Genomic DNA, 127,709 nt, shown 5'->3' on the forward strand with positions numbered 1-127,709 from the left:
CAATGAGGATTGAATCAGACCTGTTTTTTTTTCTTTCTCTTTTCAAAATGATCCTTATTTTGGCCTAGAAGTGTTTAAGTTTAGTACTCGGGTCGCGGATCGTCAAACATTTGAGACAGCTTGTTTCGCATTACGCGTGCTTCTTATTTGCCAAATGTTTACCAACATTTTTAAAGGTGACATTTACAGGTCCGTCAAACTTTATTAATTCATATCAGAATTTGTGATTTAAGGGATTGACGATTAAAAACTCGTGACTTCTACTGGAGCACGATTGTCATTCTTATTGATTCTTCCAATTCATGATCAATAGAATTGGTTTCTCAATGAAGGCAAAGGTTAACTCTTTATTAACTACTAAGCATTATGCTGTCCACACACAGAAAGCAATGACGTATCGTTGTACACAAACAGGTTTTGTTTGTCGAGTTTATTTGCTCAGTTTTCGTACACGCTCACGCTCAATTAATTTGGTGAACTAATTAACAAATTAGTTGCTGATAAAAGATTGACATAAAGCTTATTCCAGTCATAGTTAACTATGTTCCAGTAAAATTTTGAAAACTTTCCGTAAATGGCTTTGATAAAAATTTCCAAGACAGTTAAGTCTTCAAAATAGCCGCATAAAATTTGTTTAAAATCGATCATATTTCATTTGTTGTCTGTATGTCTTTTACTGGTATCAACAGGATGCTTGGTGGATATACAAATAAGCTAGGGTCAGTTTTAAATGTCAAAGACTTTTATATTCTTTCAGCAATGCAAAAAGCTCATTACTCGCAATTTAACTTAAAACATTTCTATTCATTTTTTTTTTCTGTTCCGGTATTAAAAATCGTGCGTTTCTGATTGGCTGTTTGAGCGGGCTGCATTTTCCTCAGTTTCTGCGCGCGGTACGGTACCGACGTCTTCCGCACGCGCACATGGGATAACGGATTGCTAAACATGAAGTGGAAAAGTAAAAGGTGGGGGGTCTGGGGGGGGGGGGTGGGGGGGGGGGGGGGGGGATTAAAAAATTATTAGAGAGTTTTAGATTTGCGTTCACGGCAAACCATTAAAAAAATTGACCATTGAAAAAATATTTTAAATATCTTAAAAAAGAATCGCAAAAAAAAGTCCAAGTAGTAGAAAAAAACAAAAGAATATTTGTCTTTGGTGAGAAGGTTTGTAAAAGTTATTATTATATGACCGTGAATCTTAGAGCCTGGACACTAGCAAATCGAGCAATCTGATTGGATAGATCGCATCGCGGACTGGTCTAGATTCTCCGGTATTAATCTTACGGCGAAAACATTTTGTCCTTTTCAATGAAAAGTGGTCATATAATAAAACTCTTATCAACCGAGCTTGGTCGGTCTGTACGGGATAATCTTGACCTCGGTCGGGTACAGACCCTCGGTCAAGATTATCCCGTACAGACCTCCCGCTCGGTGAATAAGATCTAAAAGTAAAATACAGGAAAACTATGAAAACGTGGTCACTTTTGCCGCTTGCAGGGAGAAAAAAAGTCAATCTAAAACTCTCTATTTACCGTCCTACAGTCGGTCAAGACAGGGAAGAGTTGTGCCCTCGGACTTGAAAAACCGGAAATGAACTTGCACTTCCATTGCGAGCCAGCTAGTACCACCAGCACCATACGGTTGTTATTCAATTAAATTACTTATTACGGTAATTACTTGTTACGGGAGACTGATTTGTCTAATGAAAATGCCATAATTAATAAAGTTGGCGACCTTCAATTCCCCGTGGTAGACGGTCTTCACCTTGTTTTAAGTCATTTTTACAGGCCAGGTTTTACTTGAGATTTACAATGCTAGCACTATAAGAGACTATAGGAAGTATAATAAGCTTTGTTCGAGTTTTAACGGTTTGATTTGTGTTATAAAAATCAAAAAAGGAAAACGGAAAAAAGGAGCGAAAGCGTGAGTAGGTATAATGTTTAGGTCACCCATCCAAGTGTTAACCCTCCGCAGACAAGCTTGACTCGTATCTTGAACGACAACGGTTTATCCACTTGACCACGGTTCCAGGTGAATCAGCATAACAATAGCCGTGAAAACAATGCACCGAATAGACTAGACTTTTTAATAATATGTTTTCAACCGATTCCGTGCGTGGCAGAGATGCAAGGGATTAGCCGATATGGTCTGGGGGCCGGCTGGTCTCTCCCCTGATGCTTCGGCTAGAACATTTTCTTGCGTAATTCGTACACCCAAGGATTTAATCGCCGTCAGGTCCGAAGTCCATACGCCGCCTCAGCTCTGCGGATGTCTCGGGGGTATGGGCACAGTGAAATCGCGTTTTTTGAAATTTTTTGGTGGGTTCGAATTCCATCTTATCCACATAAGATTTTTCTTTTCTTTTTCTTTTTTCTTTTAATCGTTTTTTTATTTTTTTTTATTTTTTTAAATTATTATTATTAGATTCAAATCTTCAACAATAAGGCAATCTTTTATTAGCGAAAAAAGATATATTCCTAGTCGGTCGGTTGCTTATAAGCCTGTATAAGTTCGATCAGACCAATAAGCAATATCGAAACGTAGTGCTATGCTTTCCTAAGGGACCGTTATCCCTTATGTTACATCATAGTCAATAAGATATTGGAAATATAAACCTATATATCTTTAAAAAAAACCATTATCAAAATGACGGAAATTTTTTCCCAATCAACTATTCATATCTAAAGAATCAACTCCTGAAATTTTGTTTGAAGGTTTATAGGCACTAAATAGTTAAAAGAGCTAAAAGCTCAGACTTGTTTTTCCGAGGTTTTGAGTTTCGAAAGCTGATATGTAGCTTAGGTCACAAAACGTGCTTGAAGTTCTCTTCCGCTTGGTAACCTGTGGTAGTTATTGTGCGACACTTATCTGAACCATCTCGCAATTAATCAATCTTTTTCAGTGTGTGAGCACATCAGATAATCATTAATCGGTTAATAAAGATTAATAAAGTGTTGAATATTTTAAATATGTGAGCTGTCCTTGAGGGAATGTATTATTCACAAAAGGAAGGCGTTCCGAATTTACCTTACTACTGCGACCCATTAATTAATCGTTAATTGATATATATTAATTAATCATGAAGTAATCTTAATTTCTTTAATAAATAGAGGAATGAATTAATCATAACTAAGTGTATAAGCAACTTAGCCCGATCCAGCGAGTCTATACCATCATTGAAAAGACATAAAAGAATAAAGATATAAGTACTGATTTCAAACGCTAGAATATAACATTCCGTTACTCTGATTTAGTTCTACTTTAATGGCAAATAAAAATGGTTTCTGATACCATTTAGCAGCAGTAGACTTTAATAAAGGCGAACTGTGTATGCAGAACAGGATTGACAAGGTGAGCGACAACACGAGAAGCTGAAGTCAAAGCAGGTCAAACTGCGTTCCAAAATGTTGAACGCACTAAGTTGGCTGGCTCATTTCGAGATTAGAAATTGAGGTGTGAGTTTTATAGTATTTCAATAATCAACCTTCAATATTGCCAAGACTGAAATAGCGACTCCAGAATGGGAGAAAACATGAAGGCATGAGAGACCGCACATTTAGCAACTGAGTCTGTATGTTGTTTGTTTGACCGCATGCATAAAAATACATACTGAGCCATTATAAATTCCCATTAGGACTATCAATTGGTAAAAAAAAAAATTCAGAACAGGACGAATGCCCACTTTTAGACTCGTTTTCAGTCTCACCGTTCATAAGAAAAATGTAGCAAAACTCTGGTGAATTATAAGTTTAGTACTTGGAAGAGACGCTTGACAAGTTTTGACTGCAAATCAAACGAAACTGGACTAGCACTGTATACTCCATCCGGTGAATAAACCCGAGCAACTGTTTTTTTATTAATTGTAGATCATTTAAACAACATTCAAGAAAAACACGGAACTGACAGATTCATACTCACTGCGCCTAGTTGGGTGATTTCGAGCTCAGCTTTTGATGAAAATTTGGCCCTCTTTATTTAACCTTCGTGAAGGTCCAAGCCCATGGACTGCTAAAGTAGATAAGTTATTGCTTTGGTGACGAAAATTAAGGGGGGAGGAGAGGGGTAGTACTTGAGTCGCGTGGGGATCAGGGGACGCAATGTTGAGCATCCCCAAACCTTGGGTATTGCTTGATTTAACTTGAAATACTATGTTATAGAACCAGTTGATAATACTATAAACTGAAGACTTGATAGCTTTAAAAATATCATATATAGATTATTTATACAAATGATTTTTCCCGTCCTAGGGTAGGGTGGGGAGTTATGTGTGGGCGACTTTGGTGTCAAAGTGATATGCCTTCAGGACTAGACGAGTCATTATAAAATACCTTGTGTGCTGAGCGTGACACTAGCTGATTGAATTGAATGTATTATTAGAATGTGCTAGACAATAGCACTTGTGAAAGCACTTACCAGGAATGATCGAAGTGTTTGTCTATATGTTTAGGGATGAAAACAAAGTGATTGAACTTTCATAATATTGTCTTAACATTTTGCATGTTGAATCATTCCTGTAAGTAAAAAAAGGCAAGCAAACAAAAAATCAGCACACACACACACACACACACACACCAAACGCACACACACACACACACACACACACACACACACACACACACACACACACACACAGACACAGACACACACTCACACATACACACTCACACCAAACACACACCACACGCACACCAAACACACACACCAAACACACACACACACACAAACACACTCTCACACACACACACACACTCACACACACACACACACACACACACACAAAACACACACACAAAACACACACACAAAACACACACACAAAAAAAACACACAAAAAAAACACAAAAATAAAAAACCCAGAAATAATCAAAAACAAACAAACAAAAACTTTGGAACGTTAATCACATGTTGTTTCGTGCGTTCATTTTCTGATGTCGCACACGACTCAAGGTTTTAGTGTTTTGGAGCACGCGATTATTCAATTTATCTGCTTGCATTAGTAAAATCAAAGAATATAGATTTGATTGAAAATCCCTTGAATACATGATAACTAGAGCTCTCTAGCTAATTATTAATATAAATGTCCTTAAATATCGTAAAGCATTTTACAATTCTAAAATTCGTACAACATAGTGAAAGTGAAGTGAAAATACTAAAGCGGGAAAGCTAGGAGCTGTGCAAAAATCAAATGCAACGAACGAACTACACTAAACTAGTGCCACAGGATAGCTACCCGAAGGCGTGGACACAAGGCGCAACATTGCGCGCAATATTGCAGGCTGAAGTAGGACATTGCGTGAAACAAATTGCGTCGTGTGACATGGCTGGCAGCATTGATTGCTTTCAAAACTGCGCGCAATTTTGCACCGTACAGGCAATGAAGTAACATTCCACCAGCATCAACATAACAGCTTTTAAATGGCAGTTCAAAAACTGTACTCTAAATATTTTAGGCACTTTATCTACTAGTTGTTTTATCTTATCTCTGCAAGTAAATTCAATAACCTCTTCTACATGTGGTCTCACACAGAAACCGCTGTACCTTTTTTAAACCTTTTTTTAATTAAAGACTATTTCATGACTTATTAGAAGCATGCTCTTATTTTGCAGCATTTTCCTTAGTTTTGCTAGCGTGGTGTTTTTTGAGATCTTCGATCCATTTGGCTGGGTTGGCTGCCAAGAATGTACTCTTGACTTGTGAAGGAACCGAGCCTTTGACCTGGCAGAGCAGGGTGATCTGGGAACCACCGCTACTGATTGGACGAATCACTAGACCAGAAACCAGGTAGTCAAGCCTAGGAAATGGCAAGAACGAAAAAATATTACAAGGGGATTAAAGGAGGCCAGACAGGCAGACAGAAAGGAAAGAATGAAGGAAATAAAGAAAGAAAATAAAAAATAAAAGAAAATAAAAAACCTGCATATTTTCGACGAGGACTAAATCATAAGCAGGTATTTGAAAAAAGGTTGGGTAAGATTTTGCTGCATGTTGCATACCAAGAATGAAATGTATTATACGTATACTCATATGTTAATAATGTCATCACAGAAGAATTAATTGTACCAGATAAACGTGCAGACGAAGTTTGAAATGTGGCCTTTCCGTAGCCACTATGAGGAAAGCGAGGCAGTTGCTTTGGTAAAATGTCACAAATGCCCCTCAAAACTCTGGATATCGCATTTCCGAGGGTTTGAATTTCAAACTTGGCCGGGGGTCCTTGCCCCCGAACTCCCCTCGTTGCTTTCGCCTTCGCTGCTCGTTACGGCCCTGTCGGTTAACTTAGGCCCTGGCTAAACGAGGAAACATGTTTACCGCGCGCATGTTTCCTCGATGTTTCCTGCGTGCAACGAATTTTGCTTCCAAGACGCAAAATATGTTTTTGCTGTGCGGCAGAAACATTTCATGTTTCCAAGACGCATGAAAACATTGTTTCCCGATGTTTCCTGACAGTTTTGCCACCTTAGGAAACATTTAGGGAAACATGTTTCCTCGTCAGTTAGCCAGGGCCTTAAGAGAAGGTCATGCATTTATCAGTTTATTGTCTGTAAATGTAAAGCGGAATTCTTGCGATTTCTTACTTAAGTTCTTTGGTTTTATTATCGTCAATTTTTGGATGTGTTGTGTTTTTCCAGGCGGACGCGTAGTACTGTTCTTCTTGTCTGTCTTTAACGGCCAAGAAAAGTTCTTTCTTTTTGACAGGACTGCAGGAAAAATGTGATTAAGAACTAAATTAGATAATAGACCGCTCCATCCCCCGCCCCAAATTTTGGTTATGCATTTCCTATTGCAAAGTATGTCTTGTAAACACTTTTTCAAATAAAAGATTTCCTCACCAATAGACGAGTCTTGATGTATCAATTGTTTCTAATACTGTAACTTTATCGAACGTCTTGTCCCAGTCTTGCCTGGTGTCCCAGTCACTAATTATTTCAACAGCTGAAAAAAGGGTTACGAGATAGCTGTATCACACAAGGGAAAATTTCAAGCCTGTTAGCCATATGTGCGTAGTCTTTTTTTGCTATAGACCTCTTTACATCTGGCGTTATGTTTTCCATCTTCAGACCACGTGTCATTCCCTAGAGTATCACTTTTTTGTTTAACGGTGGAGAAGACACACGAACATGGATAAAGCCACAACAAATCTTATTTCCAGAGAATGACATTTCTTCTGTGATAGGAAAACATACCCAAGATAAAGAGGTCTATTCGAGGACAAGTTGAACACAATGGTCCAAAATAGGCACCCGATTTTATTGATTTTGGCGGAGTGTATATGCATTAATGTTTGTTCTTTTTCATTCGTTTTATAAAAAGAACGAAAGAAGAAGAAGAAAGACAAAGAAAAGAAGGTTAGAGCTTTTACTATGCTATTTTTCAATTTCTGATATTTCATAGTTTTTTCTTTCTATTGTGTAAAGAAACCAGTTGAAATTCTGTATTCTGATTTTTTTCCTATATACTAATACATTGTTTAGCAACCGTGCAAACAGACAGTACATTCATTTCTGATAAGATCAATGTTTTGACTGATTATCACTAATAGTTATGGCTTACCGTTTTCATATGGAATATCATTTAGTGTGAGAATCGCCTGTCAAATGAAAAAATACATGCTGATATGAATTAATGATAATAATAAGAAATTAATATTAATAAGTAATAATAATTGATATCAATTATCATTATTATCTAATATGAATCATATTGATTAATTTTAATTAATATTAATTGACTTTAATTATTTTTGTTAATAACTACGAAAAATGAAATTGAAACTTCCGAAAGCGTCTTTAATATCCAACTCCTTCTATTTTTGTTACCTTGCTGACGGGCGGACAACCCTCTCGGGCTTTTCGTTTCCATATTTGAAAATCACGTGATGTCTTTTCTTTCTTCCAACCTTGAGTACCTTCTTTCTCCCATTCCATCAACATATCGATGTCTTGATCTCGTACAGCAGTTATAGGCGAATAGAGCTTGATAGAAGTACTAGCGACAGGATTTAAGATTTCTTCTTCCTTTGGTTCATGCCTTTTCTCTTTCTTTTCTGTTTCTTTGGGTTTATCGGGAGTCTTAACAGTAGATTTTACGGGTTTGCGACGTGGATAACAAAGCGGTAGTTTCTTTTTACCGCGCTTTTTCTTGACGTCTTGTTCACCTTTCTTCGCTCCCTCGCCTACTCCCGTCGCTTCCTCGACTTCAGTAACAGCTTTTTCTTTCTTCCCATCTTCTTTTTCCTCTTCGTTCTTCTCGTTTGTCTCACTAGTAATCCCTGTTTCATTAGGAGCTGCCTCCAAGGTAGAGGTAGGAGACGACAAGCACGCTTCTTCTGTTACTGGATGAAGGATTTCTTCCTGCCCCTGCTTTGGTTTATCGCTTTCATTTTTTACCTCCGTTTCTTTGAGTCCATCTGAAGTAAAGAAAAAAGAATTCCTAGTTATCTTCATGCCTCTACGTGCACTGATTACCTTGATTCGGACCATATTATTTCGGGAAAGCTCTTGGCAATAGTTTGTCTCTTTACCTTGGGCGTAATGATGTCTTGAGAATAAGATTAAACATTAGCCGTATCCAATCATATGCGTCTTCTCATGCACAAACATCAAACAAAGAAATGATCCTCAAGGGAATGACAAGTGGTCACTACATTACGTCCAATGGTTTATAAGATTCCATCATTAGCTTGATCAGGAAATAATTCTTCCTTACAAGAGGAACTTACCTACGATTTCTAATTCTCCCTTAGTTGGTTCTTCATGTCTTTCCTTTGCCAAGAAGGCTCTTTTCATTTCCTCCAGTTTTTTCTCTCTTTTTTTACGTTCTTCTATGAAAATAGAAAATAAATATCTTTATTATATAATTACCGATGAAATATCTATTTTTCTCTATTTCGAAAAATTGATATCTTCACACGTGAAAATAACATGTTATTTTCACGTGTGAAAATAACACCATTGCGATGGCTATTCAAAAATACGCGGAAAGAATCGCCTGAAAAAGCCAAAACATACTGTCATTGATAATTATATAATAAACAGAATATTACATGGGCGCTTGAAGATACGAAATTTATCTTCTCGTGTTGAAAATCTCTCACTCGTTCGCTGCGCTCACTTGTGAGAGATCTTTTCAACACTCGAAGATAAATTTCGTATCTCCGCGCGCCCATGTAATATCCTCTATTTATTTAGGTGTCTAGTCGTTCTAGCGCTTTCGCACTAATTGGGGACACTTTTCGCTCACACGCACTACCACTACATTCAATGTTCTATGGACACAATGCTCAACTCAAATGTTGATTTTTACGGAGGGAGGAAACCGGAGAACCCGGCCGAGAAAACCCTCGAAGCACAGGAGAGAGAACAACACATCAAACAAACTCAATTCACGTGTGGAGACCGCAGGGCTCGAACCAGTGACCCTTCCCGTTGGACTCACAGCGGTGAAAGACGACGCGTTAGCTGCGAACACCAACCATGCTACTCATGCTAACCATATGGCATGGAAACATTCGTGAGAAAGAAAGTGCTGACCCTCAAGACTCTCCCTCTGCCTCGGCTTATTAACATGTATTTTGCTAGAGACCAAAGCAGTCTCATTGTAACCCGAGGGTAAATAAACTAAATCTACGACTTGATAGAAGCAAGATTTTACCTTCAAATTTACGTCTTTTTTCTTCTTCTCTTTTTCTCTTTTCCTCTTCATCGCGTTTTTTATCTTCAATCAATCGTTTTCGTTCGTCTTGCTTCGTCGGGTCTTTTACCACGAAAGTTACTATATATTTTATCAAGAAAAAATCAAATAAAAACGTACATATGAAACTGATAACACCCCTTCATCAGGCACTTCATCCCTTCCTATTAGAAATTTTGCTATGATTTTTTTACGATAAAACTCCCAGCTATTCAATATCAGTCATTTTAAAGATTTAGACTGCGCATAGTCAATTAACTATGGACTGCGTAAATGCTAAATGATGATTAAGGCTAGGGGAGTTGAATATAATATGAGTGCGTTATTACCTGCGTTTGTTTCCTCCACTTCCCTTTTATTGACTCCTTTCTCTGACTTCTTCTTTGCTTCCTCCTCTTGTTTTCCTTCTTTCTCTAATTTCTTATCTCTTATTTTGAGTTCCTCTACATGACAATTGTAATATATCAATTACACGTGGTAAATAAGAATTGTTTTAAAGTGCCTATGACACCTGAATCAATATTTTCAGCATTGATTCTAAATGAAGTAAATAGTTGAATGGTAAAGTATTTTTGTTGTTCTAACAAAAAAAATAAAACAGAACCAACATTAATATCATTAGAAAGTGCAAAAATGGGATAAGAAAAGCAAACTCCAACCTTCTTCTTTTCTTAGCCTTTCTTCTTCTTCTTCCTGTTTCTTTTGTTCTTCTGGTGAAAAGAATAAAACAGAACAAACATTAATATTAAAAAGTGAAAAAATGCTATGGAAAATACAAGATCTAAGCAAACTCCAACCTTCTTCTTTTCTTAGCCTCTCTTCTTCTTCTTCCCGTTTCTTTTGTTCTTCTAATGAAAAGAATGAAACAAAACAAACGTTGTTATTAGAAAGTGAAAAAATGGAATAAGAAAAGCAAGATCAAACCTTCTTCTTTTCTTAGCCTCTCTTCTTCTTCTTCCCGTTTCTTTCGTTCTTCTAATGAAAAGTATAAAACAGAACAAACATTAATATTAGAAAGTGAAAAAATGGAATAAGAAAAGCAAGATCTAACCTTCTTTTCTTAGCCTCTCTTCATCTTCTTCTTCCCGTTTCTTTCGTTCTTCTAATGAAAAGTATAAAACAGAACAAACATTAATATTATTAGAAAGTGCAAAAATGGGATAAGAAAAGCAAGAACTAACCTTCTTCTTTACTTAGCCTCTCTTCTTCTTCTTCCCGTTTCTTTCGTTCTTCTAATGAAAAGAATAAAACAGAACAAACATTAATATTATTAGAAAGTGCAAAAATGGGATAGGAAAAGCAAGATCTAACCTTCTTCTTTTCTTAGCATTTCTTCTTCTTCTTCCCGTTTCTTTCGTTCTTCTAATGAAAAGAATAAAACAGAACAAACGTTATTAGAAAGTGAAAAAATGGAATAAGAAAAGCAAGATCTAACCTTCTTCTTTTCTTAGCATTTCTTCTTCTTCTTCCCGTTTCTTTCGTTCTTCTAATGAAAATAATAAAACAGAACAAATATTAATATTAGAAAGCGAAAAAATGGAATAAGAAAAGCAAGATCTAACCTTCTTCTTTTCTTAGCCTTTCTTCTTCTTCCCGTTTCTTTCGTTCTTCTAATGAAAAGAATAAAACAGAACAAACATTAATATTAGAAAGTGAAAAAATGGGATAAGAAAAGCAAGATATGACCTTCTTCTTTTCTTAGCCTTTCTTCTTCTTCTTCCCGTTTCTTTCGTTCTTCTAATGAAAAGAATAAAACAGAACAAACATTAATATTATTAGAAAGTGCAAAAATGGGATAAGAAAAGCAAGATATGACCTTCTTCTTTTCTTAGCCTCTCTTCTTCTTCTTCCCGTTTCTTTCGTTCTTCTAATGAAAAGTATAAAACAGAACAAACATTAATATTAGAAAGTGAAAAAATGGAATAAGAAAAGCAAGATCTAACCTTCTTTTCTTAGCCTCTCTTCATCTTCTTCTTCCCGTTTCTTTCGTTCTTCTAATGAAAAGTATAAAACAGAACAAACATTAATATTATTAGAAAGTGCAAAAATGGGATAAGAAAAGCAAGAACTAACCTTCTTCTTTTCTTAGCCTCTCTTCTTCTTCTTCCCGTTTCTTTCGTTCTTCTAATGAAAAGAATAAAACAGAACAAACATTAATATTATTAGAAAGTGCAAAAATGGGATAGGAAAAGCAAGATCTAACCTTCTTCTTTTCTTAGCATTTCTTCTTTTTCTTCCCGTTTCTTTCGTTCTTCTAATGAAAAGAATAAAACAGAACAAACGTTGTTATTAGAAAGTGAAAAAATGGAATAAGAAAAGCAAGATCTAACCTTCTTCTTTTCTTAGCATTTCTTCTTCTTCTTCCCGTTTCTTTCGTTCTTCTAATGAAAATAATAAAACAGAACAAATATTAATATTAGAAAGCGAAAAAATGGAATAAGAAAAGCAAGATCTAACCTTCTTCTTTTCTTAGCCTTTCTTCTTCTTCCCGTTTCTTTCGTTCTTCTAATGAAAAGAATAAAACAGAACAAACATTAATATTAGAAAGTGAAAAAATGGGATAAGAAAAGCAAGATTTAACCTTCTTCTTTTCTTAGCCTTTCTTCTTCTTCTTCCCGTTTCTTTCGTTCTTCTAATGAAAAGAATAAAACAGAACAAACATTAATATTATTAGAAAGTGCAAAAATGGGATAAGAAAAGCAAGATATGACCTTCTTCTTTTCTTAGCCTCTCTTCTTCTTCTTCCCGTTTCTTTCGTTCTTCTAATGAAAAGAATAAAACAGAACAGATATTAATATTAGAAAGTGAAAAAATGGAATAAGAAAAGCAAGATCTAACCTTCTTCTTTTCTTAGCATTTCTTCTTCTTCTTCCCGTTTCCTTCGTTCTTCTAATGAAAAAAATGAAACAGAACAAACATTAATATAAGAAAGTAAAAAAAAAAAAAAAAAAAAAAAAAGGAATAAGAAAAGCAAGATCTAACCTTCTTCTTTTCTTAGCCTTTTCTTCTTCTAATGAAAGAATAAAACAGAACAAACATTAATATTATTAGAAAGTGCAAAAATGGGAAAAGAAAAGCAAGATCTAACCTTCTTCTTTTCTTTGCGTTTCTTCTTTTCTTCCCGTTTCTTTCGTTCTTCTAATGAAAAGAATAAAACAGAATAAATATTAATATTAGAAAGTGAAAAAATGGAATAAGAAAAGCAAGATCTAACCTTCTTCTTTTCTTAGCATTTCTTCTTCTTCTTCCCGTTTCTTTCGTTCTTCTAATGAAAAGAATAAAACAGAACAAATATTAATATTAGAAAGTGAAAAAATGGAATAAGAAAAGCAAGATCTAACCGTCATCTTTTCTTAGCATTTCTACTTCTTCTTCCCGTTTCTTTCGTTCTTCTAATGAAAAGAATAAAATAGAAGAAATATTAATATTAGAAAGTGAAAAAATGGAATAAGAAAAGCAAGATCTAACCTTCTTCTTTTCTTAGCATTTCTTCTTCTTCTTCCCGTTTCTTTCGTTCTTCTAATGAAAAGAATAAAACAGAACAAACATTAATATAAGAAAGTAAAAAAGAAAAAAGGGATAGGAAAAGCAAGATCTAACCTTCTTCTTGTCTTAGCATTTCTTCTTTTTCTTCCCGTTTCTTTTGTTTTTCTAATGAAAAGAATAAAACGGAACAGATATTAATATTAGAAAGTGAAAAAATGGAATAAGAAAAGCAAGATCTCACCTTCTTCTTTTCTTAGCATTTCTTCTTTTTCTTCCCGTTTCTCTCGTTCTTCCAATGAAAAGAATAAAACAGAACAAATATTTATATTATTAGAAAGTGCAAAAATGGGAAAAGAAAAGCAAGAACTAACCTTCTTCTTTTTTTAGCCTCTCTTCTTCTTCCCGTTTCTTTCTTTCTTCTAACGAAAAGAATAAAACAGAACAAATATTAATGTTAGAAAGTGAAAAAATGGAATGGGAAAAGCAAGATCTGACCTTCTTCTTTTCTTAGCCTTTCTTCTTCTAATGAAAAGAATAAAACAGAACAAACATTAATATTATTAGAAAGTGCAAAAATGGGAAAAGAAAAGCAAGAACTAACCTTCTTCTTTTCTTAGCCTCTCTTCTTCTTCTTCCCGTTTCTTTCGTTCTTCTAATGAAAAGAATAAAACAGAACAAATATTAATATTAGAAAGTGAAAAAATGGAATAAGAAAAGCAAGATCTAACCTTCTTCTTTTCTTAGCATTTCTTCTCGTTCTTCCCGTTTCTTTCGTTCTTCTAATGAAAAGAATAAAACAGAACAAACATTAATATAAGAAAGTAAAAAAAAAAAAAGGGATAGGAAAAGCAAGATCTAACCTTCTTCTTGTCTTAGCATTTCTTCTTTTTCTTCCCGTTTCTTTCGTTCTTCTAATGAAAAGAATAAAACAGAACAGATATTAATATTAGAAAGTGAAAAAATGGAATAAGAAAAGCAAGATCTAACCTTCTTCTTTTCTTAGCTTTTCTTCTTTTTCTTCCCGTTTCTTTCGTTCTTCCAATGAAAAGAATAAAACAGAACAAATATTAATATTATTAGAAAGTGCAAAAATGGGAAAAGAAAAGCAAGAACTAACCTTCTTCTTTTCTTAGCCTCTCTTCTTCTTCCCGTTTCTTTCTTTCTTCTAATGAAAAGAATAAAACAGAACAAACATTAATATTAGAAAGTGAAAAAATGGTATGAAAAATACAAGATCTAACCTTCTTCTTTTCTTAGCCTGTCTTCGTCTTCTTCTTCTTCCCGTTTCTTTCGTTCTTCTAATGAAAAAAATAAAACAGAACAAACATTAATATTAGAAAGTGAAAAAATGGAATGGGAAAAGCAAGATCTGACCTTCTTCTTTTCTTAGCCTTTCTTCTTCTTCTTCCCGTTTCTTTCGTTCTTCTAATGAAAAGTATAAAACAGAACAAACATTAATATTATTAGAAAGTGAAAAAATGGGATAAGAAAAGCAAGATTTAACCTTCTTCTTTTCTTAGCCTCTCTTCTTCTTCCCGTTTCTTTCGTTCTTCTAATGAAAAGAATAAAACAGAACAAACGTTGTTATTAGAAAGTGCAAAAATGGAATAAGAAAAGCAAGATCTAACCTTCTTCTTTTCTTAGCATTTCTTCTTCTTCTTCCCGTTTCTTTCGTTCTTCTAATGAAAAGAATGAAACAGAACAAACATTAATATTATTAGAAAGTGCAAAAATGGAATAAGAAAAGCAAGATCTAACCGTCTTCTTTTCTTAGCCTCTCTTCGTCTTCTTCCCGTTTCTTTCGTTCTTCTAATGAAAAGAATAAAATAGAAGAAATATTAATATTAGAAAGTGAAAAAATGGAATAAGAAAAGCAAGATCTAACCTTCTTCTTTTCTTAGCATTTCTTCTTGTTCTTCCCGTTTCTTTCGTTCTTCTAATGAAAAGAATAAAACAGAACAAACATTAATATAAGAAAGTAAAAAAAAAAAGGGATAGGAAAAGCAAGATCTAACCTTCTTCTTGTCTTAGCATTTCTTCTTTTTCTTCCCGTTTCTTTCGTTCTTCTAATGAAAAGAATAAAACAGAACAGACATTAATATTAGAAAGTGAAAAAATCGAATAAGAAAAGCAAGATCTCACCTTCTTCTTTTCTTAGCATTTTTTCTTCTTCCTCCCGTTTCTTTCGTTCTTCCAATGAAAAGAATAAAACAGAACAAACATTAATATTAGAAAGTGAAAAAATGGAACAATAAAAGCAAGATCTAACCTTCTTCTTTTCTTAGCCTCTCTTCTTCTTCTCGTTTCTTTCGTTCTTCTAACGAAAAGAATAAAACAGAACAAATATTAATGTTAGAAAGTGAAAAAATGGAATGGGAAAAGCAAGATCTGACCTTCTTCTTTTCTTAGCCTTTCTTCTTCTAATGAAAAGAATAAAACAGAACAAACATTAATATTATTAGAAAGTGCAAAAATGGGAAAAGAAAAGCAAGATCTAACCTTCTTCTTTTCTTAGCGTTTCTTCTTTTTCTTCCCGTTTCTTTCGTTCTTCTAATGAAAAGAATAAAACAGAACAAACATTAATATAAGAAAGTAAAAAAAAAAAAAAAAGGGATAGGAAAAGCAAGATCTAACCTTCTTCTTGTCTTAGCATTTCTTCTTTTTCTTCCCGTTTCTTTTGTTCTTCTAATGAAAAGAATAAAACGGAACAGATATTAATATTAGAAAGTGAAAAAATGGAATAAGAAAAGCAAGATCTCACCTTCTTCTTTTCTTAGCATTTCTTCTTTTTCTTCCCGTTTCTCTCGTTCTTCCAATGAAAAGAATAAAACAGAACAAATATTTATATTATTAGAAAGTGAAAAAATGGAATAAGAAAAGCAAGATCTAACCTTCTTCTTGTCTTAGCATTTCTTCTTCTTCTTCCCGTTTCTTTCTTTCTTCTAATGAAAAGAATAAAACAGAACAAACATTAATATTAGAAAGTGAAAAAATGGTATGAAAAATACAAGATCTAACCTTCTTCTTTTCTTCGCCTGTCTTTGTCTTCTTCTTCTTCCCGTTTCTTTCGTTCTACTAATGAAAAGAATAAAACAGAACAAACATTAATATTAATAGAAAGTGCAAAAATGGAATAAGAAAAGCAAGATCTAACCTTCTTCTTTTCTTAGCATTTCTTCTTCTTCTACCCGTTTCTTTCGTTCTTCTAATGAAAAGTATGAAACAGAACAAACATTAATATTAGAAAGTGAAAAAATGGAATAAGAAAAGCAAGATCTGACCTTCTTCTTTTCTTAGCATTTCTTCTTCTTCTTCCCGTTTCTTTCTTTCTTCTAATGAAAAGTATAAAACAGAACAAACATTAATATAAGAAAGTAAAAAAAAAAAAAAAAGGGATAGGAAAAGCAAGATCTAACCTTCTTCTTTTCTTAGCCTCTCTTCTTCTTCCTGTTTCTTTCGTTCTTCTAATGAAAAGAATAAAACAGAACAGATATTAATATTAGAAAGTGAAAAAATGGAATGGGAAAAGCAAGATCTGACCTTCTTCTTTTCTTAGCCTTTCTTCTTCTTCTTCCTGTTTCTTTCGTTCTTCTAATGAAAAGTATAAAACAGAACAAACATTAATATTATTAGAAAGTGCAAAAATGGGAAAAGAAAAGCAAGAACTAACCTTCTTCTATTCTTAGCCTCTCTTCTTCTTCTCGTTTCTTTCGTTCTTCTAATGAAAAGAATAAAACAGAACAAACATTAATATTAGAAAGTGAAAAAATGGGATAAGAAAAGCAAGATCCCACCTTCTTCTTTTCTTAGCCTTTCTTCTTCTTCTTCCCGTTTCTTTCGTTCTTCTAATGAAAAGAATAAAACAGAACAAACATTAATATTATTAGAAAGTGAAAAAATGGTATGGAAAATACAAGATCTAACCTTCTTCTTTTCTTAGCCTCTCTTCGTCTTCTTCTTCTTCCCGTTTCTTTCGTTCTTCTAATGAAAAGAATAAAACAGAACAAACATTAATATTAGAAAGTGAAAAAATGGAATGGGAAAAGCAAAATCCAACCTTCTTCTTTTCTTAGCCTCTCTTCTTCTTCTTCTTCTTCCCGTTTCTTTCGTTCTTCTAATGAAAAGAATAAAACAGAACAAACATTAATATTACAAAGTAAAAAAAATGGGGATAAGGAAAGCAAGATCTAACCTTCTTTTCTTAGTCTTTCTTCTTCTTCCTGTTTCTTTCGTTGTTTTTCTTCTTTTTTCTTCTTTTCCTCAATTTGTCGCTCTTGTTTCTTTTTTTCCACTACAACAAAGCAACATCATCACAGTTCAGTGTTTATATCATGGATTAGTATGTTGACAATTAGAATTGGGGAAATGCCAATATTCAACTAGAGAATACTCAGCTTCAATTATACAAACGTAACGCTTAAATAGCTTTTATTACAGTTGGGTCCGCAATGAGATAATATTTTGTTTTAAGAATTATACAAGTGAGGCTATCGGGTCGATACAATTATGCTTGTTGTCTCATTTGCATGTTATTTGCATGCATCCATGATATCAGCTAATACACGGACCTTCACTGGAACATGTCAATATTTTACACAAAATTGTGGCTAACCCTGAGCAACAGAGAACTCGAAAAGCATTCTGGTAGTGGTATCATGGTCAAGAAGTAATGGAGGGACAGTTCAAAGGGATATAGAATGGTTAAAGAATTTAGAAGGAGGTCAAACTTTCTAGAAGCATCACCTTCTTTGAGAGGAACGCCATACAACTCTATCCTAAGACAGGGCCAACAGTACCATTCCACTGGACAGATACGAATGTACCTCGCTACGATGACTTTCTGAAGGTCATTGGTCTTGACGCTGGTGTTGTCCACGTTAGCATCGAATATCTGAGAAAGAAAGAATGAATGAATGATGGGTGGGATAGGATGGATAAGTGAATGTCGTATAGAAAGGTGGGACCTGAAGGGTAGGGAATGAACGACGCGGAATAAACGAACGCATGCACGATCGAACGCACGGACGTACGGACGGACGGCTGGACGGACGGATGGGACGTAATGAAGGAAATTGATGATAAAAAAGACGATAGCACATTCGATTTAGGTTTTATTTAGTAAATTTCTTCTTCTAGAATATTTCCTATAGAATATTTCCAATTCAAACCATCTCCCCTTCAATTCTAACCTGGTTTCCATTCTCCACATGTGTCGTCCAACCCACCCCATCCAGCGAGTACTGCAGCTTGTATTTCTTAGTAAAGTCACTATTTCCAAACGGATTTCCCTGGGTGGATATACCTGTCACCAAGTGTGGATATTCCAGATCCACTTGTAGCCAACAGTCGAGTCGTTTATCAGCGCACCAGCACCCAGGGTAGTTCAATCTGGCACAAGATGCAGGAGTTTTTCTTGCATATGAGGAACATTTGATTCGTTTGTTAGGGATTCCACCGGATTCCAATCCCAATGGTTTTCCTTTTAGTCCTTCAGTTACTGAATGAAAAAAAGTCGATTATTTGAAGGCATGTGCACGCATCTCAATACGATTCTTAAGTTTTCACTAATTAACAATCATTCACTGACGTTTCATCCATGTTGGACGAAATACTCTTCCCACTAGACTAAGACAGTTCTTGACAATTTTTTACACCAGGTGATGAAAACTTGACTGCACTTCCGTCACGCGGTGTGAAAACGTTGACCACGATTTGAAATGCATTTGTTTCCTTATACAGCTCCATATTCCCTGCTAGCAGAGTCTCTCGCAAAAGGAAACTGTGTGCACTGCGATGCAATCTCGACCAAGTTGTTTCCTCAACCTCTGAATGGCTAAATATAGTTCCTTGATCCATCATCGAATTGGAATTCGGAAGGGGTTTATTTTTACATTGCAGAGGGGAGGAATAGGTAGTTATTTTATAGTATCAAACAATACCATATAATCACTAACCATCAGTGACTTTGGCTTCGCCAACATCTCTCGACTCTTGTCTTTTGGCGTCCATTGATTACTACGATGATAAATATAGTGGAAAACGTTGCTTTCATTGCAAGCAAAAAAGCAAACAAACAAGCAAGCAAAGAAGCAAGCAAACGAACAAGCGAACAAGCAAACAAGCAAACAAGCAAACAAGCAAACAAGCAAACAAGCAAACAAGCAAACAAGCAAACAAGCAAACAAGCAAACAAGCAAACAATCAAACAAGCAAACAAGCAAACAAGCAAACAAGCAAACAAGCAAACAAGCAAACAAGCAAACAAGCAAACAAGCAAACAAGCAAACAAGCAAACAAGCAAACAAGCAAACAAGCAAACAAGCAAACAAGCAAACAAGCAAACAAGCAAACAAGCAAACAAGCAAACAAGCAAACAAGCAAGCAAGCAAACAAGCAAACAAGCAAACAAGCAAGAAAGCAAGAAAGCAAGAAAGCAAGAAAGCAAGAAAGCAAACAAACGAATAAGCAAGCAAGCAAACAAACAAACAAGCAATCGAGCAAACATTGAAATACTGTTTACATTGCTTTTTGATGACTATTCTTAAGTCATGATTTTTACGAAAATTGCGCGGGAGGCAAGTTGAGACGATATGCACGGAAGATTGCATAGAGTAACACCGTCTTCTGTATTAACTCTTACTAGTCTGAAATGGCGAGCTACCTGTGGTAGGAACCAGAGCTGTATATTGAGCAGGTCGGGTTATCAAATATAGTTCCGCATCATTAGTGCGTGGAGTGACGTGTGCATCGACATGTCTAGTATCGAGTTCACCTCATAATAAGGGCTCTCGACCATAACAACCACGACTAGCACAAGGGGTTTTATTAGTCACACGCGATGCTCCAAGTACTGTGCCTTCTCGTTCCACAAATATAATATTATATATATAACGCTTTTTTTTGTTTTGCCATCTTGATATCAAAACCTGTTTTTTTTTCCCCTGCTATTCTTGTTGCTTCAGGATCTGCATTTTTAACCTATTTTTCAGCTCCACCGGCCACAAGCCATAACAAGTTCCTCCTTGATATTCAGCGTTCTGATTGGCTAGAGTATTATTCTCGCTTGGCACTTTGTGATGTTAATTTGCTATTTTAGAGAATTTTAAATATAAAACAATGTAGTCAGAAAGTTCAGGAGTTGAATCATTAAAAGTGTAGTCCTTGTGATTTTTTCTCGAGGAAATCGTGAACTACTTCGTCCTATTTCCTGCTAGTGTTTGAAATTTTAAGATCTTCAGGAATTTTTTGATCAACTGATACACGAAAGCCTGTTTACTCGAGTCTACTCCGATTTCAGGTTTTATTTCTTCCTTGCCTCTCGAATAACTATTTATATAATAATATTTTGAAATATTTCCATTCAAAAATGGCATCCACTTTTAATAATTTTTATTAATTAATGTATTAATTCTTTAATTCTTATTAATGTAAAAAAATATTATTAATTTTACTATTATTAAACATTGGAAAACATTAATAACACATTAAAAGGAAAACGCTTAAGAACTAATGTCAATACACAGAGTTATACATATTTTTGCAATGATATAAACGCTATGAGTCGTTGAACTATCGTCGTTTTTTCCCCTATGATATCGCCTTCAAAATGTTATCGAAACTCATTGCATGCTACCGGAAAATATGAAATACTGAGTTATCAATTATCAGTACAAGTCTCAAAAGTAATAAGACAAAGGCTATATTTACATCATGAGTAGCATTGCAACAATTCTGTCTGAGTCTGCCAGATATCGAATTTATATTTATTAAAGACTATGATTGAAATATTAGTGAATAATTTGATAGATGATCATTTCATTTCACAGCAGTGTTTATTTGGTACGAGTTACGACTGCCCTCGAAAGTTAGATATCACGCGAACTACATCTAAATCTGATCACCGCCATACATTCAACTTGTTGTCTCTGCTAGAGACTCAAGCAAATTCCAAAAAGATACGAATGTAGAAAACTGTAGCGTGGGTTATCAAGGTCGTGTGAGGTGGAAGTACACCAGTTATGGAAACAGCAGGGATGCTGTGGTACATTCGGGGACTCACTTGTTCCATTGAAATGAGCTGCGAGGCGCACCGTTCAAAACAACTAACAACCTGGTCATGATCTGGGAGGCAAATAATGAATAAATATCTAAATATAACTGCAATACTTACCATAAACGATCTATCCAGCCTCAGTACGAGACAGAGCGACAATGTATTTAACCCAACTGTAGCTAAATCCACGTCAACACCTAGAAGCGCTCCGTGGATGGCGGCAGACAGAGGAAATTATTGATCATTATCGTTAATTGCCTTCGGGTTGGAGCAATTATTACTGGGGCGGGCTTCCTGTGTCAGCCCAATGGCTTGTCAGTTGGTCGCATCATAGTCTGCATCTTTTATTATCATGGTTCTAGCCAAGTTGGGCTTTCAAGTGTTTCAAAGATTTTTTGTTTAAATAGTTTTAAGAAAGCTATTAAGAGCCATCTTTTTAAGAAAGCTTTTTACAATTAATTTTTAATTCGTAGATGATGGCTAGTAAACACTAGCGTGGACTGCGTCGGTGTTTGAATGAAACAGTTATCGTAGATTGATAAGGTTTACACCGTAGTGAAAATAGGAAGTCAATGACTCCAACGAAGGACTAACGTCCGAAACGTCAGTTCCTATTTTCACTACGGTGTAAAACTTATCAATCTACGATAACTATAATTTTCAATTCATTCGATATTTTTATAGATGAAGATATATTTTAGATTTTTTTCTTTTTCTCCATTTTTTTCTCGTAACTGTAAGTTCTTAGGGCTGCTACTTTTTGAATTGATATTCTTATTAGCTTGTTTAACGATTCATTAAGTTTTGTATTGCGCAATTGAAAATTCCCCATATTGATAATTGCGCAATATGTGTTTGATAAATTATTATTATTGTTATTATTATTATTATTATTATTAGTGGAATTGAAATTCATATGCTTGATTGGTATCCAAAGGTTGACAAAATTATTGATCATTACTCCATTTTTTTGGCCTAAATTTTATGTTTTACAAAGTTTTTTATAGTACAGTTCTCAGACTTGATAAAGTGCCAGTTCTTGGAGCTAGTCGCCAGATACTGCAGGAATATCATTAGGCACGTCTGCTTTCGTGTTGCCCACAATGACTGATGATAGTCATCTTTTATGATCTAACAGATTCATTGAGAGCATTCTACGAACCAAAACCATGCATATCAATACATCTGATAGACCGTTTTTGAGTTCCAAACTACCGCTGTGTTCCTTGATTACAGTCTCATTTACTCAGAGCTAACCTACTATCAGTGTATAAATATTCTTAATAGGAATGACGTTAGCGTTTTTAAAAGACTGGCTGTTTTCGCTGTCTACACTAATACGATAGGCCTCCGTTTTCAAATGTCTCCACTCTGGAGAGCGTTTTCAAATGTATGCGTTTTATCCTTGCTTCGTCATGCGTTTGTAAATCCTCCAATAGCCGCCTTGGGGGTCAAAATCTCCATCATAACAGTAAATGTTTGGCACTGCCATATGACGCTTCAGTAATCGATGTCTGTCTTGAAGTATGGTCCTTAATTGATTAATTAATTTTAAAAATCCTAGTCTCCCGAGCAGAAATGGTGATATTTGGTCAGTAACGACCAGAGGAACCCGAAGTGCGCATGCGCACTTTTCTTCAGTCAACATATACTTCTAGTTTTAAGTGGGCAAAAAAAAAAAAACCCTCATATTTATCTTTATTACAAAAATTTAAGAAGATAAAATATGACTTGGTTGTTGTCTTACACTATAAGCACACAAGATATAAAAGTGATATTATCACTGAATCAGTTTTATACTCATATAAAAAGTTAAAGAATGATTAACAACTGTATTAATAACTTGATAGTTATACACGTATTTAAAAGAAATGCTGACGGAGCCAACAATAGACGATAAGCAATTCCAGCGGCTTCAGGAATATCTAAAATGACGTATTCTTATTATTCTTGTCAAGAACACCGAGGTTAGTGTTGAAACATAGACGTTTTGCACCATCGCGTGCCCACGCCCATAATACAGCTTGTGCTGCCAGTAGTTTGATGGTATAATTATTGATGGTTTTCACGTCGGCCATGTTGGAGGAACTTAACAAAAGAATTGTCAATGAATTCTTTTTTTATGTCCTCCAACATAGCCGCCGTGTCTTTTGTTATTTAATTCTCTTTGGAATGGTTGAAAACCATCAATAAAATCCCTTTGATCTCGGGAATTGAATTGTCTCTCATGTAAAACGATATTATTGTTCCTGTCATCTGACCTTCTGCCGTCACGTGATGGTGCAAAACCTCAGTATTGCAAGTAGAGAGTAAGCACCTCGATTGTTCATGTTTAGATGTTTACCCATAATTTCGTTCTATCTTCTTTAGCTCCAAAAATCATTTTTGAAGTAATAGGTTTATATGCATGGTATAAAACTCCCACACAAGTAATAATAGTTTCAGTGGGTTTTAACATTATAAAGAACAGAATCGAAACACTAAATTCAAAACCTTCTAAATTATATCGAACCCACTGAGCTGATTTAAAACATGGCACGACTATAACCTAACTCACAGATCGAACCGTTAAACCACCTCTGGGCTAATCTAAGTCAGGGTATGGGTAACTCACAGATCGAACCACGAAGCAGCCTCTGGGCGCTTCGCTCGACTCGTATAAAGTTCTTCTCTCGACCTATTTGCCAATTTACGAACTTTAAGACACTGAAACTTGCTTTTAGCTCCGGGCGTGGCGTGGTGTGGTGTGGCGTGGCGTGGTGTGGTGTGGTGTGGTGTGGTGTGGTGTGACGTGGCGTGGTGCGGCGTGGTGTGGTGTGGTGCAGTGTCGTGTCGTGTCGTGTCGTGTCGTGTCGTGTCGTGTAGTGAGCGAGTGTAGTGTAGTGTGGTTTCACAATCTAGTAAGTTATTAAAATGACTTGTTGCTACAATAAGTAAAGAATTAACATTTCCTTTTGATTCTGCTGCTGTTGAACGTGTGTTAAACGTTTGCTAATCAGACTTGTGTCTGGGGATCCTATTTAATACCCTAAAACCAAGGCCCTAACGATAGAAAAGATCACTAAAACCAAGTCCAAAAAGCCTACTCTTCTTTCGCAGAATTTTCCTTAATCCTGCTATCGTAGTGTTTTTTGAGAGCGTCGATCCATTTGGCTGGGTTGGCTGCCAAGAATGTACTCTTGACTTGTGAAGGAACCGAGCCTTTGACCTGGCAGAGCAGGGTGATCTGGGAACCACCGCTACTGATTGGACGAATCACTAGACCAGAAACTAGGTAATAAAGCCTGTATGAAAACATTAAGAAAGGAAATTTAGTGAGATTTTGACCGAAGGTCTGCACAAATGAATCATGACCATAAATGAAGGGAGTAGCTTCAATCGTTTGTCATGGATTTAACTTGAAAACAATCTCAACTTCAACAGTAACCATTTCCGATAGACTAGCTTACTATAGGATTCATTCACGCATGGGATTGGTCAACCATTTATAGCCGGTAGGATTTTTCAACACAACATGCTGAAGACACGAATTTCTTCTTGCAAATCAACGAAAGACTGAATGAATGAATGACAACCATTACTCACTTGAGTTTTTTGTTTTTGTTGTTGTCGATTTTTGGATGTGCTGTGTTTTTCCAGGCGGACGCGTAGTACTGTTCTTCTAGTCTGTCTTGAATGGCCAAGAAAAGCTCTCTCTTCTTGACAGGACTGCAGGAGAAAAGAAATGGGAATGATTGAAAAATGAGATGCAATTCGCCTCCTGTAAAGTCCATCCCGACGTCCTTGTCGTGGGAGGTGGTAACGGGTGATGCCAGCTAACAGGGCTCTGGCAATATGCATTGGGCCAGCAACCCCATTACATGCATATTATTTAATGCTCCCGAAACTAGCACAAAGGTCGGCCCAAGTGCCAAACAGGCATAAAGGATGATGGTGGTGGGAGAAGCAATACATATAGAGGCTTTGTACCATCACGTGATGGCAGCCATGACTGGCAGGAACATTTGAATCTGGTTTAAATTGGTTTAGATGAGGAAGAGTTTCCCAGAGTTTCCCAGAGAAAAAAAGTCGGGATCTATTGTTGTGCCTTACGTCATGGCTGCCATCACGTGATGGTACAGTGAAACGCCTCTATTTATAATGTTCGCAAAACCCTATTTCAAACGGTAGATTTCCTCACCAATAGACGAGTCTTGATGTATCAATTGTTTCTAATACTGTAACTTTATCGAACGTCTTGTCCCACTCTAGCCTGGAGTCCCAGTCACTAATTATTTCAACAGCTGAAAGAGAAGAAACAATTTCGTTTGTTATAGTTCCAATTTAAAGAATCTAAATTTTGAACATATTTTCTTACCATCACTGTACGGGATGTCATCGAGTGTTATGATGGCCTAAAGAAATAGTAGAACAAATCTCTTGTTAGTTATTTGAAATTTCAAGCTCTTTCATCATTTTAATGCAAAGAGATTAAAACTGGGAATGAAAGATTGGAAGGCAAAAGGAAGAAAGGGACAAACACTCTCAAATATTGATGATGATGATGATAAATTTTATTTACAAGAGGGTGACGTAATAACCCATTGAGTTATCTAACTTACGGCCCCCTCTAACTCTCTAACGTATCATCTAGCTGACACTTTACCAATTCCAAAACCTTATACTGGGTCATAAGTGCATATATATATATATATATATGTTAAAGGCGGCTAAACACTGCCTGAATCACGACCAAGAATGTCTACTTTTTTCTTAGCTTTTTTAATTGCTGGGTTTCAATCAGCTGATAGAACTCTTTGAATCTTATTATCTGCTCCACATGGTGGTCAAACACCAACCACCATGTACTGTCAGCCAGAAAGATAAACTGGGTTTCAATCAGCTGATAAAACTCTTTGAATCTTATTATCTGCTCCACATGGTGGTCAAACACCAACCACCATGTACTGTCAGCCAGAAAGATAAACTGGGTTTCAATCAGCTGATAAAACTCTTTGAATCTTATTATCTGCTCCACATGGTGGTCAAACACCAACCACCATGTAATGTCAGCCAGAAAGATAAACTGGGTTTCAATCAGCTGATAGAACTCTTTGAATCTTATTATCTGCTCCACATGGTGGTCAAACACCAACCACCATGTACTGTCAGCCAGAAAGATAAACTGGGTTTCAATCAGCTTATAATAAAAGTCTTTGAATCACATTACCGCCATTTGCATTGCTACGCGGCCACCCGAGACAAAAATCGCGAACTTTGCAATAGACTGCCGTCAATCAAACACGTTGACGCCATTTACACGCGTTTGGATCGGCCCGGTAGGCCCGGTGAGTGTGGCTCATAATACTTGTAAACAATCGACAAGTTTTGGCGCCTTTTTAATCACACACGCGTGTAAATGATGTCAACGTGTTTGCAAAGTGCACGTCGCGATTTTTGTCTGGGGTGGCCAGCAATGCAAATGGCGGTAACTGCTCCAAATGGTGGTCGATATGACTACTATGTGCTGTCAGCCAAAAAAGAATGCAATTAAAAGCTTGCGATTTAGCTGATGAACATTCTACATGAGACAAGAAATGACGTCAAGTCATTGAATCCAAGCAATACCTTGGTGATTGGAGGACCTCCCTCGTAGGCCTTTCGCGTCCATATCTCAAAGACACGTGTTTTCTTAGTCCTCTTCCACCCTTTGGTACCCGCCTTCTCCCATTCTACCAGCTTGTCAATGTCCTCATCACCTATGGCGTTGATGGGTGTATACAGCTGTAGAGGTGTTTCTTTATCGATCCATGAAGGGAGAGGTCCTTTGTTGTCACTAAGCTTCTCTTCGAAACTGATTTCTAAATTTAAAAAAAAGAAGAAGAAGAATACTGAGTTACATTGACTAAATTTTAGTTCGTCGTGTTTCTGTTTACAGACTCGATCATTTATTACTCTTGGATAGTCTTATTTCAGTGTCAAATACCCATAAATACCAAGGGCAATTCCACGGATATTCAATGGAACGCATGAATATTCTACACAAAATTGAGGCCAACCCTGAGCAGCCCGAGGCTAACCCGCTCGCCTCTTACCAGAGTGACCCGGGTTCGAGTACCGCCGGGCTTGGTGTTGTATATGAGTAGAGCTTTGGTTCTCTCCTGTGCTTGGAGAACCTTTCTCCTGGTTCTCCGGTTTTCCTCCCTCCGCAAAAATCAACTTCTAAATTCCAATTGAAATTTCAGTGGATGAAGAGCCACTCTGTGGAAATGCCACTCGGCTAAATCCTATTTCTTTGATTTATTTAGATTTACGACTCTTAAAACTCCAGTGTATGCGGGCTAAGCTTCGGATCCGCATAATACTTTGACAATGTGATGACGAAATTCTTAGTCAATAAGAGGGCAGACACAAAAAACTGATGTCTATTTGTTTTTTACAATAACAAAACCGATAAAAACTTCTCATTTTTAGTGATCAAACAACCAACGGAAAGAGCGCGTGCTCGTTGACGTCAGCTTTATCTGTCTGTCCTCTTACTGATGATAAAAAATAACCAATAAGAAATTTGTAAGTTATTGTAAAAATATTCATATACTGTATTCAGGTGTCAAATTTGAAAGTGAAAGTTGAAAGAGAAATTGAAGAATGTTTTTTGAATCTTTTACAAAATGTTGAAAGTGTATGTTTAGACTAGTTCGCTCTCGTTATTGTTTTCTACCCAATTTAAAATCATAGCTAGATTTTAGCAATGAAATTTTAACCGTAATATAATAAAATATAATAAAATATAATAAAATATAATATAAATTGACAGGAAGTAATCAAAAAAACTGGTTGTCTCAGTTGCATTGCCTTGACCTTACAAATATTAGTTATTGCTGGGTTTCACTCAGCTGATAAAAGTCTTTGAATCTCATTATCTGCTGCAAATGGTGGTCAAACACTGAGCACCATGTGCTGTTAACCGGAAAGAATTCTATTGAAAACTTGAAAGCTGACAAACTTTCTGCACGAGACAGGAAATGACGCCTAGTGAAACGCAGCAAGAATAACCAATATATTTTGGTTGTTATAATCCCAAATAAATTGTTTATAATAACCAATAATATTATGGTGGTTGTAACACAAAGTAAATCGTTCATAACAACCAATATTTCAACCATTTTAAAACTGGTTGTCTCAGTTGCGTAAATTTAACCAATGTTTTTTGGTTGTTTCAACCAGGCAGCTTTTACAGTGTATATAGGAGTCGTCAATTGGCAACGCGAAAAAAGGAACAGCGAAGCGTATCTTTTACCTTGAGCTGTTTTGACAACAGGATCAATAGCTTTCAAATGATCACAGCAGGCCATAGCAGGATGATAATTGATATTCTCAATACCAAACAACAACCCAACGTCCTCGGGCAGAGTCTGTTGTCTCGCATCAGGCTCTATCGGCTTAAAGAAGTGTGTCCCAGGCCAGCTCACAATGCGAGTGGTTGTGGTGGTTTGGGTGCGATATGTTACTACTTTGGTAACATCGTCATTATATTCATCCACCGATGCAATAGGTGCTCTGAAGCCCTTTGTTTCGACCTTCGACGCCAGTTGATCGTCTTCTTCTAAAATTAACACATGGCAATCAATAAACCGCCGAAAAGGCAAAAGAAAATGGAAAGCGACTAAGAGAATGGAAATCGGAAATCATTAGAATTGTTTGAAAGGAAAAGGAGGAATAATGCTAGCTTAGGAAACTCACCTTCATCAGATGATGACAATGAAGATGTCGAGGAGAGGGAGGACAGGGAAGACAGGGAATCAGTAGAAGAAACCTTTTTTGTCTCGAGAAGGATTCTCTTTTTCTCCCTCTCTGCTCGTCGTTTTGCCTTCTCTTCTTCTTTTTTCTTCTTTTCTTCTGCGCCTTCCTGTCGCTGCTTCTCTTCTCTCTCTTTGATCTTCCTTGCTTCTTCTTTTTTCTTCCTTTCCTCTTCTTCTTCCTTTTCTTTTTTTGCAGCATCATCTCCTTCAGCTTTGATTCTCATTTGGAGCATTATTGCATTGAAATCCTTCTCTTCTTGTTGTCGTTTATCTTCTTCTTCCCTCATCCTTCTTAGTTTTTCTTCTCTTTCTTGTTCTTTCTCTTCCTTTTTTCTCTTCAAATTTAGTTCTTCGTCACCTTCGTCTTTCTTGTCATCATCTACGCTTGATTCCACTATAATCTGTCGAGTGATAGTAACTGTTTCTACACCATCATCGTCCCCTGGGATGGTATCTGTCTTCGTTTCAGTTTTTATGATTCCTGCTGACTGCAATTCTTTTAATTTCTCTTCATATCTTGCCCTAGTTTCTTCGTGCTGCTTGATCATCTCCTCATCTTTCTTTATTTCATCGTCTACTCGTTTTAACTCTTCTTCATCCATTTTCTTCCTTTCCTCAATTTCCGCTTTTTTCTTATCTTCATCCTCTTTCATCTTCTTCTCAAGATCGTCAAGCCTCTGCTGGTGTTCTTCTTCGATCTTCTTCACTTCAAGCTCAACCTTTTTTCTCCTTTCTTCTTCTTCAAGCTCCTTTCTCTTCTCTTCTTCTTCTCTTTTCTTCTGTTCTTCTTCTTCTTTTCTTGCCTCTTCTTCTTCCATTCGTTTCCTTTCTTCCTCTTTGCTTTTTTCTCTTTCTTTACGTTCTTCTTCGAGCTTCTTCATCTCGTCATCGATTTGTTTCTTCTGTTCTTCGATGTCTTTTCTCTTGTCGCCTGTCTGGCTCAAAATGAACTTCACTGCATCTTCTGCTTTGTGCTGTTCTTCTTTATCCTCGGGAACACTTTCTACTTTATCGTCAGTTGTTACAACCACTTGTTCTAAGAAAGCAAACATTTTGAAAATATGGAATATCAAATTCATTTGAATAGAAAATTCCTATCGAGAATATGAACTAAGAGAAGGAATCCCCGTGCCCCATCATGTGCACATTTTGATGCTATTTTTAGAATCATTGATGCTATTTTTAGCTCGTTACCATGCCCGCGCGATAATTATGCTTCCTTTAATGCCTCGTTTTAGGTCACGAAAAGCGACAAAAACACAGGCTTTTGTTTACTGCAAGACTAGAAGCCGCCTACTCTCAAGAAATCAACCAATCAGATTCTTCGCTCAAAATATCTCCAAGCTAAAAATAGCATCAAACTGTGCACATGATGGTTACAAGGTTATATAGGTAGGATTCCTTCTCTTAGTTCATATTCTCTTGTTTCTATTCATTAGATATAAACCACAAGAGGTATTGCTTTCCAAAATTACTAAGATACTTGACTATAGACCCCTTGCAGTACTTTGGAATGCAACTCAATCTGGGGGACAAGTCAATAGGTTCCAAAACTCAGGAGATTGGAATTCTTTTGTTTTGTCCCCCAGATCGAACTGCTTTGACGTCACATGCAAGGGACCTATTTCCATTACATATAGTCAAGGGCCAATCTAGTCGTTATAAATTTTGTAATCAAATGCTTTAGAACCAAATGTTTAATAGCCAAATAGGTGAAATATTAATGATTCAATAATTTTTAGAAATTGTACGAGTTGTCGTATATAATAAAATAATTGTCCAACAAATTAAAAACTACGAACTCCACACAAAAATACTCCATTAAATCAAACGAAGTTTATGCCAATTCAAATTGCCGGCAAATTTCAGAAAAGAATTTAAAAAAGAATTTCGCGTGTCGGGTCTAGAGAATAGCGGGTTTTTATTGGAGTCAAATGGTTCGGTGTAAGTGTTGCTTACCAGTAACGTATGAGACTGTTTTAACTTCAGTACCTCCTATAACAAGAAAGAAAGTTTTCATTTTAATTTTACTAATTTCCTAACGATTTGGAGAAAGGGACATCTCCTGTTTAGCTTGGGCGTAATGTTTTCCCAAATCAGACCACGTATCTCCTCCACAGAGAACCAGAATGCAACAAATGAGATTTTAGAGCAAAGAAAGAAAGGAATAAAGATGTCACCTTCTTTGAGAGGAGCGCCATACACCTCTATCCTGAGACAGGGCCAACAGTACCATTCCACTGGACAGATACGAATGTACCTCGCTACGATGACTTTCTGAAGGTCATTGGTCTTGACGCTGGTGTTGTCCACGTTAGCATCGAATATCTGAGAAAGAAAGAATGAATAAATGAAAATAGGATATGAAAATGAATGAAAAATGGATATAAATAAAAGAGAGAACGAAATAAAGAGAAGATGGCGAGATCTGTAAAAAAGAAGAAGTAAAGAAAGAAAGGAAATATATCGACAGAAAAAACAAGACACTTTATTCTGACACACAAGCTATCCACAGAAAAAAAAATGCAAGACCTAAAAATAGCAGTAATCCGGCTATCCTCACCTGGTTACCATTCTCCTCATGAGTTGTCCACTTGTCCCCATCCTGTGAGTACTCTATTTTGTATTTCTTCACATAATCCTGATTACCACCTGGGTTCCCTTGTGTTGCTATAGAAGTGACACAATGAAGGTCCTCCAAGTCCACTTGTAACCAGCTACCCTCCGCCTCCTTTGCACACCAACCCGCAGTGTTGTTGAGCCTTGCACTAGAGGGTGGAGTGTTCTCAGCGAAGGACGAGGCGGTGATGTTTTCATCCTTGATTTCACTGGATTCCATTCCCAAAGGTTCGCCCTTCAAACCTTCAGTCACTGCACGACGAAAACAAAAAAATTAAAAGAATGTATCTATGTAACAGAGTGCATGCAGTAAAACCATGAAATAAAAACAAAGTTGATGCATGAAAGAGTGTTTCATTCGATGCAATTCCAAACACCAAGAAGTGAGTCGAAAAAACGAGGTGGAGTTTTAACCAACTTCGAGGTGTTTGGATAGAGGATGAAACATGCTTTTAAGTGGCTTGATATGACTTCTCAAACTATTAGTAATTCATGGATAAATTCAAAGTATAAGTTGCCCAAATTTTATGCTAATTAAGATCACATTTTCAAACCTCCTTCACGCTGGTGATTTTCTTTGTTTTGTTCTCATGAATTAATAATAATAACAATAATAATAATAGTAATAATAATAACGATGAAGAGGATAAGGGTGATGATGAGGATGGGAAGATGATGATGATGATGAAGAAAGAAAGAAACAATAATAATGTTGATGATGAAGGGGATGATGATGATGATGACGATGATAAAGAAAGAAAAAAACCTACAGCCTTCTATGATAATGTTGTCTCCAAACATTCCTTCTCTCATCAGTTCTCTTTCTATCATGCCATCATCAGCATTGGTTGCAAGCCATCGGCTACATGGAAACACAACACTTTCTTCGTTCTTCGAATCCTCAACGGTCACCTAGAATGAGGCGACAACAGGTCACTTGCATTATAGTGTAATTTACTACTATTACCAGATTCCATTGCACGCAGTCTTTCGTTCAGTTAATTAGTACCAATTGGTCTTACTATTTCAGGTCACGTGTCATTTGAAAATAAGATTCTTTGCTCTGATTGTATCTATATTCATGTGCCCTCTGATGACCACGCAGCCGTTAAACAAAGAAATGATAATCTAGAGAATGACACGTGGCAAACATTACTGGCGCCCAAGCTAAAAGGGTTTACTGAGTACCTTCTCTGCAGTCGTACTTTCAAATACATAGACATAGATAAACTATTTAGGGAAATAAAGCGGAATACCTTGTCGAGGTACCAGGCTGGCCCCCATCCAGTGTTATCATGGCCGATACGAATCTTGGTCAGCGTACCCAGATATGGACAGTCAAACTTGTACGTGTCTGTCCTGTGATATTAAATCATAAGCAATAATTAGGATTTGCCGTATCGTTTCCCACTCATACGAAAACTGCTCTAAGAAAAGAGTTATTAAGCACAACGAAAGACCCATAAAACAGATCGCAATGTTAATCACATACATTCCACATTCAAAGGTAGTCGAGCCCTCGTTTTCAATTGTCTGTTGTTCAGACTCCCCAGCAGATCCATATAAGGTAAAATAGATATTAGAGTCGGTACCAGCTCCCCACTCATTTCCAGTCAGGATATTTACTGTATAGGTAACATCTGGAAATAGAGAAATTAAAGAAACGTGATTTGTAATATCTATATGGAATACTTCGACGATACGGTCGGCCATCTTGGATTATACAGTAATGACGTCGATTGATATTAACAGATCACCACAAGAGAATACGACAAAAGGTGAATTAAGGCAGCACATCAATCACCTTTACCCATAACAGAACGACAAACACACGAAACTCTATTTATTTTCCGTCATCTTTGTTTGTTTTGCTCTCTGCCAAGATGGCCATCGTATCGTCAAAGTAGTCCATTTTTTCACAGAAGCAACTTCTGGATTGATTAGTATCAGATCTTGGGGGTTGTAAGGGTAGACATCCCCCCCTCCTTGAATCCTATGACATTATTCAAACGCAAAATAAACCCAAAAGTAACTGACACGAGTAAATTTTAGGGTTTCGTTTGGTTAAATTTTACATCCCATAGTGAACTGGTTAATACTCCAGTTTCTAGTTCTCTGTTGCTCAGGATTAGCCTCGATTTTGCGTAGAATATTGACGAGTTCCAGTGAAGGTCCGTGGAATTTCAAAGTGTTTGTATTGTTGAAGTTGTGCATTCTTTACTTTACCGTTGGTATTCGTGATTATTTAGACACTGATACGAGGCTAAGCCTAAGTAACTGAGTCTGTAATCAAGGAACACAGCGGTAATTTGGATTTTGAAAATGGTCTATTATTTGTTTAATTAAATATTCATGCTTCCCTGCTAGCAGAGTCTCCCTCGTTGGCGATTCAATGGCAAAATTCTCTCTGCTAGCAGGGAAGCTTTGTGCTGTAAGTTGTATCCAAGAGGGAAGACATTGTCTTTTACCCTAAGTGATCAATGGTTGTGCCCCCTTTTAAAATCCTAGTTCAGATCACTGTGTACGCCTTACTTACTTTCATGAGGGGAATCAACTTCTTCAACGTATCCTTCTCTCATCAGATCACGTCTTATCAGACCATCTTCACAGTCTGTAGCCAACCATTTGCCACAAGCGAACCCAACGACTTCTCCGGTGCTGTCATCCTCTGCTTCGATCTAAAGTACAATAAATACACTTTATATGAGAAACTAAGGGAAACGGGAAATAGGTTTTGAGATCCTAAGGAAGGATTTGGTATCAGTGAATCAGGGATGGCGTAGTGATAGTGTACCCACACCTGGCACCTCTGGGGTCTCGGGTTTGATCTCTGGACTTGGCATCAGATGTGAGCAGAATTTATGTCTTTTTAGTATAAATACACAGGTGATTATTGAAAATCTAATCACGCGCTGATTGGTCGAGAAACTCAGATTATCACACGACAATCACCTCCAGCGATAATTCAAAATGGCGGCCAGCCGCTTTGTTGTTTTAAATGTGTCTTTTATCATCTTTCTTTTTTTCTTTCCTTTTTTTGAAAGAATCACCTGTGTATTTATACTAAAACAATTATTCACCTCAGGCTCAGTGAATATCGGGAATAACAACCTCAACTTCGTTTCGATTATTTTATTCATTTCGCCTTGTTAAATATTGATTCGACGGTGTCGGTTTCGTGCGTTGGTTCTCTTCTGTGCTTCGAGGGTTTTTCTCCAGGTTCTCCGGTTTTTAATTCCGTCGTACGCGAAAATCGACTCCTTACTTCCAATCCGATCACGGAATGAGGGCCACAGGTTTGATAGGCACTTGCTAAATAAGTCATACCCCCGTAAAGCAAGGACGATTTATCTTGTTATTTTAACTTTATTATTTCCATACCTTGTCCAGGAACCATCCTGGTCCCCAGCCTGTGTTGTCGTGACCAACACGAACCTTGTAAAGTGTTCCCAAGGGTTCACTAGTCTCAATCTTATATGTGTTCTTCCTGAAAGAATTATTATAATCGTTAAAGAAACGTAATCACGTGACTAGAGTGTCGATTAAGGAGGTCACATTAGGCCCCCGACCACACTAAAATAAGTTTAAAAACGCAAGCACTATTATGCGTTTTGGCCTTGTGTCCGCACTAAAACGATCGAAAACGCTCAGCAAAGGTATATCGTATTAGTGTGGACAGCGAAAATATAGGCTTTTGAAAACGCCAACGTCAATTACACTGGCACGTGTTTTTTTCTTAATTAGTGTCGTCACGCAACGCTAACGCCACACTAAGTTAGCGGGAGTGAGCGTTGCGTGACGACACTAAGAACGGTTGCGGGGCAGACTATCTTAGTCTATACATGACTGTATGTTTTATATTACTAAGAACCGTTTGGCACTAGGAGTAATACTTACATTCCACCTTCAAATGTTTCATTTCCTTTGTTTTCGAACTTCTGTTCCCCGGACTCGCCCTTAGTACCATATATGGTAACATGGACGTTAGCATCGGTCCCAGCCCCCCACTCGTTTCCAGTGTAGATGTTGATGGTGTATTGATAAGCTAAAATTATGCATACAAAATATTAAACATGTTATTTACTTTTGATTTGTTTACTTTTGATATTAAATTTAGTGCTAATAATAATTGATGTTGATGATGAAGGTGGTGATGGTGATGGTAATGCAGATAATGATGATCATGATGGTAGTGATGGTGATGATGATGGCGATGAAGAAGACGATGGTGATAGTGATGATGATGATGGTGGTGGTGGTGATAATGATGATGATGGCGATGATATAAATAATGATGATAATAAAGATAAATGTCTATTTTCCTAGGCTTACTCTCGCCCTCTTCCTTCTCCTTGACCGTCATATTGGTCCATGTCAGTTCACGTGATGTTAGCCCGTCATCCTCGTCTGTAGAAAGCCAGCGTTCACACGGGAACTCAAACACCTCACGGCTCTTGATGTCTTCCACTGTTACCTAAATGAAACATAAATGAGACATCTGTTCCGCTTGGTTTTCACCTAGCAACGCAATCATAAACACAAGGACAAGCACAAAAAAGGATTTAAAAAAATGATTGTCACCTTGTGTATGCGATTGCATTGAGCCTGCTTTCATAACAAAATACAGAAAGAGTAATTGGTTTTAACATCAGATTCTTTGCCGCTGTTCGCATTACCATTCGAATTAATCGAAGGGATGAAATTGGAGAACCCGAAGAAAACCCAAGGTAGCAAGAAAGCTCTACTCTCATGTGATACCGAGTCTGGGAATGGAAACAGAAACGCCAGAGCTGAAGTGAGTGTACTACTACTACACCCCCTTGATTCCCTTAATGATGATAGATGATGATGATGATGATGATGGTGACGATGATGATGATAATCAGTGGTGACGATGATGATGATGGTGACGATGATGATGATAATCAGTGGTGATGATGATGATGATGGTGATGATGATGATGATGGTGACGATGATGATGATCAGTGATGATGATGATGATGATAGATAATGGTGATGATGATGATGATCAGTGATGATGATGGTGATGATGATGATGATCAGTGATGGTGATGATGATGATGGTGGTGGTGATGATGATGATAATGATGATGGTTTATTCATTGATACTTGTAACATGTATTATTTTCTTACCTTATTCAAGAACCATCCTGGTGCAGCCCCTGCGCTATCGTGGCCAATAGTGATCTTTTTAATCCGACCCAGATAGGTTTTATTAACGATCTTGAAATGGTCTTTTCTAAGAATAGAAATATATAGCATAATGAATACCTGTTTTAAAATAATTTAGATATAACGCATGCTCCGATTGGTCAAAGACCATGTATGATGAGAGTATCAAACATGTTCATGTCATTTTGTTCTGCACACGCGCTCTCATTTAGTAATAATAATAATAATAAACTTTATTACAGTCTCAAAAGCTTCTTCTAGCTTGGCACACACATTTAAACGTTTATAGGAAACTTAAACAGTTGTTTTCCGTTAATTTAAGGACTTGTCCTTGTCTGGGTTCAGTCAACAGGAAGCATTCTGGTCTAGCTTGGGTACAAACCACACCATATAAGGCATGATGGACAAACTGATCTTTGTACCTCGGCTAGCCCAAGTACAATGCACCATACTCAATATCTCAGAAAAGATCTATGAAAAAAGGGAAGCTCTATGCATTCTTTCGTCGTTAGTCATTACTTTATCAACTCTAAATTCTGCCCCGAAAAAAAAAAGAAATTAAGAAAAAAGAAAAAAAGTATTTTTCTTACGAGTCTCGTTCGAAGTTATTTCCAGAGTTATCAAGAACCCGTTGTCCAGAATCGCCATCTTCTCCATATATTGTCAAAAGAACGTTTGCATCGGTCCCAGCTCCAAAGGCGTCGCCAGTGTAGAGGTCAATCTTGTACGAGTAACCTGGAAATAGTGACAACAAAAACTTAAATAATGCAGGGCTCGAAAAATAAAATAGCTGAGACAGTTTTATTTTTATATTTTTAGCAGGAAAAATTTAGAGTAATTTAGTATCTTGAAGTGGTATTCTATTTTCCATTTCGCAGTTCAAAATTGTGTTAGCCTGTCAGCGGTAAAATTTGACCTGCATTTTGGCCATTGGCACCGCATTATTTTGAACCCTGATAATGACCCAATGGTCATTGGAAAAAAAAATCTGGGTAGGGAAGACTTTAGCCCCAGTGCCTTAATGTCAAGGGCGTGTCCAGGATTTACCACCATGGGGCAAGGGTCACTCCTTACGTACTTCCCTAGTCTCTGTGCAGCCCCCAACTAACAGAGTCTTGGGCCATCGGGTCTCCCATTTGAACAGAGTTAATGCTTGGGTTACATGCAAGCTATCCAACCCCTGCCCCAATAACACATGCACATTACAATTAACTGCCAATGGAAAGGGATATGCACCTAAATGTTGTATGTGGTGAAGATAGAGGGGGAAGGGGAGGGGGGGTGGGGGAGGGGGGTTGAGGGAGGCAGGGAAAATTTAGTTGTGTATCAAAGGCTAAGGTTCGTTGTCAGAGCTAATTAATGTTATATAGTACACTAACCATCTGCTTCTGTCTCAGCACCGTCCACCACAACCTGGGTTGTTTCTTGAACGATGGATGCCATCAATGTCTACAAGGAATAAACAAACCATGCAGTTCATAGATTACTTGGTAAATATTCACCAATACATAAAATGAAATTTCATGACATCACAGACATCATGTTCGATCAAAGTTGTTTATGGTCTGACCAATCCATCATGCTATATGGCTGCTGTTTTACTTAATCTTGATAGTGACTTAAACCATCTTTTATAAGAATTGAGTTTGTTTCTTTTCTTCACATTTTTGAAAAGTTTTCAAGTTGAGTGAAATATCTGACATCATAGATGCCATGTTGGATATAAGTTGTCTTTTTGGTTCAATCTATCAATCTTATACTCATTAATTATTCATGAGCTCATATACCAACCAGGGTTTCTTATTTGTACCATGTGCAGTAGTTTGAAACCCTCATCAAATACGCACCCATTTCAAAGTTCTAGTACTCTAAAATACTTCAAAGTCCTACTACTTGGACTAAAAACAAACATATCAAAAAGAGTATAAGATGTCGTGTCAAATACTCGTCACTGCATTCTGTTGGGGTTTCAAAATCCGAGTGGAATTTCAAATGCTGAGGTGTAGTTGAGGCATTTGATATTCCACAAGGACTTTGAAACCCCAATCATACTGAAAAATCATACTGAAAAATATTGAGAAGAAAGAAAAAATACTATATAACCTCATTCTTTCCCAATTTCCTTATTTTCTTTCTTTTTTTCTTCTCTGTTATTCTCAATATTTTTTCATTCTTATCTGACATTGAATTTTCTTGTTTATTTATCCATGCTATATATATTTTTTCCCATTCATTAAGCTTTGTTATTTTTTGACCCAGCAAGGAAATGGGTCAACGCGGAAAAAATAAATTGCTTTTCATAATCACCACTGTCTAGCAATCTTTAATGAAATCACTGACCACTGAATCTAGCCATGTGGATCAAATCAATATACGACTACTTGATTACATTACAAATTTGCATACTATATTTTCCTTTTTTAAGAAGAATATCTTCTAAAACAGAACCGTAACGTACGATAACGATAACTATAAAGAATATTGTACAGTGTCAAGTTTGAGGCTGCATTGACTCAAAGAAATTCAGTTTATACAGTAATCCCTATAAAATTCTTCCCAAGTAAAAGCTAGTGAATGAATTTGGCTAAATATATAGGTTAGAAATGTTATTCTTATTGATTTTAATACATTTATAATCTAAATAATTTGCGTTTTATATAAAGTGAGCAACATGAATCGTAATATACGAGAGGAACATCAAATGGTTTGACTTAAAACAGGAATTAGGAAAGAAACAATATACACAGACAGATTGATTGGAATATTTTGATATGGAGAATTCAATTCTCGCATATTTTTTTCCCGCTAAAGGACTCAAGCAATATTCTCAGATAATCGTGCAACAGCCGGGGGAGAAACCCGACTTTTAAGGATTTTTAGGATTTTTTTTAGGTTTCGGATACCTCAACTTTTTCAACACGATATAAATAAACATGGGGTTTTGAAGACTGAAGACTGAGGTCACGCAAGTCTCGCGAAATAACAGAATACTCCCAGAAGAATTAAGATTACGAAGATGTAGATTAAGTTAATGATAACATGTACACTTGCATTCCTCGCCAGAAAAATCGATTCATTAACGAGTTCTTATTGTAGTCTTTTAGAACACGAATATTTACAAGAATCACGCCTTGGAAGAGTACACTATGATATTTTGATTGATCGCGGAAAGAATAAATACAGAATTATTCATTATCAATGAGGATTAGTACTAGATTAGGAAACAATAAAAGAGCTCTAAGGAAAGCACTACCAGTAAATTCGAAAATAAATCAGCATGGAAGTAAATCCGAATCAAGAGTTAAGAGTAAATTTAGACAGATATAATATTGTTCATTTGCTTACAGTGTGGCTATTGTTTGGGAGTTATTTTGAGTGGCCAAGTAGAGTCACTTTAGAGAGACCTCCCGTCAAGACCTGAGGATCATAACAGATAAAACTCACCTTAAAAACTAAAGACTAACTTGAATTCTTAACGGTAAATTTAAGAAATACGAAGCTAGAAGCTGATCCTACTCTGGTTTGGATTAATATTCGAATAATTTATCATGACACGACATGCGGAATTGATAATCAATGTCAGGATTGAAGGCGTGCTAGTCAACTAGCATTAGCTAACAATAGTAGATCAAAGTAAACAAAAACTAAATGCTTTCTACTTACAACTCTGATCGAAGATAATTTGAACCACTACAAAATGCTAATTCCTTTATTCATCCAAAGTTCTGCAACTACACGTACACGACTACCAACGCGGACGCATATATTAGTGGAATGCGTGACACAAGCGTTAGCACTAACGAGCGAATCATATTACAGACGTCCGAAACGCTCTGAGGGCTGGCTGAGTCTGAACAAAGCAATAACTTGCCTCCAGGGAATAGCAAACAGTATATCATGCGTGCGTCGGAATCAATTAATACTGTACGAAGTTGAGGAAGGCTGGGTCGAGTGCAGTGCATTGCGGGGCTGTTAAGGGCACCCTGAAACAGTCCCACAATGTACTGTAATACCGACTCGACCCAGTTTTTCCTCAACCTCGGTAAGGCTGTTAATAACTTTTTGAAAGTTTCTATAAATCGATTGGAATTCGTTTTACAAATTGAGAAATCGTCGAGCATTAAACTAAGCTCCTCTAGAACTCAGCCCCATTTGCCAAACTACGCGCGCACTGTGCTTATCGTTGGCAGCAACTCGTACGCGTCTAACCATACTTAATACAGGGGAGTTATTCCCTCTATTAACTAGTACTATGGTCTAACGTGCTGCATGTCCCTGCATTTTGCCGTTATGGGCCACGCACCGTACCACTGTACTACTGGTGCTAAGATTACACGCCCTTCGTTTGCAATTTAAAGCAGTGACCTTTTGTGAAGAAAAACAATCAGGGATAAACAGAAAACATTATTTTAGGCAATTAATAAAAGCACGTCTAGCTTCAACGATCTCTATGTGCTGTCATACACTATAATGTGGTCTATACTTAGATTTTCGATGTTTTTAAATTATATTTATGTTATTTTTATTTATATATTTATTTGTTTACCTAGGCCCTTCTTTCTTTGCGCAGCAAATCCAGGTTGAGAGTGGGGTGGGTAACGGGATCCTTTCTCATCCTATTTGTGTGGAGGTTCTCTTCCAACTTCGTAGCGCCAATCCTCGTATATGTGTGTGTTTATAGAGCAGCTTCCGTGTGATGTGAAGCAGCAAAGCACGCGGCACGGCACGGCACGGCACGGCACGATACTCGGTGTAGATCATTTTTCGTATGACTGTGTAAAGCTCACAGCATAAACACGGTAGTTTCACGGCATGAGATACGCCAGCCCAATCATTGACTGCTCGAGAATTTATTCTCCATCCAATCAAATACCTTGAACACGGCATAAACACGGCGCAGACACGGTCACGGCACAGTCAGACCAATCACATTGCGCGAGAGAGAAATCAGCCAATAAAAATTCTAGAAAACATGAAGGTCACGGCACGGCACGCTTACGGTACTTTGCTTTTCACGGTACAACGCAACTAGCCACAGTGTGCGACATCATTTTCATCAATGAAATTGCATGGACGTCAGTACCGTTACGTTCACGGCGCATAACACGTCCATGATTACTTCCCTTGAATTGTTGAGCTTCGCACAACATTTGCTCTTTACGCACCATCAGAGAATCTTCTTAAATTCTTCGTAAGTTAATAACATGGATATGACTCCGTGGCGCAATGGTAGCGCGTCTGACTCCAGATCAGAAGGCTGCGTGTTCGAATCACGTCGGGGTCATTAATGTTTTTTACTTTAACGGTTATACATAATTTGATATGCAGAATTCGATAATCGCATTTTATCCTGCTCAAGAACGGACAAGTAAAACTTATACCAAACGCTAAAATAGTCGAAAAAACCTCTTAGCTCTAGCCATTAGGGAACCTTTATGATTTGTGCAGTTCTGTCGCTTTTTCTTCAATTTCGAATTCTTACAATTCAGCTGCAGCAAACGGATAAAATGCCAACTAGTTCTCGAGAGGGATATGACCTCTTTATAGTTACTATTTTGCGGTCTCCTAGCTCACCACATATCGTGAAGTTGCGATTTATGCAGCCGTACAAAGTAATATCTAGTGAGAATCCAGCCTTGCGTTTGTTTCTTTTTCCTAATTGCCCTATTTCACTATGACGTCACTGCTTGTTTATGTGGGGGATAGAATCGCCAAATCCAATAGAAAATTCAACAAAATTTGCTCCTAGTAAAATTGTTTAATCTAAAATGGCCTGGTTTTCAGATGTAACATGTGTTAACATATACTAAAAAGTATTCTGAGTGTTTGCTGGCTATTCTACTTCTCTTCGTGGATTGATACGGGTTTTAGAACAATTTTCGCTGAATTTGCGTTGATTTGATCCCCTCCGACGACCATGAACCTTTGCGTTTAAACAACGGATTGTTTTGATGTGACGTCATAGTGAAATAGGGCAATTTAATTAAGAAATTCCATAATCTTTGCACCATCACGTGATAGCAGCCATGACAGGAGGCAGTTTCATTTGAATCTGGTCTAATCTCATCAGTAAATGAGAAAGAATTCAGTTCCCCTAGGGAAAAAGACTCCATTGCTGTGCCTCCTGTCATGGCTGCCATCACATGCTGGCGCTAAGATTACACGCCCTTTATCACCGACCAAGTCAAAGCTTGTCTGAGTAAGTTAGTGACCTTTCGCAAAGAAAAAGCAATCAAGGAAAAACAGGAAACATTAATATTATTTCAGTCTTAATTAAAAACCACGTCTGTCTAACTTAATTAAATCTAGAATATACTTAGTTCTTGATCCTTTTGCACCGTTAAATTTGGTAAACGCGTTATACTAGTTCCAGTTAATGGGGTATTTTTCAGCTATTTCAAAAAGGTTTTCACAACGATATGGAATGAATTTCCCCAAATTTCTTTTGTGCTGACATTATTTACACGTGAATAAAATACTTGTCAAGATTCGTAAACAACTGGGAGCTGAGGACTGACGCCATAGCATTATTATTCGTCCTTTGTTAGCATGCGCAAGCCACTGAACTTTTCTGAGTTAGTAATTAGTGACCTTTCTTGAATAAAGACAACCAGGAACAACAGGAAACATTATTTCAGTTATTGATGACATCATTATTGATGAAAAAAGCGCGCATAACTTTAATGACATCTAGAATGCAATGACGGGTAACCGTGAAGCGCGCGCAATATCACCTGTCAGCCAATAAAATTTTGGACTGGTACCGACAGTAATTTAAGGTAGCCCGAGTACAGCCGCATCCCACCCCTCACCCATATGGGGGAAGGGTAGAAAGCGGCTGTACAAAGGCTATAAGTTAGCTAGGCTGTCACGTCTCAACCATTATTTTTTACCTTTGTAAGTTGAATTTGGTTTATCCATTGATAAATGACTCCGTGGCGCAATGGTAGCGCGTCTGACTCCAGATCAGAAGGCTGCGTGTTCGAGTCACGTCGGGGTCACTATTTCTTTTTGAACAATTAGCGGTGCACGCAAAATAAAAGGCATGCTTAAACTAATGGAACGGTCACTATTTCTTTTTGAACAATTAGCGGTGCACGCAAAGAAAAAGTCATGCATTAAACCAGTTGAACAGTTTAAAACATTTTTATTTTTATGTATTTAGGTTCATAAAATGACATGATAACAAATAACTGAAGGGTTATATAAAACTTTAATACAATACCTTAAACTCACTCTACTCGTTAATCAGGTTCAGTGTTATAACTTTTTGTCGAGAAAGACTGGGTCGAGTTGGCGCTGCAGTGCATTGTGGGACTTTTTAAGTGAAGAAATAGACGCCATATTAAAAACAATACCACAATGCACTGCAATGCAACTTCGAACCAGGTTTTCCTTACGTAGTCACTAAACTAACGATACAAAGCAACTTAGAAAAACATACCTATCTTACGAAATATGCACATATTGTACTCATATCCGAAGTAAATATAGACCAGTATTACTGGATGATCTAGAACGTGGAAATACCTTTTTAGGAGCATTCATTTTTCCAAAGCGAAGATTAGTGGGATGGAGAACTAGAATCTAGGGGAATCGATTGTCATTACATTTTTGAATATAGTCAAAATGGAAGAGTTATCAGGGTTTTCGTTCAAGTCAAAGTTCTGCCACTGAAGAAGTTGGAAAGAACAATGATGGTTTACAATAATGTAAATTCCTTTGATAAGACTTAGTTGATGTTTTATGTAGTTTAGTGCCATGTAGTCCATCCCACCCTGACGTCTAAAACACGAATGCTCCCTTAGGGAGGGATGGGAGAGGAGAAACTTGTATCTATAGAACTAAAGAAAGTTGAAATGACGGCCATGTTTATTGCGAGTCATGACGTCATACCAGTGAACAAATATGGCTACCATATTTTACCAATTTCCTAGATTCTAGAATCATGAAGCTCTGCGATTTTACGTTAATTCCTTAAAACACAAAAAATTAAATATCTTAGTTTTTTTCCTATATGATGAATAGATCAGCTTGTTTTCTATGGTGATATTAAAAACTTTAAATGACTGGTTTACAGTTGAGCTTTTATCATGTAATAATCCCAAAACTAACAGATGAGAAGAATAACTACCATTTGAAAGAGCTTGTTAATATGAGAGAAACTGCGAAGTTTGAAGGGAGTAAATCCAAATATCCATATAGGCGAAATTTTTTAAAACAAAATTGAAATTTCGTATGAAAACAATGCATTGAAGGCTCTTGCAAGTTTTCTTGCCAAATAGACCAGTTTCGAGTTCCAAATTACCGCTGTGTTTCTTGATTACAGACTCATTTGCACAGGGTTAGCCTCGAGTTTGTGCAGAATATTCACGTGTTCCAGCCAAGGTCCGTCGAGTTTCAAAGTGTTTGTATTGTTGAAGTTGTGCATTCTTTACTTTATCGTTGGTATTTGTGAATATTTAGACACTGATACGAGGCTAACCCTGTGCAAGTGAGTCTGTAATCAAGGAACACAGCGGTAATTTGGAATTCGAAACTGGTCTATTCACACTTTTTAAAAAAATCATATCTTCGGGAGTTTTGAACCTATTCCCTTCAAACTTCACAATTTTCGGATTTTAACTTACTCTTCCATCTATGGTAATTATTTTTCTGTTTTACTTATTCAATTTTCAAAAATACCGGAAAAAAGCTCGTTCTTCACAGAAATTTACTGAAATATGCTCCGTTTACCAGCTGTACTTGACGCTTTCGTGAAGTGTCTCCTCTACAACATTGGTTTGACCCTCGTCGAGAGAAACTAACTGGTACACGGAGTCAAAGAAAGAATTATACTCTCAAAGTTTTTCTACTAAACTCGACTTCCTTTAGGCTCCGACATCGTATTCTTCACAACCTTAATAAAGAAATACTTGAACGGCGTTTCACATGGTTAGAAAATCTAGTGTCCTCAGAACGATGTTGTTTCTACTGCGCATGATCGATACACCGCGTGAGTAGGTTTTAGACCCAGTGTTTTTCTCGTTATCCTCGGTGAACACGTTTTTCTAGTATTTACATCCAAATAGGCAAGCGATGATAGGAGTACATAAGAAAAATCATGCTGGAGCCTTGGATTGAAGTCGAGAACTACTGCATATAAGATGGCTTAAAAAGCCTTTAGAGTCAAATACCCCTAAGTTTATTTTAAACATTACGCGATTGGTTCCTAATCTGTGATGTTATCTACACTGTTACTGGTTTTGTAAGACTTATCGGGACTTCCGCTTTGTGATGATTGGCTCTGATCTGCGTGCTTCTCAAAGGATTGGTCGCTTGCCTCGCTGACTTTTCGATCGACATCGTCCTTGTGCTTGGCGTGATACTTCTTGAGCATCTGCATCCACTTGATTGGGTTCCCTGCGAGGTAGTTGTTCTTGATCCCCTGAGGAGCTTTGCCTCTCAAATCGATCTGTGTGATAACTGTGACTTTGGAAGACTCTAAACCATCATTTATAGGACGAACGATGATCCCAGAGATGAAGGACTCCGCCCTTTTTTGAAACAGGCGTAACGTAAGGAAAATGTCGAAACTCCAGTACATATACAATAACGACAGCAAAAACAGCCTACGACTTCGGCAGATAACACACCCTAAGAGACCGTTCATTTTTTACGGGCATGAGTGGGGTGGGGTGAGGGCTGCTGAGATTTAGGGGGTCAAATAAATAAAACAATTATGGCATTTAAGGTGGAAGGTACCCGAAAAATAATTAGCTAAATAAATGGAAAATCTATTTTCTTAAATTATCCCGTTTTAATAGGGGGACACGTAAAAAATCATGTTGAGAAGGGGTCAGACCACTCGGGCTCAAGGACTAATTGCTAAATAATTGGTGGGTAAAAGTACCTGATAGTTTTGGTTTGAACAACCTGAGGTACACTAGGATGGAGAATACTGCACATGGCCTGTATGTGGCACCGCTGGTCAAAGTCATGGCGTTCCAAGCACGCTAGAACCATCTCTCTCTTGTTACAAAATAAAGGCATTTTGAAAGAACTGAAAAATAAAGGAAAAAATTCTCAAAGAATGATAAAATAATTTCTTAAACACTTTTGTAAGAAGAAGGAAAAGGAGCAGGCAGAGAAGAAGCAAGTAATCGAGAAAAATGATTGCTTTACATGCACTGGTGTTTTGTCGCTACATTCAGAATCCTTGTAGTTTTTCCATTGAGTGAGTGAGCGTGGACGAGTCGAAGTTAGCTTATTGCGGATCCCACTGAATTTGTCTGCTGACACGTCCACTTTATTTCAACTGTCTCGGAATTTAAAACATATTTACCTCCATTTTCGAGTTGCGCTAGTCTCGCTCATTGATGACACTAACGAATATGAGCGTGACAGCATACAAATGTGGGCGTGGTAGCGACAAAAAATATCATCATGCAATAATACTCACCAGTAGATGACTTTGAAATTTCCAATCCTCTCTAAGATATCAATAACAGCAAAAGTCTTGTCCCAATTCCGCCTTTGTTCCCAGTCTGTTATATATTTGACAGCTGAAAATAACCAAAAAAAATTTTTTTTAAATATTCATTTGCAGTATGCCACACGAGGCCCATTTTCCATAAAGTGTCTTGAGATGAGGGATCCGAAATTGTTAGAAAATTATAGAAAGAAAATTTTTTCAAATCCTTTTTAGTTAGCTCGTAAACATTGTCAGCTTGCGCCTCTTTCCCAAGAGGTCTTTGTTATTTAGTTCAGTTCAAGAGGCTATAATGGTATCTTGGTTCTTCATCAATGCTTGCTCTTAGGGGGACTCTGGCGCAGATTCCCGTGTGAATTTCTTTCGGTTTTAGTCGTGTTTATAATGTTTTTATTTATAAAATATTTGAGATACTACGCGCGCTCTGATTGGTCGAAACGCTTGAAAAACCATGTTTATGTCATAGGACAGAAAACACGCTAAACTCAAATTCTGCTACGCTTCGTTTTTTCTACGACTTCTCTTGCTCTACTGCATGCTCACAGCGTGTTTATTTATATACACACGCGCCATATTATCTTCCTAATGTATAAATACATATCAATGATTGTATTTACCAATTTCGTATGGTACTCCCTCAAGGTGTAGAACAGCCTAAAGAAATAATGAAGTAAAATGTAAATGCTCGATACACCATCCTTCGTATGGTCTACTCCTACTATTCATTTCAAATCCATAAGGATAAATGTTTTGGGGTACTTGCATGAATACAATAGTTATTATTTCTCAGAGAAGTAGTGTTTACCTGCCTTTCACCACCGGGACCTCTGGTTCGATTCCTAAACTCGGCATCTTTATGGAAATGGTGTTTGATAGGTCTCTTAGTTGATTCGAGGGTTTTTCTCCGAGTTCTCCAGCGCGAAACCTAACACGCTAAATTACAATTGGATTTGTAAGGTAGTTGTGCCCTGCTTTAGATCATCCCAAAGGTTGTTTCAGGTTCTCCAGTTTTTCTCTCTCCGCAAAACGAAACACCGTAAATTCTAACAATGTGCATATTGGTAAAAAATGATAGATTAAAGCCCCACCCCCGGTGCCTACCTCCCCAACCCCCTCCCTTTCCCTTCCCCCAACACGGCCCCTGCCCATTGAATAATCGTGTAATTAAAATCATAATTTTCTTACCTTTGTTATTGGCGGAGTGTTTGGATTGGTTGAGTTTCTACGCCATACTTCAGCATCCTTGGTTTTCTTGACTTTGGTCCAGTTTTCATGGATTTCACTCTCAAGTGACAACAGCTTCTCAATATCAGTCCCGTGTATTGGGTTGTACGATACATAAGGCTGTGGCTCATGTCTTAGCGTCCCATGCACTGATGGACAACCTAGGAGGAAGTTTTAAATGATTATGATTTTGATTACAATGATAAATAGACCCGTGCGCGCTCCAGCGATCGTCGCAAAACTAACAAAGGGAGTACACAGAAGGGAAGGGAAGTTGGAGAGACATCCACTTAAAACCATTACCGCTGATAACGTTCTTAACGATGGCGTTAGTGTTAGTGATGACTGTTATTACAAGCCTTTCCGAGGTCGAGGAAAAAACTGGGTCGAGTTGGGATTGCAGCGCCTTATGGGATTGTTTTAGGACTGTTGGACGAAACAGACCCACATCTTGGAAATATGTCCAGTTTTTTTTACTCAACTCCGGAATGGCCAAATACTAATACTTTTATAAACAATCATGATTCTTGAATAACACACACTGCGTGCAACATTGTGTGCAAAAATATATACACGCAGAATCGCGACTGCATCGTTGCTGGGAGTGGCGTAATCGTCTTAGCAACGATGCACGTAAAAGAGTCACGAGAGTAAGAGATTATTTAGAATCGTGTAATGCTTTTTTTGGGGCAAGGTCGCATGCTGTAATAAGGCCAATACAAATGATCGACACATTAAACAAAATAAGATGAAATATCTAGTGTTTATTTTAGTCGATACATTAGCATGATAAAGAGTCCAAATTATATAATCAAGTGTCTGCGATTGGCGTACATAAAGGTTATATTCATTTCCTTTTCCGGTCCGCTAGACTAAATACCTAAATAAGCAAAGACTCCATCGTTTGTTATTGCCGAAGGGCCTTATGTTTTTTAGATGAAGAAAAAGAGGTGGAAGTCAGCGATTATGCTTGTCCAGATCTACAGTACTACACCCTCAGCAATAAAGACGTAATCTCCAATGGCATAGAATTAAAAATATTCAAATTTTGAAATTGCATGTAATGCTGCACGCAAACTTTATATCCAGTCACGTTAGAGCGTATGCCATGTATCCATGAAAAACTATGGAAGAAATTGCACAAATTAGTAAGTTCAGTAGACCTCAGTAGACCGTAGACCTACAAAACTAATTTGTACAATTTTGTGAACTGTTTCACAGATATATAGTAGGTACTCTATCCGTGACACATAGTTTGAAGACTGATGTTTTTTTGTGGCGTTAATTTAAAATGACAGCTTCTGACTTAAAGATGCTTGACTGATGAAATGATTTCGACATAAAAAAATATGGCTTCTCAAAATTGAAAAACGAATTGTTCTTTCGTGACACACGTATTTTTCCTTCTGACTTGTTGTCGTGTGTGGCGTGATAAATGAATTTTTGAATGGCTGATGATTGAATAGTTATCATTCTGGAATCATTCCGAGTAATTCCATCTCCTTATATCAAACAACTCACGCACAATTTGAAATATCCTGCAAAATGACATTTTACAATAGCATTATTCTGGTTCAAAAAAATCACCTATCTCATAATTTCAGTTTAGTTTTTATAAATAATCTTATTAATTCTTTTGGTTCTTATGTTCTTTGCTTGTTAAGCTCCAGTTTTAAAATATATTTCTCGAGGTGGAACTAAGCTATGCCCTTTAAACTGGTGATCAGCTTACTCATGCTATTCATTAATTGAATTTTTTTTATTATTTCCGTCGGATTTTATTTCGTGCGGAAGAAAAGTTCAACGAGAATTGACTTTCAAAGTAGACTAATAACTTTTATTGCTTTGAATATTTTATGAATCGCATTGTTTACGTTCAGCTATGTTGCTGTTGGTACAAAATACACCTGAATAAATAACTAAGCAATGCTTGCAATATAACAAAGGAACGAGAAGTAAAAATATAAACAATAGAACAAGCTTGTGTCGATGTTATGTTTACTACAAAGTTTATACACAATGAATTTTGAAAGTTTTTCCCCAATTCATTTTTCTGTGGGATGGATGGAAATTCCATGTTGAAGCGAATATGATCATTGAGAGTGAGTGCACTCAACTGGAAGTTGTAGGAAAAATATTAAGTTAAAAGGTTTGCGGTGTCAAAGTACTGCATTCGAAAGAGTGTTATTTTTCTATAAGAGAGTTAAAATATAATTATTCGATAATTCAATGAAAACTAAAAAATGGGAATCAGAAAATAAAGAAAAGTACAAAAATAAGATGTTTCTCAGACTTATATAAATATAATTGCTCAATTATACAGTTAAACCTTAGAAATGGAAAAAAAGAAATGAGACCTTTGGAATTCTAGAAGATATAAAAAGTACAAAAAAAAGTTGTTTTTGGGACTATAAATATAATTGTTGAATAATTCAATTAAAACTAAGAAATAAAAACCATGAAAAAAAATGAAATAAAGGACCAGAAAGTCGAGAAGTTACACAAAATAAGTACTAACTAAAGAAAAGTTTTATCTCGTAGTGACCATTTGGTTTTTTCATGCATTTTAATTTACACTTGAGCTCTGAACACTCTACACCATCAATTAATATTGACATCTCTTGAGCATCAACTCCTATCTTTGGCATCTAAATTCTCTACTTCAGTAGCTGTCTGACAATAAATGATAAGAATGGAAATATCTTGTGAAAGCCATGGGGTTGTAAACTTTGCAAGTGGCACAGAGTTGGTTTCATGATGTCTTTCAACTAGTCCTTCATAAAAGATTTGAACCAAAATTTATTTGGTAAAGAATTTTTCATAAGAAAATTGGAAGAAATGATGTAAATTGTTTCTTAATTTGTATTAATTAATTCCCTGTAGTTTTTATACTTCAAAAAGGATAAAGAAAAGAAGAATTTGATGAATATTTCATGCTGTTTGGATGATGTACGACAAGCTTTTCTTAGTACTAAGAAGAAGCCTAATATTTTCCCTCCTGGTGGGAATTTCCCGTCTTACATCTCAATTTCCTTAATTACATCAAAATTAGATTCAAAAATTGTACAAAAACAAACTAATGTTTAGGTTTCCAAGAGATGAAACTACACATTATGAATATCAGTATTTTGACAAATCAGCAGCGAAAACAATTATAGATATTGGAGTGAGGAATATAAAACTGAAGTAAAAATATGAATGCAGTTTGTTACAAGAAACAATTTTACATTTGAGATATTATTTCAAGTTTGAATAATGTCATTATATTTTGAAGTGAAAGGGAATTAAGTTGACAGGTGTTGGAAAGCAAGTTCATGGAGTAAAGATCTTGTCAGGGTTTGATGGAAGATAAAGTCTCTAGAGACCAAAATTGTGTGAATTAGTGTCTTAATTCCTTTTTCCATTTAAGATTGAAGAAACAATGTTATTCTTTTATAATATACTATAAGATCTTCAATCTCAGCCATGTGGCTCTTGAAGACTAATTCAACCATGTTACTAATGCATAAGGGAAGATTATGTCAAAAACCTCCACCATCAACTGTGAAAACATTGATATCCAGAGACTGAATGGAATCCTTTTTTATTTACATTAATGTACACATTTCATCAAGAAATATACAGAACCACACTAAACAAACTAAATAAATTTCAAAAAAATTTCTCAAATAGCTAAAAATTCCTCTAACAATCTCGAGTATCTCAAAATACACAGTTGTTTGCATAGAAAATTAACTCCAAAAAGATTCTAGGCATAGGTGACATATTTTTAAAGCTAATTTATGGTGCATGCTTAAAAGATAAGGTATGTTATTAGGCTGAGACATCACTTGAAACATGGCTTAAGGAAGTTGATTAGTTGTGAACCTTGGGAATCAAATGTTTCTTGAAGTTTCTGTGAAATGCCTGTTTTGTTTTAAAATTTCTGTTTATGCCCTCATAGTAAATATCATTAATAAATTCATATATCCTATAAACTGCAAAATTCAAAACTGACTATTGCATATGGAATAAATTTAAACTGCACTATATCACTCACAACAGTACACACCATAAAATTAAATATCTATATTAAAAAACTGAATTATGCTATGTAAGAGTTGAACTTCTCTGGAATACCCTGGAGCAGAGTGTTTGTATCACAGTACAGAGACATAAGCAGCCATTTTGTAATGCTTTTATAAATTATTTTCAAACAATTTTGGGTGAACTTCTTGATATAAACATGGTAGCCAGCTTACACATTATATTTCATTTTATAAATTGTTTTTAAAGTGTGTAGAGAAATATTGAGCTCTATAATATACATCAGCCTGTTAGAGTTGATCAATACTTTTTACTAGATTGAATTAATCATTACTTCTTTTTGATTGACAGGTATGAAAAAGAGTGAAAGAAAAAATGAAAGAAAGGGAAAAAACAAAAAAACAGGAAGACAGAAAGAATGAAAATAGCAAGGAAAAGAGAAAAGAAAGCATATGGCAGCACAAGCAACAGAAAATAGACTTCTCATTAATTAATAACTTTGATACAAAGGAAAATAAACATTAAATCACGATCAACAGAAAATATATTTCTTATTACTAACTTCCTTACAACGTTTTTTACAATAATTCTGTCATGTCTTTTGCATATTTTTATATGTTTAGAAGAATTGTCACTAGATATTATGCAAGATACATAATATAGAGATCATAATGTACCGTTTAACAAGTTTGACATGTAGGAACATGTCAGCATATAAGTCAAATCACTGAAACTTTAAAATATCAAACTATTTTGCCAGTGCTGACAATAATATCTAAGTGCCACATACAAGCATTATATTATAGTTAGGCGTGACTATATATAGATCTTTACATGTATCTATTAATCAGCAGCACCCAAAGCTATGCCATCAAGTAGGCCAAAACCAATTAATTGTCAGCACTCAAACTAAGACAATATCAGTTGATTGTGACTTGCCACTGAACTCTCTAGAAATACTTAATATATATTTTTAAGCAGCTGCAAAACACACTGGGTGAAGGAGCTACTAGGCTCTAAATTAACAGGAAATATATCTAGAAAATATCTTATAATAACAATATTGGAAGCTGTAGGCTTTATTATTATTTACTTTATTATGAAAAAATTAATCATTAGGATTAATTTTTCTTCATGGAGAAAATCAGATAACTTTTCTATTTGGTTTTAGCCACATTTTCAATGGTTTGGGATCATTAATTGTTTTAATATAGAAATGTTAGTCGAACAAAACAATGTGGTGAGTCTAGGAGTTATAGTTTAAGAAACTTTGATAAACCACAAGAGATAACAAACATAATTTTAATCAATCTTAAACTTAATTGTTTCTTTTGGAATTACATGACCATTCATGCAAGAAAGGTTTATAACTTTTTTATAATTTTAATCTTATATATATTATATTAATTATAGTAAAATAAAGGTTCTGTTGTGTGTAGAAAAATAGTTAACAATACATTAATGACAGATATATTTTGATCATTAATAGTTATTGTTAGTATGGAAATAATGTAAATTGTTCCACTTGAGGAACATCAAAAATAAAGATTTTGTTCAAAACATTAGCAAAAAACTGCTTATCGACTTCAACAAAAACAATTAACCTTGTCTGAGGACATTTTCCCACAGTCTGGAATATCATACCTTCGGCAAATTTTATAATACCAGCCTTAGAGCAAAGGTTAAATGCATTATAGTTTAGCCTAGATGTATGAATACCCTTTATGAGACTGTATATTACAGACTTTATATAATGGATGTATACAATCAGCAACAAAAATCCACTGTAGGGGTCGTATTATGTATAAGTCTCTCTTTCACCGCATGGAATAGCATTATATTAGACAAATCACATGTAGGCAGTGGCCATGCATGGTTTATAAGTATGCCAATTGTCCAGTCTACATCAAAACAAGTGGCTTAAAAGTTTTTTAACTTCAGAGTTGATTGACGTAATGACAACTGCTTGCTCACCAATAGATAGCTCAGGTAAATGTCTAATATTTAGATATCAGGGAGAAAATATGATTTTCTGATATTCTTATTTAATAATTTTTTGGGGTAGGAAATGACTTAGTTTTGTTGATTTAGGAAAGTTATTGGTTAACGAAATGTTCTTATTCGGAAAAGCGTTGAGTTTAGAGCGTTAAAATATACGAGTTTTGTCCGTTGGTGTAGAAACCTAAATTCTGTTTCTTTTACGAGAAGCTCGATACAACACTGACACAAATTTGAATCTTTATGCTAAATTATAAATGAATTTTAGGTCAAGATTCGTCATAATGAGATCCATATGGCAATCTTTGATATAAAGAACCCAAAACAGATTCTAATACATAATAATTTATCCCTCAGTGAGAATAAAATACAGTCAACAACTCTGGGAGATCAATGAATATATTTTACTCTTGAGTAAACAGAGCAGTTGAACAAGATGGCTGCATAGTCTTTGCATCCTAACTTTCTTTAGAAAACAGTTATACTGTTGACATATAAAATCCTATGTAAAGTGACTGTGAGCCTAAACTAGGCCATGGTCTTGAAATTGTTTACGTAGAAATGACATGGAAGTCGAAGTTAGGATCAAAACTCTCATATGAATTCTGTGACTAAAGTTTAGAAAGGTGTCTGCTCGATATGCATGAGGAAGAATAGAAATTAGAGCGCGAAGAATAGTAGCGATATCTCGTGATTCTAAGCACTCTCATCTTCTATTTTGAAGTGTGATATCTCACAGCTTATTGTTTTATTTTGCTATGCCACTTCGTGTTGAAAGATGCGGTCTCTCAAAAACCAGGCTTCTTTATGTAAATTCAGGGACAATCGCTTGGGTCGAACCCTTGAGCAAACGTACAAAGTACAGTCTAATAAGATTCCTTGTCACCCCAACGGCTTTGATTAGATTTTTTAGACATATTTGAAAGCATTCAAGGTTAAATTAGTTTGTGTTCGTTAAATAGAATGATATAAGAAGCCAAGAAGAGACAAGTGAAACGGTTATGAAGATCGAAATCGACGTACTGAACCATAACTCAATCAGTTTCAATCTTACACGGAATGCACGACAAACTCATCAAATAGGTCAAAATTATCACCAAAAGAAAGCTTGGAGTACTTACTTTTCGACTTCCTTATGGGCCATGTGCTGTACGACGAAGGGGTCGTCATATTTAAATCAAGATCTTGACGACCAAGCAAGTACACAACTCTACAATTTCAAGCCCGATAAATTATGCGCCAATTCAAATCTCGCAGAGGTTCTACATGACGTCACCTGAGATGTCACGCTATGGAGATCGCGTTACTTACGTCACATCCTTCGCTTTTAGCGAAGAAGTAGTCATTTTACTAAAACGAATATTACTTGATGGAATTGAAAACGGAATTCCGGTCAGATACTATGCCAATTGAGTAATAACTCTATGATTTTAAATATGGCGAAAGGAAACATTTAAATAGTGATTTTGGAATTAAGTATGAGTCATACTCATATATATGTATATAACCCGTGAAAGGACGCCGGGATTATGGATTTTTCTGGAACAAAATCCCACTCCCAATTTTTCCGTGGAATCTTTCATTTCAACGAAGAATAATTGACGCATTTAGACCCAAGAGCGGCACGATATATTCTGAATTTATATGACCTGCCTTGGAAATTTGGTACAAAAAAAAAAAAACCTGTCGCAAATGTTTGGTGTGTCATGATGGATGTTAAGCATCTTATCTACTGTAGATTTCATTTTAGCCAAAAACCACGAAGGAAATAACAATATTTTTCGAACGCAGCGTGAATCAAATAGCCTTGCAATCACGTCTGGTTATCAATCGGCAGTTTGATATTTTAAGAACAATTTTGATTGTGATATTTTTTCTGATTGATGTGCAGTAAAAAAGGGCACACGAGAGCGGTGTGTTTTCTTGAACAAAACTATCGAACCTGTCCATTGTCTTACCTTCTACACCTGACTCAGCCATGCTTCAACCTTATTTAAGACAAACAACTCTAGTTTGTTCTATGAAAATGCGATAAAAACTAGAGAATATAATTCGCTTCTTCAGGCACCAGACTGATCTTTATTAATATTCATTGGTGGTGGGTCGTAGCAAAGCGATTCGACTTAATTCCAACGAGTTTCTGTATGGAAAAAACTTGATTTACATGATTAGTACAAGCTAATAAGAAATATAATTTGAATAGCATAAATTGAAATTTAGTAAAATGTTTTTTAAATAATTGTTAGAAAATACACCTGAATAGTAGAAGAAAAGGTGGGGGGATTTTGTTCATGCATATTATGAATCATCTTCGCAGGCGTCGATGTTTATTTTACGCATCAATTGATCAGCTGAATAGGTCTAAGGGAGGGGCTCAGAACTAAAATAGAAATAGTGTCAATTTTAATGGTACGAAGTTAACAATAAACACTTGACTGATGAAAGTTGTGTGAAATGTCGAAATATTTCTACATTTAAGAACTTTTGATATGAGCTCGAGTCCAAGATTTTTGATTTACTAATAAGGCTTTTATACGCTGAAAAATTTAACCTGTTTTTGGCTCCTTTTTCAGGTACCGGACACAGTTTACGCAATTCAGTAGCAACGTCAGAAGACCCCAAGTTATAAGAGTTTGAACACATGCAGAAGGACTTAAGCTTTTTGTGTTTTCGGGCCAAGTTTATAGCCTACCAGTTGAGACATTTTGATAGCATGTAAACTGAATGAGCTAGAATTGAAAACAGAGAAAAAGTTCAGAGACAAAGAAAAATTCAAGAAACGGTGTTTTTAAAAACGCTGCTCATGTATATTCTTCGTTTGCAATAGACGTCATAGCCGCCATGTTGGAAGAATTTGACAAAAGATTTTTCAATGAATTCTTTTGTTATATATTCCAACATGGCGGACATCCCTTTTGTTATTGTGCTCTCTTGGGATTGATTGCAAACCAAGAATAGTACCTGGCTTAACAATCGAATGGTTTCCATGAAGATGGGTCATTTTAGTGCATGTTAATTGGTTATCAGAAAAAAAAATTGCTGCAACAAAAAAGGAGGGAGGAAAGGGGAGGGGGAGAAAGAAAAGAAAAGAAAGAACGAAACACGTGGTGGTCTATTTGCACTGTTCATATCATGACGAAATAGTTATTTTTATATTGTCATGCAATTTGCTTACATTTATAATTTCCGGCTGACTGGACTGCCTGCCTGATTCTAATGTAAAGGAGTATGTAACATCAGCAGGGGAGCCCACTTTTACCGAATGCAATGCTTAAGGGAACATTCATTATCAGAAGGGGGGGGGGGGGGGGGGGAGGGTGTTGGAGACATCCACTGGGACTATTGTAGAAAAATCGCAATCCTCAAATGAATATAAATATCAAATGAATATAAATATCGTGACCCTACCCATAGTTCGTCAGTCTTGTCTACGGTGATTTAATTTTGGATTGAATGAAAATACTGATGGCCTTTCGTTTTTGACTGCGTAACAACTTGATATATAGACCTCTCCTTAATTCCTCGCCGCCTCTCCACCCCGACCACCCTCCTCCTCCCCTTAAAAAATAAATGCTCCCTGATTAAACTCAAATTAAAAAAGCGTGGATGACATGTATACTTATCATATATTTCCCAGAGCGATATTGCGCCTTTATTTGTAAGGTACTGGCCCTTTCCCGTAGCGCAATACATTACGTAAGGCCTTTACTTTTAAAGTACAGCAGAACCTGTATTAAGCGACCACCCTCGAGAGTACGGTCAAGTGAACGCAAAATTAGGGTTGGTCGCTTAACATAGGCTAGTGCAATAACTCCCTTTGGGAGGCAGTGAGTGATAGTTAGCAATTATTTCCAAGAGAGTCACGTTGGCGTATTCTTGGAGTTCAGCCACACGACTCAAAATCCCTCGAGAATAACAATAAAACAGCCACCATGTTGGTTGATCTAACAAGAGAAGCTAATGAGGCTTTGTTATTGTCATCTCTGGATGCAGATGAATTATTGCTGTTGCACATGAATTTTTGCTAACAACCACCAATATGGCGGCGATGACGTAACGTGTCACTGATTGCATCATACATGTATGCATGCAATGAACTTTCCATTTTCAAATCGTTACAATCCACATTATACTTGAGCAGCAGTGTTGTTCCAGCATCTAAGTTCTACGAAAGAAAAACAAATCCAATCAAACAATAAATTCTTACCGGAAAACAAGAAAGCTTTAAAGAAAGGGGAATCGATACTTAACGACAAAATCAGGCCTGCTGTGACAGCTACAACGGGACCTACAATACTGTGAGAAAGGAAAACCTTTCACTATCGTCTGTTTTATATGCCTTTTCTATTCTTTCTTTTACATACTGGCTTGACACCTTGCTTTCGAAACGAGCGCATGTTTCATAAGACTACGTCATGGCAAAGGAAATGAGAACAACGCTATGAAGTATTCGCTATTTTTTAGGATTTATTAGGGCACATTTACAGTAACTCTTACATTTAACATTTACCCTCTTCCATTCATAGGTTCACTGGTCACAAAACATTGAACTGAGGCTACAAGGTTCAAATTTGAATAATCCTTTGAACTTGAAAGCCTGAATGCTTTTTATGCGACCAGTTAACCAATGTATGGAAGGCGGTGAATTAATAAGTTATTAGCATACACCTCTTGGTGTTTTTTAAAGGCTTTCAAGTTCAAAGGATTATTAAAATTTGAACCTTGTAGCCTCAGTTGAATGTTTTGTGACCAGTGAACCTATGAATGGAAGAGCGTGAATGTTAAATGTAAGAGATACTGTAAATGTGCCCTAATAAATTCTACGTCAAGCATGCAAAGGCACATTACGAAATCACTCAATGGCAGGTCGAATAGACCTCTTTAGCTTTGGCGTAATGTTTTCCCATGTGTCATTCCCTAGAATATCCTTTCTTTGTTTAACGGTTGCGCAAGAGAAGACACACGAATATGGATATAACTCAAACAAAGAGTTTTGTTCTCTAGTGAATGAGACGAGGTCTTAAATGGAAAAAAATATTTGCCCAAACTAAAGAGGTCTATTGGAATTTAGTAGTTGATTTTTGTGGAGGGAGGACAACCGGAGAACCTGGAAATATAAATCCATCGAAAAACAGGACAGAACCAACAAGCAACATCATGCCTTATATGGTGTTGTTTGTACCGAATGAATCTAGACCACAATGCATCTTGTTTATCGAACTCAGAAAAGGCCTATGGTGAGAGGCGGTGCATTAAGCATTGCACGCCAGCAACCCGTGCTTCCCTAATATTCTGACTTACCTACCAGATGGATTATTTCAGCTTGGTATGATATTATACGGACTCGAACATTACTCGGTTGACATATTGGTTTCGAAATGTTCCATCCGGGTCCAACTTTATGCAAATTTCTCGCGCCTTGCGAAACATGGGATAAAGCCTTTCGAAATGTGATGTAGTTAAGTTGTGGGCCTAGAAAAAAAAACATGAATAAATAAGGGAATAAGTAAATGAACGAACGAATGGAATAGCGCAGCGCAACCGTGACGTCATAAAAACGAAGACAAAGGCGAAATTCGGACAAACATACTTACAAGTTTACTTTCAGCAGATAATTTTCATAGCCGATCGCAGTTGGTCTTAGTTTACATGGGTTATTATTGTAACTTTAAGTAAAATAATAAAATCGGTTCGTATAATCCTCGTAGCGGTTAAACAGAATGCAATGTTTGTCCGAATCTTTAAGCTATTTTTAGAATCAGTGCACTGCGCTATTCAATTGAATGAACGGACGAATGAAAGAATGGATAAATTGAATAAATAAATGAATGGAAAAAAGAATAAGTGAAAGAATGAACGAATAAACGAATAAATGAGCGAACGACTGAATCCCGAGTACAATTCGGAATTTATAGGTACGAGTGATGTTTTGAAAATTGAATGTGCCTTTAGGCGAGTCCAATTTGAGAACTTTCAAAACATCACGAGTATCTATAAATTCTGAATTGTACGAGAAGATTGTACTATTTTTTTGTTTAAAATACACTCAACAAAATTGGGACTCTACAGAGTACAATTTGGGATTTAATTGTATTATATAATTCTCCATAAAATCAACTAAATAAGCTTTTCATTATTATAACTAACTAACTAATAGCTTAAATACGCAAGGTAACGATATTTTCACATGTGAATATAACATGTTATTTTCACATGTGAAAATTTTGTTTCCATGTGTATTTAAGCAATTAGTTTATAAATAAAAACTTTTTATAACAATAAAAAGCTTATTGAGTTGATTTTATTGATAATTATATAATAAACAGAATATTACATGGGCGCTTGGAGATACGCTCGTTCGATGCGCTCACTCGTGAGCGTTCACTCGTTTCAACACTCGAAGATAAATTTCGTATGACCGCGCGCCCATGTAATATCCTCTATTTATTCATTACCTTGGCCCAATGTGGCACACCACCTACTGAGGTCATTAGGTTCTCGTAAAAACTCCACCATTTGTCGTGTGGGATGTCTTTGCCATAAGGTCTGAATTACAGCAGGAAAGGGTAAGATAAGTAATGAATAAACACATGATTGAAGAGATCAGGGATCATTAAAAGGAATTTAGTTTAAATAGTTCTACCAAACGCCCAACTGATCCGCCCCCTACGATCGCCCTACGATCCTCAACCATACAAACTGACAACAGGCAGGTAGGCAGGCAATGTTGGCATAGATATACAGTCGAACCTCTATTAAGCGGCCCTCTATTTAGCGGTCACCCTTTATTAAGCGGTCACTTAATAATTTCCCGAAATTCGCTTTTCTTACTGTATTTACTGATGTTTCCACAGGGGTGACCGCTTAACAGAGGTTTGACTGTAATACCACTTACCTATAACAAATTATGTTAATAAAACACATGTCCTTCTTGTAGCACGGACTAAGATATATATCATCTGATTTGACAAAGCGTACTTCAACTGAAATAAAGAGATTTTTAAACAAGACTAGAATAAAAATATGCCAATAGTAAATGACAATACGAAATCAGTAATAGCACTAATCAGCTAAAGCGTTTTAGTATAAATTAAGAAGCAGTGTGACACGCACTTGTTCAGTGTCATTCAAATCTGTTTAACCTAAGTTAGGAATCTAAAGCTAAAGTGTACATCATCTGCATCACTGGTTTCCTGGAGTAAAGAGCAGCTATTTTGTTCGTATTTACCTGGAAAATGTACATAAATACCACTGGTTTCTGTCCAGTCTCTCAAACGCCTGAGCACGTGTGCAGTTTTATCTCTGAAGAAAAAGACAAAAATCTATTATGAATGATGATTACATCAATCAATCATCAATCATACATATTATTATATATATTATATATTATTATCAAATTTTGATGTAATAAATGATAGAAACTAACCTCGATACAGCCCACTCAGTAACATATTGTTTGAACAAACAATTGAAATTCAATATCTGAAAGACATGGTTGAAATGAAAAAATATACATATATTTATAAACGCAACAAAAATCAACGCAACGCAGCGCGAATCAACGTAACGAAACGTAACTAATTAGTTCAACGAAATACATAACAAAAAAACGCAACGCAACGAAATCAGCACAACACAACGCAACGAAACACAAAATAATGTAATGTAACGCAACGCAAATCAGTGCAACGAAACACAACACAGGGCAAATCAGCGCAACGCTACGAAATACGACGAAACGCAACAAAATCAGCGCATTGAAACACAACGAAATCAGCGCAACAAAACCCAACGTAATACGACATCACTATTCGGCGCCAAGCAGAGAAATACAACCAACAATAACGCAACGCAAATCAGTCCAACGAAACACAACGCAACACAAAACAGTGCAACGCATCGCAATACGACGAAACACGACGCAACGCAACACAATGTGATGTAACGCAACAAAAATAAGCGCAACGCAACGCAATACGACGAAACACGACGCAGCACAACACAATGGGATGCAACACAACAGAAATCCGCGCAAGGCATTGCAATACGACGAAACACGACGCAGCACAACACAATGGGATGCAACACAACATAAATCCGCGCAAGACAACGCAATACAACACAGTGTGATACAACGCAACACAAAACAGCGCAACGCAATCAAATGCGCCACTAAATGACCCCTATTTGATCATTTCAACTTCACCCATAAAAGTCGTCATTTTAATCCGTAAACTAGGGAAACAGATATTTACCTTGTAGCTTTTGTCAATACGTTCTTTTGAATTTTTGAATAAACTATTGAAATAGAGCTTGTTGATAAATGGAACCATACTTGGGAAAAACGAGCTAAAATAAAGAGTAGCTTTGGTGAATATATCAACCTACGTAATGTCATCTCATTAAAATTTAGTAGTTTACTAGTACTACAAAGCCTGGACACCGCATTCGTGTGGTGGGGTGTAGTGGTGTAGTGTGGTGTGGTTGTGGTGGGGTGTAGTGGTGTGGTGTAGTGTGGTGTAGTGTAGTATGGTGTAGTGTGGTGTAGTGTGGTGAGTGTAGTGTAGTGTGGTGAGTGTAGTGTAGTGTAGTGTAGTGTAGTGTAGTGTAGTGTAGTGTGGTGTGTTGTTGTGTGGTGTGGTGTGGTGTGATGAGGTGGTGTGGTGTGTTGTTGTGTGGTGTAGTGTGGTGTGATGAGGTGTGACATTGCATGGTGCTGTGTTGTGTGATGTGGTGGTGTGGTGTGGTGTGGTGCCATGCAGTGTGTTATGAAATTAATCAATCTGAAGCCCTTACTCCTTTTATTCAATACAATAGTACAGTATTCAGTCTCTATTCTAAATAGAAGATTAATGTCATTTCTTTTGTTGATGGAGAGTGGCTGAATCAATATTCTAAATCGACAAAAAAAAAATCTACAAAGCTTTTCGCTGTCATATCACAGCATGGGACAATCACAACAGAGCTAGGCTCCAAACTAAGTGAAAGCCCAAAGATCGAATTAGAATTTAGGAGTTGATTTATGAGGAGGGAGGAAATTAGCCGGAGAACCCAGAGAAAAACCCTCGAAGCACAGGAGAGAACCAACAAACAACTCTATTCACATGTGACATCGAGATCAGCAGGACTTGAACTCCGGCCGCATTGGTGAGAGGCTGCGCATTAGCAGCGCACGCCATCCGTGCTTCCCAATTAACAATGTCAATACTTCTTGTTATATTATTTATTAATAAGTTGTAAGCCCTACAAAACTTATTTAACATACCTCATCCAGTAAAGAAACTCGAGAAGATAAAATCCAAACAACGAATCCCATAACCAGCTTCCTTTAGGCTTGGTTGGAGGCTTGAAACAAAGAAATCATCATTTTATAGTCTGTTGATGCAAAATACATGCTTCCTTTATGCGTGGAGGCCTAATTCATATGCTGGATTTCAATTTGATCTGTGGGTTAACTGAGTTCCCTGACTTTGATCAGCCCAAATATTATTTCAGGGTTCAATCTGTGAGTTAGCCATGCTCTGACTTAGATCAGCCAAGAGTTTGTTTCAGGGTTCGATCTGTGAGTTAGCTGTGCCCTGACTTAGATCAGCCCAGAGGTTGTTTCTAAAGGGTAATTTGATCTGTGAGTTAGCTGTGCCCTGACTTACATTAGCCTAGAGGCTGTTTCAGGGCATCGATAAAATTAAAATTAAATGTAAAATGTTTTTCATGTATATAATAATATTGGTTTGTACCTCCTTTGTCCTGGTAACATATATTGCATTTACCATATCAGTGTGAGGATACCAGAAGAACTTAAAGTGGTCACAGCTATGCAGCTCCTGATCAAGCTTACCAAGCATCTACATTATTATACCAATTAAAAACAAACAAAACAAATATATTTAACATCATTATAACAGTAAACAATTTACATTATTCACTTGGAAAATTTAAATCATCAGGCTTGGTGATTGTGAATATTATTTCAAGGTATACATTAATTTTTGGTAAGAAAGTTGGCTTAAAATAAATGGCAAATGCAAAGTCAAAAATGGTTAGCAAATTAAAGCACCTACAGTAGTTACTGCCAGGTTTATAATGAATTTTACAAAAATGGTTATCATTGTTCAATAAAACATCAGTAATGGCTACAGGTACCACAGAGATGGGAGAGCGCGAGAGACTGTAGGGAGTGGTGTACAGTTTTACAATCCTTGCAGAGCTTTAAATAACAGCCAGGACATCTGAGAATGTCTGCCCAGAATTGAAACTTGTTTGGTCAAATCTTTGCCTTGGTGGTCATTTTGACCAGTAACGTTAACATTGAGGAAGAGATGATGAGGTATGGCTAAGCTAAAACTAAATTTGGCTGGTCATCATGCATGAACAGTTACCTAATATCGGCTGCTAGCACTATTTTTTAATTTTTAATTTTTGCTTAAAAGCCCTTAAATTTTAGCAATACAAACATTTTGATATTCTACAGAAATGGAGTAACATTTTATAATGTTATAATGGTACTATAAATTGTGTTTTACAAAGGACTGCAGAGCATGAGCAGTCCTTAAATGTTGGTTGGCAGTGAAAAATAATATAGCAGACTAGTATGCATAAGACTAAAAGTTGGGCTGAGATCTGAAGATTTAGAGAATATATAATTTTAAGCAAATAAAATTTGGGGGGTAGTGACAGCACTACCCCAAGCCCCTTCCTCTTCATACAATCCCTGTAAAAAAATGATTTACCTCATCCAAGGGACAGGACATTGTTTTCTCATGCAAGTTAAAGGCTGGTTCACACTGCCAAGTTATGTTTAAAATAACACCAAATGCACCAAGGCCACACAGAACTGAGTGGAAAATTTCCTCATTTTTGGTTTTACTACATTCCAGAATAACACCACCAGCAGTCATCAACTGGAGACTGACAACCTGTAGGGTATAATATAGTATTTGCTAGTTTAATGATTGGGGTCCTTTTACTAGTTTTATAGAGTGCTTTTAGTCTCACTGTTGAATAGGTGAAATCAACTAAATTAGATAAGTTATGTACTATTCTAGGTGACGTCACCTAAATTTGAAACTACGAGTAAACAGCTACTGAGATCAGGGGGAGAAACGATTGTACAAATGAATGTCTATTCACTCATTGACTCTGGTAAAACAACCCCCCGGATTAGCATGACCATTATTTGGCGCGCTTTTACTATTTTAGGTGACGTCAACTAAATAGTTATCTAAGTTAGATAAATTTATCTAACTATTCAACAGTGAGACTAAAAGCACTCTAATTGAAATTGTAATCGAATCTATAGTTTGATTAATATTGAATTCATTTATCTGTCCACCCTCCTTGCCTCCATCCATCCATTTACATTCTGTTATTGAACATCCATTTATATTTCATCCACCTCCTGCCTGCCTGAGTGCTGTATGTCTGTCCATCCATCCACGTTTAATGTCATTCTATGATTGGCTGAATGCTTCTAATGCCATTTCATTCCTCGACTCTACTCATAATTAATTTCTAGTAGTAAATAATTTTCTATTTATTTAAATAACTTACTGATCATTACTTACAAAAGTAGAAAGTAAACCATAATCAGCACCTGAACCATGTACAGGAGTTGAGATAATACCAGCACATGTGAAGTCTGACAGAGCACCAAGACTACAGTTGTGAGAAATAAGAATGTCAATAAATATGCCCTTTTGAATAATACGCTAAGTAGGTACATACAAATTTTGAGGATAATCATAATCAATAGAACATTATACTATTCAAAAATGAAATATATAAAATATAATACTTGCTTTGAGAAGCCAAGAGAATAGGAGTCCAGTATCTTATGAAGATCAGTTAGAATCAACCCTCCTTGGACTGTAATTTGGTTTTTGCTTTTATCCACCTAAAAAGTGCATGATAATATTATTACAAAACATATTATTATTGAAATAATAGAGTGCATTCAGTCAAACTGTTGAATAGAGTGCATTTAGTCAAACTGTGAAATAGTTGACGTCACCTAAGTTAGGTAACTATTTTACTATTTTAGCTGACGTCACATAATTCGAAAAATCACGTGCCAGCGCTCTAAAAATCAGGGGGGCGTAGTAAACAAAAGCTAAGCAAATGAAGAGTGCGAAAAAAATCAATTTTCGAAGACGAATAACAGGGAAAATTATCTTATCTACGAGCAAATATTCTTGTATGATTGCGGTTTCAAGAGAACGAAACTGTTATGGAATAGCACTTTAAAATTGGCAGCTTAGACTAGCCCCCCCTGAATTACATGACCATTGGTTAGGCACGCTTTTACTATTTTAGGTGACGTCACCTAAATGGTTAACTAATTTAGATAAATTTATCTATTTCACAGTTTGACTAAATGCACTCTAGTGTACGTCACCTAAATTAGATAAGTTAGTTACTATTTTAGGTGACGTCAACTAAATTTGAAACTACGAGTAAACAGCTACTGAGATCAGGGGGAGAAACGATGATACAAACGAATGTCTATTCACTCATTCTCTGGTAAAACAACCCCCCGGATTAGCATGAACGTTATTTGGCGCGCTTTTACTATTTTAGGTGACGTCAACTAAATAGTTATCTAAGTCAGATACATTTATCTAACTATTTAACAGTTTGACTGAATGCACTCTATCACAGTTGCATGCATGCAGGTGTTCGATGTCTCTGTTGTGCAAAACTCTTTATTTATATTGGTAGGCCCATAAAAAGGCTAGAGAGATTTCATAAAACATAAAATAAAAAGTCGTTTAAATTTATTATGTAAAAACTTAATTATGCTATATTTTCACCTTAAGGACTTGGTTATATTTTTTCAAATCAATAAGAAAATCAGAGGTGCACACAATGTCTGATGGTGAATGGCCAGCTCCACAAACTCTAACACAACGCTTCAACTTTTTTGCTGTCAATAAAATCTAGAAAGCACAAAAAAAGTTGAGTTAAATTTTCTGTAATTCCAAAAAACTGAAAGGTCTTTATGGCTCAAACCTGTTTAATTTCCTCAGTTGTGCGAGGTTCAAAAAATAATTCTGGTTTGCAGGAGAACGTCTTGGACCAGTTAGTGAATTTGTACCCAAATTTTCCTTGTTCTAAAACAGATCTTTGTTTTTCTTCGTTTTCTTCATTACTCATATTGGAAACAATTTTCTTTTAAGATATGGTCTTCGTAGTGGAGTTGGGATCGGTCTGAAAAAACAACTAATAAAAAGAAAAACGAGAAATGCCAATGACATAACGACCCAACGTGTTCGAAGCTGATAGTGTGTTTGACCGTATAAAATACTTCCTCTCAGTGGTACAGTGGGGGAGAGAAATGTCAATGAGGGACGGGATACTAAGGGCAAAAAAATGAATGTCTGAAACTTTCAAGCTACGAAATTAATAAATTCAAAAAGGAAAATAATAAAAACTAGTTTATATTAAATTTTGCTGGTTTTTTTTGTTGTTGTAATTTATCAATACAGTCAAACTGAAACAAGCTATTTATTTTTTTCTATTTTCTTCCGATGTTCGTCATCAGTTTGCGTAGGCCAGAATTATGAGGACAGAATAAGCATTATCTCAAGTAAATATTTCCCAGCTTTATTTTCATTCTCGATAAGGATCAACTCAGAATTTTTTTTTGAGAAAATACATTTGAAGGTTTCAAGATTAATAAAAAATTCTTTCTGCATTTTCGTGGGCTTTTCGGTATCGTTTCGTCATCACTTGGAGGTACCTTCGTAAACCGTTCGTGTCTTCACGAAGCCTCGACGTCACTCGGCTCAAGTAAAAATATTGCATCTGGTTCTTGTGATCATTGTGGCTTCAGAATTATCCATCGATTTGTTATGAATTCTTTGGCTGATGCTTTCATTAAATGAGATTTGGCCATTCCGAAATGTAAGCTTGATATCTTAGCGAACAAATGGACCTGATTTGAATGTCCAGTTGAGATTTCTTTGAGAGAACTTTTCTTGTCATCGTGTGGGCGTCTTTGCTGTCCGCCATTATGAATCGTCAAAACGGAGTTTCACAGTCTTCGCTAAAAACACCACGACTCGGAGTTGTTCCACAAACAGGACCAAGTAACGCCGATCTCACCAGTATATTTGAGTGTCCTGTGTGCTTTGATTTTGTCCTGCCGCCAATTCTTCAGTGTTCTAGTGGTCATCTTGTTTGTTCAAATTGTCGACCCAAACTTACTTGTTGTCCGACCTGTCGAGGACCTTTAGGTAGTATACGTAATTTAGCCATGGAAAAGGTCGCTAGTACTGTTACTTTTCCCTGTAAGTATGTTACTAGTGGTTGTGAAGTAACTTTACCACACACTGAAAAAGCAGAACACGAAGAATCCTGTGAGTTTCGTCCTTATTCTTGTCCTTGCCCAGGTGCATCTTGTAAATGGCAAGGTTCTCTAGACGCTGTTATGCCTCATTTAATGCACACTCATAAATCTATAACTACTTTACAAGGTGAAGATATAGTCTTCCTTGCTACTGATATAAACCTGCCTGGTGCTGTGGATTGGGTTATGATGCAGTCTTGCTTTGGACATCATTTCATGCTGGTCTTGGAAAAACAAGAAAAATATGAAGGACATCAACAATTCTATGCCATAGTACAGCTGATTGGCACCAGAAAACAGGCTGAGAGTTTCATCTATAGACTTGAGCTTAATGGCAGTCGCAGGAGGCTGGCATGGGAAGCAACGCCAAGAAGTATTCATGAGGGCATTGCATCAGCAATACTTAATTCTGATTGCCTGGTATTTGATGCCAATATTGCTCATTTATTTGCTGACAATGGGAACTTAGGAATAAATGTAACTATCTCCATGGTGAGTTAGTCTAGTTTATTAGTGTTGTTTTTGACCTTTGAATGGAGATCAATAATTGATAATATTGAAAAAATATTAATAACAATCAATAACATACAGTAAGCCAAGCACAAATGAGGTTGCCTTTCAAGGACTACAAATATAATCTGGGATTTTTGGCATTCAAACTGAAAAATCTCATTTTTGTATTTACACTAACCGATCTTTTGTTGATCGCCATTTCATTGAAAAATAACATAAACTAATATATAATCATTGATGAAATATCTATTTTTCTCATAATATTCTCTAAAAAGTGATACTCTGTAAACTTGGTAGTTGCAAGCTGCACACTGAAATCTGCTTATTCGCTGCCATCATTCAAAAATAATCAGTCGGTACTTTTTATGTTCTTGACTGATGGCAATGAACAACCCATTTCACAGCAAGCCGTTGGAATGTCTGAGTTTGCAGATTATGGAAACTGCAGTAAATAGTAAAAATCCCTAAAATTGTATCTCATCAATAATTATATATTGATTAACAGAATATTACATGGTTGCTTGGAGATACTGATTCTATCTTCTCATGTTGAGAAAATCTTACTCGATCACTGTGATTACTTCTAAGATAGCACCTCAACACTCGAAGACAAAATCCATATCTCCTCTTGGCCATACAATATCCTCTATGTATTATCTAAATTTAGAAAATCTTTTACAATTCATATAAGATACTTATATCTGAAAATATATGTTAGGTGTATAATTTAATACTTAAATATTGTTACTTCATATTGTTAAAACTAAGAGTGTTATATATGTACTTTAGATAAATTAGATTATAATGTATGTATAAAGTGTATATAGGATGAGAATGCATATTATGGCTACAGGGCTTAAAGTAATGACTGAGGCCATCAGACAACGTCCAGCTAGAATTGGAAATTGTCTGCTCATTATTTTAAGCCCTCTAGCTCTATATGATACTTTTCTATGAGTTGGGGGATATCACATAAAGACAAAGGAAGTGTCCCTACCCCTCCCCCACTATTAGGATTATGTGGTGTGCAGCCAAAAATAGCACAGAAAACTTTACCCTTTCTGACTTTATTTCTCAGAAATATTTCCTAATATTTTGATTGAATAAAAACACTAGCTTATCTGACTATATATCTGACAGACCAAATGCAAGGGACATGAAAAGATTATTTTGTTAGATTTTGTAATTTGTAAACCCTTACTAAGGATGGATTTTTCGTTTTGGACAAAAGCCTTCAAAAATAAGCAAAAAACTTGGCTTGCTATTTCAGAAAGCCAATTTTGTAAAATGCATAAACTAGTTATTTGAAATAATTTCTTGTTTCGCATGCAGGATAAACAATGGAATTGTCTTGTTAATGACAAAATGTGTGACAGAAATGCTTTAGTTTTATATATTTATATACAGTTTTGTGGTCGACTTTGGCTTGATATTTTAAAGCTAGCTTATGAGGAGGTTTATAATGGATTGATGACAGCCTTTAGTTTAATACTGTACTTGATGTAGAAAATGTTTTATAAGACCATAAGAAATATGCATGGCCAAAAAAATGACAAGCTTATCCAGGGTTCTTGAGAGAGATTTTGTATGGATGTTCAAGCCAACAATGCATTCTAAGCCTTTCTTTAGGAGACAAAATATTTGATAACAAATGCCTTGCTTATTATGAGAATGTCAGGCTTTAAATATATCCATATATGATTGAAACATTGATGGAAAGGTTAATGTGTTATTTGTTTAATCCTGGATTAGCAGTAATCTGTCTTTGACCAACCCAGCACAAGAATCCTATCTAATGTCTTATTGAATTTGTAAGTGGACATAAGACAAGGACAAGTATAGGAGGGAATAGTCCAGAGCTGGACCCATCTTATGGATGTGCGTGTGGCAAGGACAAAACATGAAGCACAAAGAGACTAGCAGGAATTGTTTTCTTTTTGTGTGCATGCGCAGCAATTTCTATTATTTTTGACATATGAATTTAGTTAGTGAGAAGAGTGGCTCCAGTTCTGGACTAGAGGGCATTAGTTAATCCATCAGATAAACATCTAAAGTCCTTTACTTCCTCTTAGCTTCAACTTGGTTTACTAATAGCTCTTACATGGGCTGCTGAACATAATATGATACATATCATAATGTACAATATCATGATGTACTATGTGCATTTTTTGACAGTTGTTTAAAATTTACAGCGCCAGAAAGGAAATCTGTTAATGAATATGATACAGTATTCATGAATTAAGATACTAACAAAGATAAGAGTTTAAAAATATCACATGAATGAGTTGAGTAAAAAACTGATAAGTAAACATAGAGTGTACGAAAAAAATGTATCGACAGAATGTATGATCCTCATGATTATCAGAAAGCAAGATTTCACTTATGATTGTCAACATCTTGAGCATAAATCTCTTTTAAATGACGATGTGGATTAGTATGTATAATGCAAATTCTTTGCATGGCAAGATTCTCAGCTAATGAACATTCTGCATGACACAGAATATGATTTCCTTTTTTCAGTGAGAAAGTCAAGAGGTGTAGTATTTTTTTGTTTTAATATTTTTCCTATTATTTTTTTACTACAGTGTTATGTATGAATTAGTTTGCCAAACACTACTTTTGATTTTAAACCAGATAGCCTTAAATTATTAACCAAACATCCATACTAAAACATCACATAGAGTAAAAATTGCTTTTTTAAAAAAAAGGATAAATAATTGAAATAAAAAAGATGCAAATAACCATTAGGTATAAGGAGTAAATGAATCGAGTTAACTGTTGGTTTATGGATTTTCTCCTCAGAAAAGCATTTTGTATAAAAAAATGATGAAAATATAAACATATTTATACCATTCATACAGAATATATATTTACAAATTAACTTCATAATCATAAAAAGTTTGGCATTTGAAAATAGATCATTCAAATGTCTAATTTAATAGTCATGTGCAATTTAATTTAAATGTAGTACAGTTATATTTTCTTATTATGCCCTAATAACAAGCATGTTTTACATGCATTTTAAAGCATCATCAACTAAATTGACTCTTGATTTTGACTCACATTGGTTTGAATTTGTCTGCAATGCTTGGGTGTAATGCTTTTCCTTATTTCAGACCACGTCATACCCTTGAGAATATGATTCTTTGAGTAGCATCCATTATGATTATTCATGTTGCGCAGCAGTTAAAAAAAAGAAAAGTCGATACTCTTGGGAATGACATGGCCTGAAATGGGCAAAACATTACACCGAAGCTAAAGAGGTCAATTTAGGCTACTTGAATCCCAGCCTGTACTGGATACAAATTAATTCATGGTTGAGTGGCTCAGGAGAATTGTAAGGCGATTCAAAGTCCCCTTCCATTGAATTTGTATATTAATTTTCCATCCCTCTTAATCATAAATTTCTGGTTTAGTTGCCTTTTATGTTGTTATATCACTCCCTTAAAACAACTATTGAGCTCTCGATCCCTAATAAAAAATATGGTCTTTTGGAATAAAGTCTATCTTTTTTACTAGCAGTTGTTTTCAACAATATAACATGTACATGGAATCTTGCAATGTCATTGCTACAAAATATAGGGTTTTGGTGGACGACATTGAATCAATATTAGTGCTAATTCTCATGACATTGTTAGATTAACATGCACATAACGTTTTCAAGGGCATGTATGTGCATATAGATGTATGAAATGTCATGAAAACACCTTGATGGATGCCCACAAAGACCCTGCCTTTACCTGTCAAGGATTTCGCATTTAAAAAATGTAACTAAAATGCACCTACTTTAATCTATTGATGCATATTGTGATCTTGTAATGATACGATGTTCTGGGGTAGTTGAGAAATATTTAGCAAACTTTTTTAAATAAAATTAAGTTTTGTAATAAAAATTATGTTATATAAGGCGGCTATAATTATTTGATGTCAACTTTTTGCAGTAGTGTAGCACAAAGAGCAGGCATCAAAACACATTTCTGACAGGCTCAGCCCCCAACTCGTATGTTTGATGTCTAAAATATCAACATAAAAGACAGTCTCACTTGAAATCAATGAAAGTTGACATTTTAGCTGACAAACAGAAGTTTCAAGAGCCAGTTGGAGCATGTTTTGATGTCTGGTGTTCATGCCTTGATGCAAATGATGGTATCCAGTGAACTTCAATAAAAAGGCCTATTAGAAGACACTAAGTGCTGCCTGTTATATTTTATCCCCCCTATCCAACCTCCCCTGCCCTCTTCCTATTCCATCCCCAGTCATTAACCTATTTGCAATGGCGACAGGTTTAATGCTCAACCAGCCAATCATCAAATGAATGTTTGTTTCCCCTGCCTTTTGACAATATCACTATTAGTCTCTATAATACAGCCACCTTAGCTCCCTCCACCCCTAATTTCTGTCTTTGCTTTTCATCACGAAACACTGGAGTTCTGACACCTAGGAGGGGGAGGGGTACTCCTGTGTAAAAAGGGCTGAGATGATCTTCAAAAAATTAAATTAACCCCTAAAAGACAGAGTTTGGGTGTGGCCTAATTTGATCACCAAAAAATATTGCCATATTGATCAAAATTAAACAAGCATATTAGTGATATGATTAATGGCACAGAGAGTTTATATTGTTGGCATTTTCAGGCCAAGGATTGATATAACTGATTACCTGATAACTGATATCCAGTTTAATCATGTTTGCATGTTTGGGGCCAGTTGCCTACCCCTCTGAAAGATGCCACACAGGTTAAAACCTGGCAAGTTACGATTTCATCCCCTAAATGATAAAATGAGCATTCAGCAGTGCTTCATTATATTGGAGTACCCCTGGGGCTTTGGTGATGGTTGAAAAGAGTTCGAAAAAACTCTACATTTTGATTTTTTCTTCCAAAATTTAAATTTATGCTGATATTTCATTCTCTTCATGCTCATTTTTTCAGCTGTTTCCTTGCTCCATAAGGAAAAGTTCATTTGATTTATATTTATATTTCCTGTGGAATCAAATCATATCAACTACTTGCCTTGAACCATGAAATAAAATTTATTAGCAGGGGCGGCGGAAGCTGAAAAATATTGGGGGAGCACTCCAATATTTCACGGTACCTTGAAATGACCCCCCCCCCCCTCCCTGTTTAGCTTGATTACAAACGTGTATGTGTGATATTTCAATCAGTAACATTTTGCGCGCATTAAACCACTTGCAATTGTGCTGAGAGACACAAAAATGATGCAAGTCGTCGCTAGATATATCGTATATTTTTTAGATACAGAAAATTATGTAATATCAAAATAATAAATAATGGTAATCATAACCAAATCTCATGCGTTTTTTTTTTTTTTTTTGTGTGAGGCATTATATTCTGGGGGGGCCAGGCCCCCCCCAAAAATCTAGTGGGGGGGCCTGTGCCCCCCCGGCCCCCCCGCTTCCGCCGCCCCTGATTAGACATTCAGTTTTATTCATTTACATGACTGATGGAATGTTTGAATCCAACTTTTACACGTCTGAAGCTATTGATTTGAAATTTTCAATATGTGCGGTAATGCATGTGTTCTCTTCTTGATTATAATTATCAAAGTGTATTTATGTATTTAGCTGATATTCTCCGTCGTCACAAAATGTCCTTCCATTTCTTCGCTGATGACACCCAATTATTTATGCCTTTCAGTTGCAATGATGATATTTCTACTGCCTTAACTATAAAAAGAATTGAAGCCTGTCTCTGTGAAATAAATGACTGGATGACTGAAAATAAACTTAAACTTAACAAAGAAAAAACTAAACTCCTTATCTTGTCCTCGAAGTATAATCCTCATCTGTCTACTCCTCTTCTACACTTTGGCGATCAGGTTATCAAACCATCCCGTAATGAAAGAAATATTGGCGTAATCTTTGATTCTGTGATGTCAATGGTTCCTCATGTTAATAATATCTGTAAGACGTCGTTCTATCATTTGCGTAACATTGCTCGTATTCGTAAATTTATCTCCGTCCATACTACTGAAAGACTTGTCCATGCTTTTGTGACATCCAGGCTTGATAATTGTAATTCTCTTCTATATGGTTTACCTAATGCTCAAATTGATAAATTACAATATGTTTTGAACTCTGCTGCTCGTCTTGTAACTCTCTCCAAGAAGTATAATCACATCACTCCTGTCCTTTGTTCTCTGCATTGGCTTCCTGTGAAACATCGCATCAATTTTAAGATTCTACTCCTCACTTTCAAAGCACTTCATGGTCTGGCTCCTGTCTACTTGTCTGATCTCATAACTGTGTATAAACCTAAAAGAACTCTCCGCTCATCCAAGGAACTGCTTCTTGTTACTTGTCCGTACAATCTTAAATCTTATGGTTATCGTTGTTTTTCTGTGTCTGCTCCTGTTCTATGGAATTCACTACCGTCTCCTCTTAGAAACACTTCATGTATAAAAACTTTTAAGAAAGACCTTAAGACTCATTTGTTTAAACTAGCTTTTGAATCATAATTTTTATATATTTTACAGCGCTTAGAGCCGACTTGTATAGGCGCTATATAAATCATATTATATTATTATTATATTATAGTAAATTTAGAAACTCTAATAATGACGTCACACCTCGGCGTGCTCTATTTTTAGTGATATGACGTCATTTGTACTCGGTCTCAGTTCTTTCCGAGCAGTGCGAGAAACTTGTTTCGGCATTGAACGATATCAGTCTTCTATCGCAAGATTCTTTGAATTATGACAAAATAACCAAGAATTCCTCCCTCACAATTCATATTGGGATAGTTTAAACCTCGTAGACAAAGTCTGTGAGTATTCTAGTAATTTTTGTTTATCTTTTATTGCAGCAAATTAGCATGAAATATAACAAATGGATATGTAAGCACCATCATCCTTGACCACAACATATATCCCCAATGTTCTGATAAGACATAAGTTTTCCGCATGCAGACATGACTGTTTAAAAATATTTTATCGCTAAGCGAAGTGTTATTTTGCAGCTTGATTCATTTATTGAGCCGTTAGAATATCGTTTGCAGTGAATTCTAATTTCAATGTAAGCTTTTTTAGTTTACTGGTAGTAATGAGCTATAAAGGCATAGGGCAAACGTCGAACTATCCATGCACCGAACTCTCCATGCACCGAACACATTAAAAACAATGGATATCAGGTGATAATGAGACGGCATTCTTTGATGTCATTAAGTTCGGTGCATGGAAAGTTCGACGTTTGTTTTCAAATTATACATATGACCTTTATACGTGAATGGTCCATATGTTTTAAGTTCAGTGAGTTATTTTATTTACTCCTAAATAATTTCAAAGTAGACAGAGCTACAGTAATAAGTGCAACAGTCATACAACATCTTTCAATATTAATAATAATAATAATAATAATAATAATAATAATAATAACTTTATTTCTTAAAGGACGCAATACTAAAACTCAATGCTGTTTACAATAAAAAGCGAAAATTATAAAAACAGAAAAAGAAAATAAAACTAATGAAATATATGTAAATCCTGTAAATCCAATATAAATACATTTAAAAAGTAGATGGAAATAGCGCAAAACATGAATTTACATAAGTAGCATAATGCCATCTAAAGTAAAACTATATTATTGATAAACAAGTTTAAATAAATATGTCTTGAGCTTTGTTTTAAATATGTTGATGTTATCAGATAATTTGAAGTCCTCTGGTAAGGAGTTCCAGGTTTTAGGACCAGCTATAGCAAACGCTCTGCCCCCAAATGATTTAAGGCGTGTACTTGGCACAGTATACAAAGATTTTCCAGTTGATCTCAAACAACGAGTAGGTTTGTAATTGCTTCACTAAGTCAGAAAGATAGGCAGGTGCCATTTACTGCGAAATGGGATGAAAAGCTATGCTGTGTATTTTTCCCATCCCCACCCCCCAAATTACTGCAAGTTGTGTGAATCCTGACTTCTGATTGGCTAATTACATGATCACCTAGCTACATGTAGTTTCATGGCTTGTCGTAAATCTTTCTCAACCTCAATTGTGACATGGTAGTTGATGCCTGGGACAGAAAGTGTGCTGTGGTTACGTTTCTCGATCTTTTGAGTTTCCTGGAGAAAGATAATGATAGTAAAGACCACCTAAACGAAGGAAACTAAAATAAGTGACAAGATAATGGGATCAGGGAATTAAAACAATTTATTTTGTTGCAATAGTTAAATCCTGATTAATAGAGAGAACTGATACATTGTTCGTTTTGCTATTTTTAAGGAATTGCAAAAGTTCCAAAGATCTATAAGATCATGCAAAGACAGAGATTAAAAGACTGTTAAAATGCAGAAAACTACTCCCAAGAAGAAAGCGTAAGTTAGATATGAATGCACGCATTAATATCCAAGGCTGTAATGACCAAACAATTGATTTTTTCAAATGGCTATTAATATATGAGAGGTGACAATATGTATTCTTTCACATGAAGATAAGTGCCAGGACACAATACGTGCGTGGTAACGACAATATTGTTTATCAACATAACAAATGAAACTTAACCAAATCATGTTATATATTAGTTATAATCATTCTCTAATGACATTACATGCTCCCCTAGGAAATGTAAAATAGCCAAATTGTCAGTTCAGCCAGATCTATTGAGTTGTTGATTGGACTTTCAACCTCAATGGGCTGCATATATATTAACTGAAATACAATACATTATATACCAATACTTTATTTAGGGATTTGAAGATAGTCATATTAGGGGAATCAAGTGTTGGAAAAACATCTCTTATACAAAGATATATAGACAGAGTTTTCACTGAAGACCAGATAAGTGTGAGTATACTGTATTGTTCCTGTAGTACAACATGTTTACCATTTATCCCTGTATCAACAGCATTTCATGATCAGCTAGCTCTAAATCTAGATTTCCTATCATGCAATCTTAATCCCGAAGACATCCTTACAGTGTAATGTGCAAAAGTGTGACTGATGATAATGTGAAGATCATATACTTTTAATAATGCACAGGGTTTCGAATTGTGCATTTTGTTGGGAAGTTTGGTGTGAAATGTGATTGTCCGGTTGAGTGTATACTGTTGTCTTAAGAAAGACTGTTGTTGGTGGTGACTGCCATTTCGACAACCTGAGCGGAAGTCATCTTCAGAGTCCAGTGAGAAAATGAGACGATCACATTTCATACCAAACTTCCACACCTGGGTTCAAGCCATTTACTTTGATGGGAAGTTTGTTGGTTTACCAAATGAACAGGTGTGTAAAAGCTAGTTTGGCAGGTAAAAGCCAAATACATTAAATATGGTCATACTTTTGTGCATTGCACTGTAATGAGTCTTTCTCATTCTGCAGCCATGTTGACTAAAACAATAATTTCATTAATTACACTTCTCCCTGTTTATATAACATAGCCTCACATTTAGTGTTTCAGAACGAGGTTACTGTATGTGGGTTAACATAGGTTTTTATTCTAATATGAATATTAAAGTATGGCACCATGTGATCAAGATCCATACATCTGTAAGGGCCACGGGTTTGTTAGCATATTGCTGTTTAGTGCTACCCTCAGTAAATAAAGAGTTTACTTACTTAATTACTATTAATAGAGAGTTTTAGATTTACGTTCACGGTAAACGTCAAACGTCAGTTGACCAGTGAAAAAGTATTTTACATTACTGAAAAGAACTTGCAAAAGAATCCAAGTAGTAGGAAAACAAAAGAATATTTGTGTGTAATGAGAAAGTTTGTAAATGGTTAAATAAAATACAGGAAAACAATGAAAACATGTTCACGTTTGCGGTTTGCAGGAAGGAAAAAATTCAATCTAAGACTCTCTATTAACTTGCTGCAATAATATGCCATTATTTACTTATAGACAATAGGAGCATCATTTTTCCTGAAGCAATGGGGACCTTATAATGTAGCTATATGGGTAAGTCAACAACAACATTGCGAGAGAATAGAATTCATGGGTGTAAAGAAATGAGAACGTTCGACTCTAACCAAGGTGACCCGGGTGACTGCTAGACTTGGTGTCATGTGAGTAGAGTTGCTTGGTTCTTTCCTGTGCTTGAAGAGGTTAAATTATCCAAGTCTCCAGTCTTAATTTCCCCCCAACAAAAATCAAATTCTAAATTCCAATTCTATACTTGAAGGAGGGCCACAGGTTTTGGTAGCTACTCGCCATTAAGTGCTATCCCCCCCCCATTTCCAAAGGGAAGATTTCTTTAGTGAATGCCACCCATGCTCCTTAATTCCTTCTTGGCATAAGTACAGTACAAGATGAATTTGAATTCAAAATACTCATCTTTAATGACCTAATTTTTGGATCTTAGGATACAGCTGGGGAAGAGAAGTATTCTGGGCTGTCTTCGTTTTATTGCCGAGGGGCTGCAGCTGCAATAATAGCCTATGACATTACTGATGGACAATCCTTCAGTGTTTTACAAAATAGACATTTGCATCTTCTACAAACAGCAGAACCAAACTGTCTTGTTGTCATAGTGGGAACTAAATTAGATTTAGTTACGAAGGAAAACAGAGGAGTTAGCAAAGAAGCTGGCCAAGAACTGGCTAAAAGACAGAATGAAAACAAGCATCGACCACTAGAAAGTTTAACTGAAATTCCATTCTTTGAGACAAGCTCCAAGACAGGGCACAATGTTGACAAAGTGTTTCAATATATTTTAGAAAACTGTCTGCCATTGAAAGACCAGGCTACAGCAAAACAGTATCTCAGAAAATCCTCTGGCATAGAATTGGAGGCATCAAATGCTGCTTCTAGTAAGGGGGGTAATTCTGGCAGAAAATGCTGTCATTAAGTATACCTTACATTTACTCACCATTCAAAGGTTGAGGTGTGTATTCTCCCCCACCCCCCCTTAATACAGTCCATCAATGGACATTCTGCAATGACGACTCGACCCATTTTTCCTGTCAATCTTGCCCTAGGTTTTATAGCATTGATGTTAAAGGGCAAATGGGAAATGAAATATCTTGTCATGAATGTACATATATTTCATTATTCCTGTCCTACAGAAATGTTTTGTCTAGTTCTTTTTATTTGGCAACAAGAAAATAGGAAGGGAGCACTTGAAAAAATGGGAATGAAGGAGAGGTATAGAAGAGATCAATCCTCCTTTCTTTTTTCTCCCTCTCATTTTCTCCAATATCTCCTCTTCTCCTGTTTTCTTTTCCCTATACTCTTCTCCTACCCTGGGTGCCAGAGGCCGTGTGGGGCTTGGGGGTAAGAGAGAGGGAGGAGGGGGCCTCTCCCTCCCTCTCTCTCTCACCCCCAAGTCCCACACGGCCTCTGGCATGCAGGGTACTCTTCTCCCTCTATCTTGGGCCAAAATATTGCACAAAGCTATCATAAATATGATAAATTTTTATGAGCTTATAGCTTGACAATTTGTAGCTAAAAGTTTAAAATTAGTAGCTATGAAATTATAGGTATTATGAAATTCTTGAGAATCCATACATTTTTACAGATGCATGCATAAGTTTTGTTGTCATTTCATTGATAACTTAATTAGGTTGCGTTCATTATGTATGGCGGGGGGGGGGGGGGGGGGGGGGGGACAGGTGAAATCTTTAAATGACAAAAAAATTCTTAAGACCTCCCTTGAAGTCCCCCAACAATCTCTTGTAGCTTTTTTTTTAAACCCCCCTATCTTACTGGTAAAAATTTTTCCAATCCTCCCTAAATTTTATCCTCCCCCCCCCTTTCCTCTGCCATACAGTATGAATGCAGCCTTATGTAAATAGCCAATTTTTATACCAAAACTGAATGATAAAAATACCCTAGCTACCTTTTAAAGGCTGCTGTTGCAGACTAAGGGACATAAAATCATGCCTTCATATATAAGCTGCTAAAAAAGAAATCAAACAATCTCTTGAATACTACAGCACAAAGTAAAATCTAATCATCATAGAATTATAATTTGTAAAGTAATAGTTTTATTTTGTACTCTGGGGTCCAGATGTATCTTTTCTCACTCTGACATTTGCTATTTTGATGTGAAGTTGTCTGGACATACCCAGAGTGAATTAGAACCTCTAGAACCCAAGGTAATAGTTTTGTTGCATTGTAAACAATATTATTTTTAATTTTTTACAATAATTAAATTATAGTGCCATTTTAAAAATAAATTGTAAATATGCTTACAATAAATAGCAATAGAATAATAGGTAAAGTGGTGTCTCTCGCACCATCGTGTAGTTCAACTGAACCACATGATGTGTGAATTTAGTTTGTTTGATGTGTTTGTTCTCTCTCTTTCCATGAGAAGTTTTCTCCAGTTTTCCATATATTCTTACCCTCCCCAAAAATAAACAAGTAAGTTGAGTGTTATATGTTGTAAAATTCTCCACCTATGACAAAATAATTACTTTCTGGGGCTAGTAAAAGATGACAAAACCTATATTCCACCAAATGTTAAAGACTTGATTAGAGTGAAGTCACTAAACCCGTGAAATAGATATTAGACTAATACAAATTAGTAGACCCTGATTCCATTGTCTTCTTTTGTGTCTATTTGACTATTACATGCATGTTGACTAGTATTTTTTATTTAACGGGTTATATGCCTTCACTCTAACCTATAGTTAATAATATTACAGCCCCATTAAGCCCTATCCTCTCCAATCCCTCTGCTACGACATTTTCTTTACCTTTTTTTATTGTCTTTTCTTTCTTTTTATTGTGCTATCAAAATGACCTGCACATAGGAAGCCTGCGTTAAATAGACGTGCTAACCTTTTTTGCATTCTTTTTTGTCTTTCTCCCTTTCATCTTTCCTTTCTTTCTTTTTTTTTTCACAGTTGAAATGAGAGTACACAGGAAGCCCTTGCAAAAAGCAAACTTATTATCTCCTCTGTCATTCTTTTTGTTTTGTTTTTGTTCCTTTTTTCAGTTTTTCCCTTTTTCTCAGTCTTCAAATAACTATTACACAGGAAGCCCGTGAAGAAAACAAACCTACGCGTGGGACTGGAGAGGACCATTTTGGTTGCTATGTATTACAGCAATGGTTGCTATGTTGAAAAGTAAGCGCCATTTTGGAAACCAGGAAGGATTTGTGGAAGAAAACACGAGCATTTTCGCTTAAAATATACAGAATTTTATCGCAAATATGCCGGAAGATTCAACTAACAAGCAAAAGGAAGATAAGGAGAATGATTATCCAAGGTATAATGCCACTTTTATTGAGAAGAAATAAGGTTTTATGCTATTCGTTCATCAGCTGTTGTGACCGACAATCGGTCTTGCATAAAATATACTTCAAACCAACCAATTTTTCTTGGTTAAACCTTTTTCCAAAACCAAATTAAAACCAAAAACCTAAATATGAAGCAGTGCTAATGTTCTTTTCGCATGATTTTCTTACAGAATGACAAAAGAATCACTGAAGAAAATTTGTAAGGAAAAGAAGTTGTACTCTACTCCTCGTCTGAACGATGTCTTGTACCTTCACTTTAGAGGTCTGTACGAAAGTTATTAGACAAGATATTGAAAGATTTTATTAGATTAGAATTCAAATTGAACGGCATTAACGGGATGTCCATTTGTAAGTTCTTTCAAGTTTTTCTCCCTTCTCTAAAACGTTTTTTTCACATAATACTCATGGTGACTATGAATCGACTATAAATATTTTGTACAGGTTTTGTGAAAATTGAAAATCTAGAAGAGTACACAGGGCTAAAATGTCTGTGGCTAGAGAGTAATGGTATTGATAAGATTGAAAATCTGGACCACCTAACCGAACTACGAAGTTTGTAAGTACAGTAAAGGCTTAGACATACAATGCAATATATATATTTCATATATATTCCCATATACACATAATGCGACATTGTTTGCAACTGGGAAATTTTACCATGTGTGCACCATCCAGCTGTTACATACAATATCGCTGGTGTTAGTTGTTAGTTGTTGTTAGTAGCATTGTAAATTAGACGACCCTCATTGAAATTGTTTTCTATTGTTTTCAAGTAATAATTATAAATGTTGTAAAAAAATATTGTAAAAATAAAAAATAAAAAGATAAGGCAAAAAAATATATAGAGGATATTACATGGGCGCGCGGAGATACGAAATTTATCTTCGAGTGTTGAAAAGATCTCTCACAAGTGAGCGCAGCGAACGAGTGAGAGATTTTCAACACGAGAAGATCAATTTCGTATCTCCAAGCGCCCATGTAATATTCTGTTTATTATATAATTATCAATGAAAGTATGTTTTGGCTTTTTCAGGCAATTCTTTCCATGTATTTTTGAATAGCCATCGCAATGGTGTTATTTTCACACGTGAAAATAACATGTTATTTTCACCTGTGAAGATATCAATTTTTCGAAATAGAGAAAAATAGATATTTCATTGGTAATTATATAATAAATATATATATATCGCTGGTGACATTGCACAAGGACAAAGGTAAAATCACTCCATGTGTCCACATCCTGTACAACTGTTGTGTACGACCTCACCAGCAATTGTTGCAGAAGTGAAAACAAGTAACAGCTCCCTGTTGCAAGCAATATCGCAGACAACATTGCATCATCTGTTTGGGCCTTTATCACCCAACTAATGGGATATGGGAGATTCGTGACAAAAATCTAAAGAAATACATCTCATATGGGTCCAACCTCATGAGGAATGATTTGAATAAGATTAATTCACTGTCTAATGCAGTATTCCTTGCATAGCACTCTGGTTTTCTTTACTTGCAAAACCAAACAAAAACTCGGTTAGATAAATTTAGTGAGCAATTTAGCTGTGTGCCCTGCTTTAAAACATCTGAGAGATTTTAACAGGGGTCAAAAAAATTTGAAAGTTTTCCTCATTGGATGTTAACTATATACTGTATATATATATTCAAATTGCAACAAAGATATTTTTGTTGTATATTTGCAAGTTTTTCTGTCGGACCGTTCCCTACAGTGTATGTTTACAAATTCATAAACTCAGTCGTCTGACCTAAAGCAAACTATTTTGTTCAATCTGATTTTTTTGTGACTTAATATTAATGTATGCAGGTATCTACAGCAAAATGTAATTAAGAAATTAGAGAACCTTGAAAAATTGCAAGTCTTGGACACATTAAATGTTAGTAATAACATTATAACAAAGATTGAAAATATTGGTAAGTGGAAAAACACAATAAGGGAAGGGTGGGGTATGGTAGAACACTGATATTTATTCATTTTATGAACTGAACTTCTTTTTATCTTATGAACTTATTTGTTATGTTAAATTTTACCAGGCGTTCTTCCTAAACTCAACACTCTGCAAATAGCACACAACAAGTTAACTACTGCAGAGGACATCAAAGAGCTTGTTCACTGCCAGAATTTGAGGTACTTTTTAGATACTCCCTACAATTAATATTACAGTATATCCCTGAAATGGGAAAACCTGAAAACAGAGCCTCAGATGCACAGTCAATGTCCCAGCTGATTACTCCCAGTTTATTCAGTCACATCCATTTCACCATTAAGTCGCCAGAGGAAATGACCAACTCTTGGCATGCCATCTAATGGAAATTAATGCCCAATGAACAGTCAACAAATGGCCTTAGAACAACTGATAACTTAACACGAAAAGATTGAGAAATTGCCATCAAACGACCAACAGTCAGGGCTTCTGTGGTGCTGATCTTGTTTGAGATTATGATATTCCATCATAGCTATTATATAGTTCATATTTTTTTTAGGAAGGCTCTCTGTTAATATATATACATATATATTATTTTTGCATAGTGTCGTTGACCTTTCCTATAACAAGATTGATGACCCTGATGTCATTGATGTGTTTGCAGAAATGCCTAACTTGGTGAGTATAGGCTTGCAAGGATGCCTGAGCTGGTGGGGTTTGGAAGTCACTTTTTACAAGAAGAATGAAACATTATTTTGTTTTAATTTGATCTCTGTTTAAAAAAATTATAGACCCTTACCCCACCTTCCACTTAAAAACATTCTCTGCTATCCCTGTGTTGTTGCTTTTCACGACAAACCTATTCTCTAGGAAATCCTAGGATCATTTTGCAAGGGTAACACCTTAGTAATCCCCTTATGACATTCTCAAAACATAGTTAATTATACAGCTTTTCATTAATCCCATATAGGCACATGTAACTGTCCAATTATTTTCTTAATTGGACAGGTCTTGTTGATATGGGATTAATTAGGCAGCTATATAATTAATAGGTAATGGGATTTCATGCTCCCCAATCAAGAAATAATTAGACTCAAAAAATTCCTCTGACTGCCAAATTGGACTCAGCCTATGGCCTCATCCAATTTTGGAAGTCCTTGGAATTTTCCTCATCCATTTATTTCTTAATTGGACAGCATGAAGTCCTATTACATATACTAATGTAACTATGCTCATAATAAGGAAGTAATATTATACACATAATATATTATGCATATTATATTTGAAAATCTAAATGAATTTGTTATTTGGTTTAATTGTCTTTCAGCATGTGCTCAATTTGATTGGAAACCCAGTAATAAAGAAGATCAAGAATTACAGAAAAAACATGATCCTGAAAATAGTAAGAAAAAATGAATATGTTACCATGGTGAACATTGATTGCTATGTCATTCTTGTGTCTGATATAACAAAGTTACCAAATGTTTCTTCTCTGCGATTATAGCACTCAAAGCTACTTTACAGGGTAAAAGCATTATAGAACTCCTGCAGTACTTTTACTGCATAATTTTCTAAACTATCCTATTAAGAATATAGACCTCTTTACCTTGGGTGTAGTATTTTCTCATTTCAAACCAAGTGTCATTCTCTTGAGAATAAGATTCTTTGTTTGAGTTGTATCCAATATATTAATGTGTTTTCTCATTCTCAACTGGGCCCTGTTGTACGAAGCCTGGATATCGCTATCTGGCAGATAAATCCTTATCCAGTGGATAAGTCGTCATCCAGTGGATAAATCAATGCTGTTATCCAATATATTTATCCACTGGATAAGATTTATTCGTTGGATAGCGCTATCCAGGCTTCGTACAACTGGGACCTAGTAAACGAAGAAATGATATACTCAAGGAAATGACACATTGTCTGAAATGAGAAAACATTACGCCCAAGCTAAAAAGATCTATTGCTATGAAGGAGCTGGGTGTTCGCTGTGTTTACAAAAAAATGGATGAAATGTAGGGTTGAAAGAGCATTCCCTTGCACTCGGTAGAAGAGAAACAGAAAAGTGTCTAATTTTTCAGTGATAAGAGCAAAAAACTTCATTGTGTTGAAACTGTGAAAACCTGGAGTTCGGTGTGATGGTGTGGTTTGCTGGAGAAAATGTTATTACATGTATGTTTTACATCGCTTTAAGACATCTTCAGTTCGTTTATATATTTAGATCTTTTTTGAATAAACTTTCTTATTCTTCTTTAATGTATTTTTTAGAAGAATCTCAGGTATCTAGACGACCGACCTGTGTTTCCACGGGAACGAGCATGCGCAGAAGCATGGTAAGTGTCTGTATTTTGAATACTGCTTTATGACTTCACACAGCACGAAATGGAAAGTCCGCCCACGTGCTGTTTGCGGGAAGAAAAAATAGAGAGTTTGAAAATCTCGTTTACGACAAACGCAAAACTTCAGTCGACCAGTAACAAATTCTTTTATAAAATGTAAATAATAATAAATTCAATAAGATATTAGACAGATTAAGATTCCCGTTTTTCCTTCCCGCAAACGGCAACGTGACCACGTTTTCATCGTTTCCCTACATTTCACTTTATCTTTTGTAAACCTTCTCACAAAACGATAGTATTCTTTTGTTTGTCTACCACTTGGAAATTTTTGCGATTTCATTTCACTAATTTTAAATATTTTTTCACTGGTCAACTGACGTTTCACGTTTTCCTTATTACTTACGTTATTGTGATTTTTTATAGGGCTGAAGGCGGAGTTGAAGCTGAACGGTTAGAGAGAGAGAGATGGATAAATAAAGAACACCAGAAAATCATGGACAGTGTAAATAGTAAGTTTAATCTTTATCCATTCTTTGTGTGTACTTGTATCTAAATCTTTTAGACCTCGTCGCGAATTGCGTTTTTTGTGAGAAACGGATTTTTTTTTTTTGTTTGCGGATTGGCTTTCTGTTCACACGTATCCGGTGAATATGACACTTGAAAAGGCAATTTTCCTAAAACGGATAGGTGTGGATTTGCGAAAACGATTCCGCAAAATGCTACCTGTGGAACTCGATTTTTTTTGACAACGGTATTAAAAATTTTCTCTTTTCAAAAATATCTGGATACCTGTAAACGGCCTTACTTACTAACCACCCTTTCCTGACCAGTCGCACTTCTTGATTGTGTTTGTTTTCTATTAAGATTTATCAAGAATACGCGAAGAAGCTGAAAGAAGAAAACTAGAAAAGCAAGGTGATGCTAAACAAGACGATGAGAATGAGGTACTGTATAGTCAGAGGCGCAATCAGACGATATCGCTTCTTCGCCCCATGTAAGGGAATCCGGAATCTGGAGTCCACGAAATTTTAGGCTTTGGAATCCGGAATCCAGCACTCTGGAATCCGGAATCCAGGCCTTGGAATCTGGAATCCAGTTTATAATGGAATCCGGATCCACCCTTTTCGAATCCGGAATCCGCTACTTTGAAGTTCAAAGTATACACTCAAATGCTATCGCCTTGACCTAGACTGAACCGATGTAGCCCCTCCCCCACTGTGTAATATCTCCACCAAGAATATCTGTCATCAGATGCTGATTTAATTGATAGACGATTCTACTTATACTGGCAAGTATATCAAATATAATTTTCAGAGAAAGTATCTGAAAATTAACGATATGGAATCCGAAATCCGCAATACAAGATTTTTGGAATCCAGAATCCAGACCCTTGGAATCCGTAATCCAGAGTCTCGGAATCCGGAATCCAGCGCTTGGAATCCGGAATCCACCATAAGTCCGGATTCCCTTACATGGGGCGAGCTCCTCTCAGCCCGAATTATCCAATCAGCGAACATTTTGTTTGAAGCTTAATATTTTCTAGTTCCAGGTTTTCGGCTTCATGAACAACAGCTATTTACTCAAAAATAACGAATTGTTTCTCCTTCAGAGCCTATCGGACGTTTCTAACAGTGACACTGAAGATAACTCGGACAATAAAGATAACGAACCTTTCGAGCCATCCACATCCCACATGGATAATCCTATCAGTTCATCAGATGAGAAGCCTGATGCGCATACTCCATTTCAGGCGGCTAGACATCAGGATGAGGAAATGGAGACTATTACCATTGGATCAAGAAACAGCAGCTCTAGTATATTTAGTGGTGGCTCAAGCCGTCAGGGACAATCACATGCTTCTTTGATTACTGATATGCTAAGAGGTAAGGAAGCATCCTTTTTCCTTAAACAAGTATCGTACTTTATTAGGGGCACATCGCCTTTTATTCTGCCACTCCTGTCCTCCAACCCATACTAAGTTATTCCATGCCAAAAATGTTGACTGAAATATTGTATTTTGTTTTGATGTTTTCTATCTATTGTATATTCACTTTTATTAAATTCAGTAGGTAAGGTGATTCATAGTTTCGCCTCCCCTTAGTTACCGTTGCTATGTTCCACAAGCTCAATAAATAAGCTAGAATATCTCAGAATTTAAAACCCTGATTATCACAGAAAATAAATCATAAATTGCTTCAATCGTTTCATGTCCTGAGAAAATATAATAAAATTGCCTCGTAGTCCTTGTAGTACTCTTTAAAACAGATACTGTGTAGTTGGTTGTGGGACAAGATTTTAATTTCACTGGAAAAACTGCTGCAATGGTTATTGGTTCGCTATTATCTGAGTAGGAACTTTGAATTAACTTGTCATCCATTCTTCTCTAGATGTTAACGAGCCAACTAGTGATACACCATCAGATAGAGTCCTGATCACTGAGATCAATGGTAGGTGGATGCTATAACTAGAGAGTTAGTGTTCATGTTCTTACAAGAATGGCTTTGAACTGGGGTTAGTTGGGCACTAGAGATGTTGGTGCTATACAGTTGAGGGTGGCTGGGTGTGAGAATTCATTTGTGGTGGGACAGTGATGAGTAGGTAACTGATGCAGTGGTGATTGGGGTGTGAGGATGTATAGTGATGGTGGTGATGCATAGTGGTAGGTGGGACAGTGGTTATGGCGGAGATGTATACAAGTGGCGGGGTAGGTGGGCAGCGATGGTGGTGATGGTGGTGGGTGGATGGGCAGGCAGTGGTGATAGTAATAGAAATAGGATTGAGAGTATTGTTTAATGGTACTTTTTATAATTCTTACTTTTGTTATTGTGCAGACGATATAGAGACGATTCACTTAAGTGAAAACAAACAAACAAGACAGGCACCCATGGCAGCAAGGGACCTTGACAATGAGGTAGATATGTTAGATATTACACTCAAATCCAGAATGCTTTATATTTTATTATGACTGCATGCAAAGTTAATAGTGTGTTTAAAAGAGCGTATTTGAAAAAGGTCTAGTGGCCAACTTTACCAACCCCCTCTCCCACTCTGATTAATCATTCCGAGCTTGAGGGAAAAACTGGGTGGAGTTGGCATCGCAGTGCATTGTGGGGCTGAAGTAAAGCATTGTCCAAGGGACCTTGGGTTTCGCGTAGCTAACACAGAGTCGATTTCGATTGCCGATTTTTTATCTTAAGGTTTTAATCCATGTACAGGACCAAGACTACGAAATGACAGTGTCATTTTTAAAGTTAAAAACTCGTTCTCGTACTCGTCGTCGGAACTAAAAGTCTTTTGTATAATGTCATGTAAAGGACTTATTTATAGCCATACTTGTGATCCAAAAATCGTTCGTCTTCCTAACTGACAAAGGTTGTTTTCTTGACAGGATCTCCCAACTCTCGAGGATGTAGACGTTAATGATCCATTGTTTATTGAATCGTTTAATGCCAACACAACAAAGAAGGTAAATGACTAGACAGTTATTACTCCTCTTAACAACTGTGCTATTTTTATAATTATTAAAACAAATTATTTTACAACCACCACTCCCCGTACGGGGCTCTTCCGTGAGGTTCCCTCCACACGCACTACCACTACATTCTATATTTACAACATATGAAACTCAACTGACATGCTGATTTTTGCGGATGAAGCAAACTGGAGAACCAGGAGAAAACCCTCGTGGCAAGGAAGAGAACAATACATCAAACAAACTCGACTCACATATGATCCAGTCTGAGCCTATGCTCAAACCCGGACCATAGCGGTGAGAGGCGAGCGGGAAACCACTCTTGAAGGTGGCGCGGCGATTCAAAAGCAACACTTTTCATTTCCTGCCCCCATGGCGGGCTTTTTTTTAAACTCACAAATAAACATCTAAGGCTATTATTCATTCATTTATTTATTTATTTAAAATGAAATGAAGTAAATAAATTTATTTAAAATGAACTAAGTAAATAAAGCCAGGGTAGTCCCTTCAGAGCTAATTAAAACTCTGCTATCAATGGGAGCCCTGGCAAAATATAATAATAATAAATAATAATATAATAATTTGTGCAATCAGAGTAGATTTCAAAAACTAGATCACAGTCGCTTGCTTGTTTCTTAAGGAGCTCATTGTTCATATTTTTTTACAGCCTTTAATAGAAGAAATCGATGAACCATTGTTACCAAATAGAAGGCGTTTGATACAAGAGATAGACGACAATGAACCTATCAAAATAGCCACGCATCACGATAACAGAACCTGCGTGAATGATGAAAAGAATGCTTGTACTTGGGACGATTTGCAACAACTTGCTGAATCCGTTGGCTCAACGATAGATCGGGAGCCAATCAGCATTGAAAAGGAAAAAAGAGCCTTTCAAAAGAAAATGAATGCTTTAGATTGAAGCAATCAGGAAGATAGGTTTCTACCCAAATTTGAAAGGGAAGAAGTTTGCAAATTTTACTGCCCCCGGTGCCATCTTTGATATTCTTGCAAGTCGATCAGGATTTGACAGAACGTCATAGAGGGCAGTGGGGTTCTGCTTGTTAGTGACTCTATGTATCATGTATGATCGCTAACCTCAGCGAATAATGAGTGCTCTCGGTGCCATCTTTGATATTCTTGCAAGTCGATCAGGATTTGATAGAACTTCATAGAGGGCAGTGGGGTTCTGCTTGTTAATGACTCTGTGTCATTCCAACTGACAAAGCTCAGAAATAAGTATATAGACTACAATCTCGCTCCGTTTGCAAAAGCCGAACGAGAGTTAATTAGACCCTCTTAACATTTACCTTATCCCCCTCCCTCCACCCCGCCTTTTAATTGTCAAAAACATTTATAGCTCATTCATAGTGCTTATTTCTCCTGCATACATTTAATCGCCTTTTCTAGGTCAATCAGGATATAAATTCGATATATTTTCAAGAAATGCATTGATGATTATCATGAAAGACACACGAACTCGTTTTCTTGATTATTTTATTTTATTGTTATTATTTTAAGCCTATACTTCGCAAATCATAACGACATCCAACGAATTTCAGTCTCAACATATCATTGACCCTTTGTCAAACTTGGTTGAATGTATTGAAGACCAAGGATGTCTTGGATCTCACCTCAGAGCCAACCGACCAGAAAAACCGGTTTATGATCAGCTCGTCATACACCTATATTGGAGACTAAATATTCGCTAGATGTGGCGTTATAAGTTACGCGCTTACAATAGGTTAACGTTTCCATGTGTTTTTTTACCAATAATAGTGTCTCTATTTAATTTCGTAACGATGATGATGATGGTGCTGTATTCTATTGGTTTAAATTACTCTCCAGCTTTCTGATTGGATAAGCCATAAGTATTTGTTTAGCCAATCAGACAGCTATTTTCTTTTTGATTTCAGACTGTCAAAATGTCTATCGTTACTTTCTTTTTTTACTTCAATCAACATTGCGGCTTTTTATTGTTTCTTAGGAATGACTGCGAACGAAGAATGGACCACTTCGACGATACGAGGGCCATCTTGGATCGAAAAAGATTATAGGGCGTTCAGGGGAAAATAAAGCTTTGTTATAGTAATGAGGGTAATGACGCCGATTGATATTAACAGCTCACCACAAGAGAACTCAACAAAGATGAATCAACATGGCACATCGATCACCTTCCCAAAGACAAACACACAAAACTCTATATTTTCTGTCATCTTTGTTTCGTTTTACCCCCTGGCAAGATGGCTACCCTATCGTCAAAGTAGTCCATTCTGTGATGAACGAGCAATGTTTTTTCACGAATGCAGCAAAATTAACATAATATCTAATAGAGGGTTGAACATCAAGGCCATGTTGGCGCATCCCTTCATCAATAGATGTTACGTTAAATTAGTACCAGTATTGTTGACTTTGGGGTCGATTTTCACCGGTCATTGCCTGTCTACAAAGAAACATTAGGCTTTGTACATCAGCCTCCAGCTCCATAGGCGTTGTAGGTGACGAGTAGCGACGGAACGGCTGACCTCGATGATCGATCAAAATTTTCTCAAAATTCCAGCTAATGTCGTTGTTACGAATTGGTGACCAGAAAATGAGAGAGGTGTCATCCGTTATGAAGTTATCTGGAGCGGGACATCGATTCTGTTTGAAAAAGAAAATAATGAAATCATATCAAAAACCTATTGATGGTTTTCACGGCGGCCATGTTGGAGGAACTTAAAAGAATTGTCAATGAATTCTTTTGTTATATCCTCCAACATGGCCGCCGTGTCTTGTCATTTAATTCTCTTGGGAATGGTTGAAAACCATAAATTTTCCCAAACATGCGAATTTCACAGTTCCCTGCGCCATCTTGAAAGTTAGCCGTGCCTTTGCATCGATCGCGCGAAGAGAGGCAAACGGTGAGCTTGCAATGATAGAGACCTTTTTTAACACCTTGGACAATTATTTACACTGATGTCTCTATCATTGCAAGCTCACCGTTCATCTCGCTTCCATGCAAAGGCACAGCTACCTTTCGAGATGGCACAGGTAAATTGTGAAAGGTAGTATTATATAGCCGTCACGATTGCGCGCCGGTAAATGTTGGTGGACGTCAATCAAGGCGTTTCACATGACATTTTCATATATACGTGCTCTTGCTGAAACTTTGTGTTTTTTTTCAACAATGTCATGGAAACACTTTGATTTGATGTCCACCAAAACCCTATTTTGTCGCGACGTCAAATTAGAGAGTTTTGGATTTACGTTCACGGCAAACGTGAAACGTCAGTTGACCAGTGAAAAATTCTTTTAAATTACTAAAAACGAATATCAAAAAAATCCAAGTAATAGAAAAACAAAAATAATATTTTTGTGTGGTGAGAAAGTTAAGCGAAAATTCAAATACGATAATTTCTTTTAAATTAATAATAAATATCTAAAACGTGTGAAATAAAGCATACGAAAAAAATCTTGAAGGGAAGACGAGACCATGAAAGACTCTTGGAAAAACGATTGACTTTATAGCGCAATTTTTCTTGTTGAGCTGATTAAATATTGATGCATGGTATCCTTGATCTCCATCCGAACCGATCAACCACGAAAACAATTTGAATGAAAAAAAATTCTTTTAAAAAACTTGTTTAAAAAAACAATAAAACCAAAAAAAAAAAAATTGGAAATGTCTGACCAAAAACAAATGTCGCAAAAGACACCTCGAGTAGGTTCGATCGAAATGAAGACACAATTGCAGTCAAAATGGAATCTCGTTGTACGTCAATTAAAACCATGCACTATATATTTTGTAGAGCATCGTTAGTACAATTCCGAAGGTCGTGGGTTCGATTCCCAGCGAGGTCGGAAATTAATTTTTCCGAATTTATTTCCAAGGGCTTTCGCTCGGAATAACCTCGTTCCCAAGCACTATAACTTTTCTATATTTCTATATCTTCATGTATTTCATAAGTGCTACGCGGTCCACATATTCTCAACTATATATTTTAGTTATCTAGTTTGATTGACGTCTTATCCACTATTTTAACTAGTTGTCTTGTAGTTTGCTTGGATCTAGAAACGCCTTCTTTTATAAAAAATAAAAAAAAAAAAAAAAACAGTTTCACAAAAATAAATTGAAACTAATCTTGCGTTACAAGATAAAACAAAACTTCCCTCTGTTGTTAATTAGTTATTCACTCCTATTATCCTTATGTTTATTATTATCATTATATTTGCTTTATGTCAACATTAATGGCAATAACAATTTTACGTGTGATACGCTTTGTAACATCACGCAGATGGCCTCACCTTAAGGAAGGTATAAATGCTACTTTCGTTGACTCCATTCACATCACTCTTATTGAAGAGAGGAAAGTTTGGCACATAACCATAGCCTGGTCGAACATACTTCAGACCATTCAAAATCTCGTATTCACTTTTCCCCGGTTCTTCTCGTCCGAACTGATGGCAAGGAAAGGCAAGGATCTCAAAATCACATGTCCCATTGCTAAAACGTTCTTTCAATACATTCATTTCGAGATAATGCGACGTGAATCGTCAAAAGGTCGCAACATTTACGGCGAGGACTACCTTGTTTTTAAATTGGCTGAACTCTACTTCTGTGCCATTGAGGAGAGTTGCTTTGAAGTCATGAAATGAGGCTGGTGCTTGGTTAGCGATTGCCTTACAATCGGTGGACGCTTTTTTTAAATATCCCGCACTTGTTGCTAAAAGTGCACAAAAAATAGCGAAAATTAGAGAAATGGGAATATTTAGTGCTCCCATCTTGTCGACTCTCCGCCACAGATCTAAGTGTGACTTCAAAACCAGGTATAGAGTCCGGTTCGTTGGGTTTTGTGTCATCAATCACGCGCGCCTGCTAACTTTGACACATGAGGAATTCCTCCTTATACTGTTACTGAAATCGGATGGCACCAGAATATTGGACCAACCAAATAGTTGCTTTTGACAAGTCACTAGACTTTCAATCCATATCGAACAGTCGTTTCAATCGAACCATCGCGGAATTCTAATCGCCTACTCGACTTCTCAGCAGGTGGCGCTATTAAAAAGTTTCTCGAAAGTGATGTAAGAAATCCTTTGCGTTTTTGAGCGATTACCTCAAAACTAGAACTCAGACGCTCGAAGCGCTTGAACTAGTGTACAAGAATAGGCTAGAATAGCTCGGGATCTCGCTGAAGTGCCACTTTGTAGTTTACTTGCCTTTAGGACATTATTTAAGTTTACAATGATACGAAATAGAGGATTAGCTTCAAGATTAAGGTGAAGATAATTCTGTCGACCAGACTAGACGTTCCTTGGTAGGGGAAGTCTTTAGAAGGATAGAATTCCTTGTAGACCATTCGTCCATACGTCCGTGCTTTCCAGCTTGACACGTAAATAAATCTTTTTAATCTTTTTGAAGCGTAAATAAAGTTTCTATCTATCTATCTATCTGAATACAGCTACAAACTTAGACCTAGCCCTCTAACTCCGAAGTGAAGTCGACTCAGTGCGTACTAATAAGAGTTATCTTAGTTAATCGTGTATATAGTTAATCCTGATTTATTCCCATCCAATTAAATTTTGTGGCTAGAAAATTGCTACGTACGCGTTGGTCGAAAGGCTTGTTTCATGATCACAGATGGTATTGGTTTATTTTGTGGCTAAGAATGGTAAATGTTAATTAACCATTAGTATCAATGGTCAATAACCATCAAGAACCGAAAGTTATGAAATTGTCTAAAAATGAACCAACATATGGCTAATTGTCGAAGTATACCTACTAGTAGTACAAACAGACTGGAATTTTGTTTCAGGCGAGCCTGAAGCGTTTTGTGAATTATTGCGATCCTTTTTTATCCTTTTTTCTTGTTCTTTAATTCTTCTTCCTTTTCTTGCTTTTTTATTTTTTATTTTTTTGTCTTCTTTTGGTTCTTTTGCTTCCTCTCAGTCTACTTCTTGTTCTTCTGTTTTTTCTTCTTTTTTTCTTTCATTCTTCTTCTTGTTCTTCTCGCTCTTTTCGTTCTTGCTCTCACGGCTTCGTCTTCCAGTTTTGTTGTTGTTGTGTTTGTTGTTGTTTTTGTTTTTGTTTCATCTTTTTAATTTTTGTCGGTAAGTCGTTTTCAAAATGAGCTTTTCCTACAAGTGGTCACCCTGTGTTCCCAGGGTCTCTGTATCTCATACATATGTAAATTGTCAACAAGCTATAAAATATATCATTTGAATAAAAACAATAAGAAGACAATTACCAGCATTTTGACACTTTGCATATATTAGCAATCTCCACACGAATCTCCACTAAACCCTCAACGATGAAGCTGAGCGGAGAAAAAGCTGAAAATTTAATGATACATTTAAGTTTGGGGGATTGAAAACTTTTCATGGGTCATCTTCTATATTTAAAATTTGCTGATTGATTCCATCAGTGAATTGATGCCATAGATCAGGCCGGTATTGGAAAGGTTCTTGTGTAAACCAAGAACCACTTGTTGGTTCAAACTGTCATCATTATATCTGCTAAACATATCTCCTATAAAAGATTTCGTAGAAGAAATGTCAAGCCATCGCTTATACAAGACCGACCAAGAACCCGGAAAACAAAGCCTAAGTGAGGCTTTTAAGACAATATTAGAACAGACCTGCGTTCAAGAATTAGACCGAGGAGAGACATACTTCAATCGAGCGAGTGTCAAGGCATCGCAGGATAAAATAGCCGACGAATCGTTAAGCAACAACGCGTTGTATGACCATGCAAGATTTCATCAACACAGAAAACTTTATGGAAGGAAAAAGGTAAGCCTTAGTTACAGTAGTAATTAATACGAGCAGCTCTTGTTTAATCAGCATAATTATCGATTGTCACGTTTGCCATTTGATTCGTTTTGTAAACAAACGTTTGTAAGTCAAAACTCTTTAAGAATCTTATATATGACCTGTGACAGGCCTACGAAATATATTTATATATATATGTGTATATAAATGGCAAAAAGCTTTGTTTATAAGAGAAACGACTTGCTAACATGTGCTTTCAGATGTTGTTCGCATCAAACACAGTCATTCATCAATAAATTTATCTCAACATTTCCTAATTAACCCATATCACCCTAAGGGCATATAATTCTTTAATGCCTTTTAAATCTTTTTTTATTTTTGAGAGCGATTGATTCTTCTAGGTCCCGCTAACCAGAGGCGTATGATTGGCATTTATAACTAATCCATTTTATACTGAGCCTAGTACAAGTGTAAAGCTTTATTAGCACCCGGACCGGATGGCGTATGCTAGACATTCGGGCTTTGCGTGCTGTGACATTGAAATAGTAGAGTCGTATATTGTCCACCTTCTCCAATTTCTTCTCATAAAACGCCAGTCTACTAGCTAGATGTGGGAGTGCGGGATATATATATTTAATATTGAATATTTTCTATTTAATGAAAGTTTACGAATAGGCCATGCAACTAGGCTATACAATAATAATCAACAGCTGGTTTTAAAACGTAAATAATAAGACTAATTCTCAAGAAAAGTTTTTAGACGCTTTTACTACATCTTCAATTGCAGTCTAAATCAGGGACGGCGAAACAGTTTTTAAAGTGGGGAAGGGGGGGGGGGGGGGCTGTAGTCCTCCCCTCCCCTCCATTTTTGAGGCGAACTTTTTTTCTTATTCCTAAGCAAAATAAATGAATGTAATTCTCCATAAAAAAGGGGGGTGGGGGCAAAGCCCCCCCCCGTCTCCGCCGTCCATGTAAATGGGGAATACTTCGGCTATCTAAAAGCCATTTTAAAATAGTTCCTGGTACTTGAGAAAACGCCGACACTATTTATACACCTGGTATTATAATTTTGCCTCTGTAGTGGGCAGACACATATTAAGTAGTGGTTCAGACAAGTATCCAATTCTAGCATTTTAACATTCTACTATTATGGGCCTTGTATCGATATTACAGAATTACCTAACATTTAAACCTTAAAAACCATTAATTAACGTCTGGGTTGAAAAATTCGGGAGCGTGTTTCGATCCTTCGACGTCGTCATCTTTACCGTGAAAGTAGCGTAAGCGCGCGTTTCGCAGTCCTGAAGAAGTCAACTGTATTACTTGCGCAGTTTCAAAGATTCCTATTTTAGGCGTTAACCCTATTTAAGTTCCATCATTTTAAAAAATGATTTTTATTAACTTCATTATTTGTCTTTCAAAGTCACGTGCTTACATGCTAAGTGCGGCTATAGTTCAAGGTCTAGACATCAGTGAAATCAAGAAGTTTGGTATTTCTGATGGTAAGTCACTGCCATAGAGTACAAACTAATTAGCCTTGTTAGGTTCAATAGACCCCTTTCGAATTCCAAATTACCGCTGTGTTTCTTGATTACAGACTCATTTGCACAGGGTTAGCCTCGAGTTTGTGCAGAATATTCACGTGTTCCAGTTCCGAGTTTCAAAATGTTTGTATTGTTGAAGTTGTGCATTCTTTACTTTTCTGTTGGTATTTGTGAATATTTAAACACTGATTCGAGGCTAACCCTGTGCAAATGAGTCTGTAATCAAGGAACACAGCAGTAATTTGGAATTCGAAACTGGTCTTTTCCCTGTCTCTGTTTCGAGTGTATTACTTCCACAGGCAGCAAAAGCAGTTGTTCTACACTTTTTTGAATTTTCCATGCCAAAAAATTAAAGAATTAAGTTATTTTAATGTAAAGTTACTCCAAGTGTCTTCTCTCCTAGGTGTATCACAGACTAGCCATGCGCCTCCCCCCTCCTCCTCCCCCCCTAATCCCTCCCTTTGGTACAGACGTTTAGTAACTATATGCATTAAACCTTTTAGATGTGAATATCCCTGATGAGTACGGCAAGACCCCCCTACACTGTGCGGCTACGTCACAAAACAACGAGGCAGTGTCTTTTCTACTCGATCGCAAGGTTAATGTTAATGTACTGGATGATCGAGGAGAAACACCGTTACACGCCGCAGTGAGAACAGGGAACGTGGCTCTCGTTAATGTAAGTATGTCTGTCTGTCTGTCTGTCTGTCTGTCTGTCCAACCGTCCGTCCATTCGTTTGGTTGGTTGGCTGTCTGTCTCTTTCTTTCGCTTCTGTACGCTCGTCTGTTTGTGTCTGTCTGTCTGGCTTTTCTGCCTATTTATAATTCCACTACTGCTTCGGTCCTATAAATATTTTTTTCTCTTATTGTTCACTGACTAAATGGGAATCGAAAATAAAATATGAAATGCAATTGATAGCAATCATTGTCTCATTGCATTTAAAAACACCATACTATACTTGATCTTACGCAAAAAGAATAACGACATCCATCAATGTCTAGATACTTTCTTGCATACTGATTATACGTATCTTTTATATTCTAGATGTTGTTGCAGTCTCCTAAGATTGATGTCAATCTTTGTGGATCATTATCCAAAACAACACCACTACACCTCGTGACGCAGATCGAACACCCGAACAATACAACCATCTGCAAACTACTGGTACATATATATATGTTATATGTGTTTCTCATACTCATGAATATTTAATGAGGAGAAAACAAAGCAAATCACTACTGTGACGGTGGTTTGGAAAAATTTTCTTAATTTGCATTAAATTTTGTAAACTTTTTCTTTGATTTTCTCCAAGAAATATTCATTAGTTTGAGAAGTAATATCAAACACTTGAGAGAGTTCTACCTCCGATTTCCAAACACCTCAAAGTCAGTTAAAAAAACTCGGCTGCGCCTCGTTTTTTCAACTTACTTTTCGGTGTCTGGAAATCGGAGGAAGAACTCTCTCGCGTGTTTGAAATATTACGTCTTATCATTAGACCTCTAATGTTTTCCCATTTAAAACCACGTGTTTTCTTGAGAATAAGATTCTTGGTTTTCCGTTGTATCCATTTTCATGCGCAACCGTTAAACAAAGAAATGATACAAAGAATGAAACGTGGTCTGAAATGGTAAAACATTTCGCCCAAACTGAATGGGTCTATATTCCATCAGAGCTTTGACAACAAGTTATACAATGCTATAAATGCCAAAGAAAAATAACTGTATTGATAGCGACCGTTCGGTGACGCTGCTTGTTTTGCTTTGTCCGTTGAAAACGTTGTCAAATTCGTGACAAAGTATAAAAGTAAGAAGAACAAGAGCTCAGACTTGCCTTTCAATTTTTTGGGCTTCCGTGAACGACACCTAACGGCTTCTTCCAAGGTTGACTAATCGCTAGTGCTTTGTTGTTCATGTGCATGGAAAGTGTTTGAAGTCAAGATTTTCCACGCATTGTGTCGTCATAATTAAGTCGCGCGCATTACGATTAATTGCGTCATTTGCTTGAATCTGATTGGCTGTCTTCATGCGCGCGCTCTTCAAATGTTTTTTCTTTCTTTTCTTTCTAGATCTTTCTTTCTTTTTGTTTTTGTTTTGTTTGGATTGAAAAAAACTCATTAATAATTCATGAAGGAAGCACAATAGAAATCATGACCACGAAGGTGATTTTATATCTGATAAAGATTCGTCTTCATTTGCATAAACTTTAACTTGGATTTTCTCTATCAAACTTGGTTCATTTCGTAAAGAATTCAGTATATTATGAGAACATACATCATCAGTTTTCTAAACCGTTGTGTGTTTTTAAATCCTGATGAAACACTCCTGCGAGTTTATTAAACAGTACGTAAAAATTTTAGCGATCACCGATGGATATCAATATGTTCATAACTTAAAGTTCAATGAAATCGCTATAAGCCTGGTTTTCGCTTTGCGACGGAATCGTAAACCGTTCCATGCTTGACTTATAACAAGTGACAACCGCTCATCAAAAGCATAAGCATGAGCCAGGCAAAAAAAACTCCCAATCCTTTCGATTCCGCTTCTGAAGTGCTTACGACTCTGAATGAGGGACATACGTTACATAAAGATTGAAATAAAAATAAAAAATAAAAAACATTCCAACTCCGTTTTCTGGTTTTCACTTCGTCATAAGCTGCTTCCGACTCCGACTCCGACTCCGACTCCGACTCCGACTCCGATTCCGACTCCGACTCCGACTCCGATCCCAACTCCGACTCCGATCCCAACTCCGACTCCGACTCCGACTCCGACTCCGACTCCGACTCCGACTCCGACTCCGACTCCGACTCCGACTCCGACTCCGACTCCGACTCCGACTCCGACTCCGACTCCGACTCCGACTCCGACTCCGACTCCGACTCCGACTCCGACTCCGACTCCGACTCCGACTCCGACTCCGACTCCGACTCCGACTCCGACTCCGACTCCGACTCCGACTCCGACTCCGACTCCGACTCCGACTCCGACTCCGACTCCGACTCCGACTCCGATTCCGACTCCGAATCTGATTCCACCTCCGACTCCGATTCTTACTCCGAATCCGATTCCAACTCCGACTTCGATTCTAACTCGGAATCTGATTCCACCTCCGACTCCGATTCTTACTCCGAATCTGATTCCAACTCCGACTCCGATTCTAACTCCGAATATGATTCCACCTCCGACTCCGATTCTTACTCCGAATCTGATTCCACCTCCGACTCCGATTCTTACTCCGAATATGATTCCACCTCCGACTCCGATTCTTACTCCGAATCTGATTCCGTCGCAAGTGAAACCAGATTTTAGTATTTCAGGAAAGCTGGTTTATCTTTTTTGCGCTTGTCTTTCATGATGTTATCGTAAGCACAAGCCAGCGGTTTTTGCCAGCCAGCTGATTCAGGCATGCGCAGTAAGTCTTGCCATACTTTTAATTATCTGTTCTTCATTGTTATTAGATTATCCACGACGCCGATGTTTTTCTTCGTGATAGTCATAACAAATTAGCTATTGCGTACGCTGCGCAGATGGGGAACCACGATATCATGAAATGTTTTTTAAAGAATGGTAAGTTCAATCAAAATAGATCTGGTATGACTGGCATCAATGATAGTAATTGAACTGAGTGGAGTGCAATTTGGACCAAAATCATACAAGTGATTACAAAATTGAACGACCGCGTAGCGGGAGTGCAATTTGTTAATCACAAGTATGATTTTGGTCCAAAATTGCACGACACGAAGTTCAATTGCCACTTAATCATATCCTTTTCATAATCATACGCATGACTACATGAGCACATGAAAAATACAATTGTTGTTGTTGTTTTTTTTTTTTTTGCTTTTTTTGTAATAAAATCTATCAAAAAGTGTGGAAGTCCACAAACGCATTGAAAAGGCTTATTTGATTGGCTGAATATAAGAATTCCGTTCTGTGATTGGTTCTTTCAAAAAGTTGCGATTAAGAGCTCAATAGGATGCAATTAAGAACTCCTAAGGATGCGATTTGGGAATTAATCGCACTCCTTTGAACCAATCAGATTGCAGGATTTGGTAGTGATTACAAAAAGGATATGATTAAAGTATTAAGCGCTCGCCTCTCGTCAATGCGACCCGAGTTCGAGTTCGGGTTCGGTGTCGTATATGAGTAGAGTTGTTTGTTGGTTCTCTCCTGTGCTTCGAGGGTTTTTCTCCAGGTTCTCTGGTTTTCCTCCCTACGCAAAAATCAACTCCTAAATTCCAATTCGATCATGGAATGAGGGCCACGGGTTTGTTAGCCACTGGCTTTTAAGTGCTACCCTCGTGAAAAAAAGGAAGTTACGGCACGGTACTGTCACAGCATCTTCACGGTATGGGGTTGACTACATCTGGTGAGTCAGCCACAAAGCGCATGATAGTTCAGTACCCACTGTTTAGGCTGATGAAAATGCTAAAACCCGTCACAGTCTCGGAACCACACCACACCACACCACACCAAACCACCCTACACCACACCACACCACACCAAACCACAGCACACCACACCCCACCACACCACACCCCACCATACCCCGCCACACCACACCACACCACCCTACACCTGACCACACCACACCAAACCACACCCCACCCAACCACCCTACACCACACCACACCATACCACACCAAACCACACCACACCACACCATACCACACCACACCACACCACACCACACCACACCATACCGTTCCATACTACACCACACTACACCATACCATACCATACCACACCGCGCGACACAGGGCACGGCACAGCACGGTACACACATCTGGGCTGGTGTGCATGCTATTTGAAATACTAGTAGTAACGGTTTTATTTGCTGTGTCTTTTACTTTTGGAACACATGTAATCATTTTTCATACGCCTAACGGCATCCCGAGAATCGGGTTCGTGAGCGATTCTTCTTGTTCCTTTAAACTTGATAATCATTCATACACTTTTTATTTATCAGTCCCAGCAGCAGGCGAGAATATGGACAAACTCTTGTACAATGTGGATGACGCTGAAAGCTCTTTGCTGCACCTGGCAGTCAGTAGTCGCAGTCTGCAGGTAATATGATAATAGTGATGATGATAGGGGACCGGTGATAAAGTAAAGTGGGTGGGGAGGGTAAAAACAGGGGGTGATCAGTCACACAATTTTGAACTTCTTACCGCCATTTGCATTGCTACGCGGCCACCCCAGACAAAAAACGCGACGTGCGCTTTGCAATAGACTGCCGTCAATCAAACACGTTGACGTCATTTACACGCGTTTGGATCGGCCCGGTAGGCCCGTTGAGTGTGGCTCATAATACTTGTAAAGAATCGACAAGTTTTGGCGCCTTTTGAACCACACACGCGTGTAAATGATGTCAACGTGCCCTGATTGGTCGAAAACTGTGCTTTATTAGTAAACGGAGCACAGTGCTGACGCCATCCGCGCGCGCGAAGTTCTGCTATAGATCCTGCGACCCGCCCGTCTTTCTTTTTTCGTAAATAAATTTAATACCGAAATAGAATTAGTAACTATATCATAGAAAAATAAAACAGCCTTTCCTTGCTCCTCTCACAAAGTGTGAGAAGCACTCGGCTACGGCTCGTGTTTCTCCTTACACTTCTTTCATGCTTAATTACGCCACTTCCTGTGTGCTTTATTACTGAACGGAGCACGGAAAAAGCTGTTTTATTTGTTAATCATTTAATTTATGTTCCACAGGCTGTACAACTGTGTATGGAAAACGGAGCACAAGTGCACAAAATTAAGGTTCATATACACTAGATTATCACAGATGTTTTCAGATGTTTTGATTATCACAGAGCATTTGATTTTTGGGAATATACAAGTCATATAATGAACACTACTCTCCACGCAGCCGCTATTACTTATAGAGCCGTCTTGGTCGCGTAATTTAAAAATGGGTGTAACAGTTATTCCACGCGGATCGTATATATTAAAATATATATTAAATACATGCAAATATATTTTTTTCTAATTTTAAGTCACACCAGGTGAAGACGGGATCCCTGTGTATTAGACTACGAGCGGTCCATGTATTTCCCTTGGCGACTGTTTGGCGTGGGGAGTGAGACCCCTCCCCTGCGAATATTAGACTAGCTACTAATCCCCTCACTAGCTCGGCCAAATCAACTACAACAAATTCCAAACAGTGACCAAGGGAAATCCAGGAACTGACCGTTCGCAGTCTACCTGTGTATCCAGACGTTTTTCACAATCAGGTGTTAACAAGGGGCGTAACAAGGCCTCGAATACCATTTCCCCGCCAACTCCACAGGAATCCCGCCGAAAGCAAACTTTAGGGGGACTCCCTACGCTATTGGGTGTTTTAAAATATCATTTTCCAATGTTCAGCCCTCAGATGGTAAAACCGCTGTTCACCTGGCCTGTGCTCTTGGTCCGGTTGAAATGCTAACAATGATTCTTAAATCATGCTCATACATCTATGACTATTCTATGGCTGATAAGAATGGACTGACTTGTCTTCATATGTGAGTATTAGTATATCGATGATCGATGTTCGATACTCTTCGACAATACCATTGTTTTCATTACTGCGCGCTGTTCCAGAAGTGGATGGGGCAATAATAGACTAGCGTCCTAAAGGTGGCATGGTAATTATTCTACGTTAGTAAAAATACGCAGGTGATTATAGAATGTCTCGCGCGCTGATTGGTCAAGAAACTCACACTATCACGCGATAATCACCTCGAGCGAAAATTCAAAATGGCGGCCAGCCGCTTTGTTGCTGTTACCGGGAAAAATGCCTTTTATCTTCTTTTTCTTTCTTTCTTTTTTTGAAAGAATCACCTGTGTATTTATACTAAAACAATTATTTGCCTCAGTGATTATTGGGGAATATTTACCGAGACGCGAGTCTTCACGATAATCACTTCGCCTTCGGCGAATAATTGTTAAATAGTGCTTGAGAAGACGCCTTCTAATATGAATGAAACAGGGACTGCAGATTTTATACTCGAAATGACACTCGGTCATTAATTATGTCATAGAGGATTGGGACAGAGTAAAATACAGTTCAAAAGCGCCAGCAATATTTTTAACAGCATGCAATGATACTCAGATAAGATAAGATATACATCGAATCAAGTGACTTTGGCTACTATTGAATACTTCCCTTCACAGTTCCCTGCGCCATCTTGAAAGGTAGCCGTGGCTTTGCATCGAAGCGAGACTAACGGTGAGCTTGCAATTATAGAGACATGTGAATAATTGTCCAAGGTGTTTAAAAAAGGTCTCTATCAATGCAATCAATCTCGCTTTGATGCACGGCTACCTTTCAAGATGGCGCAGGGAACTGTGAAAGAGACTATTAAGCTGGGAGATCTCGCTTACAGAAAATGTCTAGTGCCACTGAATCAGTTATCGATAAAAGTATTACCTATACGAATTATTCAGTTACAAATATTTACATTGTTGTAACTATTGCAAATCCAATTTCATCTTTGATTTTTAGAGCAGCAAAATACGATCAAGCAGACATCATTGCACTTCTTCTTAACCAGGTACTCAGTACTACCCTTCTTTATATAACTGTGATAAATGTCGCACACAGCATGCGCACACTTTTTCTATTAAGTCTTGCTTTTTGTATTGTGTTTGGTTGTAAAGCACTTGGAGATTAGCAGCATGATGGCGAGTGCAGGAATCGAACTCGAGACCCCAGAGGTGCGAGAGGGCTCAACTGCTATGAGTTGCACAAGAAAGCGCACATGGTTTTCGATGTTTATTAAGCCCTTGATATTTTGCTAGAATAATTTTTATCATAGTATATATTTTTATTATAGTATATATTTTTATCATAGTATATATATTAGTATACGTACTAGCTACCCTACCGTATGTTCTTATGCTTGCGCGCCTTGTGAAGAAATAGAAAACGCGCGCTCGTGTGTTGTGTGCAGGTATAAAATACGAGTGATTTGTATGCAGGGCACGAGAGAAGTGTTAGGAAAAACACTTCTCGAGTGCACATGTTCATTTCTATAGTCCCATTCACAGTTCCCTGCGCCAACTGGAAAGGTAGCCGTGTCTGTGCATCGAAGCGAGACAAACGGTGAGCTTGCAATGATAGAGACCTTTTTTAACACCTTGGACAATTATTCACACTGATGTCTCTATCATTGCAAGCTCACCGTTCATCTCGCTTCCATGCAAAGGCACGGCTACCTTTCAAGATGGCTCAGGGAGCTGTGATGGGGACTATTACTGAATTAGTTGTGCCCTTCTGACTTAAAAAGTTGTTTCAGGCTATCGATAAAAGTTAAAGGTTTGAAGAGGCACAAAGATTAAACCCCCAAAAAATTTCTAAAATATTCTTTGTCCAACAAGAATTGAAATCTAGAGAGTAGTTCTTGTGCACTATAACAGTAGTTCTTCTGCAACATATTTAAAAGATAATAGTTTTTCTCATTTTTAATTTTCAAGCAAATAGATATCAATATTCTGGACCGAAACGGGAAGACGCCATTAATGTGGGCTGTGTCACGCGGTTGTAACGAAGCCACTGAAGTGCTTCTGAGGAACGGCGCTGACCTGAGCCTGCTTGATAAACGTGACAGGACGGTTATCCATCTGGCTATTGGGAACCACATGACTTTAAAGCTGTTGTTAAAGGTAGGCAGCCTTTTGATTGATATGCAGGGTGTGGGATCACGTGGGTAATGTTTCAAGTGCCTTTTGATTGATATGCAGGGTGTGGAAACACGTGGAGATAATGTTTCGAGTGCCTTTTGATTGATATGCAGGGTGTGGGATCACGTAGGTATAATGTTTCGAGTGCCTTTTGATTGATATGCAGGGTGTGGGATCACGTGGGGATAATGTTTCGAATGCCTTTTGATTGATATGCAGGGTGTGGCATTACGTGGGTATAATGTTTCGAGTGCCCTTTAAATGATATGCAGGGTGTGGGATCACGTGGGTATAATGTTTCGAGTGCCCTTTGATTGATATGCAGGGTGTGGGATCACGTGGGTATAATGTTTCGAGTGCCTTTTGATTGATATGCAGGGTGTGGGATCACGTGGGTATAATGTTTCAAGTGCCTTTTGATTGATATGCAGGGTGTGGGATCACGTGGGTAATGTTTCGAGTTACTAAAAAGAAAGATTTTCTAATGATATCTAATAACTTCATGTTTTCCCCCATTTTTTTTCTTCAGCATAAAATCGATCTTCTCAAGCACAAAGACAAAACAGGATTAACAGTTTTGCATTACGCTGCAAAAGGAGGATATCCCTTGGTACTTTACACTCTTCTTAAAAATACCACAGAAAACCCAAGAAATCTAATCTGGCCTTTAGTCACGCCATTGTTTGGGCTTACTGTGTTAAAATATTTATGGCTCAAGTTTTTGTAGTGTTGAAGTTGTGTATTCTTTAGTTTAACGTCGGTATTTATGAATATTTTAACACAGAAATGAGACTGTAATCAATGAGCAAAGCGGTATTGTAACTGAGAAATGAGAACATGCTTTAATCAAAGACAGCGTCTTCTACTTGTTCATTTTTTGTATGGTATTGTTGTTAAATTTAGCGTTTTATTCCAGGATGTAGAACTCATTTTGTCCAAGCAAAACTCTCTGGCAGGAGTGCAGAATGTTAACGAAGAGACACCGCTACATTTAGCCGTCAGGTGAGAGATCACTTCAAAAATATATGATGAATTATTGACTCGAATATGATTATGAAAACCAGATTAGTGAAAATTTTAGCCTGGGATCCACTTGCTGTTGAGAAATGTTGGGTTAAAAGTGAAAAGAACAATAGAGTTAAGTAAATGACGTCATTTACCCACAATTTAAATGCTGCATAAAATTGATAAATTTTATCTGCCATTTTTTACTGTGAATAATACATATGTTGCTTGGCTACTATTGGCCCCCTGTGTTAAGATATCGCCTGTTAATTTTTTAGCCATGGTTGGATTAATATAGTCCAGTTATTACTTGATGGTGAGAATTCGCACATGGTAAACACTCTGGATAAGAACGAAAGAACGCCGTTACACCTTGCTGCTAAGAACAGTCACGCTGATATTGTTGAGTTTCTACTTCAAAATGGCGCAAGTTTACAACGGTAATAATAATAAAACGATAATAAAACGAATAGAGAGGTTTTTGGTCAGTGGAAAGGGATCGATACGACAAATTCGTATTCGTAGCTGTAGCAAACTGCAGCTGTACCTTATCTTGCTGTAGCCGCAACTTCGCGTTGTGGTTGGATGAATTGCTAGAACACAATGGAAGCCATTTTGATGTTATGATATATGCTGTAATTCAGTATCGTATTTTTTATCGTAATGTTTCCTACTCATACAATAAAAATTTGTATGGGAAGCCATTTCAATGTTTCTGGTATGTGTTCTTTAAGTCATTACCGTATGGTTACCACTCATAAGAAAACCCCTACTTATAAGAAAAAAACAACAACAGACCGATGAAACCACGTACCAACACAATCTTTGTTTTCCCCTCAACATTTAGTGATAGTCATGGACAAACGCCTCTCCATCTAGCAGCCAAAGGAGGATCACTTCACATCGTTGAACGAATACTTGCTGATAACTTGTTCTGCTTGAACTTAACTGACAAGAACAAGGTACACTTACTTTACACATGGTTTTCTTGTCTCGTTCAAGGTGAAACGTTAATTTGGACGCACTATGACGTAATGCATTGTTACGTAAAATTGTCTCTTAAAGAGCTCGTGTGCGCGCGTTCTTATTTGGTTCATCATGTACAATATTTACGTACTTTTACGTCTGAAAAAACTTAAATAAAGCTATGTGCTGTTGAGGACTTCAGCTTTCAAGATAGCTAGATGGATAAACGCAATGCATTCTGGTCTAGCTTGGAAACATCATTACTAACAACATACAAACGTGCTCGCGCAGCTATTTTTTATGTTTATTTTCCATCAGCAGAGGCCTTTTCTGACATAGATGCATTCGCAACAACATATAAGGCTTACGAACAAAAAATGTTTATACCGAATCTAGATCACGATGCGCCATGCTCGCTATCTAAGAAAAGACAAAAAGCGTTGTACCTGACGTTATGATGCGTTTGTCCATCGCTGCTTAATCTGTCTATTAATTTTTTAAATCTATTTACAGCCATTCTCAATCACACGTGCCGCTCTATCGAAGCTTTTGGTGGACGCCAATCAAGGCGTTTCCATGACATTCCATAGGCACGTGCCCTTATAGCTTTGTGTTTTCCGACAATGTTATGGAAACGCCCTTGTGATTGATGTCCACCGAAACCTTCTTCGTCGCGACAGAAACAATCGCTGGAGGGCACGTGCGATTGAGAATGGCTGTAAAAATGAAATCCATAGTAACACATTTCAATGGGCTTTGCTCACGCGGCAGCCATTGACTGGAATAATAGATTCCACCACGCGTATCCTCGCATTTAAGTGCTCGAGAATAAATACATGCGGGTCTGAGCATGCGACTGAGAAACTTTTGCGTTACAGGAGACTGCGTTACACTTGGCTGTTCAAGCTGGTCACGCTAATGTAGTAGAGTATTTCATATCCAATAAAGAGCAAGAGCTGACCGAAAATACTTTGAATAAAAACGTACTGGACATGGCTATAGAGAACAATCAAAAACACATTGCTATGGTATTAGCCAGCAATAGAAGGTCAGTCGGTGATTTTTGTTGGATTTCCCATAATCAGTAAATAGTATATCAATAGACCCTTTTCGAGTTCCAAATTACCGCTGTGTTTCTTGATTACAGACTCATTTACTCAGGGTTAGCCTCGATATTGTTTAGAATATTCACGTGTTCCAGTCAAGGTCCGTCGAATTTCAAAGTGTTTGTATTGTTGGAGTTTTCCGTTCTTTCCTTTACCGTTGGTATTTGTGAATATTTAAACACTGACTCGAGGCTAAGCCTGAGTAAATGAGTCTGTAATCAAGCAACACAGCGGTAATTTGGAACTCGAAAAGAGTCTATTACGCATGGTTATCTTTTATTATCATTAATGCCTGTTGTTGCGCATTTGGTGTGGAAGCTTTATTGCTGCGAATGAGTGTCAATGCGCATAGATGATAACACAGAAAGACGTATCTAATAGTGCGCTTGATTGTTGAGGTCGTTAATACGCATATTATTTCTAGGTGGCAAGAGATGTTTAAGCCTCCTGCTAAAGGCTGTCCCAGTCAAATGGCGCTGTTGATAGAAAAGATGCCAGAAGTAGCGAAGGTAAGGTCGGCATTCTCTCTCTCTTAACTGTTAAAGCTTCTCAAATCCGTCAATAGTTGAAAAAACTGCGCTGCTTGTGAATCTAGTAAAAAAGAGCAATTGTTTACGCTTTGACTCGCGGAGTGATTCCTCAGTTTCTGCAACCAGAGGCTAGCTCTTCTTTCAGCATTCGATGCCAGATCGAAATAAAATTTGGAAGTTGATTTTTGCGGATGGCGGGGAGGAAAAGCGGAGGACCCGGATTATAACCTTGATGTACAAGATAGAACAACATAACAAATCTACTCACATATGGCTGGTAGTCTAAGGATCAAAACCATGACCACCAAAGCGGCAACACATTAGCTGCGTACACCAATTGCGCTTAACTTCTTGCCACATTCTGCGTCGACAATTGTTTTGATATCTAATTTGTTTGCGCAGCGTTTTCTTGACCGTTGCATCACCAAGGAAGGAAGAAAGGATAATCCTGACTATAAGGTACTCGACTAGCTGTAAATATTCTTACATATTGAATATCTTCCAATGCTCATATCTCAAATACATGCATAACATGACAAAGGACACTTCTTACGTATCGTGGAGGAAAGGATAATCCTGACTATAAGTTACTCGACTAGCTGTAAACATGCATTCGTACATATTGAATATCTTCCAATGGTCTTACTGTCTTACATACATGCTTAACATGACAAAGGACACTGCTTTACGTATCGTGGAAGAAAGGATGATCCTGACTATAAGGTACTCGACTAGCTGTAAACATGCATTCGTACATATTGAATATCTTCCAATGGTCTTACTGTCTTACATACATGCATATCATGACAAAGGACACTTGTTAAGTATCGTGCTTTAATCGGTTATGCTGCAATGTTTCTCTACCCTTCCTTGAGTAAAAAGAATCTCAAAGTCGGCGGCGCCGTTTCCTCGCACCCTCGCTCTATCAGATGCTCTGATTAACGGATCTTCAAGGAACATCTACTAGCTTGATGAAGAAAACACCGACGCAAGACTTTTCTTTTCTGCTATCGTGTAGATAAACTATTTGCCAAGGGTCTTCAACAAGGCATATTCGATAGCAGCGTTTTCCTAACGTATTGATTTCTATAAATAGATAACGTACGACTTACACTACCTGCAAGGCATGCCGGACTATGAACGATGTAAACCGAAGAATTCCCTCAAACCTCTTTACGTGAGTAACCGATTGTCATCATCATGTGTCATGTATCCCACAAAATAGTTATTGATTTTTATGTTTCTTTTCAGGCGATGGTGAAAAATAAGAGGCTCAACTGTTTACAGCACCCCACGAGCCTATCACTCATTAACGTTAAATGGTGAGAGACTGTCGTTTTTATTTTCCCATTTCATTTACATTCCTATCCATTTTCACATTTCATTTACATTTTCATCCATTTCCCATTTCATTTACATTTTCAATCATTTTCCCATTTTATTTACGTTCCTATCCATTTTCACATTTCATTTACATTTTCATTCATTTCCCATTTCATTAACATTCTCAAACATTTTCCCACTTCATTTACATTCTTATCAATTTTCTACTCATTTCATTTACATTCTCATTCATTTTCCCATTTCATTAACGTTCTCATTCATTTTCGATTTCATTTTACCCATCTCATTTACATTTTCTTTCATTCCTGTTCATTTACTCCTATTTCATTCCTATCCATCCCCTAAAGGTACAAGTACGGCCTGGCATTGGTTTTACTCAACCAGATATTATCAGTATTATATTTATGTATCGTAATTGGGTTAGTTTCTATGCTGACTGACAATCCCTGCTTCAAAGCCGCTGATAAGGTACGTTATAAGTTACAAGTATTTCTATTTTTTGTATGTTAATTTTTGCTGAACATCACTGACTTACATAATCCTCACAGTAAACCTTTTGTGTCTCTCACTTAGGTTCAGTGTACCAACGCAACAAATAGCTGGGACCTTGAAGGAGATCCCTCTTGGGTAAGCAACTCATTAAAAAAGTTATTTTAAGAGAGGGTCCTGAAAGGGTAAAATGGGAGCTGGGATTCGCCTTTTTTGGGCTGGGAATTGGAATTTTATGTACTGGGAATGGGATTCACAAAAAAGATATGGGAATGCATGTGGGATTGAGATTGAAGCAAAACATAGGACTATGGGATTTGGTCAAAATGGAGGCTGGGAAATGGGATTAGGGCCCTCCCTTAAAGACACTGTCTTAATATTAAAATTTTAATCATGATTCTACAAGACTAGGTCAAAGAGAAAATAAATTTGAAGGAAGAGAAAGATTACCCGTTCATCATCTTGAGAACTCTGTGATGCTATTTTTAGATTTTTATTTTTACAGTAAGGACATTCGAACCATGAACACTTTGAAATATTTGTCACATTTTTTATTGCAGACTATAAATCATCCCTTAAGCTAATCGATTGGAAATAAGATATATTTTGATCACTTGGTGTATTTGAACTCAATTCTTTATTTTAGAGAGCTTTAAACAGTAGAAAGTCGAAGTGTTCAGTCGAAGTGTTCACGGTGCGAGTGTCTTCACTGTAACTGAAACTGTTATCAACTTGCTCTGATGTTATATTTTCAGCCAAAACGTCCTGCTATCAAATTATACATACATCTAAAGATTGCCTTGATAGTACTAAGTGTGATCAAACTGATCAAGCAATTCATCGAAATTTACAATCAGGTATGTATATGACCACTATAATAATGTCTAGTCATTAAGTACAATCTTTTACTTTCCTCTCCCGCGCGCGCCTGACCCCAGCAGTCAGAGACCTTGGCAAATTCAAATAATAAGTAGTAAATAGTAATTGGAAGTAAGATGGAGATTTTGTCACGACTGAGGATCGAGCTTGTATAATACGTCCACATAACCAATTTGTTCAAAAACCCTCGAAGCACAGAGAGAATCAACAAGCAACTCGTACTCATATACGACACCGAGTCCGGGAGTCGAAGCCGTGTCGCGCGCATTTGGTGCGCTCTAATTATTCACCTATACGCCACACTTGCTTTTCGTCAAGTATTTTGTCTGAGTATCACAAAAAAACTCTTTGTTGTTCGTTTTAGGGCTGGGGTTATTTGACAAAGATCAGTTATCTTCTAGACCTCGCTCTCTGCATCACCATGATGATTTTCCTTCTTCCTGAAAACTGTAGCAGGTGTTTTGGCGCAGGCGCAGTGGCTGCTTGCTTGGCTTGGTTCAGCTTGATGTCTAGAATAGCAAGGTATATCAACCATACAATGTTATATGGCACTGTTTTAGTCTGTTTACTATTAAGGGCTACACTAAGCTAGTATTTTATACGTTAAGGTAAAGATAGGAGAGACATCGGGGGCGGAAGGAGGGGGGATGCCGAGACAAATACAGGAAAGTCGGGAAGATGGAAATGAAAAGGCAGACAGCCAGACGGACTTACATACAGACAAGACAAACGTACCGAGAAAGATAGACAAAACAGACAAGACAAACGTACCGAGAAAGATAGACAAAACGGACAAGACAGACGGACTTATAGACAGACAAGATAGACAGACAGACAAGACAGACATACATACAAACAAGGCAGAAAGACAGACAGACAGATAGACAGACGTATTTACAGAAAGACAAGTCAGTCACACAGATAGACAGAATAGACAAACGAACTTACAGAAAGACAAGACAGACGTACATACAGATAGTCAGATGGAGTTACAGACAGATAGAACACGGACAGACGAACTGAGAGACACAAAGCCTAGGCACCTCGAAGGTAGACTGCACGAGACTGCACGCCTGAAATCCCATGCATAGCACTACTAATTCCAACTCTCAGTAAATCCAATTGGCTTCCTTCTTTTAGGGTATCTTTCATGGGTGTTTACTTGATGATGCTAGAGAAAATCATCTTCACCGTTATAAGAGTAAGTATGTTTTTAACTGAACACTGGACATATTGACACCATGCAAAACAGCTGGTCGGCATAAATGACTTTTCCAGGGTAGAGAGAGTAAGGGGAATACAATGAACCTGCGAATGGTAAATCACCAGTTTTTGATAAGATTTTCCATCTTTGTTTCAGGTTTTTGTTCTTCTCTTCTTTTTCCTCCTGTGCTTTGCGTTTTCTTTCTACGTCCTTGATTTTCAGCAGGTAAGACTTGTTTAGCAGCGATAAATTATAGCGGCCCTTAATTCATCGACGAAAATTAGCTGTTCCGAGGTTGAGGTGAAAAAACTGAGTCGAGTTTGCATTGCAGTGTATCGTGGGGCAGTTTAAACCTGGTTCTCTCTATTTTTGCATAAGCATCAGAGTCTACGTCCTCACAGGGACATTCAGCGACATAAGCATAAGCACAAGCATAAGAAGAACCGAACGTTTTGATCCTTATGCTTATGCTTATGTTATGCTTATGCTTATGCTTATGTTATGCTTATGTCGCTAGTTAGGACGGGGCTTTAGGGAATATATTTCCAGTATGGCGTCTATTACCGTCGTCCCCCAAAACAGTCCCACGATGCACTGCAATCCCAACGGTCCCCCCTCCCAAACCTTGAGATTTTACGGTGTTCTGGTGTTGATGTTGCATGAGTCCACATTTATTGTTTCAATTTCAGGTGTTGTTTGACAATCTTTCCCAGTCTCTAACGACCACGTTCGTGATGCTGATGGGAGAAGTCAATTATTCAGTCATCTTCCTGGAGGATGACAATCTGTATCATCCGTTTCTCTTGTACCCAGTCTTCATTCTGTTCTGTCTGGGAATGCCTATCATTTTTCTTAATTTATTAGTAAGTTATATAGCTCTATAAGGACAAAACTGAAACCAACCAAAAGTACCAATTTTATCGAACCCTTAAACAACCTCTTGGCTGATCTACTGAGTCAGGGCACGGCTAACTCACAGATTGAACCCTGAAACAACCTCTGGGCTGATCTAAGTCAGGGCATGGCTAACTCATAGATCGAACCCTGAAACAACCTCTGGGCTGATCTAAGTCAGGGCATGGCTAACTCACAGATTGAACCCTGAAACAACCTCTGGGCTGATCTAAGTCAGGGCATGGCTAACTCACAGATTGAACCCTGAAACAACCTCTGGGCTGATCTAAGTCAGGGCATGGCTAACTCACAGATTGAACCCTGAAACAACCTCTGGGCTGATCTAAGTCAGGGCATGGCTAACTCACAGATTGAACCCTGAAACAACCTCTGGGCTGATCTAAGTCAGGGCATGGCTAACTCACAGATTGAACCCTGAAACAACCTCTGGGCTGATCTAAGTCAGGGCATGGCTAACTCACAGATTGAACCCTGAAACAACCTCTGGGCTGATCTAAGTCAGGGCATGGCTAACTCACAGATTGAACCCTGAAACAACCTCTGGGCTGATCTAAGTCAGGGCATGGCTAACTCACAGATCAAACCCTGAAACAACCTCTGGGCTGATCCAAGTCTGGGCACAGCTAACACACAGATTGAACCCTGAAACAATCTCTGGGCTGATCTAAGTCAGGGCACGGCTAACTTACATTGATGGCCCAATGTAAAATTAGCTTTAGCTAATTGGTATCTTTTCATCGTTAAATAAAGTTATTTTTAACTCACAGATCGAATTGAACATTTTAGATCACTTTATTTTTGAGATAAAAGAGCACAGTAAATCGGATAGGGCTGTTTTGGCCCCAAAAATGGGGCCAAAATTTTGACCCTATAGTGGCTTTCTTATAGAAGGGCTATTTTGGTACTACCGGTAGGGGCCAGTTGAGGGGACCTAAACGGTACTGATAGACCCACACCAAAATGGCTTCTGTGCGGCCAAAATGGCTTCTGTGCGGCCAAAATGGCATTGTTCTATTTTGGCTGGGCTAAGATAGCACTACTTTGAAAAAGCCAAAATGGCTCTCTGGGGCCAAATTGGTCCTCTCAAATTAATGCAAGTAATGTATTATATATTTGCATTTGTTTCTAGATTGGTCTAGCAGTCGGGGATATTGCCAGTATAAAGAAAATCGCTGCTCTGGAGAAATACTCAGTACAGGTTAGAATTACACAAATATTTGCTCTCAAGTTTTTGTGTCAGGGATTCTATTAGATTATAAAACAAGGAGTGGGTCACCTGTATGGAGTAGTTACATAAGTTTTTTACCTTCTGCAAACATCTAGAGTTGTGTTAGAATATTTTTAAAATTTAATCTTTTTCTAAAATTAAAATTATTTTAAAAATTAAAATGTAGAGGTAGTGAGTGTGGAGTGTGTTGTATATAGCTACTCCAAAAAAAAACGTGCAGACAAAGTTTAGAAAAATTCCATATCGTTGTCACCTTTCCCGTATTTAATTGACATCGTGCAGTTCGGGCTTTGTATGCAACATGCAATATGCAATATGCAACACACAACATGCAACATGCAACATGCAACACTATGCAACATGTAACATGCAACACACAAAATGCAACATGCAACATACAACATGCAACATGCAACACGCAACATGCAAGGCATGCAACATGCAACATGCAACACGCAACATGCAACACGCAACATGCAACACGCAACATGCAACACGCAACATGCAACACGCAACATGCAAGGCATGCAACACGCAACATGCAACACACAACAGGCAACATTCAACATGCAACATGCAACAGGCAACATTCAACATGCAACAACATGCAACATGCAACATGCAACACACAACATGCAACAGGCAACACACAACATGCAACACACAACATGCAACATGCAACACACAACATGCAATATGCAACATGTAACATGCAACACACAACATGCAATATGCAACATGCAATAAAACCTTCAACCAATTCTTTTTTTAAAATCGCTGTATTGATGTAAGCATAAGCCTCTGGCTAGGGAGACTCAGCAACGGATTACTCAGCTATTAACAGTGCTATTCCCTCTGCTCTTTATTTGAAGGTAGAGCAGTTGTATAACATCGAACAAATGTTTCCTCGGTTCATAGTCAAACACTGGCAGGTCAAAACACATGTAGAATACCCAAACAGACCCAAGACTCTTGCACGACAGGTAAATGCTACATACTACAGACTACTTCGACGATATGGCGGCCATCTTGGATCGCAAGGCATTATGGGGCGTCCAGGGGGCAAATAAAGCTTTGTTACAGTAATGACGTCGATTGATATTAACAGCTCACCAGAGAATACGACAAAAGATGAATTTATGCAGCACATCTATCACCTTTACACAAAAGAGAAAGAAAAACACACGAAACTATATATTTTCTGTCATCTTTGTTTTTGTTTCCTTTTCTGGCAAGATGGCCGCCTTATCGACGAAGTAGTCTATTGCTGGTTTTCAATCATGGTTAAATATTGTACAGCCTTCGGTTGCAAAAATCAAAGCTCAAATTTAATCTAGCTTAGAATTAGGAACTGTTGTAACTTGGTCTGCGTTCTTTATTTATTTTTAAGCCGGGTATTATAACTGCCCGGCTCATTAGTAAGAAACGCGCATGCGCAAAGCTGAATGCTTATGCTTTTTACTTAAGATATATGACATCATAGCAGGAACTCTAACGACTGTTGGCTACGAGGAACATGAAATGGTTAACGAAGTCGAGAAAACGATTGAAGAACAAGAACATAGGTAAACAGTTTCCATTTCCAGATTCTTTGTTTGAGTTGTATTCATTTTTATGAGCAAGCGTTAGACATAGAAATAGCTCTTTAGGAAATGACAAGTGGTCAGAAGTTGTGAAATCATTACGCCCAAGCTAAAAGGGTCTATTGTCTCAAACACAAAGCATTCAATGGAGACTGCGGCGGCAAGGTTCAAATTGAAATTATTTTTTTAAACTTATGCCTTGTAGCCAAAATTAGATGCTGTGTTTTGGACCAGTCTTTAAACCGATGTTTGGAAAGTGGTGTATCATTTGAACGTACTTATCATATGCGAGTAGTCTCTTATGTCTCTCCCTTGATTCTAGGATTTTTTCCGTTCCGGTTTTCCTTCTTCCACAAAACCTAACATACTAGCTTCTAATAACTTGTCGTCTTTTTCAGGCTTAAATCTATTTCGAAGAAGCTAGGAATTCAATCAGGACAGCTTGAATTGATGCAAGAGTACATGGCAAGAATCGCAGAAAAAATCATTGGTTCTAAGCCTGGTTTTGAAGATGATATTGTAAATGACCAATCAGAGGCTTGAGCTAGCTACAAACCACAGACCCCATATACGAAGGAGTGAACGCTGTTTGTTTTTCTGTTGAAATTGAAGATGGTTCAGTCCCAAAATTCAATGCGTGATGAATTCATTTTCAGTCTCCATTTCATGAGTAATAGACCCTTTATCTTGGGCTTAATGGTTTCCCATACTAGACACGTGTCATTCTTTTACTGAATAAGATTAATATTTGTTCCGAGTTGTATGTTATATTCATATGTTTCCTCATGCCCAACTGTTTAAAACAAAGAAATTATACTCTAGGGAATGACGCTTGGTCTCAAATGGTAAAACATTATGCCCAAGTAAAGAGGTCTATTGCTTTTCTGTTAGACATTGAACATGGTATTACTCTCATGAATTCGATGCGGTTCGATATTGGCTGAAAAAAAATAAAAAACAATTTATCAAGAAACCTTCAGTTTGAAAATATCGTAATTGTTTTATTTGATTCGCTACATATTTGACTCACTCAAATTAATATATTTAAGCAAGATCTATTTATTGCACAAAAGAATGCTTGTAAAAACTAATATTGTTTATAAAGACTGATTCCATAAGTCGGTATGTTCGCTCTTTTGTCGATTCTGGAGCGAAAACTACGAGTCATGCATTCAGTCTAGTGCGGATTACCTTGATGTATTTCAAATATTTTTCATACAAAAAAAAAACTCCATATTCAACGCTAGCTTGCTTATTTACTGGTCACAAGGGAAACGGTGTGTTTCGTGGTCCCGAGACGACGATGAAACCATCGCCGTCGACGAGGGACCAATAAACCGAGGTTCGAGTTAAAAAGTGTTTGTTATATACCAAGTGCCAAAGAACACAAAACAATTTATTTGGTTTTTGATTATTTGATCTTAAAACTTAGAAATCTTACATTTCTGTTGAAACAGTAATTGCAAATTTGATGCTTATCACGTGGCACCCTCTTCACCAATGATAAGAGAGAGAATATGAATTTTGACGCTTGATGATGACAACTATTTTTCGTTCTCATTTGTATTGTTCTGTCGCAAGCCGACGAAACTTTAGCTTGATAAATGTATCATCTGCAGAATACACTATAGTTATCATGTCAAGCTCACAAACTATTAGGGATTAACTAAAAAGTCATTAACAAATAGTCCTCCTTGGCTCGGGCGCAATGTTTTCGCCGGCATTTCAAACCACATGTCATTACCTTAAGAATAAGATTATTTGTTAGTGTCGTATCCAATCATGAAATCTGTCTTCTCATGTGCAACCGAGTGCAGCCGTTAAACAAATAAATGATTCTCTAGGGAATGACACGTGCTATGAAATGGGAAAATATTACGCCTGAACCGAGGAGGTCTGAGGAGAGAGAATTAGCAAATGTATTATGGCACTCAAATTCTATCCTCGATGCAAAAACATATAGAAAATGTCGAAAACAATGAAAAAGGATCAATATTTAACAGAAATAAAGATGGTATAAAATTGCAAATTCTATAGTTAATCAAACTGATCAACTCAGTGATGAGCGTCCAGTCAGATTCATATACCCATTGCAGCTTGAATACTGAAAATTTCGGAAGACATAATCGAGAGATAATTTTGATATGAAAATAGCGAAATCACACAGAATAATGAAGTGTGCGTCAAACGAATTAATAACCTCGACGTTTCGAAAAATATGATTTGTTTCGAAGTTCGTTGTAGTGCCTTCAGCATCGGCAAATGTCCTTTCTTCAATAAGGATTTATTAATTTTCTTATGAAAATAACAATCCGTGGGTCCTTTGAAACAAATCATCTCTCTTAAAATATGAATTTAATATATAAGTTAAATCGTGTCCTAATAATTTGCTTAATCTGCTCAATTGCCGTATCTTAAAAGTACGCATGCGCACTGACTCCCATAAAAAGCGCGCGAAATCTTGACGCGCCTGCTAGTCCTGCTAGAAATTTTTAATCTTAACTTCACTTAAACATAAGGTACGTTAAAGACGATTGAAAATTTCTCTTTTTTATATAATCTATTATTATATTTGACATAATTTTTCATTTCCGAGCTCGAAGAGCTGTCAAAATGTTTCCTTCGTAGTTAAATATCAGTCGGTTTACAATGATTATTTAAGGTTAAATTGATACTAACTTACTGCCAAAACCACTTTGTAACATTAATTGAAAGCAAGCAGAATTCAGTTATATTGCTTGTCAGCAAAGAACGTTTCTTTGTATTGTGTAGGAAACCTTTTAAGAATAATTGAATGATTCTTATAATATCAGTTTACGTATTGTTTTTTATCAGAAAACAAACGGAACGTCGAAGCGTTGAATCCGTCGTGCAGTAACTCATTCACGAAGAAGAATCAGGTAAGTCTTGTTTGTCTTTTAATTCAATAATTCATCCTCGTGAGCTTTGAATTTTAGAAAGTTATTTCCTCGTTAATTATAGAAGATTCAGTTGCGAAGAAAAACGCAGGTTATCTTCATTCTGCATTTCTTAGCTCGTTAAACTCTGAACCCACGAGTTTCAATAGTTGAAGAAAAGCTATTTTCTTTTGGTAAATGAAAGCAGATGAAGTTTCAAACTAAAAATAACTGACCTTAAATTGTTAGTCAACCAAGCTTAACTCTCAAGCCAATTAAATTTGCCACTGCAAAACACAGCTGAAAACTTTAGAAAGCTATTAGATTGAAGTCACTCAAACTCCGGGTATATAATGATTGCATTTTTATTGTCAACAAACTCAGTTCAAGATTCGGGGTTTTTAAGGGTCTCCTTTTTTCATTTAGAAGAAAATTTGTAGCATTTTAATATAAGAAAATGAATGGATATTGTTTGCGATATTTATAGCTCGTCTTGGATATTCGCCTTTACAGCTAGTGTACTATTTTTTCATCTTTTCACGGTGTACAATTTACCTTTTCATCATTACTGTTTCATTAGAAACGACGCAGCTCACACTAGTTTTTAGCTAGTTATCTCTTCTTATTACTATATACTGCGACCGTTTTTATTGTATTTCAGAAGTGTTTTTCGTCTTTTCACGGTGTATAATTTACCTTTTTATCATTACTATTTTATACTCGTTACAGCTAATTAAGGAAAACGGCATGAAGATTATCTATATTTATAGGTCGGATAAAAGTTATTATGTCTGATTCCCTTAGTTTTTATTTTTTCTTCCCAATTAACTTAACAGTGGGACTACCCAGAAGCTACCTTTATGTAAACATGACCTAACTAAGAAATAAAAAATAAAAAACCACGAGAGGGCCTATGTATGACTAAATTGACTTTTTTAGATTTAAATTTAGATTTTTTAATTTAAAATTTTGAATATTTTTAACTCGCCCGTCCATGGATATGTATGCGAGACTACATAAAAAATGTAAAAAAGATATTTGAATATTTTGACAGACTTCTTCTTTTTTCGACAAATGAAAACGCACGAAGCAGTTAACGTATATTCTGTGAATAGCGCACTTCAGTATAAGTTGGAAAGCCATTTAAACGTTGTTGGATTTTCAAGTTGATTGACAGCACCCATTTTAAAAACACGACTTTCTCGACCAAGAAAGAGTTTAATGATGTTCGTGTCGATCAGCCTATCAACAATGTACTACTCCTTAATACGTTATTATTTAATTCGATACCCCGAGAAAAATGAATTCAGGGTGGCCGGCACGGCTAACTCACAGATTGAATTGAAAATAAGCTTAAGTAGGTTTTGAAGAGGGAGGATAGGAACCAGAGAACCAGGGGGAAAAATCTCGAATCAAGGGAGACACCAATGAAGTGTACTCTCGTTTGACGTCTTGTCCAGGAATTGAACGTTAAAGGTACCATTGATTCCCTTAAATGTTAAAAACAAATTACGCGCGCGTGTGTAATGCAAAATGCGTACCATGAAAGGTGAAGACGCCAACTACTGACATGAAAAGTGTACCTTCAATCCAATATTAATTACAATAACGAGATGTCATTTTCAGGCAGCTTACCGACCTCTGTCTGTATTAAAAACTACATTTCGTCAAATTTCAGCTGTTTTTTTCCCCTGTTATATATTTTTTTTCAAGTAAAAAGTTCCATAAAAAATGGAATACAAATCAAGCCCCAACTACGCCATCCAAATAAGAAAATAAGCTCAAATGATGTTTGTTACACCGGTAAAAGTTTAATTATCCCTGAGCTCATACTTCTTCTCTTAATTAAAAACATATCAAACTTCGGCTCTCGTTTATCTCAAAAAATTAATAAATCGAGAAAGATACTGAGGAATAGATTAGTACTGATCAATAACCTGATTATTAAACAGTTTAATGCTGAAAAAGTTATCAAAAGTTATCATGTTTGTCTCTGATTTAATTATTGTTTGTTAGAAAAAGAAAAAGTTATCTGAGAATTGCGACGGTTCATTGTTGGCAGCAAATTGTGTTCTAAATTGCAAACTGATTTTATTTACTTAAGGTTATTTGACTCAGTTAAAAATGATTCAAACGGAAATGAATGTTCAACTGTTAGGCAATTTGAATAGATATAGAAGTGAGAAATAGAAACGGAAATGAAAAATAGAAATGGAAATAGAAATATAATAAGCCTTATTTCGAAAATTTGCATTTCAGATTGATATTCAACCGAGAAAAGTATATAAAAAACAAGCACGAACAAACGCTATACTTTCGGTTTGATTTTAAACCATTATCAGACGAAATGATTACTAACATTACTGAGTTACGTTGATTTAGAATTAAACTGAAAGTATAGCATTTGTCCATAGTAGGTTTCTTTGCTTGACTCTTTTAAATATCAACCCGAATGTTTTCGGGATAACGTTTCAGTGTTCTATGATCTAAAACTGTCAGTGGTCGAAATGGAAATAGATACCAGAAATACACATGTAAATAATAATAATAATAATAATAATAATAATAATAATGATGATGATGATGATAATAATAATGATGATAATAACGGTTTAATGATGACATATCTACAGAGTAGCTTTACATTCATCATGAAATCACAAAATAAAACTACAAAAACTACGAAATTACAAAAATTATATAGACTAATGGAAATCAACAATCGTAAGGTCCCAAAAGAGTGACGAGTATAATTTGATGTACAGATTTGATGTACGTATGCAATCCTTGTACCGTTCTGTTTATATTTAACTGTGATAATTTCACACTTCAAATCGTTTATTTGTTACTTTATCAGTAACTGCTTTAACCAAATACGTCATTAATATTGTTATCCAATCAGATAATAGCGCAGGAAACATCAAGGGTAATATTCTTTTCTTTCGATAATGAGTGGTTATCCTTTCGTAGTCGTTGTGTAGTCGCTATTTCGTCTTTCTCGTAATCAATGGTTCAATTAAAAAAAAAAAGAATAAAAAGGAAAAAAAAACTTGGATGTTATGAAATTAACAATACAAGTGGAGCTTTTCGTATCTAGGGGTTCCTTGACGGTCCGTGCCCACCAGTAGTTAAGGTAAGCTAAAGTAGCTTCAAAAACCTTCTAAGTTAGGGCATGAATAACTCACAGATTGAACCCTGAAACAACCCCTGGTTTGACCTAATTCAGGGTATGGGTAACTCACAGATTGAACACTGAAACAAACTCTGGGCTGATCTAAGTCAGGGACCGGCTAACTCACAGATTGAACACTGAAACAACCTCTGGGCTGATCTAAGTCAGGGACCGGCTAACTCACAGATCGAACCCTGAAACAACCTCTGGTTTGATCTAAGTCAGGGCACGGCTAACTCACAAATAACTAACTCAGAAAACATGGAAATTATTACGAACAAAAACGGAGGGCATAGAAGGACTTTTAAATAAAAACCTATTTGAGCGAAACTAGTTGGAAAACAATTAAAATCTCTGCGCACATCTGAAACGAACAGCATGATTTCTTTGTATTGACTTGTAGCCTTATATTAGAAAAACTTATTGCCTTATATTTGATAACATCTAAGACATGTATATCTGGAACGGTGCACTTGTACAGAGATCTTACTATTTGGTCCGGGCTTGCTTTGAGCGGTGATAGCACTTGTTTACATATCTCACTGGTGTAACATTTCATGGTAGAATATTTTAAAGCAATTTCTCATGATAAACTTTCTTGACAACTGCTTTCCGTTACATCAAAAAAATTCTTCACACGTTTTTTAGTTCTCTTGAAGTAGATTTTTGAGTCAATACGAGAAGTCTTTTTTTCTGGACGGGATTTTTGTTTGACAAACTGAAAGATATGAAATGTGTTTTTGTCACTCGGTAAAAATATATATGTTAAGTGTATGTTACATCGAGTGTATGAGCAGATTAGATAGTTCTTCTTCCTCGGATTGTCGTCCACGAAAATAATTAAATCCATACGATTTTTTTAGCTTCTACAGTCAGTACGTACATATATTTGACACTTGATTGAGATATAGGGTTCTTCATATTAAATAAGATAGATCGACTAGATCTTTTGTTGATCTTTGTAGATGGTATTAATAAATATCGTATCCGACTTTATCCTTTCGAAACGTCTAATAAAAATTAGATTTTCCCCAATAGTTTTTTTTTCTTTTTTCTCTTTTGCTTTCTTTTTTCTTCCTTTTTGATGAAAATGATTGCAATGACATTTTGAAAATCTAGTCATGTGCTAATGAGCAAATATTTTTAATTACTGAAAACAATCTTTACGAAAATCAATATTTTTCCTCATTCTTCTTTTCCTTGTCTCTCTCTCTCTCTCTCTCTCTCTCTCTCTCTCTCTCTCGCTCTCTCTCTTTCTCTTTTCTTAATAATAAAATCGTGAAAACGAACTTTACGGAAACTGATCTTATCTCAAATTCATGGTTGTTCATTAATATCCTTTTCATTCGTTATTCAAGTTGTCTATCACTAGGGCTTTCTGGAAAAAATATCGGCCGATGACATCCCATAATTTCTGATATACTTTTGATATACTTGTATATATATATAAATGGTCAAAGTTTATGCAAACCGCAGTGTAAATATATATGTGTATATACAACTCTTTGCAAAAATTCTGTAAATAAAAATAATATCGATATATTGGGTGCATTATTTATGGGTAATATAGATAAATATATATATATATATACACTCGATTGCAGAAACGTTGTAGTATACATTTATACATATATCTAATTTATTCAGTATATTTAATGATATGCAAAACGGAAAAATCGCTTTATTTATTGCTTGTTTCATTCAATGACTGTCAAAATATCTTTTCTGGTCTATTAGATCGTACAGATTATAAATCAGTTGGTTTTAAGCGTTGAAAATGGTTATTTTGCATTATGCATCTCATTAGATATTTGTATAAATGTATAAATATATATTACAGCGTTTCTGCAATCGAGTGAATATATAAACCTTTCAGCTGATTAGCGTCGATGGTAATACCCCAGACCAGCTGCTGAATTCCTATTTCAATTAACTAACTTCTTCAAGCTTAATGAAGGTATATTGCGATCTGGATAAGCTTTTGTGGGCTGGTCTTTCCCACGGGCTTTAATTTTACCGAATGGGTTCGCCAATTAGAATTTTCAGAAAATGCTTTTCGCGGAGGGAGAAAAAACCGATCGGAAAACCTGGAATAAAAAATTAACTTTTGGTTCAAAATAAAACAAAACTTGTCAGGTTGTACTCCACCATACACTGAGCCGGCCGGTTTTGTTTGCTTTTTCTATCCTTTGATTAAATTCCATGGTTTACTGTCACTGATAAGGATATTTTTTATGATCTTTAAGGAAGAAAAACATTTCCCATTGCTTCATAATTGGGAAGAAATCAGCATGCGTCTAGAATGGATGCAAATTATATTTATAAATATATATATATAATATTTTTAGTCCTTTGTTAAGCAATTTAGCGAGAGATAAAGTTGATTATGTAAGGGTGGATAAGGTCCATTAACAGCACTAGAAATCTGTAAGATTCCGTTTTGACAGTGATGCTAAGTAAGTAGTACGTGCATGTTGTGAATACAGAAGGAATAGGGAGGGAAATACTGCAATAAGAGAGCAAAGCAGAGCAGAGCAGAAAAGATTGAAAAGAAAAGAAAAGAAAATTAATTAAAATAGTGAAAAGAAGAAAAAGAAAAGATAAAAGAAAATAGAAAAAGAAAAGATAAAAGAAAATAGAAAAAGGAAGAAGAAACGACAATGAAGTATAAAAAGGAAAGGAAAGGGAAGGAAAAAATGATCAGAAGCTGAGTTTTGAGCTTTTTTAAAAAGTCATTATGTTTTTTATTTAGTAGACTATAAGGATTAAGTAGATTAGATATCGTTGTAGCTGTCCTTTCTTTTCTTAATTTTAGGTATAAATTTTACAAAAATTTAACCATTTTTCTTGTTCTTTCAAGTGAGTCGTAAAACTGACAAATTGATATTCTTTAGAAATTGATGAGTTTTTAAAAAGCTATAGCTCGAGGATATTTGGTGATTTTGTTTTGTATTATGAAATAACTGTTATAAATCTCGCGTTTTGATTGGTTGGGAAAGCGTGCTTTATGATAGCACACAGCACGTGTGCGCACTTTCGGTTGCGTCATTTTTAAAATAAAAATCATTGGCGTGCTTCCATAGCGGGAGATTGT

General features: G+C 36.7%; 8 protein-coding genes, 2 non-coding genes and 1 pseudogene across 15 annotated transcripts; 6 read left to right on the forward strand and 5 right to left on the reverse strand.

Annotated features, from left to right (window-relative positions):
• Positions 1-4,884: 4,884 nt before the first annotated feature.
• LOC116296753 (uncharacterized) lies at positions 4,885-21,499 on the reverse strand. Its single transcript, XM_089040305.1, has 65 exons — positions 21,347-21,499; positions 19,131-19,191; positions 18,366-18,673; positions 17,920-18,067; positions 17,369-17,467; positions 17,234-17,290; positions 17,101-17,157; positions 16,971-17,021; positions 16,847-16,894; positions 16,717-16,767; positions 16,593-16,640; positions 16,458-16,508; positions 16,331-16,381; positions 16,195-16,251; positions 16,068-16,118; positions 15,938-15,985; positions 15,811-15,861; positions 15,676-15,726; positions 15,570-15,596; positions 15,446-15,493; positions 15,319-15,366; positions 15,192-15,242; positions 15,062-15,112; positions 14,935-14,985; positions 14,805-14,855; positions 14,551-14,601; positions 14,418-14,474; positions 14,294-14,341; positions 14,164-14,211; positions 14,037-14,087; positions 13,905-13,955; positions 13,778-13,828; positions 13,672-13,698; positions 13,548-13,595; positions 13,418-13,465; positions 13,291-13,341; positions 13,159-13,209; positions 13,032-13,082; positions 12,906-12,955; positions 12,673-12,685; positions 12,402-12,452; positions 12,272-12,322; positions 12,148-12,195; positions 12,021-12,071; positions 11,894-11,944; positions 11,764-11,814; positions 11,634-11,684; positions 11,507-11,557; positions 11,377-11,427; positions 11,253-11,300; positions 11,126-11,176; positions 11,002-11,052; positions 10,872-10,922; positions 10,742-10,792; positions 10,615-10,665; positions 10,488-10,538; positions 10,350-10,400; positions 10,020-10,133; positions 9,652-9,771; positions 8,720-8,821; positions 7,818-8,407; positions 7,552-7,588; positions 6,831-6,933; positions 6,576-6,698; positions 4,885-5,791 (listed from the first exon to the last, which is right to left on the reverse strand). Exons 2-65 carry the CDS (start codon positions 19,183-19,185, stop codon positions 5,596-5,598), a joined length of 4,551 nt encoding a protein of 1,516 aa, XP_088896431.1. The 5' UTR covers positions 19,186-19,191; positions 21,347-21,499; the 3' UTR covers positions 4,885-5,595.
• Positions 21,500-22,995: 1,496 nt separating this feature from the next.
• On the reverse strand, positions 22,996-40,661 carry LOC116306425 (uncharacterized). Of its 4 annotated transcripts, none has more exons than XM_031716493.2 (22): positions 40,487-40,661; positions 40,169-40,240; positions 38,203-38,272; positions 37,414-37,558; positions 36,785-36,890; positions 35,962-36,103; positions 35,527-35,674; positions 35,011-35,116; positions 34,166-34,307; positions 33,122-33,269; positions 32,886-32,988; positions 32,400-32,541; positions 31,574-31,881; positions 31,191-31,338; positions 30,970-31,005; positions 28,952-30,046; positions 28,509-28,811; positions 26,837-27,069; positions 25,587-25,623; positions 25,410-25,512; positions 24,815-24,937; positions 22,996-24,513 (listed from the first exon to the last, which is right to left on the reverse strand). In XM_031716493.2, the coding sequence occupies exons 3-22, from the start codon at positions 38,264-38,266 to the stop codon at positions 24,312-24,314; spliced, it is 3,834 nt and encodes a 1,277-aa protein (XP_031572353.2). In that variant the 5' UTR covers positions 38,267-38,272; positions 40,169-40,240; positions 40,487-40,661; the 3' UTR covers positions 22,996-24,311. The 4 variants fall into 4 exon arrangements, with proteins under 4 accessions (XP_031572353.2, XP_031572350.2, XP_031572351.2 ...); XM_031716490.2 differs by having other exon boundaries at positions 28,509-28,814; positions 40,487-40,660; XM_031716491.2 differs by lacking the exon at positions 40,169-40,240 and having other exon boundaries at positions 28,509-28,814; positions 40,487-40,660.
• Positions 40,662-42,035: 1,374 nt separating this feature from the next.
• On the forward strand, positions 42,036-42,107 carry Trnaw-cca (transfer RNA tryptophan (anticodon CCA)). The gene has a single exon. It is a non-coding gene; the product is annotated as a tRNA-Trp (tRNA).
• A 1,645-nt stretch (positions 42,108-43,752) lies between these two features.
• Trnaw-cca (transfer RNA tryptophan (anticodon CCA)) lies at positions 43,753-43,824 on the forward strand. The gene has a single exon. It is a non-coding gene; the product is annotated as a tRNA-Trp (tRNA).
• Positions 43,825-43,950: 126 nt separating this feature from the next.
• Positions 43,951-55,791, reverse strand: LOC116306451 (steroidogenic acute regulatory protein, mitochondrial). Its single transcript, XM_031716518.2, has 6 exons — positions 55,664-55,791; positions 48,480-48,679; positions 47,912-47,948; positions 47,265-47,367; positions 46,716-46,865; positions 43,951-46,359 (listed from the first exon to the last, which is right to left on the reverse strand). The coding sequence occupies exons 1-6, from the start codon at positions 55,710-55,712 to the stop codon at positions 46,035-46,037; spliced, it is 864 nt and encodes a 287-aa protein (XP_031572378.1). The 5' UTR covers positions 55,713-55,791; the 3' UTR covers positions 43,951-46,034.
• Positions 55,792-58,149: 2,358 nt separating this feature from the next.
• On the reverse strand, positions 58,150-67,855 carry LOC116306443 (L-gulonolactone oxidase). 2 transcript variants are annotated; one of them, XM_089040184.1, is made up of 14 exons: positions 67,551-67,855; positions 67,352-67,477; positions 66,341-66,435; positions 66,107-66,197; positions 65,273-65,458; positions 64,280-64,387; positions 63,808-63,887; positions 62,798-62,891; positions 61,969-62,024; positions 61,771-61,844; positions 61,438-61,525; positions 60,998-61,088; positions 59,848-60,014; positions 58,150-58,707 (listed from the first exon to the last, which is right to left on the reverse strand). In XM_089040184.1, the coding sequence occupies exons 1-13, from the start codon at positions 67,692-67,694 to the stop codon at positions 59,877-59,879; spliced, it is 1,371 nt and encodes a 456-aa protein (XP_088896310.1). In that variant the 5' UTR covers positions 67,695-67,855; the 3' UTR covers positions 58,150-58,707; positions 59,848-59,876. The 2 variants fall into 2 exon arrangements, with proteins under 2 accessions (XP_088896310.1, XP_088896309.1); XM_089040183.1 differs by having other exon boundaries at positions 59,844-60,014.
• Positions 67,856-68,227: 372 nt separating this feature from the next.
• Positions 68,228-73,592, forward strand: LOC116306430 (E3 ubiquitin-protein ligase SIAH1A). The gene has a single exon (XM_031716499.2). It carries the CDS (start codon positions 68,554-68,556, stop codon positions 69,388-69,390), a length of 837 nt encoding a protein of 278 aa, XP_031572359.1. The 5' UTR covers positions 68,228-68,553; the 3' UTR covers positions 69,391-73,592.
• Positions 73,593-76,034: 2,442 nt separating this feature from the next.
• On the forward strand, positions 76,035-80,380 carry LOC116306457 (ras-related protein Rab-20). The gene is made up of 5 exons (XM_089039948.1): positions 76,035-76,184; positions 77,631-77,722; positions 78,095-78,191; positions 79,246-79,302; positions 79,706-80,380. Exons 2-5 carry the CDS (start codon positions 77,694-77,696, stop codon positions 80,189-80,191), a joined length of 669 nt encoding a protein of 222 aa, XP_088896074.1. The 5' UTR covers positions 76,035-76,184; positions 77,631-77,693; the 3' UTR covers positions 80,192-80,380.
• A 2,038-nt stretch (positions 80,381-82,418) lies between these two features.
• LOC116306433 (dynein axonemal assembly factor 1) lies at positions 82,419-91,812 on the forward strand. Its single transcript, XM_031716502.2, has 15 exons — positions 82,419-82,557; positions 82,759-82,850; positions 83,030-83,144; positions 84,405-84,511; positions 84,632-84,725; positions 85,128-85,200; positions 85,850-85,924; positions 86,791-86,855; positions 87,285-87,370; positions 87,726-87,805; positions 88,471-88,744; positions 89,249-89,308; positions 89,693-89,772; positions 90,250-90,327; positions 91,001-91,812. Exons 1-15 carry the CDS (start codon positions 82,502-82,504, stop codon positions 91,253-91,255), a joined length of 1,590 nt encoding a protein of 529 aa, XP_031572362.2. The 5' UTR covers positions 82,419-82,501; the 3' UTR covers positions 91,256-91,812.
• A 1-nt stretch (position 91,813) lies between these two features.
• LOC116306434 (glutathione peroxidase 2-like) lies at positions 91,814-95,313 on the reverse strand (annotated as a pseudogene). Its single transcript, XR_016121759.1, has 2 exons — positions 94,621-95,313; positions 91,814-92,976 (listed from the first exon to the last, which is right to left on the reverse strand). The product of XR_016121759.1 is annotated as a glutathione peroxidase 2-like (transcript).
• A 1,295-nt stretch (positions 95,314-96,608) lies between these two features.
• LOC116306445 (transient receptor potential cation channel subfamily A member 1) lies at positions 96,609-120,575 on the forward strand. The gene is made up of 30 exons (XM_089040467.1): positions 96,609-97,107; positions 98,510-98,588; positions 99,134-99,309; positions 99,676-99,795; positions 102,089-102,197; positions 103,600-103,697; positions 104,346-104,393; positions 105,000-105,136; positions 106,120-106,168; positions 107,091-107,279; positions 107,827-107,907; positions 108,214-108,299; positions 108,581-108,742; positions 109,150-109,264; positions 110,147-110,316; positions 110,799-110,883; positions 111,307-111,363; positions 112,001-112,081; positions 112,156-112,226; positions 112,596-112,716; positions 112,822-112,875; positions 113,493-113,594; positions 113,981-114,138; positions 114,757-114,817; positions 114,977-115,045; positions 115,510-115,683; positions 116,865-116,933; positions 117,836-117,946; positions 118,431-118,528; positions 118,945-120,575. Exons 1-30 carry the CDS (start codon positions 96,868-96,870, stop codon positions 119,087-119,089), a joined length of 3,315 nt encoding a protein of 1,104 aa, XP_088896593.1. The 5' UTR covers positions 96,609-96,867; the 3' UTR covers positions 119,090-120,575.
• Positions 120,576-127,709: the final 7,134 nt, after the last annotated feature.

The sequence above is a fragment of the Actinia tenebrosa genome, unplaced genomic scaffold, assembly GCF_029948245.1.
Source record: "Actinia tenebrosa isolate PJP-AT-01 unplaced genomic scaffold, QUT_ActTen_1.0 PGA_scaffold7__59_contigs__length_16204524, whole genome shotgun sequence".
Taxonomy (NCBI): domain Eukaryota; kingdom Metazoa; phylum Cnidaria; class Anthozoa; order Actiniaria; family Actiniidae; genus Actinia; species Actinia tenebrosa.

Coding starts and splice junctions, on each gene's coding strand:
- LOC116296753 (XM_089040305.1), bottom strand. CDS start 19,185: ATGGACGCCAAAAGACAAGAGTCGAGAGATGTTGGCGAAGCCAAAGTC. Junction 17,158..17,233: donor GAGGCTAAGAAAAGAAGAAG/GTTGGATTTTGC, acceptor TCTTTTCATTAG/AAGAACGAAAGAAACGGGAA. Junction 12,323..12,401: donor GAGGCTAAGAAAAGAAGAAG/GTCATATCTTGC, acceptor TCTTTTCATTAG/AAGAACGAAAGAAACGGGAA.
- LOC116306425 (XM_031716491.2), bottom strand. CDS start 38,266: ATGGCATCCATCGTTCAAGAAACAACCCAGGTTGTGGTGGACGGTGCT. Junction 33,270..34,165: donor AGTTGATTCCCCTCATGAAA/GTAAGTAAGGCG, acceptor CTCTATTTCCAG/ATGTTACCTATACAGTAAAT. Junction 24,938..25,409: donor ACATCAAGACTCGTCTATTG/GTGAGGAAATCT, acceptor TTTCTCCTGCAG/TCCTGTCAAGAAGAGAGAGC.
- LOC116306451 (XM_031716518.2), bottom strand. CDS start 55,712: ATGACGACCCCTTCGTCGTACAGCACATGGCCCATAAGGAAGTCGAAA. Junction 48,680..55,663: donor GCCCATAAGGAAGTCGAAAA/GTAAGTACTCCA, acceptor ACTTCCTCCTAG/GTTGTCCATCAGTGCATGGG. Junction 46,360..46,715: donor GTTCAAACCAAAACTATCAG/GTACTTTTACCC, acceptor GTTTCAAAAAAG/GGCGGAGTCCTTCATCTCTG.
- LOC116306443 (XM_089040184.1), bottom strand. CDS start 67,694: ATGAGTAATGAAGAAAACGAAGAAAAACAAAGATCTGTTTTAGAACAA. Junction 65,459..66,106: donor ATGGTTTACTTTCTACTTTT/GTAAGTAATGAT, acceptor TATACCCTACAG/GTTGTCAGTCTCCAGTTGAT. Junction 63,888..64,279: donor ATGTTACCAGGACAAAGGAG/GTACAAACCAAT, acceptor CTTTGTTTCAAG/CCTCCAACCAAGCCTAAAGG.
- LOC116306430 (XM_031716499.2), top strand. CDS start 68,554: ATGAATCGTCAAAACGGAGTTTCACAGTCTTCGCTAAAAACACCACGA.
- LOC116306457 (XM_089039948.1), top strand. CDS start 77,694: ATGCAGAAAACTACTCCCAAGAAGAAAGC. Junction 77,723..78,094: donor ACTACTCCCAAGAAGAAAGC/GTAAGTTAGATA, acceptor TACTTTATTTAG/GGATTTGAAGATAGTCATAT. Junction 78,192..79,245: donor TCACTGAAGACCAGATAAGT/GTGAGTATACTG, acceptor ATTTACTTATAG/ACAATAGGAGCATCATTTTT.
- LOC116306433 (XM_031716502.2), top strand. CDS start 82,502: ATGCCGGAAGATTCAACTAACAAGCAAAAGGAAGATAAGGAGAATGAT. Junction 82,558..82,758: donor AAGGAGAATGATTATCCAAG/GTATAATGCCAC, acceptor ATTTTCTTACAG/AATGACAAAAGAATCACTGA. Junction 87,371..87,725: donor AATCATGGACAGTGTAAATA/GTAAGTTTAATC, acceptor TTTTCTATTAAG/ATTTATCAAGAATACGCGAA.
- LOC116306445 (XM_089040467.1), top strand. CDS start 96,868: ATGTCAAGCCATCGCTTATACAAGACCGACCAAGAACCCGGAAAACAA. Junction 110,884..111,306: donor AGATGCCAGAAGTAGCGAAG/GTAAGGTCGGCA, acceptor TTGTTTGCGCAG/CGTTTTCTTGACCGTTGCAT. Junction 115,684..116,864: donor TCATTTTTCTTAATTTATTA/GTAAGTTATATA, acceptor ATTTGTTTCTAG/ATTGGTCTAGCAGTCGGGGA.